The sequence below is a fragment of the Rhinolophus hipposideros genome, assembly GCF_964194185.1.
Source record: "Rhinolophus hipposideros genome assembly, chromosome: 23".
NCBI lineage: Eukaryota > Metazoa > Chordata > Mammalia > Chiroptera > Rhinolophidae > Rhinolophus > Rhinolophus hipposideros.
This window is the reverse complement of record NC_138069.1, coordinates 42642787-42748107: the sequence shown is the minus strand read 5'-3', so window position 1 is coordinate 42748107 and position 105321 is coordinate 42642787. Positions and strand designations below refer to the sequence as shown.

Genomic DNA, 105321 nt, shown 5'->3' with positions numbered 1-105321 from the left:
GGTTTTACCCAGTCTGATCACGCCTGCTCAGCTCCTTCTCCTGACTTTTGAGGTGTTTCGGTTTTCTGTCCAATTTCAGAGATGATCCCACTACATGGGCAGAGGTTCAAGGAGAAGGGAGTGGAGAGAAGTAGGTGAATGGAATAGGGAGCGGGAGGGGACAGAATGTTAATCAGTGACATTCTGCCACCTAGAGAGCTTGTGCCTTTTTAGCTCCTGCTGGAGCTGAGAGGAAGGGACCCTGTGGGGTCAGCTGAGACTCCAGGCAGGGCCGGGAGCAGAGGGCGGGGCCTTGAGGGACTGCACTGGGCTCACAAACAGTTCTGGATGGGCTTTTGGTTGCCGGCCGGGCAGCATGCCGGCCCCATGCCAGCACTTGGCCTAGGCCTGGTAGCCAGAGGCTGAGGATGGCCAGCCTCCCCACGAGGTGCACATTGCAGCCGGAAAGGTCACCCTCAGAGCTGACCAAGCAATGGTATTCCCCAAACTCTCCATGGAAGCAGGAGTGCCAGGCCAGAAGTGGCTGGTGAACGGTGGTCCTCAGTCTGGCAGCTGGAGACCTGCCACAAGCCTGAATTGTAGAGGGTGGGCCAACCCAAGCAAGGTTGGGGAAAGCGAAAATAAGTCAATTCTGGCATGATCCTGGTGTCACTGCAGCCTCAGGGGCCCGAGAACCTTTTTTTTTGTCCCCTGGGATCTTGAGTCCACCTAAAGAGGTGAACCAGGCCGAAGGGGCACTGGCTTTGGGCAGGGCCCATGCGCCCTGCTATTACCGCTCCCTCCATCTGTGCCCTGCCTAACCCGTCCTCACACTTACCAGCACCCAGTGCAGAAACCACACTATCTGCATGGGAAGGAAGTCACAAAAATAACTATTTTTTAGTAGTTGAGCATTTTCCACCAAGACAGTTTAGTATAACGTTGGAAATGAGAAGCGTTGTGCCGAGAGCTCACCCCTCCTAGGACTGCCAATATCACGCATGCAGGGGGCACAGCTCCTGCCACTGCCACGGGCTCTGCAGCTCCCTCCACACCAAAGCTCTCCCAGCTAACGGCTGGTAGTTGGTAGTGTTTGGCCTCAGTTAAAGGCAGACAGTCTGTAGCACAGCTCCGCTGAGACTCAGACCACCCCATTTCCCCTTCTGGCGGCCCGCTCGGGCACCCATGGTCCTGCCTGCGGATTCCCTCCCGGAGTCTGGCTTATTCGTGTTTGGGATTTGCTGTTTATTTGTGTTTTCTTTTTCCTCTGTGTAAGAACCAAGCCAAATGAAAAAGGTGAGAACAGATTTCTGAGTCGCTAAAATGAGGCTTCAGGATTCTCAGCTGGGAAGAAATGGGTTTGCTGGAGCTTTCCCGTGGCCAGAGGGTAGAGGCCTCCCTGCCCACAAACCACCTGTGTATCGGCCACTCGGCTCCTGGTCCCTTTTCTCTACCTCCCTGGTCCTGGAGAAAGATTGGTTTGAGATCACAGGTATCGTTCAGCTGATGCTCTTATTTCCTATAAAAAAAAAAGGTCTGCGCAGGGCCTGTTGTGAGATCTGCGTGGACAGAAACCCCTTATTAGTAATGCAGACTCCAAACAGAGGCGAAAACTTTTCTTTGGCTTTGGGGTCAGTTTCGTACTTTCTAGAGAAAAAGAGCAATCCTAACTTAAAAAGTGTAAACAAAGTTGAATGTGAGAATGTGTCGGAGACAAAGAAAGGATTTTTCCCAGAGCTATTAGTGTAGAAATAAGTACAGTGGATGCAGGAGAGTGACCTGTTTTTCTCCAGAAGCCTCAAATTCTGCTTACCCTGGAGCGACGTCAGCAATGGACTGTGAGGGTCTCGGGGTCCACACCGCTGCCCGGCCTGAGAGAATGCAGCACCCGGGAAGGGCTCCTGGGCACCCTGCACACTTGCTGCCTCCGTTTCCATGCTGGGTAGACTGCACTACTTGTTCTAGAATCATTTGCCAAAAACGACGGTGAGGCTCTGTCTGTAAAGAGAGCCCTGTCCACTCCAGGCTGCACATCAGCCACAGGTCAGGGTCGGGGCGTTCGTCTGGGCCGCCGAGCGGCTGGCGTGCTCCCGTTGGCCCACAGCCTCTCTGCCTCCTTCACGATACCTCTGCCCGGAAGCAATGTTATTTAATAGAATAACTTAAATTATTCACATGTGCTGCTATGAAGATGGGGATTGACCTTCAGACGGGCCGACATGATGGCGGCTCTGAGGCAAGGGCAGGATTTACCCACAACGATGGTCTCTTGCTCAGTTTCTGTCCGTTTTCAGATCATGTTCCTATGTTTTCCAAAATCCTTTCATTTTATCAATTTATTTTTTGAGGTCTTGTTTTCCACGTTAGGGTTTTAAAAGCGCTCAGGACGCGGCTTTCCACCCGCATGCTCACAGCCCCAAGGTTAGTGCTGCACTTCTGCTACTTGCCTCTTCACACCAAAAGCTGCTACCTTCGGTATCCAAGAGAGGGCCTGGAATCGGTGCTTGTGGCACGTCTTGGTGGCACCACAGCCCCTGTGTGGTGGCAAGCCGCACTGTCCCCCCTGGCCTATGGGTTGGGGTCTGCCTGGTTGTGCGGGCATTCGGTTTGCATGAGGGTCCGGAGCACCACCATCCTGCTTGGAACTGCTGTTTCCTCTGTCATCCCTGTCACCCGACCCCGGGAGTTACAGCTGCTGCATAGTGTGGGATTTAGGGGTACAACCCCGAGCATTTCCTCCAAACTAAGAAATAAGCCCATTTCACTGACTATGGTTAGGGAAAATAGTTTTATGTTAAAAAGAGAGGAAGGTCACTTGCTGAGCTGTCCTTACCCTGCAGGCTTTGCAGGCCTGTTTGGGGGTCTTTCCGGGCCAGTCCTAGCCCCCGTCTGCCAGGTTCGGGCCCCAGCTCAGCTCTGCTGCTGGAGGCCATTCCTCCTCCATCTGCCTGCAGAACCACGTCGGGAAGAAGGTCAGCATGGAGGGGTCAAGAGCCAGGCTGCCCCCTCACTGGCCAAGCCAGCTGAGTGCAGTCCCCAGACATAACCCAAGGTGATGCCTGCTGTGGGGTTGTGCTGGCTTCCTCCAGGGGTGGTAAGAAGGTTGGGGGGCACAAGGTAACTCAATAGGTAAGAGGGCAGCAAGAGTCGTTAAGTCTGACGAACCTCACCGTGCCTCCGTCCTATCAGTGAACGTCTGTAGCAGCTGCTTGCGGGAGGCCAAGCTCCGGGGTGGAGAACGTCCCCAGGATGTCCAGCCCCAGCAGGTCCGTGACAGGAGGCCCTCCTGCAGGGGGATGTTATCAGGAAGGGCTAAGCATTCACCGGGGGCAAGCGTCTGCATAGCACTTTTACACAGGACTGAAATGAAGGTCTGAATTCATGAGCTGTGGGCGAGGGGGGGGGGGGCTCATCCGAGTGGCTGGTTTGGGCTGTTCATGGTTTTAGAAGAGAGTTAAGGGAGCGGTCGCTTTAGTCCTGGGTATTTTTCTCCCTAGGGAGAAACCCCTCTCAAAGGATTTCATTCATTCTTGGCCACCTGCTTGTCATCCTGGTAGCAACTGGGAAAATGAGAAGAAAACTTCTGGGGCCACTGGGAGGGAGCAAACATGTTTCTTTGGTTGACCAGGTGAATGCTGGCTGCCCTGGACCCTTACAGCCAGACCCCCTTAACTGGTGTCTTCAGGTCCCATTCTCCCAGTTTTAGTCACCCAGTTGCCTCCAAGGGTGACCGAAGAGTTACTCTCACCTCTCTGCCCCAAGAGAATTGGAAGAATTCTGGCTCATCATTCTTTTTGCGGGAATCTTTTTCTGGAATAGTTTGCTGATTTGGCGCATCCAAATGTTCATTGGTTTACTCTGTGTCAGGAACAATAAAGTGTTGGGGAGCCTAGGCTCGAGAGGGGCGTGGCCACTTAGCCCTTCAGCAGGCCCCAGTCGGTGTTTTAAGCGGTTCCCAGAGTCATGGCCTGTCCCCTGAACATGTGGCTGAGCTGGAATGAGGTCTGTGGCTCTGCAGTGGATTTTGTCCCCTAACATGGCCTAAAGGATGTTAAACTGAGCCTGTGGCCTCTTACGTTCTACATTTAGGGGTTAACTGGTCCAGATATTTTTTTTTTAATCAGTAAAAATGGGATTGAAAATCAAACATTTTAAGCTTTGCCCTTCTCTTCTTCCTGGTACACCTTAATTTACATGCTCAGGTTCTGTCAGGATGGAAGGTGGGGATGGGGGGAGGGGTGGACAGATCCTCTTCCAGATTCTCACTCAGATCAGCAGAGTTCAGACCTAGCGGCTCAGTGCACGGAGGATTGAACCCAATACTGAGAGGTTTTTTTTCTTATCTGACCCATGATTCTCCTGTAAAGATAATTGGGGGTGGGTGGGTGCTGTTGGGGGTGTGTGTATGTATGTGTGTGTGAGCGAGTGTGGAATTTTTTTTTTACAGTGGCTGTCTAAAGTGTTTTTTACAATATGTTCCATAATCAGTGCTTTAAAAAGCAGTGGTATCCTACAAAGTGGAAATTTAGGTTCTAGAGCCTTGGATGTGAAGTGGAGGTCATATTGCATTGTTTCACCACCTGTAAGTAAAATGTAGTGTGGGGAACCCAGGAAGGCTTGCAGACACCCCGGCCTGGTGGCAGGAAGACGAGACCCACAGCAGCGGGGCCGACCTGCGTTTCCATTTCAAATGGGATACAGTATTTTTTTAATAAGGAGCCATACTTTTTTTTAAAAGTTTGAGATCTGAATGTGATTTCTAATTGTATCAGACGTTAATGTTTTAAAGCTATAACAAAGTTTAAAATTTCTACTTTTTGTTTTTTCATTTATTTTAACTGTCCTTTTATCTATTAAATTGTTGTATGTGGATGGGGAAGTTTTGTTTCTCCTCTTAGCATTTGTTTCTATAACCAGAAATAAAATTATATATTAAAGAAATGACACCAGGACTCTTTCTGGTCCTTGTAGATGAGTGGCTGCTGCGGGACAGACAGACGCATGGGCAGATGGGGTGGTTAGTGGACAGACATGCTTTCTCCCCTCTGTCCCACAGCGGCTCACTTCTAGGAAGAAGCAAACTGACAAAGGGTACCATCTGTGCAGGTACTTGTGATTTCCCTGAATATCAGTGTCTGCAGCTCCAGAGACATTGAGGGACCAGGGGAGCCTCCTCCACTCTCAGACACCCACAGCTTGGCTGCGGAGGGCACCCACAGGTGCAGAAGCAGACCCTGGGCATAGTGGGTCCTTCCTGCTAGCACTTAACTGCACAAACTGCCCCTTTGTACATGTTGTCTCTGGCCTCACTTGTTCCAGGTACTGAGGTGGTTGGGCATGGACTCTGCATTCACATAGACTTGGGTTCAAGTCCAGCTGGGGGACTTTAACCTGCGAGAAGCTCCATTTCTTCACATGCAGAATGTGCACCCCCACCTCACAGAATGTTCTGTGGATTCAGAGACGTAGTGATGTCAGCTGCAGTGAAATCAGCCTCTTCTTAGAGCCTGCAGATTCACAATTAAATCATTGTAAGAAGATGCTTGAGTGTTTTTCCTGCAGACTACCTCTGACTTGGGATTTAATAAAAATGAGTGTCGCAAATACACCATTTGCCAAGGTTCTCAGCAGGGCTTGAAACTTAACCTCTGTGTCTCTGTCTGAGACAGCACCTTCTTAGGTTTCTTCCCACGTCTCTGGCCGGTCCTCAACTGGCACTGGACGGCGTAGCTGCAGACATTGACCTGCAATCCACCTGCGGGATCAGATCCCCCCTCCATGTACAGGGGTGTGCCCTGGGGCACCCTAACCAGTTTTTCAGCTTCAGACATTCATCCTTCAAATAGTGGTACTAAAACTCCTCAGAGTCTTCCTTCAGGTTAGATGAGACCACTGATGTACAGAGCTCAGCATGCAGCAGGCTTTCTATAAAGACTGCCTGGAACTGGGCTTCCTTTGCTCGTTTCCTTCCAGTGGCTGCTTGGGCCTGGGGGTGCCCACTCAGTCACTATGCTCCCTGGGTAGCACTCCCCCCCCCACTGGCTCCCACCTCATCCTCAGCACCAGTCGCCTCAGCATCTCCACATGGACACCATAAGGGCATCTCAAAACCACCAAGTTCAGAATTCCCGCACTTGAAAGCCTAGTCTGTGCGCCTCTGTCCCTCCATTGAGGTGTCTTGTCACTGCTTATCCCTCCCAGGGCTCCCTGACCCATCCTATGCAAAGGACATCCAACTTTCCCACTGCACAATTATCTGTCTGCTTCATCTTCCCATTCCTAGCATTCCTCACTACCAGGCGTATGTATATGTTTGTATTCTTGATGATTGTCTTTGTTGGCTGTCAATTCCATGAGGGCAGGGAGTTGGCCTCTCCCGTTCACTATTCCCCAGAACCAAAAACGCTGCCTGACACAGCCTGGGGACTCAATCATTGTTCGTTGCATGAATGAGTCCACAAACGGCCTCTTCCCCTCCTGCCCCAATGCCAAGTGAGGGGCAACACCTGGTAAACCAGAACCCTGCCGTGGCCTTTGATTTTTCCCTGTCCCTGCTCCCGCCCCCAAATCCATCAGTCACCAAGTCCCACAAACCCTACCCCTGAGTGGTTACTGAGTTACCCACTTCTCCATCCTCGTGGCCGTTACGTAGCTCCGACAACTTCCGTCCCCAGGACCACTGACTGCACAAGCCAGGTCCTTCGCTGCCCTCCGCCCGCCCCTCTTCACGTCCATTCTGTCCCCTGCTGCCAGACCTCAGGTTCCAGCCGCAGGACGCCGTCTGCACCTCCCACCTCCAGCCGGTCCTTCCGCCCCCTCGCCTTGGTGACCCGCTCGGGGCTCATCCTTCCCCCCCATAGGACCTGCCGAGGTCCTATGCCGAGGTCGTCACTGCCGGGGCTGTGACCCACGCACAGTCTGCAGGGCGGAAATACTGGCCAAAGCAGCCTTCAGAATTACCAGAAATTGACTTTCTGTCTGAGCCTGTTGTCTCATCTGTAAAATAGAGATGCCGATAGCCTGTGGTTATGGCGGGGATTGAGGACGGTTTTTAACGTCTGCACGTACAGCCTGTGACGGGCGCTAAACAAATGGAAGCTTTAAACAAAAAACTGCAAAGAGCCGCAGCTTTTCTTCCAACTGCTGGACACGCATCCGACGGCGCGTGGTTATGAAACCCCTGAACTAGGGCACCCGCGCCCCGCGCCCCGCGCCCCGCGCCCCGCGCCCCGCGCCCCGCGCCCCGCGCCCCGCGCCCCGCGCCCCGCGCCCCGCGTCCCGGCTCCGGGGCCGCCCAGGCCCCGCGGAGGAGGCTCCGCCCCCAGAAGCTCCGCCAAAGCTCATTGGCCGGCGGCCTGTCCGCCCTCCCCACGTGACGCGGCACGTGACGCGACCCGGAAGCCGCGGTGCCGCGAAGCTGGGCTTCCCGGAGGAGCGAGCGGCTGGAGCGCCGGCGGCGGCGGGATGTTCTCGGCGGGGGCGGCGCGTCTGCTCCACCAGGCCAGGTGCCCGCGCCTTAGCTCCGGGGGGCCTGGTGCAGGGTCTGAGGGCGGGGCTGCGCGCGGCGGCTGGGGGGCCGGGCCCGCGTGGGGGGCGGGGGGCGGGGCGGCCACGCCGCTGGTCCGCGGGGAGGCGGCGCCCGAGCCGCGTTCTGGGGGCTGCGTGGCAATGAGTGGGGCGGGCCCCGCTGACCGGCTGGCACAGGCTGGGCGCTGAGCTCCCCGGCCAGACGCTGTCGTTGCCGCGGGGTGGAGGGCGCAGAGCCACGGCCCGCTCGGGAGTGGGTGCCGGGCGCGGACCCGGGCAGCCGGGAGGCCGTGGTAGGAAGGTGGCACCTCCTACGTGAGTGGTTGGGTGGAGAAATCACCCACCGTCTTCCGGCCTCAGACGGGCCCAGGACTCGCACTAACCAGGCGGTAGCCCCTTCCTCACCCGCTAACCAGTCGTGGGAGGAAGCAGACTGTAGCCCCATCAGACAGTCTGAGACTGCATGCTACGGGTTTAAAAGAAGAAAATGCAGTGGGAACCACCAGCTCATGGTAAACTTAAAAAACCGAAAACCTGGCATCTGAGCTGGGCCACTTGGGAAAGATTAGGAGGGTTGGGGCTGCTGTGCTTATGGTGAAGCACGACCTTGAACGCAGGTTAGGCTCTGAAGCCTGTGAACAGGACAAAAATAGACGGTCAGGATAACCCTTGAGAATCTGCAAGGAAGTGCTTCGTGGGTTTGCTGCACCATCTCCCAGTAAGTCCAGAAGAGCCTGTATTTCCTTCAATACCGGACAGATATGCCAATATTCTCATTCAAGTTCTAATGTTCTAATTCAAGTTCACTTGAATTTCGGGGCTGTACTAAATGATAATAGGTATCTTTAAATAGTAGCATTTCACTCAACATGTTCACCGCAAAGGTCTTGCTGAGAGACATGTCAGAAGTGAGACCCACTCAAAACGTCATTGGTTTACCTCTCCAACTCGCCTTATACTTAAGGTCATTAATCTGTAGAACGAACAGCAGAAGGAATAGCCCTCACTATTTAAATTCTTATTTCTCCATCTCTCTGTCTTGGGTGGGTGGGAGGATTGAGGGCAGTGTATGCTGAAATATCCATAAGTAAAATGTATGAGTTATGCAATTCCTCTCGGCTAGGATTTGAGGAAAGTTAATAACTATCAGTGAGGTCGTACTAACGTTCACTATGTTTTACTTTAATAAACACTGTGATTTTTGGTGGCACTTTATATTGCTAAGATTGGGGAGTCAGGATTTGGAGTGAATTTTACATTTCAAATTTTTCAGAAATGGAAAGCAAGAGTGAAAAAAGTTATCAAAGACATCTCTTGTAAGCTGGAGAAGAGGTGAATAAAGTGGAATTCGGACTTCCCCCAGTTAGAAACAGACCTGGGCCAGGCCTCTGGGGGCAGGGGGTGGGAGGGAGGTGAGGAGTTGAGGAGTGGTAGAGAACCCGTTGACATGTGTCTGCCAGCCTTCGTGTAAGAACAGGGAACACGAGAAGCCACCCCAGGACCCCACCTTCAGATGTTCATCGAGCCTTCTTCTCAGCCAGAGGCTGGGGACACCCTGTCTCTCTCAGTTCAAAATTCCAGATTCCTGAGCTCAAATATCTGATTGGTCCAGAATGGACTTCTTGGACTTCAGCCATGGCTCGGGGGGTAAGCACACAGGGAGGGCACAGCTGATTAGGGGGCCCTTCTCTGAGAGCCCCCCAGAAGTCCCGAATACAGTGACTCATTGACGTGTTACCTTTTCTTGTTTTTTGGACTGGAATAGAAACCTACAAACAGGTTTTCATTTTGAGGCTGTTCAATGTCTTGTTGTCAATGCTCAACAAGTACATTTTTAATTAATATGCAAACTAGGTATTAGAATAAGGAACTATAATAGGCTTACCTTACAATGTGTCATAATATTTGCCCTTTAATATGTTAGATTTAAATCTTGTTCCCAGAAGTTAAAGTTTCACTGAAGAAATCTTTTACAAGCAACTTATTTCACATTAAATATCCCTTACTTTTGACTCCTAAACTCAGTTGGTGTTAGTTCTCCTTGAATAACAAAACCTGAATGTGTGGAGTCTCTATGAATAAGGTTTGTTGCGCTGTAAACTGTAAGGTTGATGGTCTCCCCGACAGCCCTGTCCGGGGGATAGCCTGTGGATTGCTGAGTCCCAAGGAGAAGAACCAGGTCCAGCTGATTTGTCACGAGAGGCACATCGTGGGTGGTGTCATCACCTTCCCTTGACACCCTGCTCAGTCGGGGTTTTCCCTGCACCTGCACGAGTCATCCTGTTGCAGCTCCCAGCTCTGGGCAGCATTTCTGGGTCCCTCGACAAGGTCTCTCCATGCCAGGATGCTGACAACGTCTTCTTTGTTTAGGGAGATCCAGGACGAGGAGCTGAAGAAGTTCTGCTCCCGGGTCAGTAAGCTGTTGCAGAAGGAGGACTTGGGGCCCGATGCCGCTGACGCCCTCCAGCGGCTTTTCCTCATCGTGTCGGCCACAAAATATAACAGGAAGTGAGTGAAGTCAGCTTTGGCTATGGCAGGCCGGGGCCGGGCCGCCACAGGTGGAAAACTTTTGGCGTTTGACCTGTGTCCACTTAAACGAGTGCTAAAGGTCCTCAAATATAAACGTTCTGTCCACCTGCCCAAGGGACCCGGGCCACCTCTCTGGGGTGGGAGGCGAGTGACTGAGCTCTGGGAGCCAGGCACTCTTGTGGCGGCCTGACATGCCACCCACCCGCTGTGGTCTTGCCGTCTCAGGCTGGAGAAGACGTGTGTGGACCTGCTACAGACAACCCTGTGTCTGCCCACATGCCCTGAGCAGCTTCAGCTTCTCTGTGCTGCCATCCTGAGAGAGATGTCGCCCTGTGATAGCCTGAGCCTCTGCTGTGACCACATCCAGAACACGCGGCAGCTGAGCCTGGTGGCCTCTGTGCTCTTGGCCCAGGTAACACGACTGTCACCACTCAGGTTGGCCACCCTGCCCTTAGTGCCCCTGGGGCCCCGAGAGAAGCAGAGGCGGCGTGCAGTCCCTGAGGGCAGGCTCAGCTTGGGTTCCCTCCATGCACCAGTTTCTATGGCTGCCTCAGCTGTGCCAGCAATTGGACGCATCTGGACCGAGCAGAAACACCTGCCCCCTGCCTCTCCCCATCTTCCCTTCTTCCCCCTGTTCCTAAGGAAGTAGCCAGGACTCTGTGCAGGCTAATTAGGCTGCAGGGCTTGGGCTGCTCTGGCGACATTCCTAGGTGCCCATAAGCGGTGGCACGATGGCATCAATGGTGCTAAAAGAGTGGCAGCCTTCAGAATTTGACAGTCCCCTTTCCCGATGTCTTCAGACCAAACGACTCGTCGTCAGGCGCTTGGGCAAGTCAGCCTTCATGTTCCACTTGTGACTTGGGTTTGATTTGCAGGGTGACAAAAAGCAGGAGGTCAGAAATGTGGGCCTGCGTGTCTTCCAAGTCCTCGAGAGCCGGCAGCCCGCGGGGCCCAGTCTGCGGCCCCTGCTCCCAGTCCTGTCCAAGGTCACCAGCCTCGCCCCGGGCACCCTCCACCAAGGTACCCACCCTGGGAAGAAGGTGGGACAGGACGTCGCTGCGTCTGGGTGGGTGTCGGGTGGCCTGAGGGCCTGGGGCTGTCGGGAGCTGCGTATTTTCCAGAAGGACCCACCAGTGCCCTGTGCAGCCTGAGGGTGAGGTTTAACTCATTTCCCACAGCGTTGTCCCCACCCCCTCTGCAGACCAGACCAACGTGCTCACTAAGAGACTGGTGGACTGGCTCCGCTACGCCAGTGTCCAGCAGGGCCTTGTACATTCTTCCGGAGGCTTCTTCTCCACGCCCAGGGCCCGGCAGGTGAGGCTGGACAGACTCGCAGAACCTCCCTGTGCCTGGGCCACCTCGACCAGCCTTGCCTGCAGGGTCCCTTTGTGTCTTCCTGTCCTCCCGCCTGCCCTGCTTCCATAATGATCCCTCTTTCCTGTCTCCACTCGGTGGTGGTGGGGGAAGCTTTGGGTCACGAACACTCAGCCCGTGACGCTCTATGCCCCAGAACCTGCTGGGGTTACTTACCTGGTGAAGGGCCGATTCTTACCGCCAGTGCCCGTGTTTATGCATCTGACGAAGGGTGGGGCCCCCTGGTTCTAGAAGAGTGTGGATGAGCCCGTTGGCCTTTCCCAGTGCCAGCCCCACACCTGCCACAGCTCAGGGGACCCTCCAGAGCTGCCTGTCCTTCCTTGCCTCCCACAGCCAGGTCCTGTCACCGAGGTGGACGGGGCTGTGGCCACAGACTTCTTCACGGTGCTGTCCACGGGCCAGCACTTCACGGAGGACCAGTGGCTGAACGTGCAGGCCTTCTCCATGCTTCGGGCGTGGCTGCTGCACAGCAGCCCCGAGGGCACAGGCACCGCGGACACAGGTGGGACATGGGGGGACGTGGTGTGTCCCGGGAGAGTTGGCCGCCTTGGCTGAGCCTCGGCGACACCAGCAGGCCCTTCCCAGACACGTCAGAGACATCCGAGTGCTCACTGGGGCACACGCCTGCAGGATTGTTCAGGCATCTTCAGGCACGCCGAGGAGCACTTCAGTCTGGACTTGCCGGGGAGAAACCAAGTACACTGAGGGTGGCCAGTGAGGGGGAAGGTGGCTGGGGCGAGACTGGGCCTTGGGCCTCTGCCGTGGCGGCTCCCTTCACGCCCTCTGGACAGACAGCGTCCACATATGGCGTGGACTCGTCCCATTGCGCCCATCCGTCCTCTCTTCCAGATGACAGATCAGAGCTGGAGGGCTCCACCCTGTCTGTGCTGTCTGCCGCCACCTCCACCAGCCGCCTGCTGCCCCCCCAGGAGCGGCTGAGGGACAAGGCCTTCGAGTACTGCCAGCGCCTCATCGAGCAGAGTAACCGGCGTGAGTGCCCTGGGCGCTGGCCCCCTCCCGCAGTGTCATGCCTCGGGCTGCTCCTTTTTCCCAGGGGGCTTTTGGTTTTCAGGCATAACCCCCAGGGAGCTCAGCACTGACAGAACCTACCCCAGGCTCTTCAGGGCTGCGAGCGCCAGCCTCAGCCCCCACCTCCCATCTGCTCTGGGGGGCAGCTCTCCGCCAAGCTCTGCCCTGTCCCTCTGCCCACTCCTTGAGCTTCCAGAACGCAGTGCGCCTTCTCGTTTGACTGTCCCGATGCTGGCACAGACCAGCTGACTGCCTTCCTTCCCCAGGAGCCCTGAGGCAGGGGGACGCAGAGCTGCAGAGAGCTGTGAGTGCCTGGCGGGGCCGGCGGGGCAAGTGGGGGCTCACGTTCTCCATCTGAGCGAGGCTTTGGGTCTCCACAGTGCCTGGTGGAGGCCGTGCTGGTGCTGGACGTGCTCTGCACTCAGGACCCCTCCTTCCTGTACCGCACCCTCTCCTGCCTGAAGGCCCTGCATGCACGGCTGTGCGGGGACCCCACCAGCGTGCGAGCGCTGCTGCCCCTCGCCCAGTTCTTCCTGAACCACGGTGAGCTCCATCTCACACATGGGCTCCAGGGCTGCGGGTGCTCAGTGGGGCCCCGAGGGAGAGCAGTCCCTTCCTGGTCAAGGGCTTTGCTCTTCCTGCTGCCCTTCTTGGCTTGTATGATGTCATTGCGCCAACGGCCTATGAGCACTAGATGGCGGTAGTTTGTAATAGATTTATGTAGCAAATTAAAATGTTCTCAACTTGCTGTCGCTCTTAGGCCCCTTTGCCGTGAGAGTTTATGACAGCTTCATGGAAGGTGCCCTGAAATCAGCAGCTTCCAAAGAATGTTCCACCTCAGTTACTCAGTGGGCTTGGTCTGTGGCCAGAGCCACTTGGGAAGAGCTGAATACAGCTCAGCCAGTTGTCCTTGTGCAGAATGGATAGCCCAGAGCCTTTGGTGTCCTAGGGACCCGTGTGGCCATGGAGACTTGGTCTGAGACTCTGAGGGGCCCTAGCCAGCAGTAGAGGTGTTCCCATGCTGAGGTGCAGACGCTCCTGCCGGGCCGCCAGCCCTCATGGACCTCGTACCTTTCAGGGGAGGCACTTGCAGTGGACTCGGAAGCCGTGTGCCAGCACCTGTTCACCAAGACCCCTTCTGAGCTCTTCCACAGCCCGACTCTGGCCTTCGAGTTCATCCAGTTCTGCAGAGACAACCTCCCCCTGTTTGGCAGAAACCTCAGCATTCTCAAATCGAGCTTCCCCAACCTCTTTAAGGCACGCTCGCTGGTGCCTGGGCCAGAGTGGGGGGCTGGGTGCCCGAGCAGGGCTGCAGAGTCCCCAGGCTCTCCCTTCTGCCGTGGGGCCCCTGGGTGCGTCCTGGCCGTGACCACAGGGCTCGGGGCAGGTGGCCTGGGGTGCAGGGCAGAGGGCGAGGTGGGGTGTCCTGGGGTTTCCACATGCCACAGATAAAAAGCTTCATTGTCAGGCAAAGCCTTGTTGTGAGCCTCTTGGGAAGGCCTGACTGTGGTTTTGTGGTTTTCACATAATTTGTACAGATTTTTGCCTCCATCCTGGCAGCCTTGCCTGGTGTGTTCAGTCCTTTGGTGCCATTGGCTTTGGATGTGTCTTCTGTAACTGGCAGTCACTGCATGGCTTTTGCAAAGTCAGCTGGAGACTTAGGCCCTTAATTAGAGAAAAAGACGGGACAAGCGGCAAGTGGTTTAATTGTTGGTACAAAAGTGAATGCAGAAGCAAAAAGAATAGCGAGAGAAAAGTTGGAGGGAGTGTTTTCAGAGCTCTGGGTCACAGTGAAGTATGGAAAGGTGAGGAGACCACTGCAGACAGCCCTGCCCGATGGCAGCACGTCGGTGGCAGCAGTGACGAGGTCATGACCTGCGTTGTGGTGCCCTGTGGGCTCCCAGCCGTGGCCCCACTACTGGGCTGCGAGACCCACGCACAGTCTCCTGCCTCCCATCTGAGCTGCCCTGCTTGTCCCTGCAGTTCCTGGCCTGGAACAGCCCGCCCCTGACCTCGGAGTTTGTGGCCCTCCTCCCGTCACTGGTCGATGCCGGCACGGCCGTGGAGCTGCTCCACGCACTGCTGGACCTGCCGTGTCTGACCGCGGCCTTGGACCTGCAGCTCAGGTAAGCCTGAGGGGCGCCACCTGGTCACACATGCCCGGCCGTCTCCTTGCAATCCCCACCGTGCCCCTCCACTCCCCCGTCCCTCCAGCATGGGACCCTCCTCTGGGGTCCATTCTCCCCTGACTGCCCTGTGCTCTGCACAGTGAGCTGCCTGTGACGCACAGCTCCCTTCTGCGCTCCGGCCACCCGCTCACTGACGGCGGCCTCGGGGCCCTGGAGCCCTCCGCCCACCTTCCACTCAGCCCTGGAGCCGCCCTGCCCCCCTGCAGATGCCTGGCCACCAGGCCCCTTCTGTTCACCCTGAGGCTCACCACGGCCAGGACACTGGGATGTCTCCCTGGCCAGTGGGTGCCTGTGAGGGCTGGGGCTGAGTCGGGTCTCGATTGGCCTGTGCCCAGAGCCCTTGTCTGAGCCCGGCCTTGGGCGGGTGACCACTCAAAGGTCATTGCCAGCTGCATCCGAGAGACCGCTCTGGGACACCTCCCTCCGGAACCCCAGCTGCCTGGAGGCCTTCCGGGACCCGCAGTTCCAGGGTCTCTTCCAGTACCTGCTGCGTGCCAAAGCCAGCGGAACCACAGAGAGGTAGGGGTCCCTCAGGCGGGGGAGCCCCTGGTACAAAGCTATGTGTGGCGGCAGCCCATTCCCAGGGCAGCTGGGTCCTGGCGCCCACCCCCAGGCCTGGCACCTTCTGACCTGAAGAGGTAGCTGCCGTCACCCCCACCACAGCAGGCACCAGCCACGGCACCCAGTTTGGCTCTTTCGGGTCTGCGAGTCAGTCCTCGTAACCCTGGGAGGTAGGCACTGTGGTGGCTCCATTCTACAGATGGAGAAACTGAGGCTTAGCACCCCCTAGGAGCAGGAGGCCCAGGCCTAGAACGAGACCTCCTCACCCCAGACACCTCGACTCAGCCCCACACCAGCCCTCCCTGGATCCCGTGGGAGCAGGGCCATCCTGAGGAGTGAGTGGCTGACAGGAGTGGGACTTGGGAGCACGAGATGTGCGTGGTGACAGGGTGACAGTGACCTCCTTTGATGAGGGCAGTTCAGGTGGTTTTAGAACTTGGTTAAGGCCACGGCACTCGGACCCTCCTCTCTTCTCACAGGCGTTGGTCTGTGGGGTTATAGGGCTTCATGTGTTCATAGCGTGTCTTCGGGCACCAGGGAGGGTGGGGGTGCAGGCAGCACTCAGTGGGCCACGCCGTGTGTCCCCCAGGTTGGCGCCACTCCACCAGCTGCTGCAGCCCATGGCCAGCTGCGCCCGGGTGGTCCAGTGCGCCGAGGCTGTGCCCACCCTGCTCCGGGTGTTCTTCTCAGCAGTGAGCCAGGTGAGCCTCCTGCCCGGGTCCCCACTGTCATGGGCCTCACACACCCAGGGCACAGACTGGCCTGGACAATGGCCTGCCCTTGCTCTTTGCAGAGCTTCAGCTGAGGATCAGTGAGTCACAGAGGAAAGGCCAGCACTTCTAGCCCCAGCCAGGGTGCTGTCCCTCCCGCCCAGCCCGTCTTCCCCAGGACAGAGGACACTCGAGTGGCCCCCAGGCCACAGAAACAGCTTGGGAGGTGGGACTGAGTCTGTCTCTTGCGCTTGACCCCCAGTTTACCGACAAGGCGCTGACCAACCAGCTGGCACTGCTGCTCCTCGAGAGAAGTGACTCGCTTTACCAGGTCCCAGGGTACGAAGCCAGCGTGCACAGGTGGGTCCTTCCTGTCGGTCACCTGTGAGGCTTCACCCCTCCTGGTTTCACTGACCCCTTACACTTAGCTTGTCACAGCTGCCATCCCCCACTTACCCCCCTGGCTGCTGCAGCACTGCCACTGCCGTCATCATCCTCAGGCCCACTCCAGGTGCAGCACAGACCCCTCCATCCCAAATCCAGAATGTTCCCACGTCCTCCCCTTCCGCGTGCCTGTTATCTTTAGGGCTGGCCCTAGTCCCTCTTGCACAGGGCCTTCCAGACCATCTGTCCTTGTCCCCTGTCTGAAGGCCTGATACTTGCAGGCTTGGCTGCACTCCACTCCCAAGCCCAGGCCTGAGGACAGCCGGTCCCAGCGTCCTCCCCAGAGGGGCGATAGGCCCACCTGGTGCTCAGCGCTCTCCTGTCCGCCTCCTGGCCCTGGTTCGGGATGGGGACTCTGGGTCTGGGGTCGCCGGGGGCGTGCTGCAGCCTGCGAGCGTCCTTTCCGAGCAGGGTGCTGAGCTCCGAGTTCCTGGCCCTGTGCACGCGGCACCCCTCCCTGGTGGTCGAGCTGGCAAAAGAGCTCCTGGAATTCCTGGGTGGCACCAGTGGCTTACGAAGCGGTGCAAGCATGCTCAGCTCCGTGGTAAGCCAGGCCGTGCCCGTGCCCCTCCTGACGTGGGGAGCCTGGGCGTGGGCTGAGGTGCTGTCCCCGCCCAGGTGTGGGCCGTCGGCGAGTACGTGTCGGTGTGCTGGGACCGGCGGTGCACCGCGGAGCAGGTCAACAAGTTCTTCGAAGCCCTGGAAGCCCTGCTGTTCGAGCTCACGCAGGCGCGCCCCTCTGCCACGCTGCCCAAGTGCCCTCCTCAGGTCGTCACCACACTGATGACCACACTGACCAAGCTGGCCTCCCGCAGCCAAGACCTGATCCCCAGGTACTGGGTGGGAGAGGGAAGAGGGGTCCTGTGCGGCAGGAAGGAAAGGGGCCTTGGAGGCCGGACACAGCGACAGCAGCACGAGGGTTTGGGTCGGATGCAGGCGGTGTGCAATACGTCAGCACTGACACCTCACTTCTCCGAGCTAAAGCCACACTAGCTGCATGACTCTGTGGCTGGGTCGCCTCCCCTAGGCCCCTGGCCACGTGAGGCCTGTGTCTGCAGCTGACTGGCCGGGTCCCCTTGTCCCCAGGGTCTCTCTGTTCCTGTCAAAGATGAGGACCCTGGCCCTGAGCCCAGCCACGGGCTCCGTGCACTGTGAGGAGGGCATGGGAGCCGTGTGCAGCCGGGCCACCGAGCTGCTGCACCTGCTGAAGATGCCCAGCGTGGCCCAGTTCGTGTTCACACCCAGCGTGGACGTGTCCGAGCCCCGCTATCACCGCGACACCAACACGGCCCTGCCCCTGGCCCTGCGCACGGTCAGTCGGCTGGTGGAGAAGGAGGCGGGCCTCCTGCCAGGGTGAAGGGACAGTGACCAGGTGGACGCCAGCCGGGGCGCAGAGTAAGAGCCTGGTATTAGGGCCAAGCCCAGGCTTTAGAGATAGGAACGGACATCAGGAGGGGCCTGGCTCCCGGGCGGGGCCGTCCCAGTGGGTCTCGGTCCCTCAGGGCTGGCCAGGGCCACCCTGCAAGACTTGTCTCTGAACCCCCTCCCCCGTGACCATCCTGAGGTGCACAGTGAAGCAGCTCTGACTTGTGGCTCTAGCTGCTTGGTCAGTGTCCTGCTGTTCCTTTTTGGGGGGTACTTTGGGGGCAAGAAGAGATTCAGCAAAAATAAACTTCCTTTGAAAATTTCTGCGTGAACAAGGCAGGGTTGTTCCCTTTCCCCGCACGCAGGGAAGAGGGTCAGGTACAGGGAACCCTGCTTCTGAGCCCAAGGGCACTCTCCGGTGCTGCTGGGCTGGGAGGGCTGGCCCGGGGGAAGGAAGGGCCCCACGCGGCCGGCGGGGCCAGGCACCTGGGGCTGTTCCTTCCCACTCGTCCCAATGTGTAAGGGCCAGGTGCTCCTCAGCTCCCGTGTCCCAGGTGGTCCAGGATAACACCAGATACACGCAGTCAGGAAGGAAGAGGAGTGACGCTCCGAGAGGTGGAAGCTGCCCCTGGAGAAATGCGTTTGGTCAGTGTGCGTTTCCAGTGCACCTTCTGATGGCCCCGAATCACTCCCAGGTGCCGAGGCCGGGCTCCCGGGCCTCTGCCTGGTGGGCTGGAGGTGCTGCTGTCACCCTTACAGGCCTGCAGCCTCTTCCATTACAGGGAGAGCAGTGCCCTCCAAGGCGGGCTCTCCCAGCAGCGGGGCGCCCAGTGACCCCGACCCCTGCTGCCGGGAGCCCTGTCCCAAGCAGGGAGACACGCTGAGTGTGGTGGGGCAAGAAACGTCCCCCAGCCCCAGCAGCCCGGCCTAGGGACCAACCCCCGGGCCACCAGGGGTGCTGCCGCTCCGCGAGCCTGGAGGCCGCCCCCCCATTCCCCCCCCCCCCCGTGCGGTTCCGGCCACGCCCATCGATCCCGCCTTTGGGGAGCGGGCGGTGGGCCGCCCTCAGGCTGCCAGGTGGGTGGTGCAGCCGCGAGGCCGGGCCAGCTGCGCCTGCGCTTCTCTCCTGCGCTCGCCAGGGGGCGGCGTAGAGCGCACGAGGCCCACGGCCCGGGACCTACCGAGGACGCCTTCTTGCGGCCCCCGCCATCGGACCCCTTTCCAGTGAGGGCTGTGTCTGCAGCTGACTGGCCGGGTCCCCTTGTCCCCAGGGTCTCTCTGTTCCTGTTAAACATGAGGACCCTGGTCCAGAGCCTGGCTGTGGGTTCCCTGCACTGTAGGACACAGCTACCAAGCTGCTGAAGATGTCCAGCCGTGTGGAGGTGTCCCAGCCCCCTCTACGCCACGACGCCAACACAGCCCTGCTCCTGGCACTGCATGGTCAGTCGGCTGGTGGAGCAGGAGGTGGGCCTCCTTCCAGGGTGAAGGGACAGTGACCAGGTGGCCTCCAGCCGGGGTGCAGATTAAGAGCCTGGTATTAGGGCCAAGCCCAGGCTTTAGTGATCAGAACGGAAATCAGGTGGAGCCTGGGTCCCTGGGGTACAGGCCGGGTACCAGGGTGGGACAACTCACTGTGTCACCTTCTGGGGGTCCTAGACCCTTTCTTGGGGGTTATGCTGAGCCAGGAGCAACCTACTCTGATTGGCGGCTCTAGCCTTTCCCTGGGGTGGGGGCTGCCCCACGTGCCCGTCACTCCTTTTCTGAGCAGGGTGGAGGGCAGTCCAAGAGTTAGTTAAAACCATTCTGCCATCACCACTCACCCCCCCCATCCTCTCAGGGTCTCTCACGCTGGTGGGGAGGGGGGCATTGGGTCCTGTGGAGCTCCCAGCAGCCCCCCGGGTCCCGGGGGAGCCCAGACCGGCGCCTAAGCTGACTCCACACACCTCCACTCTCCAAGAATATGAAAGATAGTTTATTGAATCTATACTTCTCCATTCAAATCTTTAAACATAAAAGCTCTGTAACAAACATCACAGCTTAGTGTTATCTGTCATAAATAAAATATACACTAAGTACATTATCCACAGGGGGAGGTGTGGCCCGTGTCCTGGGAGCAGTGTGGCCAACCTCAGGGCCACACACATCCTCCCAGCCTCCTAGGGAGGGGGCGAGCGGAAGCGGATTTTCTTGGCTGTTTCCACATCAGACTTGGCAACCAGGAATCGCATCTTCTTTCCCCCGTGTCGGATTAGGTCCACGGCTCTGAAACCCAGGCAGGGGGTGAGGACGGCATGACCAGCTTGCACAGTGACAGTGACCACACACTGCCACCCATCCATGGGGTGGGCGGGGCCTCCAGGAGGTGCCCGGGAGGGGGGGCCAAGCCTTCACCCCCAGGGCTCCCCCAGTGGACGGGGCTGTGTGATGGCCTGGCTATGTGGCAGCACCTGGGCTCGCGCGACCCACCCCACCCTGGAGGTGCTCAACCCCTGGTGGGGCTGGTGGTCATCAGAGGTCAAACGAGGGAGGGAGGGGTGGAGGTGGCCACAGACAGCGGGGCGCAGGGGCTGAGCCTCCACTTCCTCACCTCTGAAGTGGGGTGATGACAGGACCTGGTCAAAGGATCGGAGTGAACGAGGCTTGTCTTGCAGGTAGGCCTGGCGCACACAGGCCGCGGTGTGTGTGTGTTTGGGGATGAGGGGGAAGGGGTACCTCAGGTAGCTGACGCCCAGCAGACTGCTGCCGTTCACCTCCAGGATTTGGTCTCCCAGCGACAGCCGGCCGTCAGCCGCCGCAGGGCTGCCGGGGAGCAGGGTCTGGATGTAGAGGCCAGGGGTGCCCAGGGGTGTGTGCTGGGGGGAGGGAGGACGCAGAGGCCTCAGGGCTCTGTGGGCTGCAACACTCAGGTGGCCCTAGCAAAGGCCACCTCAGCACCACCCTCAGCCAAGAGGCCCGGCCTGGCCCAGGTCGTCATTGTGTCTGCAAGGACAGCAGCAGATACCAACACTGTCCCCACAGGCCCAGGACAGACGCCCCAAGTGTGAAGACAGAAATGACAGCATGTCGGCGAGGTGGCTCCTGTACGAGGCCCTTTCATTTCTCTCAAATTCCAGACATGCCCCCACCAAGCCCCTTGGCCCAAGCCCTTGCTGGGCCACCCAACCTCTTCCCCCAGTGACCACACACTGTACTGTGGGCCCATCTTTGGTAAACAGGACACTGGCACCGAACAGAAGTTGCCCAGGGGCCACTCACCATCCCATCGATCAGGCCCATCCCCAGCCCAGAGGGGCCTCGTTCCAGTTCCACCAGAAAGACATAGCAGAAGTCGTCAGTGCTGGAGCTTTGGCTGGAGGGGGCCGGAGGGGGCTGGTCCTCCGGGGCCACACAGTCTCCTGGGAGGGCAAGAAAAGGTGCAGGTACCTGTCTCCAGAGTCCAGGACCCAGGGATGTTGGCTCGGCTGCTTCTCCAGAGGACAAGTGCTCCCGGAGCTCCAGCAAGATGCCGTTTGGAAAGACCATGAACAGTAAGTCCCCAACCTCCGCAAGGAAGACAGATCTGGGCCCACCTATGTGCGACACCCCCGTGTGCCCGGAAGGGGCCCCTGGGGCCTCCCCGTGGCTGCCCCAGGACACTGGCCAGCTGTTCCAGGGCGCTGAGAAGGGGGCTCTGCTCAGGCTCATGCCCAAGTCCCCTCTCCCTCAGCCCTCCCTCTCCACTCCATAGGACCCCCCGAACTCCCTTTCCTCTCCCACTGCCCCTCTAAGTGGTGACTACCTCTGTCCCTCCCAAGTATCTGACCCTGCTAATGGACAGCTCCCTGCTCCTGGGGCCCAGCCCAGCACGAGGTCCCCAGGGAGCCCACCCCTCTCCAGAGCTAGGGTTCTTCTCATCTTTGCAGCCTCCCCTCCCAACCCTGAGGGTCCCGTGCTTTCTCCACGAGGTCAGTTGTGGTGCCCACCTGTTCTCCCCACACACAGGTGACTGACCTCAGGAACAGTGGGGGCCCAGGGGACCCCTGCCCTCAGGGCACACTCCATACTCCACAGGAGACTGAGGACTCAGGTCGGCACTGCTGAGCTCCCCGCCTGGGCCCGGGCTGGGGCTGCTCTGCCCTCCCCTGCCCTTCCAGCCCGTCCAGTCACGTGCATTCAGGTGCACACACCCCCACACACGCCTGGCCTCCCTGCTCCTCCCCGCTCCTCCCCATCCTCCGATCCCTGCTGCTGAGCACACATAACCTGAGCCACCCCTTCCTATGTGACTCTCTTAGACCCCGGAAGGCTGCACCTGGCCCAGCTGCCCTGTGCCTTGGCCCTCCCCGTCTGCCTCTGGAGCCTGCAGGCGTTCATGGGCAGGTCCTGAAAGCCCAGGACCCTGTAGGTGGAATGACCCAAAGGGACCTGCCCAGGTACCAGCAGGGCCTGGGGGCTGGGGTGCAGGCATGAACAGGCCTCACCTTCTGGAGTTGCCCCCCGGGGGCCACTTGGTCCATTCCTCTTCCCTTCCAGGAATGCTTTCCCACAGGGCCCACCAGGGTCGGGCCAGTCAGGAACAGTGGGCTCGAGGGGGGTGCTGGGAGGCGTGAGCAGGCAGGAGGAGTCTGTGTGCAGAGAGCCGGCCTGGGGGCCCCCGCGGCCCCCACGGCCCAGCTGCCTTCCTGAAGGGCCCAGTGCCCGGGGAGCCCCCGCGGAAGGAAGAGCGTGTGCTGGGCCAGCTTCACGAATTCCCCTGCTGGGGTCCCTGGGAGCCAGGGGACAGCTCTGGCCCTCGGGGTGTCCCTCAGGGGTGGGGTGGTTTGGGCCCTGGAGGAGAGAGAAGGAGCTCAGGCACCAAGCTCCTGCCGCGGTGGGAGAACCCAGGGGTGCCCAGCTCTCACCCCCGCTCTTCCCCAGGGCCAGCAGCCAGGCGCTGTATCCACCCCGCCGTCAAAGCCAGAGCCACGGACCAGTGACTCGCAGGTACCTCGAGACCCTCGGGCTGGGGGGGGCCGCCACTGGGGCCGGGCTTGCTCCGCAGGCCCCACAGGAAGTGGCGCACGTAGAGAAGGTGCTGGTAGATGCCGTCATCGAGCCCGTCTGCCTCCAAGTCTACTTGGAAGCCCTCACTTGGCAAAACGATGGGTGGGGGGTTCTCGTAGGACTCCAGGACGTCCTCTGCGGGCGGGGCGAGGGCTGCGTGACCTCCTGGCCAGGAGGAGGCTGCCCTCCCCTCCCGACACTGGGGGACCCAGGGACAAGCAGACTGGCCTGCCAGGGACAATGGAGGGGGTGGAGCCGGGCCAGGTTGACCATCCCAAACTGCACTCTCATCTCTTTTAGATGCCTGTGACCACCCAGGACGAACAAGAAGGCAGGAGCTGTCCCCACCCCCAGCGCCTGCCTGCGCCCACTGCCTGCCCACACCGGGAGCCGAGCCGGGTCAGCCCAAGTCTGCAGCCCTGAGCTGATGCCCCTCCCATGGTACTCGGGACCCTGACGGCCCGTTTGCCTGTTGGTCTAGAACATGACAGCACCTCGCAGCCGCAGGGGGGCTGCACTCCGCACAGAGCCCGCCCCCCGAGACCTCAGCAGTGAACAAGGAAGTGGGAGGGGCACATGCTGTCCATTTGCAGCCTGGGGTCCTGCGCAGCGCTGGTCTCTGGCCAGGCCTAGCCCCTAGGTGACAAGGGCGTGGGCGGATGGTGTTGAAAGCCCTACTGTATCTGTGTGAGGACACAGATACCATCGTTTCATTTCTGATGTTGTTTGTTATACGTACTGCTAATGAAGAGATGGGAGTCTGATCTATAAAAGGTACGTACATGTGTGCGTACATATCCGTATGTATGATGTGAGTGTGCATGCGTGTACACACATGGCACGGGTGCGCCCGATGGGCAGCACAGTGGCGCCCAGCATGGAGTCCCTGCTCTCTGCCTGGTGGGCTATGCACCTGCCAAGACCCCATCCTCAGGCTCCACGAGGGCCAGGGCGGATCTGACTTGCGCCCAAAGCTTAGAACTTGGCCATGGACCGTGGGCTCCGTGACTCCCAACTGTGGAGGTCCCCAGGGGTGCACAGCGCAGGGTACCGAGGAGGAAGACGGCCAGGGTGGGGGTGCCAGATGCTGTGCAGGCTTCTCCAGGGAAGGCCCTCCCAGGAGCTCCCCTGCCCCAGCATGGCCCACAGGGCCCCTCAGGCCCAAGGACGGTGCTTACCTGACTCGAAGGCGTCGGGGCAGTCCTGGGCGACCGGCTCCCAGGCACTCATGGGGCCCATAGCCGAGGCCAGCTGGTACTGAGTCAGCAGCCGGTGCAGCTGCGCGGGGCTCAGGGCGGGGAAGGCGGCCCGCAGGTTCGCCCAGCTCATCTGGGTGACAAGAACAAGCTCAAGGTCAAGGCCGCAGGATTGCACAGCCCATCCCCAGGGAGGGTCTGCCTTCTGAGTGCTCTGGGGGCAGAGGCAGACGGCCAGGGCTCCTGGCCACATGTGCCAAGCCAGCACGCAGACCCCTGCTGTCCATGCGGGATGGCGAGGTCAGCTGGGGCCGGGGTCACAGGCCAGTGCAGCATGGCCGCCCCACAGGGGCAGCTCACCCCAGGCTGCCTCTTGGGCATCCAGGCTGAAAGCCGAGTGGGTGGCCATTCCCAGAGAGGCCAGTGCCTGGTCCAATGAACATGCCCATCATCACAAGATCACTGGGAAATGGGAAAATGAAATAGGGTCCCTGTGTCATACGACATAAAAGAATTCAAGCAGGAGAAAGACAGGCATAAAAGCCCAAGCGACATCATTTAGGTGACACACGAGACCAGCTTTATGAGCTCAGGTAGGGCAAGCTCCCTTAAACAAGACAAACGGCACAGGCCCTGAGGACAGGGCTGGATTCGTCTCACGAAACAACCTTTGCACTCCCCATGCACCCTTCGTCCCCTTCATTGTGGAGCCCCTCTCCTTTCCTGATTCCTGGAACCCCTTTCCTCTGCTCGCCTGGCTGCCCTTCGTTTCTGAGACAGATCTTCTTGTAGCTCCCCAAAAAGGCTGTACTGGGGAAACATGGTTGGCCTGGCCCAGCGGCAAGTGTCTTTCCTGTACGTTCACACAACAGTTAAGAATTTGGCTGCTCCGTGGGTGGCTCCGCTGTCCTCTAGCTCCCGCGCTGCTCTCGAGACGTTGGAAAGCACTCTGGGGACCAGTCTTCGCGTGTGTCATTCCCACTCCCCTCGCTTTGTCTGTGCCCACTGCTCTGCGGGTCTGGGTGTGAAGCTGCTTCAGCACTGCGCTGGTTTATCTGCTGGCCACACTTTCAGTCTAGAAACTCGTCGCCGTGGGATCTGGGCGTTGTCTTGGTTTATCTTTACTCCCCTGCTGTTTTCGCTGCTCTTTCTGGACTCCCGTTTGGACATTGGTCCTTTAATTTTTCTTTTTCCTGTATTTCTTTCTCTCGTGATTTTACAACCAACATCGAGGCCTGGGCTGTGGTTATCAAGTGTATACACTGAAGGAGCAATGTCCTTAGGCTACGTGGGGAAGGGCAAGGGCAGACGCTGGGGCTCTCCTCTCGCTAACACCTATAGCCCTCCACCCACCCTTACCCCGAACACACACCAGCTCAAGATGGCCGTCGTTTGCCCAGCAGTGGTTCTTTCTGACTTTTGAGTTCCTAGAATCCATGCTTCCCTCTCACGGCTGTGGTTTTTCCAGGGCTGGTGCCAGGAGGGAACCAACAATGGCATTGAGAAGCCACCCAGTGGGGACTGAGCAACCTCCCATTTCCATCTCACCACCCCTCTGCCTTCTGGGTGATTTCCCTGACTTTTATCTTCTAACTCTGCTACTGAAATTTTCATCTCTGCCACAGTAATTTTAATTTCCAAGAATTCTTTTTGTTCTCTTATTTATAGAATCTTATTATTTTATGGATACTATATCTTATCTTTATGAGGTTATAAATGGCTTTTCAAAAAGTTTCTTCTGTCTCAACAGTCTGTTTCACAGGCTGGCAAACTAGGAACTGAGGCTTGTTTTGGTATGCCAGTCAAGCTAAGAATGGTTTTCACACTTTTAAAGGGCTTAAAAAAAGGAATAATAATTTTTGGACGTAGAGGTATGTAGTCCGTAAAGCCTAAAAGACGTACAACCAGGCCCTGTACAGAAAAGTTTGCCCACCCCTGGCCCTGTCTGTCTCCTCCACCCTCATTCCCCACCCGTCTCTCACGCTGGAAGCCGTTCACTTGTTTTAGAGTGAGTGGTACGTCTACCCGGCAATGCCTAGCCTGAGCGCGGACTTGGCCATCCAGACCCACTTAGATCACTCGGTATCAGCAACCGCCCAGGCCTGCAGAGCCAGCAAGCTCCTGCTGGGAGGACAGAAGCCTGAGCCACGCTGGGCGAGTGCTGGGCTCCAGCACTCAGTAGGCGCTTGCCGCTAGGAAGGCCTTTTTCAGGTCGAGATCCTGGTTTCTCCAGCCTGGAGTCCATTGGTTTCAAATGCTCTAGAAATAAACGCCAGTCTTCTGCCAGAGTAAGAAAAGCACCCGGTTGTGCAGGAAGGGGGCAGCTGAGAACCTGGTGCTGCTGCTGCTTCCTTTTCTGTGAATTCTGTACTGACGGGCAACGCACACAGATAAGGACGCCAAGCAGCAGCACACAGCTCAGTAATTGTTCAGGAAGCGACCGCAGAGCATGAGCAGCAACACTGCGTCTTCCTCCAGCTTCTTGCGGTCACCACTGGCCGCCGCGGCGGGGCGGGCACGGTCCTGACTGCCGCACCCCACGAGCTCGGCTGGCACTTGAACTCGGCTCAGGGAGAACCAAGCACGTGCTCCTCCGGGCGTGTTTCACATTTGCCAGGTTGCATGTAGCAGAGGGACTACACACATTACACTGCTTGCTGCTGTGTGGTATTTCATGGCGATGAGGGCACCACTCCCTTCGCTACGCTGCAGACGACGGCGGGCTGCGCGTTTGGGGCTGTTCTGCACAGTGGCCCGTGGCCCACCCTGTCTGTTGTTGTGAAGGTCAGACTGGAAAATTTCAATGCGGAAATTGCTAGGTCGGGCATGTGCCATGGTCAGCCCACAGCCACGGGGCAGCTTTCCAAGAGCTGTCCACCAGCACCGCTCCCCCGCCTCCAAGGTGAGGTGCTGGCGCTTCTCACTTTCACCATGCCCATGCGTTGGGAACTGAAAACACTGGGTTTCCCCTTTCCCTAACTTCCGGAAGAACTGCGTGATAATGTTTTATTCTTCCTTTGATGTTTGAAGTAATTCACCAGTGAAGCCATCTGGACCTTAAATCTTCTTTGTGGGAAAGTTTTTAAATAATAGGTTCAATTTAGGAGATATAGGACTATTCAGATTTTCTATTGCTTTTCATAACAATTTTAATAAATCTTTTGTTTCAACTAAATTGTCAAATTTATCAACATAAAGTTGGTTATAATAGCCTCTTACTATTCATCTTTTTAAAATCTCCCCAGTTTTACTGAGATATTATTACTATCAATTTTAATGTTATCTGACTGGTGTTACCTTATTCATTTTTTGATGTTCTCAATTTGCATTTCCCCACTTTCATTAAACTTTTCAAAGAATTAATTCCTCACCATATTGCTTTTGCTTTTATTAAACATTTATCAACTGTTCAAATAACTTTTCAAAGAACCAACTCTTGACTTTTTGCTTTTATTACATGCTTATCTACTGTTTCATTGATTTTGGCTCATCTCTATTATTTCCTTCCTTCCACTTTTTTGGGGTTTGATTTGCTGTTCTTTTCCTTGCTTCACAATCATTCTCAGCTTCCCTTGTTTTCTAACATGTACACTTAAAGCTATAACTTTGCCCCTTAGCACTGCTTTAACTGCGTCCATGGGTTTGCTTTGTGTATTTTCATTGTCACTGACCATCCTGACCCAGTGGGGGTCAAACTTCTATCAATTCCACTCTGCTTTTCAGAGCTTTTTGCTTAGTTTCAAAGCCCTTCCCATCCACACCCTGAAGCTTCAGAATTTTGTCAAATGTCATGAGGGGGAAAACAGCAAGTATGTCCGGCCCCTCAAGTATCTTATGTTTGTCTCCCTAGCCCGTGAGATGGCCGAGGCTGTTCGAGTCACTCTTCTCCTGCCTGGATGAAGCCTGGAGTCTTGGCTTCACACAGATCCTGCTCCCCGATGAGGCAAATGCCGCCAGAGGAAAAGCTGCAGTAGAACAGTTCTGGGGTTCCCCCTCTGTGGATCTGTTTTCCCTCGGTCCCCATTGCTTCAGGAGCTCTCTGGTGCCTTTAAACAGATGACTGTGTGTGTTGTTCTCAGCACAAGGTAGGCTTACCCCAAGCTACTGCATCCACTGGGCAGCCCATGCTGTTCTTCCTCCATCTTTACTCAGCTTCCAGGGGCACTGGTGCCAGCAGTTTCTGGGCCTGTTGATGGCTTCAAGGTGAACTGGATCGCTTCTCAGGAGTCAGCTTTCTCAGATCTGCTATGGTAGTTGCTACTCACCTTCCGCTTTCCAGCTTCCAAAATGTTTTTATCTCCTCTACATTTTCTTTATCTTTATGGGCTTAGGCCATTGAAAAGCATCACTTGGCTTTTGTTCAGGATTTTTTGGGGGGAAAGAAACTAAATTCACATGTTCAGTCTGCAATCCATACCCAGATATCCCCATTTCCTGAATTTTCTCAGGTGAATCTATGCTTCACTTTTGTAATAAAAGAATTACATAACTTTTAGAAAAGATTCTTAAGACATACAGTTCCTGATGTGGGAGGTTCTCGGTATCTGGTGAATGATCAGTGGCTCCCAGAACTGGCGTGGAGTCTTGGCTCGATGATGTGCTGACTGTGACCTCAGCTTGGCCCTCGTGGAGCGGAGGTCACAGCCAGGCCTCCTGCAGAGGTGTGCGACGAGGCAGGCACGAATGGCATAAATGAGGGGCACATGCAAAGCCCTCCACACTTCACAGATGCTCTCAACAGGCAGCAGCTAGTAACAATGGTGACGGAGGCACACGAGATTTTCTGGGTTTTTATCCTTGGGTAGACGTGGATTGCTCCTGTTTTAATATCGAATTGAAAGGTCCACTGTCCCCGCACGAGCATCATGCTACCCTGGCTATGCTGGAGTCAGCTCAGGGCTTTTCCTGGAGATGACAAAGTAGCCACATTACCCATTTGGTTCAAACAGTTCCCTCCCCAGACTGCCCTGTCGACTCGCCATCATTGCTGGGGCACCTTCGGGGTTCATGCCAGGCAGGAAGGGAGCACCACTGGTCTGCTTTCACTGATTACCTGTGACGACCGTCGGGCAGCTGGGGAAGGAAGGGGGAGGTGGTGTATTAGTCTCTGGTTGCTGATGTAACAGATGACCACAAACACAGCAGAGCAACACAGATGTCCACTCGTACAGTCCTGGGGTCAGACGTCGAGCAGTCGCACTGGGCTAAGACCCAGGTGTCAGGAGGGCTGTTTCCTTCTGGAGGCTCCAGGCCAGGGTCCATCTCCTTGCTCATCTGAGTTGTCAGAATTCGGTTCCTTGCAGGTGTAGGGCCGAGGTCCCCGTTTCCGTGCTGGCCTTGGGTGAGGGCTGTCCTGGGCTCCTGGAGGCCTCTGCACTGCTTGGCCCATGGCCCCTCGCTCCATCTTCAGAGCCAGCAATGTCGGGTCGAGTCCCTCTTTTCCATTCTGTCCTGTCTCTGACGCTCTCTTCCACCTCTCTTCCACTTTGAAGGACTCATGTGATTAGATTGGGCCCACAGGATAACCCAGGGCAATCTCCCCATCTTAGAGTCCTTAACCTTAATCACCTCTGCAGAGCCCCCTCTGCCATATGGGGTCACACAGTTGCCAGCCAGGGACCAGACACAGACATCTTTGGGGCCATTATCCTGCCTACAGGTGGGAACAGTTGTGGAACTGAAGCAACTCTGCCAGGTCCGTGGCCTTCGGCTTGGTCTGTTGTCGGTGACCCAAGAGTGACAACACATGTTCCCCACCCCACCCCCACTGCTCTCTGCACCCCCTACCTGGATGAGCTGGGCACGGGGAGTGGCCAGCAGGTTGAGTGTGCAGGAAAGCTTCCGGAAGAAGCGCTCTCCGGCCTCCCCAAAGCCGGCGCTCCGCGTCCACTCCAGGAGCTGCTGCAGGCGGGCACAGGCCTGGACGCCTCTGGGCCAGTGGAAGCAACTCAGAGAGGGGCCTGGGGAGGGAGGGAGGAAAGGTGAGGCCCCGGGCCCTCCCTCCCCAGGGGGAGTCAGGCCCCAGCGGGCCCCCTGTGCCTGTCCTTGCCCCACTCCAGGCTTCAGAGGACAGAGGTAAGACCTTATACCGGTTTCCAAGGCAACTAACGTGCTTGTGGGCCCCTCTCTGGGAGGGGCTAGGATGAGCAGGGATGGGCTGTGACAGCCATTGAATCCCAAGTACAAAGGGACGTGGTCCAAGCCTACAGTGAGACCCCTTGCTCCCAACCCCAATCCTGCCTTTTCGACCCCACACCAGCCTGGGACATCCACACTGGTGACACGCATGTACTGGGGACTCGTCCCTGTGCTCATGTCCCTGTGTCCCAGCAGTGCCCCTGAGCCCTGGGCAGGGCGACAGAGGGATGTCTGCAGTGAGGAGTTTGGGTAGCAGGGAAGCAGGACCAAAGGTCACATCACTTCCCTGAACCTGTTCCCTCTGTCACAGGGGCTGTGGCGCTGTGTGGGAAAAAAGGGAACCAGGAAAGGCCTGAGGGGCCCTGTGCAGGCCACAGTCCCCCTTTTCCCGGGGCCTCTCTGCAGACACTGACAAGCTCCTGCTCCTATGGGGACACGCTCTGTAACATCTCCTACTCTCCTGGGCTTCTACCTGCTGCCCCCCACGGCACCAGCCTGGACCCCCATGGATCAAGACGCCCCGACCATGGCACAGCGTCCTCAGGAGCCGTCTCCAGGGCTCAGCCCGGCCCCTCACCCTTGTCCAGGAGCTGATTGAAGAGGAGAGTGCTGGAGAAGAAGAAGAGGTAGGCCAGCACCTGGGCAGCAATCTCAGGGTGCACCTGGGACTGCCGCAGCAGGTCTAGGGCAGCCTGGTACACAGACACCACGCGGCGCAGCTCCTCGGGCAGCTGGGGGGCCGAGCACCAGCTGTCCCGGCACTCCGTCTGGAAAGGGGGGCACTCCAGCAGGGCCGGCAGGCAGACGTATAGGGCCTGGGGGCAAGAGGAGGACACCACAGCCGTTGGCAGGGGCCCCTGGCCTAACGAGCTACTGCCTCGGCAGACGGCCCTTGTGACGCACAGCCCAGGGGGTTTCAGCTGTGCAGTGCAACAGTCTCCCACAGGGCCCGCCAGGAGTGCGGGAGTCAGTACAAGCTCCTGCTAACGGTGCAGACGGCACTGGGAGACACCCAGAGGCTCCAGCAAAGGGGCTGCAGCCACCCTGAGGGTCTTGAGGGGCTAAAGACTCAGCCCTCTCGTTTTATCAAAAGTTTCACTGGATGGAAGAGTGGCAGGTAGGGGCATCTGAAGGGGGTTCCCACAATTGGGGGGCTCTCTTTAGAATGTAGGGTGACTGTCCCATTTGGCCCCTGAATAGATTGGACAAGCAGGCACTCCCCTAGTGATGGCTGAACTGGTGGACGTGTGCTCTGGGCCACTGGACAGCATCCCGCAGACCCTCAACCTGCTCAGCCAAGGACACGGCAGAACCCTGTTGTCCAGAGGGAACCAGGCCTCAGACAGGCCAAAGCCAAGGTCAGGAGGCTGCAGAGACGCCAGACGTGCCTGGCTCGCATCCAGGACTGACCTCTGCTCAGCTTGGAGACTCCTGACACCAGGGAAATGGGCAGACAGGTCTGGGGCCACGAGCTGCTGACCACCCCTCAGACTGCTGGGACAGCGTGTCCGGGAGGGAGCCAGGGCTCCTGCAGCCTGGCACCACCGCACACCCATTCCACCTTTCAAATGGTTTCCCCAGAGCGGCCGCCCCTCTGCCTCCCACACTGCACTGCTGGCCTCCAGAGTGGGGCCTGGGTGGTTCATGGGACATGAGTGACACTGGGCAAGGAGGGAGAGGAACTAGAAACTGGCACTCAGGTTGGGAGTGGCTGCCAGTTAGAGCTCAAAATGTTTGGGCTCTAAGCATTTTCCCATAACAGGTGGGAAAAGCAGGTTCCTGAAATACCCGCTCGGAGAGCCGGAGGACGCAGCGCTCCCCCTCCAGGCGCGGCGGGCTCACCTTGGAGACGTAGTACACGCACTGCTGGAACACGTACAGGATGACCTCCTCCAGGACTGCCATGGCCTCCTCACTGGCCGAGAGCGCACAGGAGAACAGTGACTCCTTCGAGCCTGCAGTGACACAGCGGTGCAGGGGCGACTGAGTAGGGACGGCTGGGCCTCACTGCACGTGCAGGAACCTTCCAGAATGGCAGCGACTTCAGACGTCTGCCCTCCTCCTGAGTGCCCTCGCCCAATGTTCCCATCTCAGGTTTGGAAAATGTGATAAGCCAAAGGCAGCCAGGCCAACCTTAGCCCTGCCTGCCACCCTCCCCACAGCGCCAAGGGGTCCCCAGATGCGGGGGGGGCCGCAGGGAAGTCACTGTGGTGTCTGTATCCTCAGGGAGGGACAGCGAGGCACTTGGAACCACCCCTGGGTGCGCCCAGGCGGGGGCAGTAGCGGGGGGCTGGTCAGGGGACCTGCCCAGCAGGGGCAGAGAGCATGTCAGCAGATGCCAGGGGATTCCTTCCCTCTGGGGAGGGGTTCCTGGAAAGGCAAGAGGCCAAACTGGCAACAGGGTCCCCAAAACCAGAGGCCCTAACAGGAACCTTCCAGAATGTGGGGAGGCATGTGGTGTCACAGCACCTGTGTCCTACCAGCATTTGGGGCGAATAGACACTGGACCCCCCATCTGTCCTGCACTCTCTGCAATCCTCACTTCTTTACGAGGAGCTGTAGGCCAGCGGCTGTGGTGCTGTGTCCGGTGCCAAAGGGACAGAGCCACAGCCCAGTCAGCCCAGCGGCTCTCCTCACTGCCCGGTCACCCACGCGGCCCTCTGATTACCCGATTACCACACAGCGGGGCCCCACTGCCGGAAGTCTCTGCCAGAGCTGGAGGCTGGCACCAGTCTACTGGAGCCAAGAATCACCCCCAGCACTAAGCTGGCCTCCCAGGAGCACAAAGATGGGGCCGTCCTGCTGCTGGACACGGCGGGAAGCAGTGTGCCGGCCATCAGAGGCCCCACCCCTGCCACATCTGGGCGCTGCTGTCACTGATGTTTTGCTGCTCATCGTGCTTCTTCTTCAAGTACCCGGGCTCTCCTGCCCCTCGGCCCACAGAGCCCCCAAGGGCTCACCTCCCAGGAACCAGAGGTCTGCCACACAGCCACCCAGGGCCCCTCCAGGGCGTGGCTGCGGGGTCTCCTGGCAGAGTCTGGATGCTCCCTGAAGCCTCACTGGGGCCCTACGTCTAGGGGAGCAAGAGGCTCTTAATAGGCTGCCAGCTGCAACACTGCTTTCTTCCAGAAGGCTCCAGGCCTACAGCAGCACACAAGGCTTCCTGGAGTCCCAGGACAGAGGCCGTCCTCTGAGCACCGGAGAATCCTCCCCACCCCCCGTCTATAGGCCCTGAGGCAGAGCCACAGACTTACAGGACCATTTTAAATGAATAAAATAACCCCACCCACCTCGAGGGGCTACTCTTTCACCTGCCCGTGCAGATGAGGCAGCCTGGATAAGAGCTTCGGACAACAAAGACTGTTTGGGGAATGAAAAGGCAATTTTTCCAGCTTTCAGGACATGACATCTCTGTTGTTAGAATTCTTCCCACAGATCCTTCCTGCCAAAGGTCAGGAGGCCAAGGCACCGGCTGTAACCTCTGCTGATGTTATTTTTCCTCTGAGCTCTCCAGCGCCTGCACTGCCCAGGACACTATCTCTGGTTCTCCTGTGGCTTCCCCGGCAGAGGTGGGGCTTTGGGCCGCCCACATGCTCACACACGCTACACAACATCCAGGCCCCAACCAAAACTGCCTTCCTCCTAAGACTGGAGGCAGCAGCGAAGGCAGAGGGACTCCGGTCACCCCCAAGCAGCTTTTCCCGTGAAAACCAGCCAGATGCAGGTCCCTCCCAGCCCGGGCGGGGCCAGCCCAGAGGGGCCCCCAGAACTGCAGCCTCTCAATAAGGTGACAAGAAAGCATCAGTGGGACTTGTCACTGAACGCTGTGCCTAAAGGTCAAGGGGGCGGGTGGCTGTCCCAGCTGACTCTTTCTGCCAGCCAGAATAAATGGAGCTCCCTGTGAACACACCCCAGCTCCTGGCATCGCACAGAAGTACAACATGCCGGAGGCCCAGATGCTCGCTGGCCAACACCGAGCCCAGAAGAGTCTCCCCACTCAGATCCCACTGTGGTCCTGGGCTGCCGGACGCCTCCGAGGAGACTAGCGGGGTTTGGGGGGAGAGGTGACCACAAGCCTTGCAGGCAAGACAGCGCCAGGTCTGTGGACAGAGAGGGCAGCGGCCCGTCCTGGGAGGTCTAACAGTGTCCACCCAAGGGCACTGAGGCACGGAGGCAGCAGGCCAGCAGCCCCGGAATGCCCTCTGGGATGCACATGGATCCAGCACTTCCTTCCACATACCCATGGAAGCCCAGACGCTGAGGCCCTGGGAGCCCGGCCCCTCCACGCGCTGGGCCTGGCCAGGCTTCCCGGCCAGCGGCTCTCAGGCCAGCCTATGTCCACAGCCCAACTCCTGGCAGCCGCCTCCACACAGGCCTCACGAAGCACAGAGTGGGACAGTTGGCACCTCACCGGGTGAGGTCCAGGGCCTCAGGCTATTTATTCAGGCTCTTTCCCATGGAGCCCACGGCCCCTCCCGGGAGACATGGCTGAGCACATGGAGAAGTACAGCGTCCGGCAGACCCTGCCAGACCACGTCCTGCCTGCCAGGCCCCCTCCCAGCTCCCAGCATACCTCCCACTACTGCAGCCTGGGTCCCAGAGGCTGCCAGCCAGGCCTGCTCCGGACCCCTGCAGCTTCTGGTACAGTCCGGGAACAGGCCAAAGTCCCACAGACCGGACCTGAGCGGCTTTGTTTTCGACACAGCTCTGCAGGCAAAACTAAGCTCATCCACATGAAGCTGTCTCCTCAGCCCCTGGGTGCCCAGCTGTCACATCCTGTCCTAGCAAAGCACGGTCCTGCTGCTCCTTCTCTGCTCCATCCCAGGACCCATCATGCCTCTCCAGGCCCCACATAGTCCTCGTCAGACATACACCAGCTGGAATCCCACGCCGGCCTCAGGGCGCAGCCAAATGCCACCTCCATGAAGCCCTCCCAGACTGCCCCGTCAGAGTCACTCTCTCAGTGTTTTCTGCACTTTATACAAATGCTAAGATGCACATTGTCCCACATTTCAGTCTCTGAAATTGACATGCATTATACAATTCTACAACTGTCATTGGCAACATGCCTCACTTCTGAAATAGTGGAGCATCTTGTAAGGGACGATGGCTTGGGGCCCGTGTACTGCAGTCCTTCCACCTGTGCATGCTGAGTGCCCTGTGTCCCCCCGGGCCTTCCCCAGGCAGAACACAGTGGGACAACACATGAAATGACGAGGACAGTGTGCCAACGTGCTGTGGACGAGAGGTGCCAGGTTAGGCCAACCATTAGCGTCCCTTCCATCTCAAGGGGTCTGTCTCTGTTCTAGTGGCCAGCCCTACCTGGAGACGGCACAGTGACAGCATGCTGACCATGCTCCCCTGGCCTGGGAGCGCCAGCACGATCCCTACCTGTGACATCCAGCTCCTCTTCCAAGCTCTGCATGTACAGTGGGCACTTCTGCTGGATAAAGTACAGGAGCTCGATGGAGTTGGACATCCAGAAAAGAAGGTGCTGCAGGTCGGGAAGCAGGCCGGCCAGGGTACCGCTGGCTGAGGAGACGGGCTCCTGGCTACCAAGACAGAAAGACGGAGAATGACACTTGGACCATCACTGCACATACAGACGTTCGTTTCAATGGGACACTAACAAAAACTCTGATCTGTCAATCTCCCAAGGTCAGGCTGGAAAATGAGCTATAGATACATAACCTGTTTGCCACTCGACAGCCAGACGCACATCTACAAACCTCAGTAGGAAGCCAGTGGCCACAGCCGTTGGGAAAGGACTCTGGTAAATAAACCATTTTCCCATCTTCTCCTTTGGAATTAGACGATTAGGTAGCTGTGAATGTCAGCGTGTGTGTATGTGTGTCTGTGTGCCCAGGGCGGGGGCAGATGGTCTTTAATCCTGCCTGTTGTACCCAGAGCAGCTCAGGGACTCGCGGGTATCAGCGTGACCCAGCGGTCCTGGAGAATCAAGCCCACGGGACAGCCCCTGGGGCCGTATCTGTGACAGGGCCCCTGGGGAAGTGTCCGGGGAGAGCTGAGGCTGTCTTCCTCCTGTCTGTCCCTGCTGAGCAGCCAACGTGGGCTGAAGGGTGACCTCAGGCTCCCTTCCCCACGTTCCTGTTGTGCTGGCAGTTTTGCTCTCTCTGCTGCCACTTCACTTTCGTCCGCAGTGTGACCTTCTGTCCTCCTGGAGAGTGAAGGCACTGGATTCAGACCCGTGTCCCGTGTTTATGGTTAAGCAGGTCTGCCCGCTGATCTTGCACATCTCCGAGTCCTGCTCCTTTTCGTCCCTTCTGGTTCGAATGACACACGTATGTGTACACGGCTTCAAGAGTTCACATCATTAACAAAGGGTTAATCTGGCTCTTCAGCGTCCAATTCCATTTTGTTTGCAACATTTATCGCCCTTCTCAATTTCACCCGGAACTCAAAGGCACAGATAGGCCTCTCCTGAAAACTAAACCACCAGGATTGCCAGCTGGAGTTTCGGGGTCAATCCCAGCGGGGTCAACACAAGTGCAGCCCCGGCCACACACTGTGGGGCACAAACCAGGTGCAGGTGAGCACGGAGTGGGGACACGATTTCATGGGTCTGACACCAAAGGCGCAGGCCGCAAAAGCAAAACCAGACTGGGGGACTGTGCAAACTGAAAGCTTCTGCTCAGCAAAGGGAACAGCAGAGTGGAAAGGCACTTACGGAGTGGCAAAAGGATGTGCAAACCACATAGCAGATAAGGGGTTCATTTCCAAAACATAAAAGAACTCGTACAACTCAAAAGCAAAAAAAACACACGAATAACCCAATTAAAAAATGGGCAGAGAAAAAAAACTGGGCAGAGGACCTTAATAGACGTCTCCAAAGAGGACACACAGATGGCTACAGGCATGTGAAAAGGTGCTCAGCACCACCAAGCACCAGGGAAACGCAAATCAAAGCCACGATGAGATGTCACCTCTCACCTGTCAGAGGAAGATTATCAAGACAAGGGCACCCAGAGTTGGTGAGGATGTGGAGAAAAGGAGCCCTCATGCCCTGCTGGTGGGAATGGGGAATGGCGCAGCCGCTGTGGAAGCAGTATGGAGGGGCCTCAAAACTTAAAAATGAAACTACCACGTGATCCAGCTATCCCATTTGTGGGTATTTCTCCAAAAGAATTGAAATCAGGAGCTCCAACAGATATAAGCACCCCATGTTCACTGCAGCATTATTCACAACAGCCAAGAGGAGGAATCAAACTAAACGTTCATCCCCAAGTGACTGGATGAAGAAAATCTGGTCTAGGGTACAATGGAATATTATTCAGTCTTAAAACAACAAGGAAAGCCTGCAATCCTCGGCATCATGGACACACCCTGAAGACATGATGCTAGGAACCGAAATGAGCCCCTCCAGGAGGACATTACTGCATGGTCTATCTTCCAGCCCCCGTGCGGTGCACGTGTGGCGATGGCGCTTTCTGTGGAGGCTGACGTGGGAGAGTGGAGACATGCTGCCCTCTGTACGTTTTCCTAGAGAAGTCAGCTCACTCCGGCAGAGTGGGAGGCAGGAGAAGGCTTCCGAGGGTCTTGCCCTCTCACTCTGTGGACAGCATTCTAGAAAGCTTCCACAGAGCTTCCCAGGGTGGTGATTAAAGAAATAAAAACAGCCATTCTGAGCCGTAAGGACAGTTTGACGGAAGCACAAAGCTGACCCCAGAGGCGTTGGGGAGCCCCCTTGGGTCCCGCTGCCACCGGAAGTGGAAGTTTCCGGGGACCTAGCTGCCCAGGGGGCGGGTACAATGACAGAAATACTTACAGGTGCGTCTGCTTCTCTGCCAGTTCTTTGGTTTTCTCCTACAATTATCAAGGAAAACAAACAAGCATGAGGAAAACAGGATACCAGGCATGTGTTCAATGACAACACCACCAAACACATGTGACACCACCTAGGTAAGCACGTGCCATCGCGGATCCGGACATGCGTACTCTGCTGATGAGCTACTCCAAGCTCTGTGGGAAAGGGTATTTTTCCATTTCATCTGGTAGCTTCCCAGTCCGTTATTGAATATGAACTGCCTACTTCCTACATCGCAAACATTTCACAACCATCTAGCTTCCATAACAACTGGCCATTTCAGAAGGAGTAAAGACAGGCCACACGTCCCACAAACACCACAACGAAGTTCTAACACTCTTCTTGTTAAGCGTAATCCGTACACTTTTAAATGTCAGCCACAGTGATGATAGATAGATGAATGTGCTGAAGTATTTACAATGTATTTAAACTTCCCCACGGGGACTTGGGTTTAGCCAACATTTTGGGGGGAGGGTACTACCGGCATGAAGTGTCGGGGGGACAAGGGCGCAGGGATGCCGCTCGACACCCTGCAGTGCCCAGGTCAGCCCCACGGCTCAGAATTCCGCCAAACATGCTTGGTGCCACGGTCTAGGCACCTAGTCCCGGAGGGAAGGTTTTCCATGTACCTAAGTTGACCGATCCTGTGTCCCCACCACCAAGTTGACAAGGGCTCTGCAGGGGGTGTTGGCAGGGGCTCAACCCGCTTGGGGGGGCGGGACACAGGACGTGCAGGCGGGGGGGGGGGGGGGGGGGGGGGGGGCTACAGGCACCGAATTCCCAGGCCTGTGGCAGGGCTGGGCCGAGGGGAGGACACAGGACCAGAGCTCATGCGACACGGCCGTCCCCATGAGGGTGAAGTGCCACAGCCGATGCGCCAGGCTGCGCAGTGTGGACGGGCAGAGAAGGCTGGCCTTCCGCCTGAGGAGGTACCCAGGACTTCCACCCTGTGGCCACAGCCCCCCAAGCCCCACCACGGCCCCAGGGCCCAGACAGCCAAGCTCCTGGCCGGCAGAGTGAGACTGACCCAGACTGTGTCGCGGATTGTCCTGGCCATCTTGAGCAGGAGCTGCCCGAACGAGCCCGGCTCCAGGCGGGTGGCCGAGTGCTGGACACAGAGGCAGAGGAGGAAGGCGGGGGTCAGCTTGTGGTCGTCGCCGCCCGGCTCGATCAGCGTCATGATGCGCTGCAGCAGTGTGTCCTCTAGGGCAGGCTCGAACTCCAGGTCGAGTGGGCGCAGCCGGGGGAGGGCGGTGGGCGTGGAGGCGGAGGTGGCCCGGGCCGCCGGGAGCAGGGCCCCGCACAACCTGCAGCTGTGTGGCACAGCCCGCAGGCGGGCCAGGGCCTGGGCAGGCAGGGGCTGGGCCTGTGCCGGGTCCTTGAACAGCAGCAAGTAGTAGAGGCCCAGGGACAGCAGGTCCCCATGACGCAGCACCACGGTCCGGCCCCCCACCTCTGAGAAGTTGACCGCGACGGGCGCCCCAGGGATTGGCTCCAAGATCAGCCGCCCGCCCGCCCGCTCTGGGCCCGGGGGCTGGCACTGGCGGAGGGTGCAGTGCAGGGGCAGGATGTCGGGAGCCGACAGGCTGATGCTGGGCTTGCTGGAGGGCGTCCTCTGGCCCACCGTGTGCCGCTCCCTGTTGAGCACGTATACCAGGCTGTCCTGAAATGCAAACGCCAGACCTCAGGGGCCAGCGCAGTGTCCCTGTCCATGGTCCCTAAGAGTGTGGGCGGGAATGCTGTACTGGGCAACAGAAGTGGTAGGAAATGCTGGCTCTGGGGGCTGAGGGGGGGGGCAGGTGGCCTTTCTCTGTGTCCCCCAGAGAATGCAGCCCTGCAGCACATGGAGGCCATGTGAGCCGTTCACCGGGCATCTGCCATCACCTGGAGGACACTGCACACCTGTGCCCTGGTCACCTGCCTGTGTCCTTCCCCCAAGCCAGAGCAGGAAGTGGCCTGAGACGCAGTCTGAAAGCTGGTAGAGAGTCCCGTGCTGGGCACCTGGTACCACACTGGGGTCAGTAAGTGAGGAGCTGGGTGACCCTCCTCGCAGGGCCCTCTCCCCTGCTGCTCCTACTGTAGCCTGGGCAGAGAATGCCCTGGACGCCGAGGACAGGGGTCTCACCCACCCCCAGCGTCGAGGATGGGTCCAATGTGGTGGTCCCTACCCACCCCCATTCCTACAGCCCTGTCACCGTCAGAGCGACTGCAGTCGCAGGAGCTGACGGCTGACAGCTAAGGGCAGGGCCTGCCTGCTCCCGCCCCCGGGCAGCCCGCGGGGCTGGTGCTCACGTGCTGCTGGCTGTAGCCCTGTAGGAGCAGCAGGTGCGGGCACTCGTACAGGGGGTAGCGCATGGCGTTCTGGCCCGGCTCCTCAGGGCCCTGGGTGGCAGCAGGGCTCAGGCTGGTCTCGCTGACTGTGCGGCGCAGCCGGGCTGGAGGGGGGCTCCAGGAGCCCCCCGAGGCCAGGGCTGGGGTCCCCTTGGCGCGGTTCCGCTGCAGCCTCCGGGCTTGGGCGTTTATCCCTGAAACAAGCCACAGGGTGACCAGTCAGCGCCCCGTGGAGGCCCCTCCAGGCCCTTCTCACGAACCACTGCTCCCGACACGGGTCCCTGCGCTGCAGGACCATCTGGAGGAGGCTGCAGGACTCCGCCCACTGACCACATCCTGGCCAGGCCAGGCGCCTCCGGGCCTCCCCGAAGAGCCGGGCAGCCCAGCTGTCCATGTCCCGAGGCACAAGCAGAAGCCCTGGCACAGCCAGCCCCACAGCCCTGCCCTTGGAGACCAAACCCACCGCAGCACCTCACCACGCCAGAGCTCTGCCATCCCTGTCCCGTCCTGCCAGCCCACCTGTGTGTGCATGTGTGCTGTGACTGAAGAGATGGGAACCGCTCATCTTCCCCCCAAATTTACAAGCAGGAAACATCACCCAACCCTCTGGCCCAGCTGGTCTCCTAGGACAGCATGGCTGCTCCTTCCCCAGTCTGCTCCCACACCCCAGGTCAGAGCGCGTACATGTACATGTACACACACACACACACGCACACACACACACACACGCACACACACACACCTACATGTGCACGCAGTCTTATACATCCAGAAAGCGCTCTTTTAAACTAATGCTGTCGATAAGCTGAGAAGCCACATGGAACCCGACACACCAGTCTCCCATCACCACGGCCCCTGCCAATCCCAGCACTTTCTTCCTGAGCCCCCTCCATCAGCCCCCATCTGCAGCGACCCTTCCAAGAACCACTCCAAACCAAACCAGACAAAGCCAGAGGAAGTGTGGCAGGTGGGGGAGCGAGCTGGGGCCAAGGGCGCTTTCTTACCGGGAGCTGAAGCCAAGCGTACTGACCAACCTGCCCTTCCAGAAGGAAGCCTGCTCCTCTGCAGCCCGCAGGGGGCCGGGGCTGCAGAAGGGGAAGGGAGAGCAGGGGAAGGGAGGGGAGCGGAGGGGAGGGGGGAGGCGAGGCTGCAGAGCCAAGCCCAGCTGCAGTGTGAGGCTGTCAGTGCTCCCTACAGCAGCAGAGCCAGGCCAGCGACTGGCAGGAAGGGCGCAGGCCTGGGCAGGAGGCCACAGGGAAGGGGGTGGGCAGGAGGGGCAGGTTGAGCAGGCAGGAGGAGGGGACAGGAGGAGTAGATGGGGGCAGAGGTAGCAGGTGGGGGCAGCCCTATCCCACTTCCACTCTCCTATGAATGCCACACCCCAGGGCTTGTGACATCATTGCACAAACGTGGGACCCCACCTGAAAGAAGAAAATTTTAAAAACCAGTCCAAAATGACGTTCGAGCGCCCAAGCTTTTCCTCCCTCTAGGACGGGGCTGCAGGAGAGGATGTGCCTCAGAACCAACTTCCAGAGGTCCTGGGGCTCCCAGGCAGCCACAGAGCCCGAGATGGACCCTGTGCCAGTGTGGAAGGGCCAGGGCTGGGGAGCTCTGGCTCCCTGGGCTGCCAGGGGTGAAGCAGCAGCAGCTCCTGACCACGGCCCTAGACCCAAGGTCAGCACGGCCAGTGTGCAGAGCAATCCACATAGTAGAGCAGACACGACCCCATGTACATGTGCTGGGCAGCACGGCCAGGTGGACCCTCACACATGCATGGACATTTGGGCAAGGCGGCCTCCGAACCAGCCACAGGACCCTCCTCGTGGGGCTGGGCCCTGATGGACACAGTAATTATATTAGAAACTTCTCTGCAAAAGAATGTAAAGGCGAACAGCAGAATGCGAAGAGATGTTTGCAGGACCATCAGAATTCATATGGAAAAGGCAGACAACCCAGTTTCTACTTTTCCTGTGCTTGATGCATTTTGAAATGAAGAAGAGGAAAGCAATGAGAGACAGGCACAGAAGAAGAGACATAAAGCTGTTTAACCTCACAAACACTGAAGGAAACACAAACTAAACGAGATATGTTTCTCCCGTCAAATGATCAGATGTTTGTGTTTGTTTTTTTAAAGAGAGCGCAGCTCACAGTGGCCCATGTGGGATCGAACCGGCAACCTTGGTGTTATTAGTACCAGGCTCTAACCAACTGAGCTAACCAGCCACCCCAAATTATCAGATTTTTAATGACAGAATCACATGATAGCAAGGATAAGGAGAGGCAAACGTTCTCAGAAACTGCTGGTGGGAATATAAACTGGCCCTGATCCCCCCAAATTTTAAAAATAGCTATCCAGATATTGCCAATCACATCAAATTAGATATAAATATATCTATGTCTAAAACTGTGTCCATCCTTCCACAAAGGAATTCCACTTTTAAGTAGCGATCCTGAAGAAATAATCAGAAAGGAATCAAACATTTCAGTACAAGAATGTTTATATAAACATTACTTGCAAACAGAAAAAGGGGAAACCGTCTAAAAATCCAACAAGGACACGGTTAGGCACGGAGTCACCCACTGGCATTACGAACAACCTTCCTCACAACATGAAGAGATAAGCATATAAGTTAAAAAAAAACAGAGAATATATAACTATGTACATAGATAGGTTGATTTAAATTACTTAAGAAAATAAACGCAACACTAAGAAAAAAATGGGAAAAAAAGGCACTAGGCAGTGCCTTTGCAGATGATTTTTATTCTCTTCTTTATACTTTCCCTTATTTTCCAACTTTTCAACAATGGATATGTCATATTATTTAACATGGGAAGAAATTACATTTTAAAGTACCGAGGAGCCAAAAAAAATGTGAGGGGGAATAAAAGGTCCAAATTGCCAGATACACAACAAGTAAGTGAAGGGGATGTGCGCATGGGGAACATAGTCAATAATATTGTGACAGTGGTACGGTGTCAGATGGCTGCTGGACTTATGGTGAGCACTTCTTTAGGGATGTAAAGGCTGAATAACTGTGGTGTACTTTTGAAGCTAATATAATATTGTATGTTAGCTATATTTTGAATTTTTTAAATTTAAAGAAAAAAATACTAACAAGCATTTTCCCATGGTAAAACTTGGGACTTCTCATATTAATTAGAGTCTTGATCAGGGAATAGCATCCCCTCTCTAGAAGGAACTACGGTAATAACCTAATTAAGATAATGGGTAACTGAGTAGATAAAATGCTTAAGCCATTTGTTAGCCACAGATGGAAATGGAGCCTTCCCGAGCTGTGCCAAAGAGAGAGCAGTGTGGCATAACCAGGAATTCTCTGTAGCTGAAACCGAAGGCCATATCTCGTCCCTGAGATGACTCTAAACCCTTTCTCACAGAGGATCATGGAAATACAGCAACAGCTAACAGGCCTGGTGGTGCTCCTCCAAACACTGAGCACCAATTGCCACGAGGACCGTTTTCACCGTTTTCATCGCTGCCGCCACCAGCTGTGCGTTCCCTGGACCCAGTGGGAGAACCAGCTCCTCTGTCCCAGAGCCTGCGGATGCCCACCCCCGCCCTGTGCTGTGTCTGCATCCAGATGACATCCTGACGACGTTCACACCACAGTTCACATCCCACTGTTCTGAGATGAGCGCCCAATGCTCATCTCAGGTCAGAAGGGAGAGTTGAGGAAATTGCCTTGGAAGTAGAGCAGAAAGACAAAAAAGAGAAACTAGGAGAGAAAAAAAATCAGAAACCATGTGGTCAGTCCAAAAGAGCCAGAAGAAATCATCAAAGGAATAATAATAATTTTTCAGAACTGAAAAACAAGAGTTTCAGAATAAAATGGTCCATTAAAAGTCTAACACACCATAGAGGTTAAAAATGCATAAAAGGTGAAAATATGCAAATGGATATATTTTAATGGCCTCAATAAAATAGAATTGTGGAAGACATAAATACATTAATGTATACAAGCATAATTTTTTTAATAAAAAAGTAAAAGCCTAACACTAGGGTGAAAACACACCAAGACACATATTGTGAATTTTCAGAATGAGGCGGGGAGGAAAAAGAGTAAAGAAACCAGGTGTGTTTCCAGAGGGAGAAGAAAGAGATTAAGTACAAACAGGATAGATAGAATGTGTTGTAAGTTCTCACAGGGGTGCTGGAAGTTAGAAGAAATGGATCCATGCCTTCAAAATTCAAGGAAAGAAAATTCTTTTCATTCGAATACCCAGCTAAATGACTAATGCAGCGCTCAAGTAGAATCCATATATTTTTAGACACACGGTACTTTAAGCAATTTTAGCTCTCAGGTACACTTTCTCAGGAAGTACCATACTCCACCAAAATGAGGGCGTAACCTGGAAGAAGAAAGAGGGAACAAGAGCAAGAAACGGGGGACTGCTCTGGGCGATTCAAAGGGGATGACAGCTAAGAGCAGCTTTGAGAGCAGCCAGCTGACGGAAGCAGGCAGAAGGCTCCAAAACACTGACGTTGCTAAAAGACACCATATATCTCTTGAAAAGAGGTAAGATAATTGGCAGAGAGTTGGGGAATACTGAATTAGTGAAAAGTACCAAGAAAAAGAGTGAGCAAATAATCCTGAAAATAATTAATTTCAAAGAAACTAAAAGTTGGACAAGAAGTGTAATCTTTTTATATACTAGTCTTGAGTTGTGAAAAGCTATCCCTGGTCATAAAAATGTAACCTAACCAAAACTATGACTCTACTGGGAGGACAGGGCGATGGGGGCTGGGCGTTTTAAAAGAGGGAAGGATGGTGAGAAGAGTTACTACGTCCTCAACTTCATGGAAGGACATCACTAGATAATGCCCGAAATTTAAAAAATCAAGTAGTAGCAGGATAAATGTTATTTTAAGATGTGGAATGAAATGCCAAAAAAGAAACAGTTCACAGTTGAAAGTGATTTCCTCTGGGGAGTACAAAATCGGGAAGAGGGAAGGCAGACGCAGGGAACCAGGGTTTGTGCTTTGTTTTTGCTTTTAATTAGCATTAAGAAGTTATGGCTTTACCTGTGCACATATATAACTTTGGTGAAAATTAGTAAGTTTGTAAATGTACATACTTTTCAATCTACTGAATGAATGAATGAAAGCACACATTTGTGGTGTATATTTCATCAATCTTAGACACACTACTTTTCACATTTTAACATATTTGAAACTGGAAAGCATCTTATATTCATGTAGAATGTCAGCCAGGCAGCAGCTGAGATGTGAGAGCTTGGCTGTTATTGGGGTGGCAGGGAGAGTGGGGGGAAGATTCTGCAATATTTCAGTCATTGAAGGACCATTTGAAGAATGAATGTGAGTTCTGGTTTTTGTGTGCAAACTTGCAGAATTTCATGCTAGCAGCTTGGAAGAAAACCCCAGAGACGACAGTGGGACGCTCTTTTTAGAAATGCTGCATCACAGGTGTTCTTGAGGGCACAGAAAACTATGGTGTGAGTTGTCCAAACTGACGGCTCCAAGATGAGAAGAATTAGACTCTGACTTTTTTCACTCATATTTATCTTTTTACGTGCACAACTCTAATACAGGGGAATGAGGGACGCCTATTGGAGGCTGGGGGAGGAGGGTGCTGCTTGTGGGGCCGACCGCTCACTGGAGGCGCCCTGAAGCCCCTTTAGGATGAACCTGGAATCAGCTGGGGAGAGCTCTGAGCAGCTGCCTGGTTTCTTGCTGCCTGCAGTGGGATGCAGTACCATGTTTCCCCGAAAATAAGACCTAGTTGGACAATCAGCTGTAATGCGTCTTTTTTTTTTTAACTTTTTTTTTAAACTTTTTTTTTTTTTTTTTTTTGAGCCCACTGGCCCACGTGGGAATCGAACCGGCAGCCTTCGGAGTTAGGAGCACGGAGCTCTACCCGCCTGCGCCACCGGGCCGGCCCTGTAATGCGTCTTTTGGAGCAAAAATTAATATAAGGGTCATATTAATTTTTGCTCCAAAAAACGCATTAGAGCTGACTGTGTAAAATAAGACAGGGTCTTATATTAATTTTTGCTCCAAAAGACGCATTAGAGCTGACTGTGTAAAATAAGACTGGGTCTTATATTAATTTTTGCTCCAAAAGACGCATTAGAGCTGATTGTCCGGCGAGGTCTTATTTTCGGGGAAACGTGGTAGGAGAGGGGTCAACAGAGGGAAGGGCTGTTATCCAGAAAGGAACCCGGGCCGGATGACTGACAATTCTCAGCCTCTCTGGGTGACATAAGATGCCAAGTCAGACATGGCTGCGGAAAGTGAGGCACGCAGAAATGGCTGAGTGTGCCCTGTTCAACCCTTTCCTGAAGCCCTGGAAGGTCAAAGGTCAAGTGCTCAACCACAAAGACCCTTTCAAGAGATTAAGGGTGTTCTTGTAGGTTTTCTTAATCAAACCAGAGGCCATGGAGAAGTTTGAGGGCACCGCCCTCCCACCATCCCAGCAGATGCTAGGACAGAGCAGGTTATGGAGGACACCTCTGCGGAGGTGGCTTTGTCTCACGGAGAGGGTGCCCCTGAAATCCACGGACAGCCAATGGTTCTTGAGAGAATCATATCAGCAGTAACAGTGTCAGCTCAGACTGAAGGGACAGAGTACAAGGTGAAAGAGTATCCTGACAAGAGGCGGCTGACAGAAGTTCAACTGCAGACACCTGCGGCCTGCAGGAAAGGAAGGGAGGCTCAGAGCCCCCGGGCGCCCGCCGGGAGTGTGTTCCCAGGGCCTGAAACTTAACCAGAGTCCCAGCTGGGTCAGTCTGGCTGGAGTTGAAAGCAGCCTTGGACCAGCGACTCCTTCTCACATCCGTTGCCCCTTTTGACCAGAACGTCTGTGACTGTCATCTATGCTGCCCACCACTGCATGCTGGGAGCTGGGCAGACACCCTGTCCCTGGGTCCGCGGCCCACAGCTGGAGGAGAGGACTGTGGCCCTCCACTGTGGAGCTGTACAGACCCAGGGGCCCCTCCACACCTGACCTACATTATTTGGAGGACGAGATTTGGGACTTGAACTGACCCTCCAATGTGATGAGACTCGGGAACCTGCAGATGGGGGAGCGCATTTTGCATGTGAATGCAGACGTGACCCACGGGCCCAGAGAGCGGGCTGTGCGGCCGGGATTCTAAGATGCCCCGGTGACCTGGCCCTCGTACAGTCCCCTCCCGGAGTGCACATGGGCCCTGTGAATGGGTGTGAGAGCCCTCGCCGTGATTGTGTTCTGTTATATGGCAAAAGAGACTCTTGCAGATGTAATTAATTTTACTCATCAGTGTACTTTGGGCTCGCCATTATCCAGGTGGGCCTAATCTACACAGACGAACAAACAGGAAGTCCGATTCCAAGCACCAGCGCGGTGAGGCAGCGCTGCCGGCCTGTAGGTGCAGGGGCCACGAGAAGGAAGGGGAGCAGTAGCCCCAAGACGGCAGCCAGCAGGGGACGGGAACCTAAGTCCTATGACCGCAAGGCACTGAAGTCTGCCAACAGCAAGGGTGAGCGTGGACCTGGATCCTTCCCCAGGGCCTCCTGACTAGAACTCGGCCTGGCTGGCAGCTTGTTTTCAACCCTGTGAGACCCTGAGGTCCCAGCCACAACATGCCGGACTTCTGCGCGCAGAACTGTGAGTTAATGGATGTGCTTTTAAGCGGCTAAATTTGTGCTAATTTGTTGCGCAGCAACAGAGAACTAATGCAGGCACGGAGGAGGGGGAGTCAGCACTGACGTGGGGAGGGCGGGGGGATTCCGTGATAAATTAGCTCGGATCACGTGAACTCACTTACGTACATTAAGTGTCAGCAGGGAGAGAGCTGTCCCGTCCCTGGGATGTGGTGGTCTAGCCAGGACTAATCAGTTGACTTTGGACAAGGACAACCCTCACTGAAAACAACTAAAACCGGTTGGGGGGAGAACGAAATTGTTAGGCCACAGTCAAGACAAATACCCCGGAGGGAGGAGTATGTTGAGCACTTCCGGCCTGAAAACGTTGGCTGGTTCTGGGGAAAACTAGTGGTGTTGACAGAAGTCAAAGCCCTGGGCTTCCCCACACTGGAGAGGCTAGAGGAGACCCTCCCCACACAGAGAGGAAAGCGCAGGAGAGAAAGTGAAGCAGACATAGCCCACCCCCACCCCAGGGGCTGTGGGAAGAGCTGCCTTGGCACCAACCACAGTGGGGGGAGGGGAGAGTGCATGCATCCATCGCATGGAGAACAGCAGGCACGTTATTACAGTCAGGATGTCGGCTTAGCTCTGGAAGAGAGACAGGGGTGACGGCAGAGGGGCGTGTGCCGGCTGGTTGTGCGTCCTCTGGGCCCAGTGGCAGTCCTCTGGGGTTTGCTCTGTGACGGTTTGTTCAACGTTCATATATGTGGTATACCCTATTCTACAAATGGGGAAACGGTTTGCTGTGGTCTAATGCGAAATGGGGTTTCAGTGACCTCTTTTCTCTCTATTTTTATGTGTGGTTCAAGTTCCTTAAGATGAACATATACTGTTATATAACCAGGAGAGAGAGAGACAGTGCTATTCTGGTGTGGGCGGCAGAGCTGTCCCCAGCTTGCCACAGTGAGTTCTTTCCAGTGACGGTGTTCCCAGCCCTGCCTTGATCCCACTCCATGAGTTCCAGGCTCCCCCTCCAACTCTCCTCGGCAGCTACACTTCCTGAAAAATTGTCCACATACTTCTGACCCTCTCGGCTCCTGCTCACCCTTCGGTATAGCTATGAGACATTCCAGGCACATACAAGGGTACAAATCAGACAAAATACTGAGCGTGAATGTACCCACTCCCCAGCAGGGAAAGTAAGAAAATTTTACAGATATGGATGAGCACTGTCTCCTACCCAGAAAAAAACAGTGAGGCTGATTTGGGGTCCTAAGTCCCATGCATCTGTTTATATTTTTATCATATGGTAAGGATGGCTAGTATACCCACACATTAAGTATCTCTGAAAAATGTCTTTTCATTTTGCAATTGTTTTAAAATTTTAATGACATGGTTCCACGTGACATGTATCCTTATCCGGCTTGCTTTTTTCACTCAGCATCACCTTAGTGGGATCCATCCATTTGCTATGTGTTTCTCTGGCTCCTCCCTTTTCACTGCTGTATGGTATTGCATCGTAATATATTAAAATGTACCCATTTTTCCTGCTGATCGATGAGGAAGTCAGTCTCCAGGTTGGCCCCTAATGACCCCATGTCCTGGTGGTCAAGCCCCTGTGTAGTCTCCCCCACACGCCCCCCAGTGAATGGAGCCAGTTTAACCACGAGAACATCAGGGAAGGGTGATGCGTGACATCCATGGTTAGTCAGGACAGACGCTGTGCCTGGCGCCTTGCTGTCCCAGGGTGCAGCCGGCAGCCGCGTCGTGGGCACGCTCAGCCAGCCCTCAGGAGGGCAGCTGCGGCCTCCTGCCAGCACCCAGCTTGGTCCTGCCGGCCAACACCGCAGGTGATAAAGCACCTAACATCCCAGGGACTCCTCCAGCCTGGTCGTGGTGTGGCCTACATACATTTCTGGTTTGGTTTTCATACCTGCATTCGTAAGGGAATTTGGCTGATGATTCTTTATTATACTTCCCCCTCTGGTGTTGGTATGAAGGTTATATTTGTTTCCTAATATGTGTCTTCTTTTTTTGTTCTCTGGAACAGTCTGATGTGTAATACTAGAAAGAATTGGCCCATACAACCTTCTTAGTCTATGTTTTTGTGGTTTTACTTTGGTTTTGGTGGGTACATTTCCAACCTACTCATGCACTTTCTTTCAAGGTTATAAGTCTATTCAGGTTTTCAATTCTTGAGTGAGTTTTGGGAGGTTATCTTTTCCTAGGAGATTGTCCATTTCGTTGAGAAAAGCGAACTGGCATCTTACAGGTACTGAACCATAGAGCTGGGAGGACTAGGGGTGGAGCTGGGCCCCTTGTTGACTCTCTGGTCTTGACTTCCCGTTGAGCTCTGTGGTAACTTCCAGGGAAGGGAAGCCAATCGGGGGGAAGCCGAGTCGGGCTTTTAGCCTTTTCCCCGCGTGGCTGGCCAGTGGGCAGCGCTGCTTGGCGGTTCTGTTTCTTTTTGTTTTCCCAAATAAACTGTTTTCTTTTGGTGGATTATCTGGAGAAGTATGTGGCCGGTCGATATCTAAGTTTTCAAATTTACCGGCATCAAGCTACCTATAAGTTCCTTTAAAAACATCTCTACTGATTTTGCAGCTATATCGCCTTCTGAATTCCTAATTGTTGGTGTGTACCACCTTGATTTTCCCTCCCAGCTTTGACTATTGGTCTCTTCAGAGAGCCTCCTCTTCACTTTATTGACCCTCTCCACCGCACATTTACTTTCCAGGTCTTTACTGCCTGAGCTATATTATTTCCTTCCGTCTGTCGTTGGATTTATCGTATTCTTTTCTGGCCTAACTGTGTAGACAGGGAGCTCACTGATTTCCAGTCTTTATTAGTTTCTGGTACACACGTTTCAAGTCACGACCCCTCCTACCTCCACATTAGCTGCACCCGTCTCCCCACCACACACACACACACGTTGCATTTCCATGACTGTTCCGTTCTGATTCGCATCATTAAAGTCTCTTTTTGGACCCCTGACTTATTTGGAAATGTCTGAACATGTAAATACGAATGCTGTGCTAAGACACTGCTGTCGGTGCCTTTCAATACCCATTCTCTCCTTCTTCCTAATGGCATGATGCTGAGGAATGACGTAATGTGTCCAGCTGATTAAAAACTGCATTTGCCAGTCTCATAGCCACATGACTAAGTTCCGGTCAGTGAAAGATGAGGGAATGTCACTGCTGGGACTTCTGAGAAAGCTCCAGGGAAGGAGGACATAGTTTGCAGGGACACCTTCCCCCTCCCTCCTCCTCCCCCTTCCTCCCTTCTTCCTGCCTTAAATGGAGATGTGATGGCAGTGGCCCCACAATCCTCCTGCACCTTGAGGTGACCTTGAAAATGGAAGGCATGAACTAGAATGATGGGGCTGCAGGTGGAAGCAGCCTGGGTCCCTGGGGAGCAGGAAGGCCACACCCTATCAGCCTGTCCTTCCTACCTCTGTAATGTGAAAGAAAATTAGCCTGTATTGTATCCTGGCCAAATGTGATTCCTAACTGATAAAGGGGTTTTTAAGATATCACTTTGGTGTTGAGTTTTTTAATTATAAAATATTTCACACATATGAACCATTTGGAACTCAGACTAAGGATAATGCAAACACCGTTTCGTCTACCACCCAACCTGAAAAAAGTGGGATATTTCCAGTCTCGCTGCGTTCTCACAGCCACCCTCCCACCCCGCTACCCCCCACCCACCCCACCAAAGGGAACTGCTATTCTGGATTCTGTTTCACATCCCCTTGTTTTTCATTTTTAGTTATACCACTCATTTTTGTAACCCTAAATTATACTGTCCTACTTTGCTTGTTCTTAAACCCTACATAAATTATATCACACTGTGTGATTTTCTGCCATTTTCTTGTTCCCTCAACATTACAAGATGGATCTACATTGATGCATGTAGCTATGGTCCATTTAATCTCACAGCTTCGTATTATTTACAGCATGAACACACCACGATCTATCCGTTCCCCCATTTATGGGCATGTGGCTCACTTCGGGCTTTACGCTATTACAGAACACTGCTACAAACACCGATGTACTTGTCTCCTGGTGACCCAAGGAACAAAGTCTCTTCCCTACTTTCCTGACACAATGACATATGTAGAGAATTATGATAATGACATGGCACTGGACATAAACTAGGTGTGTGGCGTTCTGCACACGGCTATATAGGTGACCCACAGACTCTGGCCACCTGGAGGGATAAAGAGACCAATTAGATCAAGCACATCACTGCCCCACAGCATGGTTGCAGAGACCTGCAAGTAGAATAAATGAACACACGGTGTGGGCATGTCAACATTGCTAGAAAAGACCGAACTGTCTCCCAAAGGGACCAAAACAGTGTGCACTCTAAACGGCTCTGTATTAGTGCTCCCATCCCCCGACCTGATTATTGTTATACTTTATTTTTGAAAAAAATACCTCTGCGGCCTTAATTCCTAGTCTCCTTACTACTGACGAGGTTGAGCTGCTTTTCCTGTTCGTTGCCCATTCCTAGTTCCTCTGCTGTGAAATGCCCTTCTTTTTCCCATTTTGTACTGGTGTTTGAGCTTTCTACACAGACTGTTTTCTGGCATCCTTAATATAGTCTGGAGAGGAATCATGTCAGTTTTACGTGTTATGCAATATTCTCCCCACTTATGACCTGTTTTTCATTTTTACCTTTCACGATGCATTATTTGATACAAGTAAGCGCTTTTGTCCATCAATCTCTCTTTATGATTTGGGCTTTTTTGTATCTTCTTTAGGAAATTCTTCCCTATGCTATTTGTTACTGATTTCTAACTTACTGCTCCGTAGGCGGAGAACATGCTCTATGAACCTGATACTTAGACATGTTGCCTTACTTTCTGACCTACCATGGGGTTAATTTTCGTACATGCCCAATGCTTATTTGAGAAAATACACATTTTCTAATTGCTGGGTGAAGGGTTCTACAATAAATGTCTAACATGTCAGGGCTGACAAACACCGGCTGGGAGGGATGGGTGACAAATCCAACCCTGGCCATCTGTTTCCGTATTGTCTAGGGCTGCTTTCACTCCACAAGGGCACTTAAGTAGTAAAGACAGAGACACTATAGCCTCACAAAGCAGAAAGTATTCACTATCTGGCCCTTTATAGAAACAGTCTGCCAACCCCTATTGTGCTCCAAACTGTTTCCCTTCTATTTTTTGTCTTTTTGGTATCATGAATGAAAAAGCTGTTTTAAAATTTTCTATGACAATGACTATTTGGGCAATTTCTTTTAATCTTTGTTTTGTTATTTTATGTTGAGACTAGGTGCAAACCAGTTAAAATGGTTTCATTTTCCTGGTGCATTATTTCTTCTATCAGTATTGCAGTGGTCCCTTTCATTCCTAGAAATTATTTTTGCTTTGAAATCTGTTTGGATGATATTGTTTCATAACAGCTTCTTTTCATTAGTGTATCTTTTTTCCGTTCTTTTATGTCTTACATTTTGAGTGTGTCTCTCATAAATAAAATAGCATACAGCTGGACTTAGTTTTTCTATGGAATCTGACAATCTCTGTCTTTTAGTTAGGAAGTTTGGTCCATTTATTACATATAGTGACAGATATATTTGGTTTCATTTCCACCATCTTAGATTGTGTTCTCTTTTACGTGGTATTTTCTTTGTTTTACCCTTCTTTCTTTCCTGCCTTCTTTTGGATTAAGATTTTTTAACTCCATTGTTTTACCTTTATTGATTTGAAGTTTTAACCTTTCACACTTTCTCCTAACATAACATGAATTCTAAATTTAACAAAGTCAAAAAGTTCATCAGTGTCTTTACCCTCCTCCAGAACAATGGAAGAACATCTGAACTGTTAATGTCAGATTTAAATCCCTTTGCTTACTTCTTTACTGTTTGTTTTTATTGTGTTTTTAATGGAGAAATACATATGTTTTAAAAATAGCGCTTGAAAAATACACAGAGTACAGATACTACAAAGCAAAGCAAGCTCCATTCAGGAGACACTACATACATCATGTGAAAAAAAATTCTGATATTCAGGTAATAAAATCTAGAATTAAAAAGTTCCAAGTTTCCAGCTTAATAAAACAAGTACAGTAACACAAAACATTTAATAAACTAATTTTCCCCAATAACAGGACTAAATTTATGCCTGGCAATTTCAACCTGACACCACAGCTACTGGAAATTCACAGGTACTGTGTACACATCCCCTGATTTATGACTGTGGTGGAAGGGTAAGGTGACTGCACAGGGAAAAGATGTGGGAAACGGGAACTTGTGTACTAGACATCAGAAAATAATGGTGGAAAAGTCAATTACTACATAACCCCAAAGGAAAATGGTTATATTCCAACTTTGGGGAAATTAATCTGGAAGGATAGAGAAGGGATTTAAGAAATTATAGTTTAGCATGAAAAATGCACATGTGGTAGAAAGGAACACAGTTGGGGGAGGAGAGGAATTAGAACCCCACTAACTGGAAAACCTGTTAGGTTTGCTGTATCCAGATTTAAAAAGACTTTTTTCATTCATTTACATCATGGTTAAGAAAATATTAGCATTCATATTTTAAGAAACACAAGTATACCTTGTGCTTACAAGCAAAGAGAAGAGGTGGGGAGACAAAAAGCTTTTTTGTTGTAGGACAAATGATTAAGAACATGAGAATATGGAGCTTTGTTAGCTCCAAGACGATGTTTGCTGATTGATCGTGATCGTATGCACTATAAAACAATTCTACCAATAAAACTATATGTCATTTCGTGATCATGTCCCATCAAAACCAAAGGATTACTAATTATTGTTTCAATAAGTTGACATTTCATTTTGAAGAGTTATGGCTACCTCACGGGAACTGACTAGGTGTACTTTTATGCTTTTTCTGAAGTAGAGTGCACTACTGCACAATGGTATCCAATTTGAAGGTTAATAATGAAGAAAACGCTTCAGGAAAAAAAACAAAATTCATCAACTTGAAAACTCCAAAATGAATTCTACTTTTCTAATAATAATAATAATAATAATAATAATACACATAAAGTGCAGCATCAATATAAGGAGATCCGATACCAATTTGTATTGCCAATTTTCCCCAGTAATGCATCAAACATAAATCCATTGCAGATGTGAGCCATGGGTACTAATATAACGGGAGGGTTTTTTCTCCGTTTTCTCTGTAAGTCATCCTTTGAAATACTTAATATAGTTGTTGTGGACATTAATAATCTGTTATGAATAACAGTACTTCTAGCTTCTTGTACTAACCTGGACTTCTGTTCAAGATTAGCCCAGTAAAAGAAGTTACCAAATAAGCCTAAGTATTTTGAGTTGTATCTAGTTTGGTACCCTTTATTCTCCTCCTTTAGCATCTGAAGACAACAGATTGAGTTGGCAGATATTATTTATGGACCCTTAAGTTTGTTTTTATCAAGTCAATCTGTTTTATTGAATTCTTGATAACAGGAATAGGATTTCCAGGGAGAGCAGGGATATTGGAAAGGTCTGCACTGGATTTTTCCCGTGAGGCCAACAGAGAAGCTGCCGTCTGACTAGTTCCTGAGACAACCTGTCTCTTTTGAGGTTGTCTGTTCCTCTTCTGTTTGGCTTCCTTGGTCCTTTCTTCTGTATGAGGTGACAATTGTCCTCTAGACTCCTACTATAGGATTAGCTATGTTTGTTGCTGTGCTCCCTGAAGGCCTGGGTGGATGATTTACCAGAAGTGTTGAAGAAACGACTCTGGTGATGGTGGGCTTTGGTGGCAGAGACATGGCTGGCTGTGAGACAGTCTGAGGGATGCTTTCCCTTGATGCACCCCCTGAGCTTTCACCGGGATTCACTTGTTGTGAGGCAACTTCAGTAATCTGCACGTTGGTCACAGATGCTGACATTACAGCTGGGGCAGGACTGTTTCTGCCCTGAGAGCTGCCAGTCACTGGGCCAGTCTTCACAGCCTCAGCAGGTGAAGGCACAGACATGCCATTTTCAATGTCTGCAGACAAGTCGAGGCTGCCATCATTCAAAGTTGTCCAACTGACATCCTCCGTTGAATGTGTTTTCTTCGTCTGAAGCACATGATTAGGTAGTAGCTGATGAAGTTCCTTTCTTCTTAAATGCATTGCAGCAATTTTCATGTCCATCTCAAACATCTTACTATTTATTGCTTGCCTGTAAACTGTATCTTTGAAAGACTGGATATCATAGGTGAGATCAATACTGAGAACTTCAGAATCTTCTGGCTTTTTTAACACTAACCCAATGACCCACATTGTACGAAATTTTTCCTTGTCAGGATTCTCTCTGGGTGCTGGAAATGACTGAGGATTCACATGTGCCAGTGTAATAAACTCATTCTTCTCCAAGCTTCCGACCAGGATTCGGATTTTTGATTCCACCAAGCCTACCCATTCTAGATGTTGTTTTTCTGTTGGTGCACTTGCTAGAAGTACAATATAATGCTTGTATTTTTGAAAGAAGCTTGGAGCTTCAAAAAGTTTGGACCACTCTGCCCTACTCAGCAAAATCTCATGTGTGATAGCAAGCCCTTGTTTAAACTCCTCGATCATGACCATCCTCGTTGAGACAGACACGTTGTATGTGGAGTTCTGCTGTGGGTATGCTGGTGTAATTATAGGCATAAGATGGTATCTATCACTGGGATTTACTCTCGGGTCCCATACAGGCAAATTAAGATTTCGTTCTTCAGGCTCTTTCAGTAGTACTGGATTTGGCCATTCCCATTCAGAAAATACCAAGAAAAACTTACGTACAAGAGTTGACGCCACTGCATTTGGATAAAGCTGGCAAGTTCTTGCTACTAGCATAGCCCAGGAAACACCTCCTAGGAAACCTAATATATTGGAATAGATGTTGTGGCATTTAGCCCACAACCTGATAGCTCTGAGAGTTAACCGGAAGTTGTCGATGTTTGGTACTAGATGTAAGATTTCATCGGTTACCCGGCAACCGTTAAGGCTTCTTATGCATCTAATATCTAAATTTTTAAGCAGACTGTCATCTCTTAGGTCCAAATCTTCTGGAATAGTCTGCAGTGCTAATCTTGCAAACAAAATATCAATCTCTATACCACCAAAACACAGTCTGATCACTGGTACAAATGCCTCCTCCACAGCCCTTAAATCTTTTACTTCCTCATGTAGTTTCAGTTTTTCATAGAAGGAGGTGAAAAAGTCGCTGCGGTCCACGTGTCGTGGTGCGACGCACAGCGCATCTATGTCCGTGCCCTTCGTGTGCACGCCTAACCTGTAAGAGCCGAATGTAAAGATTTTGCCTCCAACATTTTCAATGACAGCTGGTGGGAGACTCTTGCTTTCACTGATTTCTCGGATCCATTCCTTTACCAGATTATTTAATTTTTCCAAAATTAAAATCCTGCGCTGCAGTTCTTCTTCCTCTTCCAAAACCCCAAAGGGCTTCAGGGTTTCAATTAATTTCTGAGTAAGTATGCAGTCTGTCTCCTTGGGGGCTGCTAAACTGATGGGGGAGGAGATGCCACAGTGCTTGGGTGGCGACGGCGTCTGTTGTGTTCCAGGGGTTGTCACCGGAAATGGCATCATCTCTAGCGCTGGCCCCGCCAAGCCACGTACCCCGCCACCGCGACCTCCGTGACCACCGCCCAGGTCATGATCCGCTGAGGTGGGAGGGGCGGGGCTCCTACCAGCCCAGGTCGGACCCTTTCCCGCTTCTCTCCCGCCGCTTCAAGCGCCTCTCCACTGTCCCCTGGGCCCCAACATGGCGCCCGGGCCCTCGCCCCGCCGTTCTAGAACAGCCACGCACCCCGCACACGTCAGGGCGCATGCGCGCTGCGCAGAGCCTCACGGGGATTGTAGTTTCCAGGGGTCCGCTGCGGCCTTCAGGCTGGTGGGTGTGGGCGTTGGTTTGGGGCCTTGTTTTTACTGTTTTATGTGTTTACCCTGACTTACCATCTATTTCCTTGCTCGCCATTTCTTCTTACATCTCAAATCTACTTCCTCTCCAGGGGCATCTTCAGGTGACCTTCCACCTAAGACCCATTCTTTAGAAATCCCTTTACAGTAAGGGTCTGTGTTGGGAAGCAGCTCCCAGTGGGTCCTTTGTGGCCCAGTGCCTGGATGATGCTTTCGTCAGGACTGCAACTCCAGGCTGACGGTTCTGTTTTCTTAATGCTTTAAAGGGCCTATTTGCTGTGTGCTGGTTTCTACGGTTCCCGTTAAGGAGTCTGCAGTCAGGCTAACCTGCTACTTGCCTGTCTTTCCTTTTTGGCAGCTGTAAAAATCTGACACTGTCTGTCCTAGTGTCCTGTATCAACATTAAAAATAAAATAGCCAGTTATTTTACCAGCAACGATGAGTTCATTCAGGAATGGCAGAGGAATTACAATTCCGGACATGCAAGCTACGGCAAAACACAGGTAAATCTGGAGAACAAAGGGGAACTTTAGGAGAGAAAAAGGAGAGAGTTGGGAGGGACTGTTATAAGCAAAATGTCCACTGGAGGAAACCAGGACGGAGTTCAGGGGCTGGAAGTGTAGTGGCTTCCCATTGGCTGAGTCATGGCGGTTTCTCATCGGCTGGGTCTGTTGCTAGCCAAGGAGAAAACTCTTCCTTCCTCCGGCTGGAGTAGTAAAGGAAGCTTCTTGCTGTCCAGATGTGTAAGGGAAGCTTCTTCCTGTTGTAGGCTGTAAAATATGGTGAGTGGTAGTGCGGTAGAGCCCACTTCAGGGCTTCCCAACTCCATTTTAAATGAGCTTTCCTTTATTTTCCCACCTGCAATACCACCACTAGGTAGCAAGGGGTAAATTCCTTTTTATTTATCTTACACGGGATACACTGTGATTCCTAGATTTCATGCTTTTCATTTCATGACTTCCAGAAGAGTCTCAGGCATATTCTTGCAATATGTTTTCCCCACCATTGTCTTGATTCTCTTCATGTAGACATGTGATAGCCCTTCTCATTCTGTTCTCCATGTCTCAAACCATGTTTCTTTCTGGGTGATGACAGATCCACCTCTCAGTTCTCTAATTCTCTCTTCAGTGGTATTCAGTCTACTGTTTAAGCCATCACTAAAGTATCCATTTAAATGCTTATATTTTTATTACTATATTAGAAGCATTATCTTGTCATTTTCCAACTCTTCCCTGCCTTTTTGGATGACACTCTGTTCTTACCTGTTTGCTTTCTGCCTTTTATATTGCTTTAAACATTTTAAACACATTTACTCAACATTCTATAACCAATGGCCTTCATTCGTAATGTTCCTGAGGATCCGATTCTGCAGCTTGTTTTCTACTGGCTCATTTAGGGTGGCATCACTTCGCATGTCTCGTAATTTCGGATTGTGAGTTCGTCTGTGGTAAGGCTTGGGATGCTTGTGGGAAGGACGTGTCCTCCAAAGAGGCTTTGTTTTGTTTCTCTCACTTGTCCTTGTACACTGTCAAATTATGTGCACTACAATTCTCATCCAGGGGTTACCCAGACCACATAAGTAGTGCAGTTTTCAACCCCAAACACATATGTGAGGATGAGCAGTTTTCAATTCTAAGGAAGAGTCTTTAGTTTTCCCCAGCAGAGCCCAGGTAAAGAAAGATAAGTCTTTGTCAGCTCCTTTTACCAGGTGGCAGAGTCCATCTTTTCATTCAATGCATCACACTTCAACAGTTCCAACTATATTTGGGGGAAGCAGGTCTCAGTTCCAACTTCCTACCTCTACAGGTCCAAGGCTCTATGTCTCTTTCTTAAGCAGAAACTTAAGTTTCTTGGTTACAAAGACCAGAAAGTGCCTCAGTTATGCTCTCTCCCTGTGTTTTCTCTGTTAAGCACTGATCATCTTCCTTCAGAGGCTCCTTATATACCATGACCGGAAGTCTCCCAGGAGAGGGGAGGCCGCAGGTGGGCACCACCAGCTCAAGAGAATAGGCTGTTCAATAGCCTTCAGTTTCACAAAGAGACACAGTTTCACACGATGTCTCTATGTGAAACTGGAGGCTGCTTTCTTTTTTTCAATCTAAGCAGTGAGTCAAAGGATGAAACTGGCTGTGAGCAACTAATCATTCAACTTTGTCCTCTTTGAATTAAAAGTCCTCAAAAATGTAGTTTTAGTTCAATTTTCTAGTTTTAGACTGATGAAAAATAGTTGGGGTTGTTTTACTTTCTACCAAACTACATAAAATAAACATCCCACATGATTCTATCATTGAGAATATGCTCAAAGGAAGTCTCACTCAAGACTCAAGAGGCAGTTACAACCCAGATAAAAACAACCCAAATGTCCTCCTCCATCCTGATAAGAGTTATTAAAAATCAGATTCATAGCGGAAGAAAACAATGTGAAAAGAAAATGACCGCAGCGAGGTGAAAGGACCTGTGAGGCCAGGACTTGAGGAACACAATTGGCAGGTGGAGCCCGATCACCCCTGTCACCAGGAGTTCAGGCCCCGTCTGCCTGTCCATGGGTGACAAGGTGGGATGACGGCACACAGCCTGGGGTGCTCAGAGATAACGCACCTGCCATTGCTGGCCACTCCAGCTGGGCTTGGAGGAGAGGAGGAGCTGGCACGTCACGCTGGCAGGTACCAAAGCCGTGCATTCCTAATCGCGGAAGCCACAACTTGCACGAGTAGACAGCATGCCGTCGGCATACCACCCTCCTACTTCCCTGTCTCCATCCCCTCTGCAAAGAAAACGGATCACAGCTCTGGAGTCCTGCGTGACAGGAAAGCCGGGACAGACAGAGGAGCTTACTCCTCTAACCTGCATCAGGCCCTCACCAGGCATTTAGCAAGCACCTACTATATGCCAGATACGCACAGACACTTGAAGGGCCGTGAGCCACAGCCCATGGCTGAAGCAGAGATGTCTCTGCCTGGCCTGCAGAGAGAACCAGAAGTTGCAGTGGCTTTAAAAATGGCTTTAGAAATGCTCTAAGCTGCCCTTTTTCTGAAGAGGGGACCCAAAGCAAAGCAGGCCCTGCTTCCAGGAGCAGACCATGCCTTGCGTCTGAGGGCCATGAAGGCCACATAGAAAGGCGTCCACAGGCCCAAAAGGAAGCTCCATTCGTCACTCTCCTCAAGACATTGGCTTTTCGTGGCACCTCAAGTCCCTCAGAATGCCCCAGGAGAGGCACTGTCACCTAAGAGTCATAAGGGCACACAGCCACTGGCCCCAACAGTGAGGTGCTGGGTGTGACTGATAAACTGAGCTCAACCAAACTGAGTCCAGGCTGCTAGGTCCGTTCCATGGTTCCCAATCCAGAGCCAGTTTGCCCCCAAGGCACTGGCACTGCCCGCAGACATTTCTGGTTAGCACAGCTGGTAGGGGTGCTACTGACATCCAGTGGGTGGAGGTCCAGGGCGCTGCTAAACACCCTATACCACTATCGGCCCAAAATGTCCATGGAACTGAGGTTGAGAAATCAGCTAAATCCACTTTTCCATCCTGGAAACACAAACAAACCCTTCTCTCGCCTTTCCCAAGCCGTTGACAAAAACCACATGGCCCAGCAGAAGCCCTCCCCAAAGGGAGCATAAGTCATTATTGTCTTTATCTCAGTGACAGGACCCAGAGCCCTCTCCACGTGGCACTGGTCCTAAATACCAGCCTGCTGGCAAAATGCAGCGAGAGCCGCTTTGCAGCCCCACCTACACCAGCCGCCTCGCTCCCAGAACTGATACACAATATTTTGATACTCTGGAAATCGGGGAAGCTGGCAGCTGTGAAAGGCAGTATTTATGGAAAACAAAACGCCAGAGTGCCCGAGCGCATTACTATGGGTGCATGACACTGGCCCAGTGGTGAAGAAGGAGGGGTGGATTCTTATTTCAGTACCCTCAGGGAAGCGTCTGGCACACCTACTGTCCCTACTTGAGTCCCTGGGGAATCCCAGTGACTGTGCAGGAGACCCTCCTGGGGTGAGCTCCCAGCACGGGTGCCCACGCCCAGCAGATGTGCGCTGTGGCTCTGGGTAAGGCCTCACTCTGAAACCAGCACAGCCAGGAAGCCCAACTCACTAGCAAGCAGGGGAGTCTTTTACTGTGGGGTGAATAACTGGGATCGCGGACATCACTGGGACGGTGATCAGGAACCTGACGCCCGGGAAGGCCAGCATTAGTTCCATACACACACACTTGTGCACGCGCACGCACACACATACAGGCAGTCCCTTCCCTTTCCCACCAATTTTTCCAGAAGATGTATACTGTGTGCTCACTGAGGCAGGAGGACGACCCCACCTGTTGTTTGGGGAAAGAATGAAGGGCCTTGGAGCAGGTTACGTACTCAGCGCTCTCAACACTGAAGGCCCCACCTCCGCAGCCACTGGTTCCACCACAGCAAAAGCCACCGCACAGCCTCACAGTGACACACAGGCCGGTGCTGAGCACGCCTTTCTAGAGGACAGGCAGGCACTGTGGCACCATCAGCATCCTGGGAGCTCATCACAGGAAGGAGGTCAGGAGCCTCCTTCCCCTCCCTGGGGATATGTGAGGCAGTGGGCGTGAGCGGAGGACAGACAGGTGACCCCAGGATCCTCTCGTCAAACTCAATGTGCAGTTACCAACCATCAACCGACACCCCTTCCTTCCTCACTTCTGAGTCCCAGAGCCTTTGAGTCTCTCCATGGTTCCCACTGTTGGTGAGGATGGCAGGGGAGACTCTGGGCCACTTCACCTGCCACCAAGCAGGTCTCAGGAAGCATGGACAGGTCACGGCCCAGCTCCCTCAGGCTGCACAGTTAGGAGAGGTGGTGAGACGGTCTCAGAAGTGGGGTAAAGGGCTGTGAGGGAGGCCACCTCCAGGTCCACAGACAGGCAGCGGTCTGCACAGGGGAGCAGCTCATTGTGTGCGAGTGTGGGAGTGTGCACACACTTCTGTGTCCACATACCCCTGCGTCATCAGAATGACCACGCCAAGACGCTAACTCAAAGGTTCTGGTCTCTGGTCAGCCTCGGAGCAGGCCTCTCTGAGCCATGTGCGTCTGTCCCTGGGCCGTCCTCAGCTGGCCCCTTCATGTTGCTAACAACAACAGCAAGTGTGCCTGCCTGGGACGCCGTCTTGATCGCCGCGTCTTCAGTGTCGCCAGCGAGGCAGACAACAAGGCCGGGGGCACAGAGTGCTCAGACCTCACCCAAAGTGGGAGGCCTGCAAGGAAGGCTGCCTCCCTGGGGTCTCAGAAGCCTGCTCCGGGCATGTAACACAACCCACTTCCCGCCAGGGAAGTGTGTCAGTGAGACCAGCTGGTTCAATAGGCTCTTTATTGGAAAGATTTCGCAAAAACCACCACCAAGTTGAATAGGCTGTGCGCAACGCGCCTTCTCTTAACTACTGTAAAAGCAACGGGTCTAAAAGGGGTTGGTAAACAGAAGACAGTCTCACTTCCACAGGTGGCATCTGGCCCCCACGGTCCCCCTCTAGGCATCACCTGTGAGACACAGAGCAGGCTTTCCAGGGCTCAGGGACCTTCAGGACAGGCAGGGCTGGCCACCAGCCCACGTGCTTTTTGCTCCCATTCAGCAGAGGAAACATTGAACAGAACAAAGGCCTTGAGCTTCACCCACACCCGGGCCCCTTACAGGCGGGCCTGGCCTCAGAGACATCTTCTAGAACGAGGAGGGGAAGGGCCCAGAGTCCTCTGGGGCATGGCCAGGAGGGTCAGAAGGAGACACCAAAGCCCTGAAGCGGGGCCAGAGAGTGGGGGGCTCAGGGGCGCTGGTCCGAGGAGACTCAATAACGGCAACAACTTCACTACACATTGGCCTGCTTTTTGTTAGCCCAGGTTCCAACCCTAACAGCATCAGTGATAAAATCCAGCTCCATGTCAAAGGACTCTGCACTGCGTCCTGGGCACACCCCTGACTGCTCACGTACGGGAAGTATTCATTGTAATAATAACATCACACAGCTGGGATTTCCTGAGCACCGTGCCAGCTCTGTGCTGAGTGCTGTGTACATATCGTTCATGAACCCCCATGCCTGGGAGAGTCGTGCCCCCATTCTCCAGATGTGCAAACTGAAGGCCAAAGAGCTGAAGCTATTTGCCTAAAGTAACAGCGGGTTGCTGCCACCCAGTGCCAACCCTCACACCACTGTCACTGTGAGACACGGCGGTCCCGCTCAGGCCCAAGAGACCCCAGCGCCTGGGAGATCCACCCCTCCCCCCAAGCCACCGACTTCCCACACCAAAGGTGCCAGGTGGGCTCCCCGGGCATGCACACAACTCATCCGCAAGGGCTCCAAGCCCCTCCCACCCTGGAGCATCACGGAATCGAGTGACAGGTCTCCTGAGGCCATTAAACGTCCTTCCACCCTGGGCCACGTAAGATAATTCACTTTTTCATGTAAAGCCACGGTTTTCTATAGGAAACTATGACAAAGTCAAATATGATCTGAGATACATTTAAGTCTTTTGACATTTAGAAAAAACTTATGTTTTGCTTCACTTGCCTATTAAGATAATCACTTCTTCCCACCAAATGAATCATAGGCAACCACAGAGCAGTGTCCCCCCGGCCACGGAGCCCCCAGCCCTTGGGCAGGGACTCGGAGCTGCCCGCTGCTCCTGGCACTCCTCAGGTGGACAACAACCTTCTCGGCGGGGCCGTCGCCAGCACGGCCTCCCACTGCCCAGAGCCCCCAGCCTGTGCATACCCAAATGCACCCGCACCCCTGCAGACCCAGCTGCCTTCACCCCGCCAGTGCATCGTGCCTCGGGCACGCGGGGCTCCCATAATGCGCCTGCACCTGCACTGGACACACTGCTCTCTGCAGCTAATGACACGAGGGCCAGAGACGTGGACAACGGTCCTCACACAAAAGGGAGACCCTGCCATCCCAACACTGCGCAACTGCCCAAGAGCCACAGAGAAGCCGGCAGGCATCCTGCAGTGCACACCAACTACACGGCCGCAGTGAAAGGGGTGGATTTAAGGGAAGTCCTCAGACGTGTGACAGGGGCTATGCCTGTCCTCCTCAGAGCAAACACATCTTCCCCTTTGTCCCCCGGGAAGAGCCCGCCTCTTGCCTTTCCGTCGTCTCCCGTCTCCCGCTTGCCAGCCCCCTGCTTTTCCTCATCCTGCCCGCCCTCCCCACCTCCCTTACCCCCCACCCCCGTCCTCACCTGCCGTCATAGTGTCCACGTCCTTGGCTGCCAGCTCTTCCACGTCCGACCTCTTTCTCAGCTCAAACCTCCGGGACAAGCCTTCTCGGGGTTTCCATAATTCCTGGATCAAGAGGGGTTTCTCATTGTCCCCAAACACCCGAAAGCATTCGGCCTGCCACTGCTGCCCGTGGCCACTGGCCTGGCCCACCACATCGCACAGCACGTACTGGCTGGCGCACTCGGGGCTCAGGGCATAGCGCTCCAGGGCCTCTTTCACCAGCTCGTGGGCGCTGGACGTGCCGGTAGCCAGGACACTCTTGTAGTGGGTGCCTGTGCAGACGCTGTCCCCAAACACCTTCAGGACCCCAGGTGCTGAGAGCTGGGTGGAGAGCTCCGCGGGGTCGTCGCTGGCACCCAGGTTGGCGAAGGTGGTGTCCAGGTCACGGTACTTGTGGCTCAGCGTCCGGGACAGCACGCTGGACAACAGCTGGCTCTGCCGCTTCAGCTTGCTCTTGGTGGGTGGAGACATGACGAAGTGGGTCCCATAAAACATGGTGGGCCAGTCTTCATGGGCGAGGACTGTGGGCTCAGCCAGCGGTGAGGAAAAGGCCGTCTCCTGGGAGGAAATGGAAGGTGGATCAGCATCGGCCACCAGGAGCAGCAAGAGCCAATGAGGCTCACATGACTGTTAACAGACTTCATAGACCATCTAGGGCCAGCGCCCCGACAGAGGCAGCAGGCATGCCACCCTCTGCTAAGTCCCCACAGAGCACCTGAGTGAGGATAGGGCTGAAGCCGGTGGGGACCACAGAGGACAAAGCAGGTGTGAATGGGCTAAAGTGCCCTTCAAGGAAAGCCACCACGAGGAAGCAGGATAAGGTCACCAAAAGGTAAGACACACTCCTGCAGGGTTCCGACGTGTGGGAAGCACTGGGCACACGCAGGCCGCAGTGGGCAGCCAAGAGACAAACAGTGGCGGCCCATGGGCAGGAGCTGCACTTGCAGGGCGGGGCTGGTAGGCTCCTTGACCACATCGCACCCAAAGAAAAGTAATAAACAACGGAGAGTACAACGTGCCAATCTCCCTGACCACAATCGCTTCTGCACCACAGCCTGTGACACGGGAAATTCATCGCAAACAAGTGGAACGAGGAAAGCAGGCCAAGTTGCAGCCCCATGAACAGTGAAAAGCGGCCAGACATTCCAAACACAAACCCCCAGCACTCTGCTCCTAGGTCACTGCTCCTGGCTTGGAGGAGCCGTGTCCCTCGGACGGCAGCACTACAGTGTCCACACGACCACAGTGGACACAACAGGGCTCTTCCAGAACCAGGGAGGCATGCCTGGAATGTATGCATTCCGCCCACCACGTCCTGCCTGGTATTCGGGCCCTGTCCAGGCCACTGATGCCGTCTTGATGGGGAAATTAGGGAACACGTCCCAGACGCTTTAGGGTGTCATACAATCGTCATTCTAGTGCTCTTGGTGCTCCGAGCGCCCAGATTCTAAAGAGACAGTTTGTCAGGCACCCCCAGATTCTGTGGGAGCCAGAGGGCATGGCCAGGGGAAGGTGTCTCTGCTTCTTAAACACGGAAACTCTACACCAAGTTGACTGAGGGCTAAAAACTGCACACATTGCCTATGACACCCCACTTCTATGCTTGTGGCCTCACCAGAGACAAAAGCAGACAGACCAAAGAAGAAAAGCCCATTTTCTAGAAGCCTCTGGAAACAGTGCCCACGTCCCAGTGAGGACCTGGCAGCACTGGACACCTGCCACTGTGACAAATGTCAGCACTAAACTCAGCTGACGTCAACACTTTCAGTCGCGACTCCCTTGTGGCTCCGCGGACACCGAAAAAGGCTTTCTGGGGAGTGAAGGTGACTGCTGAAGGCAGGAGAAGGCAACTAGGGAGCCCCCAGAGAATGGGACCCACACGGAACCCAAGGCACCCAAACAGTGAACCCATCCAGGCCGCCCGCACTGATACTGACCTGCGTTTCCTTCTAGAAATCTACCCAGGCCCAGTCGTATCCTTTCAAGTCTCTCACTCCCTCCAGGGCTGTCATGACCGAAGCTAGAAAAGCAGACCCACCCTTCAATTCCTCTAGAACCAGCCCCCATCTGTCAGAGGACCTTAAACTCTTCCAAACACTTCCGATAGCTTCACACACCCGACTGGGTTCTGACCACTGACCTTTGCCTTTTTGGGGGTGGGGACATCCCCCCTGTTCCGACTGCTCATGCCTTACCACTGCAACGCCTTTATTGTGAGCCGGCTTTCTGGAGACCTGACGTGTCCTAAGCAGAATGAGGCTCTCTTTGGCCTCCAGTGAGGGAAACTGTAAAGGAGTTAATATGTCAAAGGCTTCATTTCTCCACCACTGAGGCATGTGTGACAAGTTTCCATGTCAAATCCTAGGGAGGCCAGAGCTGGCTATGGCTTCCCCTGGTGGGCCTTGGACAGAAAGGCCTCGATTTAATTTACAGCAAAGCATTTCAGAGAGTATGCCCATGACAAGTGCATGGCTTCGCACACCACACCAGCCGCTTCAAACCACTGCCAGTTCCAACCCGAGCCTTCTAAAAGGCACACAGCCTTCCTCTGAAACTGCCAACATGTGCGTCTCAGGACACCCCTCGCTCATGAATGCCCACCCCCCATAAATGCTCCTCTTACCTTGCCTCCTTCAAGCAGAGCCCCAGGGTCTCGACCCAAACCCAAAGTGGCAGGCAGCTGTGGCTCAGAAGCCTGTGCCTTTCAAGATGATGTCTGAATGCAAATTTAAATACGACATGGAAAACTGCGGAATCCGTATCTAAGCAGAAAAACCCCATGTCACAGAAAAGCCATGAAGTAAACACAGGGGCCTAAAATGCTCCAGATACATTGGGAAGTGAATTGCTGTTTTGCGCCCAGGGTGAGTCCAGGTCTGTAAGGTCTGACGCTTATACAACTCAGCTCTAATAAAAAAAAAATTACAAATGCACAACTGCTAGTCCCCTCCCAGGGCCTGGGCAGAGAGTTGCCCTCCATCCTCGCCAGCAGTTGGATTGAGCCAAAGTTACCAACATCACAACAGGAGGGCAGAAAACAAGGGGGAGGACGTGATTTGTGCCTTCTTAAGTCCCAAGAGGTCCCACTCAACACTGATCCTGCTCTGTTTCGTCAGGAAGCTTTTTTTCTCCTTATGGTCATTCTCTCTGTGACCATTTTGAGAGGGTAACCACTGACAGTCACTTGTTCACTCGTCACCTTCCTTCACAAGGCAGAGTACAGCCTGTTTGTCAAAATGGGACAGACTCGTTTTTAGAATGGGCAAGTGTGCAGGACTATCCTCCAGAGCGGGGCATGCCCTAGGTAACCAGACCTGGTTTGGAGGAGGCCGGACCCGCCTTTCCCTTTTCTGCTCAGTTCTCTCCTCTTTCACACAAATATTTGGGGGAACATGGTCCCAAGGGTGTAGGACTCTGGCTGTTGCTTCTCTAAGAGAATGTTTTTCTCTTGTTCTCAGGGAAGAGTCCAAGTTCTGATGAAAACAAGCTCAAGTCACACCAGTGAGTGAGGTCAGTGTGAGGCTGACAAAATGGGCGGAGGACATGGCCATTCCAGCACTGCAATGTGGAATCCATTAGAGTTTCCACCAGGGCAGGAAAGGAAGAGGGCAGACTCGCAGGCTCTGCTTTATTCCATCCTATCTTGATAGCTCTCCAGCCAGAGCGATGCTTTTAAATACAAAATAATTTAATCAGACTTAATTCTGACATGCCAGCTTCTTGATAGGGGACTGACTTTCTCTGCCAATGGGATTAAGGACTGGCTCCTCTCTGGAATGCACAAGAGGTGGCCCGTGCTAACAGGAGACACCTGTAATCACGGGCGACTTGGAAAATTCTTTTCGCCAATTCAGATTAACCAAACACTTGGCAGGGTCTGGGGCCTGTGCCAGCGGGTCTGCAGCCCCAAAGGGCCCCACCAACCGGCTCCCTGATGGGAAATAAGCCAGTTTCTTGCTCCGAGTCCCCGGGAGGTCCAGGTCAGCATCTGTTTTCTTAGATGCAGTATTTGTCGAGGGGCTGGAAGTGGGGGAGACAATGCTTGTCAGCTGGCATGAGTGGGGTCCTTCCCCTGCTGCGTGAACAGGAAAACCCGGACGGGCTGTGGGCGGGGTGGGGGGATGTCACGCCGACACTGGAAGGAGGGTGTGGACCCCTGCGCACCGCTTCCCCGCGGCGCCCCCGCGGCCAGACACCCTCCAAGGGGAGCACCGGGGAGACTGAGGCCCGGGGATCCTCTGCACCGGAGGGCCAAGGTCCAAGGGTCGCCGGGGACGGTGGCCGCACTCGACACCCTGCGACGCGAAGGCTGGGCTGCCCTGGCCCGCGTGGCTAGCCTTCGGGTCCCGCCCCCAGGCCCACGTCGGGGGCCCCTAAAGCTGGCCGGTTCCCATGGCAACCAGAATAACCTGGCCTGGGCAGCCCGGGTGATGCCCCGCGAGGGCCCCGCGGCCCGAGCGCGCGTCCTGCGGCCTCCACGCCCCGGAGCCCGGCCACCGCCGAGCAGCCCCCGCCTCCGCCGCCCCTCCTCGCGCACCCTGAACTCACCTCCAGCCCAGCCCGCCGCCGTCGTCGCTCCCACCGCCGCCGCCGCCGCCGCAGCGTTCGCGCGCCTCCCACACCCGCCGTTAGCCTGAGCCCGAGCTCTGCGGCGCCTCCTGCCGGCAGCCTAACGGTGGGGCGGGGCTTCGGCGGGCTCAGCCTCTTGGAGGGCGGGCGGCGAAAAGAGGAGGGCAGGCGCTGGCTCTTCCTGCGGGCCACCCAATGGACAGGGCCCAGACTCGAGTGGGCGGGGCCCCAAGGGAAAGGGCGGAGCCGGTGATGGGTTGGGCTGAGTGCCGGCGACCCCTGCTGGCCAATTAATAGATGTGGGTGTGGCCTTGAAGTCAGGGGTGGGGTTTCCAGGGCTGGGGCGGGGCTGGTTGCAGAGAGGCGGAGCTATGCAGCACTCCCCCAGCGTAGCTCAAGGGGCGAGGCCTCGGCAGGAGGGGCGGGTCCAGTGCGAAACTAGGGTACCAAGTGCTGCTGGCCTCAGGCTCTGGGGGACAAGTGGGCTGTGTTTCGTCTCCACCTAGTAGTTCTACAGTGGACAGGGCCAAGGAAAGAAGGGAGCAGGCTCAAGCAAGCGCTTACTGGAAGTGGGATGCCAGATATATGAACATCTGAGACACGGAAAGGGGATGAGCATGGCAGGTTTCAATTCCCCTACAATCTGTCGCCCACCCAGGAGCCAGAGTTTTAAGTGACATACCAGATCATGGCACTCTTCTTATTAAAACGATGCAAAACCGGGCCAGGTCAGCTCTGGAGCTCGGGCCTAACCGCCTTCCTTGGATAACATGTTTTAAAAGAAGTTTAGAGCTCAGTTTGGCACCAGTCCCCCGCCTGGGGTTTCACCTTGGAGAAAGGCTTCTCACAGACAGATAGGACCCTTTGTATCACACAGCTCACATCTAGACCTGGGGGCGTCACGTGGCCTCGGATATAAAGATGCAGAATTCTGACCCTGGGAGTGAACCTGTTGGTTGACAGCTATTGCAGTCTGAACCCCATATTTGCTAATGGAAGAGGGAACAGACATTTACTGATCAATTACTACATAATGGGAAGAGGGAACAGACATTTACTGATCAATTACTACATAATGGGAAGAGGGAACAGACATTTACTGATCACGCCAGATCCTGTGCTACACGCCAGATCCTGTGCTAGGAGCTCGACCTCAGTCGTCTCATTTACAGTTCACATCAACTCTTGCGAGGTAGATGTTACTCCCACTTTTCCAATGAGGAAATATAGAGGCTCAGAGAGGTCAGAAAGCTAGAGCTAGAGGCCGGGATTGGGTGATTAAATAATTCTTTTTATAGGACACCCCACATACACATAGGAACCTTTACAGGGCTCCCGATAACTATATACAACCTCCCCTCACCTTGACCCTGAAGAGCCAAATATCAGGGCCAGAAGGAGAGCCTGGGTTTAGGCCTATGTGTTTTTTGTAAGGTATTTCCCACTCCTTCCCACACCCCTCTTTAGCAGGGGTTGGCAAACCACAGCCTTTCGGTCAAATCTGATCTGCTGTTTTTATCAAGTTTTATTGGAGCATAGCTACATCTATTTGTTTACACATTGTCTATAACTTTTTTCATACAACAGAGACCTGACAGCCCAAAAAACTTAAAATATTTACTATTAGGCCCTTTACAGACAAACTTTGCTGCCCCCCCTCTTCAGGATCTGGGAATGCCAACTATTTTGTACTCCACACTGTTTCACACCTCTACGTCTTTGCCCAGCCTTTGCCTTGCCTTGAAACTCCTTTCTCAACTGTATTCGTCTGTTCAGGCTGCCGTAACAAAATTCCACAGACTGGGTGGCTTAAACAACAGAAATTTATTGTTTCCCAGTCTTGGAAGCTAGAAGTTCAAGATCAAGGTGCCAGCAGGTTTGGTTTCTTCTTAGGCCTTTCTCCTTGTCTTGTAGATGTCCATCTTCTCCCTGTGTCCTTGCATGGCCGTCCCTCTGTGCATATCTGTGCCATACCCTCCTCTTCTTATAAGGACACAAGTTATATTGGATTAGGGCTACCCCAGTGACCTCAGTTTAACTTAATTCTCTCTTTAAAGGCCCCATCTCCAAAAAAAAGTCACATTCCAAGGTACTGGGGGTTAGGACTTCGACATATGAATTTTAGGTAGACACAGTGCAGCCCATCACACCAACTTCATCATCTGGCCAATTTCTACTCATCCTGTAAGACTCAGATTAAGTGTTACTTATGTGGTAGGCAACCTCGAAGGTGGTCCCCATGATACACACCTTCTGGTTTTCATGCACTTGTGGGGTCCCCTCCCATGTTAAATAGGGCTGATCTATGCAACCAATAAGATGTTGCCAAAATGACAGTGTGACATCTAGAGCTAAATTATAAAAGACACGGCTTCGCCCTGGCTCTCTGTTGGACGGCTAGCTCTGGGAGAAGCTACTCGTCCCCAGAGAGAAAGCAAAGCCTCCTGCCATCAGCCAGCACCAACTGGCCATCCATGCAAGCCAGCCATGTTCATTATTCATTTAGGCCACTACGTTTGGGGGTGGTTTGTTATGCAACAATAGGTAGCTAATACACCTTATCCAGGAAGTTCTCCCTGACTCCAGACTTGGCTCCACACCTCTCCCGTGGGCTGCCACAGCCTTTTTTTATCTTTTTATTGAACCAAGTCTACATTACAGCAAACTATGTTCCTTCAATACGAATCAGATGTGGTCACCCCTCACCTATAATCCTCTAACAACCCCCTTTTGCACTCAGAAGAAAGTAGAGCTTGCAAAACCCTACCCCAACTGACCCCTGCTGACGGCTCCAACTGCTCTCTGCCTCTACCACAAATCTCCAGCCCCTGGACTTCTGTTTTCAAACTTGCTAAGCTCATCCCCTCCTCTGAAACCTTTCCCCTTACCGTCTCCTCTTCCTAAAACGCTCTTTCCTGTCGTGTTTGTATGTGGTGTCCTCCTCTCATTAAAACTCAGCCCACTACTGTCTCCTGACCGTTAGCTGGACGGTCACCCCAGCAGTCATTCTCCGTCTCATTTAATGATAGGCACTTATCACCGTTTGTGTTTTTAACAAGGGTTCGTGTTCCATAAAGGCAGGGGCCTCATCTGCTTTCTTTACTGTTGTGCACGGTGCCAAGCAGGTGCTCAGTAAATATTTGTTCAATGAGTAAACAAAGGAAGGAATAGATTTCCACCCATCTCACCTCTCACCCTCTCCCTCAACTGGAAGCTTCTCAAAGGCAAGAACTGAATTGTATGCATCTTGGTATCCAACACCTGGCCCATGGGCAGAAGCAAAACAAGTTTTTGTCCTTCTGGGTTGAGTATCTTTGGAAATACGCGGGGCAAAGGTGGAGTGCTGAGCTACCCTCTGTGGCCACCAGAGGGAGGCAGAGTCCTGAGACCCAATAACGGAAAGGCCCAAATGAGCCCACAGGAAAAGCATCTCCATAAGGGCAAAGTGCAGATTCCCAAGGGATGGCTGGTCCAAGGGCAGAGAGATGGGGCTTTGGGGGACCAAAAGAGAGGAAGGGCGGGTGGTGGCAGGCACAGGGACAGCTTTAGATCCCTCTTTCCTTTAGAGATTGTTACACCTGCATCATTAGAAGGGGCTGGCAAAACAAGTGCTTTAATCCTTAGATTCCATTCTGGATGAACTCAGCGCAACCTATAAATAGCAGAGCTTTGGGTTTGGTTGTTCCGTGTGGACTTATCAGCCAAAAACAGCAATTGTTATTTTTCTTCCTGCACCGTATGCTGAGCAACTTTCAGTCAACAATGTAGTACTTCCTGGTGCTGGTAATGTGTGGGGACCAAAGTGAGACCAGCAGGACGACAGTGATGATATTTGACATCATTCAGTCTGAAGTTTCTGTTCTGCTGTAGATATCTAGTAGGAAATGGGCTGTAGGGATCTGGAGTTCAGGTGAGACATCTAACTGGAAAATACTAATTCAAAGTCATTACTAGTATGCAGACAGGAAATGAAGCTGGGGGAGTCGACGTGTTCAATTAAAATGAAGAAACAAAGGTTTCAATACCATTAAAATAGATCACGTGAAATTACTGTACTCTTGAGTATTTGGTCTGTTCTAAAGAAATTTGAGCCATATTTACTTAACTGTCAAATTTGTAGGCTGCGTGGGACTTAAGAAATTACCTAACCCGCTGGTCATTAAACTATTTGTGTGCTGAAGCCTCTGGAAATTGTAGTGCTCTTGGGAGTGGGAACATGTTGAAAAGTTGTATTTCAACCCTTGTAGGAGTGAGGCCTAAATATGACCGTGCGATATGGTCACAACATAAAGTCCCAAACAGGAGCACGTGGCCTCAGGAAAACACGCGGTTGAAGAACCATATGTGCTTGGTTGGGTCTGACATTGCCGTTACTATTAATTTTTTATTTATTTACTTGATTTGTTGCCTGTGAGCATTTGTTAGTACCATTTGGTTTATGATGTATATATGAGAAAAATAATAAAGATTGAGAAAATACTATGTATTAACTTTTTTTAAAAAACTGAGAATTGGGAACGAGTGGCCATTTTTCAAATTTGGGGTGAAAGAGCTTTGTTCAGCTGGAGATCTTCTTTCTAGTTTGAAAGGAATGTGTGAGAGCCCCTAGTTTAACCGGGTGTCTTGCCCATGATCACAGAATGTCATTAATGACAGATTACCTCTTTTGTAAAACCACATTCAGAAAGATGTGCAAGCAGCATAGATAAGGAATATTAACAGTGATTATTTCTGAGTGATGGAGTTCTTGGCAGATCACAATTCCCACAAATAGCCACATCAATACATATTCCATCCCACACACTCTCCCTTCCGTCAGGTGGGGAGGACGTCCGCACTCCCTCTCCTTGACCTTGGGAGGACCTGTTAAGCTGTGTTGAACATCACAATGTGGCAGAAGTGACGATGCATGACTTCTATGTCTCCTGCCTGGTTCTCTGTTTCTCTTGGGACCCAGCCACCATGTTGTAAGGAAGCCAAGGCCACATGGGGAAGTCTCTTGTGGGTGTGTATTAAGCCCGTCTTTTCTTCTGATGTCTTGTCATCTGGGACCTTACCAAGTATGGGGAGACTGCCCCTCCCAGGGTCAGCCAATTCTTACAAAGAGTAAACAATTCACCTGTGAGCTCACCCGTCGTATGCAAACCAACCAATCTGGAGACCATACCTCCCCACCTCTGTGGGCTCTTATACTCCAGGCCACTATCACCCTGCCCTCGTCACCCAGGGCAGGGGGCCAGATAACTAGGAACAGCCCCTGTGCCCCAGAGTCCACTGAACTTATTCAAACAGCCGGTCCGAACCCTGCTCACCTGCCTCAACCACTCCCAGCACAGAAACCACAGTAAAGGCTCGTGTCCCTGTTCTCCTCCCTCTGCCTCCTAAGGACCCAGGAGCTTCCCCGTCTGGCCCCGTGTGACACCTGCGCCCCCTCCTCTTGGGACCTATGAGTAACAAACTGTCTTTTCAATGGCAATCATCTCCTCATCTGCTGGCCTCACCAAACCTGAACAACAATAAAATCGACAATTTAAAACAGGGTGTTTGGCCAACCCCCGCCAGGGGGTGGGAGGGCCCTAGCCAGCTGCCAGCATCAGCCACCAGACATGTGAGTGGACGTGGCTTCATATCCGCCCGCTGAGGCCCAGGCTCTGAATGCCTGACCAACAGAAGCTGCGAGAAACAATGGTTACTGCTGTTTTACATCGCTGTATTTTAGGACAATTTGTTATACAGCAAGAGACAGGTTTTAATTTACTTCATGCTTTTCTAAATATCCCAAGTTTTCTACAATGAACAGAGATTGCTTTTATAAAAAGAATTGCCAAGTGTTATTTTTAAAAAGACAACTGGGCAAGAGTGAGGCATCTTGAATTTTTATTTATTTAAGTTCTTCCTACTCCACTGGAGACAATAACATTTACTGGCACGACTATTCTTAATACAAATGTTTATCAAATACTGTGTTAATACAAAATAGCAATTTCACAAACACAGAAAGGGTCCAATACCAGCAGGACATTTTTTTAAAACGCATGCCACAAATGCCATTCTCAAGCATTGTAGACATGACAGGTCTATAAAAGTGAGTACGAAAGACAATCAGAACCCATTTCCCCCCAAAAAAAGGCCTTCACAAGCAGCCTGCGCTTGGGAGTGGGCAGATTCCCGGTGAAACCTGGCAGTGGGAACAAGACTGGAGGCCATTGGCGCGGCACAGTCAGATCCTGAAGTCTGACAAGGCTTGCTGAGGCACAGCAGCCCTCCCAAAACTGTGTCCGCTCCTTTCTTGAATTGACCCATTCTCTCCCTCCTGCCTTCCCAGCCCACCCGAATGGTAGCCAGTATGCCCATCCAGCCCCAAGGCCCCCCGGAACATGGGGCCATCACCAGCACAAGAGACGTAAAAATCTGGTCTTGTATTCCTCTCAGTGGGGTCAGGGTTCTAAGTAAACAGATCCTCAGAAGCTCTGAACTTCTTTCTCCTGAACTGTCCCCATATGGCTTTAGGACACCCAGGCTCATGAGGGGTGGCACCATGCTGACCTCCGCCAATCAATAGGCACTAAGCACCTAGTACCAATGACCATGGCTTCCTAGAAAAATACAAGAGCAGTTTCCAGAACTGAGGGTTCAGACCCACCTACGGGTCACAAAATCAATTTAGGGGTTGCAACCAGCAACTTGAAAACATGACCGAGGTCAGGATAGGATAAGGTAGGATAGGATGGATAGGGTCAGGCCGAAATCTCACAGTGCGGTACACCGTAGGTCCTATCTTAGTGATGGATGTATAGACTGGAATCACAGTGTAAAGTGTATTTCCTATGATGGCTATTAATCAAAAAGGTTTGGAAAACACTGACAAATACATCCACCATGGCCAGTCTCACACCACCGGTGGTTTAACAGCTTGCCCAGTTCTGGAATATTCATGATCGGTCTCCAGGATGTCAGAAGCATGCACAGCCCACAGAAACCCTCAACGACATCTCATCTCCCACCTGCAGTGGACAGCCTCAGACAGGTGAGGTCCTGTCATCGCAGGAGACCCTCATAGCCATGCCTCCAGCAGCGTTTCTCCCACAACTGCACCTGGCTTGTCTACCTGTCAACCAACCAAACCACCTGGAGAAAAGGCACATGGCCCCTCTTCCCTACAGCTCATGCCTCAAGCTGGGGTTGCCTTCCTGAATCTTCCAGATAAACCAGCTCTTTGGCAGTGCCCAGGCATTAGGTTCCTGGATGCCCAGACTCCCCCAGGGATGGGGTCAGTCCAATGACGGCAGGCAGAATGGCAGCCATGACTGGGCGGCACAGACAGCATGAGGCAGGTTTCACCTAACTTCTTAATGTGGCCTAAAGAAAGTGCATGAGATTTGGGGGGAAAAGTTTATGTTGCAAGATCCTCACCACAGGTATGTATCGCCTGTGAATTAAAAGAATGGTTAAATAAACTGTGGTATATCCATTTAAGGTAGACTTATAAAATCATGTTTACAAGGGGTTCGAAATAATGAGGGAGAATACTTGAAAAGTAAAAACAGTAGAATGCGAAAGTGTATATGGCAAGAGAAGAAAACAGCAAGGTAAAAAACTATGCACTGAGCAGAGGAAACACAGAAAGAAAGCCACTAAAATAGTAAGAGTGGTTCTTTGAGGCAGAGAAATAATGTTTCGTATTTTCTACCTTCCTAGTATTTTCTGAAACTTTTATAATAAGCAAATATTAATGAAAAATGCCTTTCTATTTAAGACCACAACCACCCACCCCCGTCCCAGTGGATGAGTTCTCCCTCCACCCACAGATGAGCCTTGCTGAGTCTCAGGGTCCCTCCTCAGAGGTCTTTTATGTAGTTTTCCAGAGGCTACATGACAGAGATGTCACAAATGGGCCGGCCGCCTCTGTGCCAATCAAGCTTGGACCTATGGAAACTGGAACTAATCAATGGAGTGAGAGTGTATCAAGCCACGAGCACAGAGACCAGCCCGGGAGGAGCTCCACACGGGGGCCTCTGCCTCCCCAGCTTCCTGCTCCTTTCCCTCCCACCTGCTACACACCTGTGAGTATCCCTGCATCAGTGTGCTCACCTGCAGGTGGCTGCTGGCATTGTCACGGGCTCTTTCAGGACCCCAGGATGCTGTCTCCGGGGCCTGCATTGCAGTATCTGGCTGCACAGTATGTTGTGGCAAATTTGATAAGTGCCCGTTTCACTAAGTCACTACGTAGACCCACCTCCCAGCCCTTTCTCCTCTACCTGCCCTCTTAGCACCTGTGGTGCAGGAAGCCAGTGTGGGGACACCCCCCACTTCCCAACAGAGGTCTGAGCCCTGAAATATCCTGGAATGTATCAGAACTAAGCATAAGGCATCCTGTCTTTGCCCACCGACTCTGGTTGGGAGTCACAGACTGAGGCTCATCTAACTTGAGAGAGATCCTTGATCCAGACACTCTGTGATTCCAGTTCGGACCCTGGAGCTGGGCCTGGATTCTTCCCCTGTAAATGTCTGTGTGCCAGGTACAGGGAGGCTGGCCCAGCCCTGGATGGGGCTGAAGACAGGCCCCAAAAGCCTTGCCCCTGGCCTACTAGGAGCTCCGGAGGTCAGGATGTCGTGGACACTGTGCCCAGTCCCTATCCAATGAGCGAGGCCTTCCCTCTGGGGAGCATGTGAGGAGCCTCTCAGGGCCAGTGACTGGCACCAAGTGAGAGCGGAATGTTGGCATCATAAACCCTATGCCTGGAGCAGGCACGCAGGCTCCCAGGATCTGCTTGCCCTGCAATGAACGGCTCTCAGAATGTCTCTGGAGTTTTTGGCATGAGAGGAAATGGCCAAGTAACAGCTTCCCCACCCCCCACTGCTCCCTCCTCTCTGCCCATTCCAGGAGCTTCCCCAAAAGGGACAAGAGAGAGACAGTGGAGATAAATATGGTCCCTCACATAGAGACATTTAACCCGACTGCTCACATTCCCACCCCAGGGCACACCACAGGTGAAGCGAAGAGGTGCCCTCAGGGGGGCTGAGCCGATTGGTGGTGGCTGCCCAGAGCACCGGCGTCAGAATTCTGATACCACCCATGCTGCAGTTGATTGGTGATGGCTGCCATGGTCACGAATATCCACCATCCCTGATCTACGATCCAGGTGACTTTCCCTGAACAGGGGTCCATTCTCCAGCCAGGACTTTGGTTGCAGAGAAGGAGGCCCTGGACACATGGTAGAAACAACTCACTAGACTCCTTGCTGGGTTTCTCAGGACCTTAAGAAGCATGTATTGGCCCATCATTCCCCACTTTGCCAGGACAATGTCCGCTCCCTTTTCTGAAGATGTTAATGTCGGTTGTATTAGGAAACACTTGTCTAGAATAGAAATACATTACAGGGTTAATTTCTCCTCTGTAACAATGACCAAATGCTTTCTTTCTCACCTGGGATCCAAGGGATGGTCTGGCTGTCACCAGAAGTAACCTCAGACCCATCAAAAGCTCTACCGGTGGAAGGGCAGACAGGCCTGGGCACTGTGCTCTGGGCTAAAGTTCGCAGAACACTTCCCATGATGCTCTGCTCCAACAGCCCAAATGTCCGTGCAGTCTGGTCCACCTCATTTGGACACCTTGGCCTGCAGGGTGCTGGGAAGATAGAGGTACCTCCAGATGGCATAGTAGTGGGTACCAGCACCAAATGCCACAAACAGATGCCAGATGGCGTGGGCAAAGGGGATCTTCCCGTCACTCTTGAAGAACACCGTCCCCAAACAGTAGAAGGCCCCGCCGGCCACCAGCTCCCAGATGCCCTCGGTGTTGGGCTGTCAGCAAGGACAAGGGTGGGGCACAGGTCAGAGGAGTGGCCAGTAAAGTCACGAGCGTCCGGCCAGTCCCCCACCACCCCAAACGAAAAGACCCGTGGATGGTGAGCCAGCCCAAACTCCCAGGTGGGGCGTCTCACCACCCTGATGCTGCCAATTCTCCCCAAATTAATTCTCACACGTAATGCATTTCTATCAAAATCTCAAAGAATGTTTTATAGCTTTTTATCTTTTCTAAAAAGCAATCCATCTGGTTCTACACCCAAAAGAAGTGAAAGCAGGAACTCAGACAAGTACTGCTCAAAGTGGAGGCAACCCAAGCATCCATCGGTGTACGAATGAATGGATAAACAAAATGTTATTCCTGTTATTTCATACAATGGAATATTATTCAGCCTTAAAAAGGAAGGAAACTCTGACCCGTGCTATTGCATGGATAGACTGTGAGAACATTATGCTCAGTGAAATAAGCCAGTCACAACAGGACAAATGCTGTGTGATTCCACTTCTATGAAGTCCCTAGAAGAGTCAAATTCATAGAGACAGAAAGCAGAATAGAAATTAACAGGGGCTGGGAAGAAGGATGATGAGTTAGTGTTTAATGAGGACTGAGTTTCAATTTGGGAAGATGAGAAAGTTCTGGAGACGGAATGGTGGTGATGATTGCACAATGTGCATATACTTAATGTCACTGATTGGACCCTTAAAAATGCTTAAAATCATAAATTTATACACATGTTGTCACAAGTTTTGAAAAGTCATACATGCCCATGACAAAAAAATCTTAGACAAAAAGCACCAAAACTAGTAAGAAAAAAGCAGTGGTCCTGGCCCTCAGAGATGAGGGCCACTGAGCTGTCGTTTATTAAAGGGATTCAAGTGGACTGAGGAGTAAGAAAAACCCGCTGTGCTGTCCCCCCATCTCGGGGGCCCACTTCCTACAGGTAACCGCCCTTAACAGTGTTTTACAGTAGCCTTCCAGAAGTTGCCTCTATATGCATCTAACATGCATATGTGCATTGGAACTGACACTGGAGACCAGTGGGCTCACACCATGCCACAGCCGGCAACTTCATCTTCCACTAGCTGGTCTGATGGAGCTCAGTGTACAGTCCCACCAGGAGATCCACCTCGGTCTTTTGAACAACTACAAAGTATTTCATTGTCTTCATCGGTCCTCAGGAGTATAATGTGTGGATATTAATTACATGATAATAAAATGAAGAATACCTAGTACTCCTTAGCACTTCCTATGTGCCAGGCAGTGTATTAGGGCCTTACAGGAATCATCTGATGCCATTTTCATGACAACCTTATGAGGCAGGTATTACTCTAAGTGACAGTCATGGAAACACGCCTACCCATCATGCAAAGTGAGACAAGCATGTTGCAGAATGGGACATGTAGTGTGATCTTGCTGTTCTTTTATACATTTTCAGACGGGACTTATTTTTTGTACTGAGTAGTACTTAAATATACATTTATAATATTTAAGTACACATATGTACTATTAATATATAATATTTAAATATAATATGTAATTTGTTGGATATTATATAATTTAATAGATTTAACTTAAATATACACATTTAATTAAAAATAAACTTTGGAAAAAAGGTAACCTGTAAAATTGAAGACAGATCATGGAGAAAATGTTGAGCAGGAAAGACTAATGGGACAAGACTTCACTGCCAAGTGTTAAAATTCAATTAATACAACAATAAGTAAAACAGTTTGGTACTAGTAGTATAAAAACAGACCAATCGATGAAACAGAATTGAAATCTCGGAAACAGACCCACATCTTATATATATAAATGAATTTAACATGATAAAAGGAGCATTTTAAATGGTAGGAAAATGAAATAACTGGCTAATCATTTGGGGAGGAATCACTACATACAAGAGAAACTGCAGTGGGAATAAAGAGTTAAAAATGAGAAGTTAAACCACAAAATAAACAGGAGAAAATAGAGGTAAATACATAAACTTGGGAAAGGGAAGAACTTCCTAACCATAACTCTTAAGATAAAAGCCATAAAATTTAAAAAAGAAAACACCTGTTAGATCTGAATACATAAAATTGTAACACCTTCCAATAATAATAATTTAAAAATTATACTGTTCTCTGGCCTAGGGAGACACTGAGTTACTGTGTCCATTTGACAGATGAGGCAACTGAGGCTCAGAGAAGAGAGGCCCTCAGGGTTAACCTGCCTATTCTACTGCCTTTTTAGGCAAGCCATGCTGACACACTGGGCCTCAGTTCCCCCTTCTCTGAGGAGACGGTTCAACTTGACAATCTCGAGGGTCAGTCTGGGTCCTCTCCAGCCAGAAATGAGGCCCCACACCGGGTGGGTGGGACTTACCATTGAAAAGATGACCAGGGCGGGGAAAAAGCCCATGACGACGTAGCACAGGAGCTCCACAAGCTTGTACCTGGCAGGAAGACAAGCCACCTTGGCCTCAGGACAGCCCCTCGTTCTGGGCAGAAGACACCCTGACGGGAAGAGTGAGAGCACCCCTGGGCTCACAGGTCACCCTACTACACCCAACGGGTACTGGCAAAGTTGGGTGACGGTGGGCAGGTCTCCTTCCCTCTCTGAGACACGGTTTCCACATCCGTGAAATGATATTCGAGGATTGCAAATGCTGGGCACAGCATGTGTATGGGCACTCCCCACGCTCAAGCCCAGGGCAGACATGACTATTCGGTCCCAACACTTTTGCCCACAGGACCCAAGCAGCCATTCTCCATGGATCTGAGCGGATGCATGAACTGACATCTATTGCTCAGTCTGTCGTTCCCTTTTGCTTCTATAGCCCTGTTTCTTTCCCCACTTAACTATTCCCATCCCCTCACTCAGCAGGCCAGTGGGCTCAGAGCCTTCCCCCTTATCTGCTAACAAAGCGTACAGAAGGCAGGTAACACATGACACAGTTCAGTGGGTCTAAGAACCCACAGGTCTTTTTTAAAATCTCTTTAGACTGACCCTATGGGCTGTGGACCTGCTGGCCATCCAAGGGCCTCGATACTGAGACGCCAGGCAGAGCTGTGCCTTCACACTTCAGGGACATCCTTCGGCCTCGTCTCACCAGGGGCACGGAGGACACCCTGCTGGGAGACTGAGAGGCACGCCGCCCACCTGAGCCCCCCAGCCCTGGCTCACCGCTCATGGAAGAAGAAGACATAGACGGTGCCGACGGAGGCCATAATCCAGATCAGCCAACGCATGTGGGAGGCCCAGGGGCCTAGTTCCCGAAGGTTCAGCCTGGGGGAGAGAGCCGAGGGCACAGCCTGAGGGGCCCCGGGGACAGAGCCCTCCATGGCTGCTCCGTCACAGGAAACGACCCCCGAGAAGCCCTGTCCCCTGCGGCTGCACAGGTGGGACATGGGCTCTCATGGGAAGACACATGGAGAGACAAAAAGAGAAACTGACACAATAAGCAATTACTAGAGGAGAATTAGCAACACCGATAAAGCCCCAGCATGAAGGGGAGGGGCATCTGAAACTAGTAGGAGTCCAACGAGGAAAGCCTGTGAGGAGGGCGGTCTGGCAGTTTATCAGCTTTGAAGGGCTCACATCTGGTGACCCAGCCGTTCCAGTCCCAGGGCCCAGCCAGAGCAATACCTTCTGTGCATACACAGTCGTTTTCTACTGTCCCAGAGCCTTTCAACCTTTAAACCACACAACGCCCTTTCTCTAAGTCAAGATTTTATGCAGGAAGCTTACATGTAAGTCAAAAATATAAACACAAACCAACAAATGGGGCTTTTCTGATTGAGGCAGGGATGGGGGACTGCAGTCATCCACACACCCACCCCCTCCACAGTCCCCAGGACCCTCCAGGCTCTTCAGAAAACAGCTGGAAAACCAGAGCAGTACAAAGAAAAATCAATCTGTACCACTTGTCCTCTGTCCCCTTTTCACCATGCACCCAGGCATCCAATCAGGAAGCTGATCACCACCAAGCTCCTCTGTCTGTCTGTCATCCCCCCACATACAATCAGCCAGCCTTGAGTTCTGCTAATGCTTCCTCCTAAGGAGCTCACACACAAGGCCACATCTCCCCGTCTCAGCTTCATACCTCTCTTCATGGCCCTAACCACAGCTGCGTGTCAGCATTGGGACAGTCAATAGCTGTGGTCCCTGTGACACCTTCAGGTCCTTTAAAGAGAGCCTCTGCCTGTGTTTACAGCCGTATCGTCAGACACCAGCAAGGGACGGTACAGAGCCTCTGCTCCGTCACAGCCAGGTAGAAAGAATAGAAACCCAGGCTTCAAATCAGGAAAGGTGAAGACAGATAGTCAGAGGATTATTCTAGAAATCTGTCCAGATAGCTATTGCCACTGAGTCCAAAGCTTAGCTTGAGTCTTCTCATCAACATTCAGGAAGAAACCTGAGATTACTGGTCTGCTGACCACGGCACATGCTGCCTACAGAGCTTGGGGCCAACAAGAGAGGCTGGTGGAGTGGGCCCCTCCCGTGGCCACCCACCTACCACTCAAGCTGCACCCCTAACCCAGGACCTACACTTATTCTAGAAGTCTCTGTATGCCTGTCTACCTGACATCTGACACCATGAAGCACGCGGGTTTTCGGGAGAGCAGCAAGTCCCATCTTTGCTCAAAGCCCAGGCTGGGCTCGGTCTGAGGACGCCCAGGCAAACAGCGCAGGGAGACTTCCCAGTGGTCACTGATTTCTGGGGGAAAGCCAGCATCTCCCGGGGACCCTGCCATTCCCCTTCTTCAGTCAGTCACAGTCCACTCCGTTTCCTGTAAAATATCTTTTCCATCCAAACTCTCCTCTTGACCTCCATGGCTACTAGTGGGTCCAGGCCACCCTTTCTCCCCTGGGTTCTTGTATCAGCCTGCTCCACACCTCCCTGCTCCCAGGCAGCCACCCTTCAGTCCACAAAGAAACAATGTGAATATCCTGCTCCAAACCCCATCCAACAACCTCCCACCTGTACAAGAATGTCCAGCGGACCATAGATCCATAATCACCCCACAACTGGAAACCATGCCAACATCTGTCACAGGAGCATGGACGCCTGAGGTACCTTCCCCCAGGACACCGTCCAGCAAGGAGAACGGACGGACAACTCCTGCAACACGACTCCGTGATCCTCACCAGACATAACATTTCATGAAAGAAGCAAGACCCAAAAGAACAATGCCATTACTACGAGGATCAATGTCAGGCAAAACTGTAATGTGAAGACAGACATCAGGACTGTGGTTACCACTGGGGGGGTGGTGACTGGAGAGGGGGGTGTGGGACATGAGGAGGCTATTCTGTTCCTCCACCTGGTGCTAGCTGCAGGGTGTGAAAAATCGCTGAGAAAAGTCACACTTATGACTGCGCACATTCTCCAGGAATGGTACACCTCCATAAAATGTGTTTAAAAAGCAATCGCCTTCGTGTATACGAATGAAACCCATTTATCAGCTGATATAATAAAAGGAAGGCCCCATTTAGAATAGCCAAAATGCAAAATTCCCTAGGCAAAAAAACAAACCTTCTGTGGATCCCCTCTCTCAGAGGCCAACGTGCAGATTCTCAGAGCAGCACCTCTCCTCCAGGAAGCCCTCCTGAAGCCCCACACCAGGGCAGGGCCTCCTCTCATCTCCGGTGACTGAGTGCACACAGGCCCGTCTCGCCGAGCCATCACTGTTCTGTCATAGATCCTCATCCACCGACAGCACTCAGCATGCTGACCACCAGCACCGCTCGGCCACGCAGTGAGTAAACAGTCAACAAATGTGAGTGGAAAGGTCCTTCTCACCGTGCAGGGTTGTGCAGGCTCCCCAGACTTTCAGCGTGTGACCTGAAGCTTAGTGTTTCTTTATTTCAGAACTTTCAAAAACCCTGGGTGACTTTCTGGGGGAGGTTAAACTGATACAATCTGTGGACAGTGACTTGGCAACAATTGGCCAAATTACTAAAGCCCATTCCCTGCCACCCAGAAGCCTAATTAATCTTGGAATTGATCCCACAAAGGTCATGGTCGACCTTCTGAAGCTGCTGTTTCCATCAAAAAAGGCTGCCTCTTAGAAATTTCATCAATAGAGCCATACACACGGGCCAAATGATAAATAAATGGATATTCATTGCGGTGCTATTTATGATAGCAAAGGAATGGAGTGTCCCAGTGTCATAAATACCCATAAATGCAGGGTGGCCCGGGATATTATGCTGCTGTAAAAAAGAATGGGGAAATCTTCAATGGACTAACACGGAAAGATGTCCCCGCTACACTAAGAGAACAAAAGCAAATTGCAGAACCCTTGGTATACAGTATCCTTCCTGTTGTATTAAATGTAGAAAGAAAGCACATGAACAAGTAGATATTCATATACGTATATGTTTACACACACACATTTGCTCTTTCGTGCATAAAATAACTCTGGAAGGACAAAAGCAACTGGTACTAAGTGCTAGTTGCTTCTAGGAAGGAGAAGAGTGGAAGAAGTCTTCCTGTGCCAAGTCAGCATATTACCCAGCCCATTACAAAAAGAAGGGAAGCCAGCCCCTGCCTGGGGACCACTCGGGTACTCACCAGGGCGCGTACGAGGCCGCTATGAAGAAGTAGATGACCATGCGGTCGAACATGTGCAGGCAGTGCTCCACCATCCTGGGGCAGAGAAGGCACGTTACGGCCTTGCTGGCCCTGGGACACGGCTTTCCCACAGCTGGGGAGGGCCTGGGACTGGGCTGACCCGCCTCTATCCAGCCATGACCCCTCGGGCTTCAGTCTCCCCATCTGTAAGTGACCAGAGCAGTGGTTTTCAAACCAAGCCCCCTATCACTCTACAGGTTGAATGGAGATGCCTTGGGGGTCCCACTGAGGACCATCCTCTCCTTTCTTCTGCATTTCTACTTTATACACTGGGCTTTGCAGAAGATTTCAAATGATGAAATGACCTGTGGCTACCAAAAAAGATACAAAAACTATTAAACTATGTGCCCCCTGAAGACCCGCTGAGTTCCGGCATTGTGATTCAGGTCCAGGCTCTGGAACCAGAGGCCTGGGTTCGAGTCCCAGCCCCAACACTTAGGGACGATGACCCTGAACAAGTTCCTTCCCCTCTCTAGGCCTCAGTCCCCTCATCTGTAAAATGGGGAGGATATCAGCAAGTATCACAGGATCGCTGTGCAGACTGGGTTAGTACTCAGCCCAGTGCAGGACAGAAAGTGCTCCACAAACGTTAGCTGTTGGCCAAGTATTCCGCAGCAAACTCCGCCTCCTGCCTCGTCACTCGGCCCTGGCCCCCCCGCCCGGCATGCCTCCCCCTCCCATGAGCTGGGCAACAGGTACCTAAGGTGGCTCTTCTTCCAGGAGATTGTGTGAAACACGGTGGACACCACGAAGAGCCCAGAGAGGCCGAGGCCGTAGATCCAGGCAGAAATGGTCTCCCAGTCATCGTCCGATAGGAAGTAGAGGTTGGAGCTGCCGAGGATGCTGGGAATGATCCAGAGCTGGAAGCAGGGAGGGGACAGGTGCTGCGGGGCCAGCCTCTGGCGTGGGGTCCAGGGCAGCACAGAGCCCCTGGGCTTCCCCGGCACATCGCCCTCCCTTTTCTCCAGCCTCCGCGATCCAACAGAACTTCCCCCCATGGTGGGAATGTCCTACAGTGTGCTGTCCAATTTGGGAGCCGCTAGGCACATGTGGCTATTGAGTACTTGACGTTTTCATTAATTCTCATTTTAACTGATTTCAATTTCAGTGTCAACAGCCACACGAGGCCAGGGGCTACCATATTGGAGGATGCCATCCTAGAGAACACAGGGGTAAAACAGGAAGCCAAGACCCCCTGCCTTCAAGGAGCAGCTCTGGCCACTCCCCCCACCCTTCGTGTCCACCGATACCCCTAGCCTGGACGTCCCCAGGCACACTGTGCTGCGTCGTGTCTCTGATTTGTTGCACGTGTGGTTCCCTCTGAAGACATCGTCCCTCCCACCCCTTGGTTTATCCATTGTTTCCCCTGAGAATCCGAGAACTCCCCACAGCAGGGAGGCGTGCTCAGCACCACAGTCGTGTGCCCCAGTGCCCTCCCTCCGGCTCCCACTCGTTCTTCCGAGGGCCACGAAAGACTTGAAGAACAGGCCGGTGGGGACATCGTGGTGGGACGAATGTCTCCAAGGGCGAAGAGGCTGTGTCCCCCAGCCCCAACCTGGACTGTCCCCCTCTCAGCTCTCAGCTCCCAGGAGTCAACTCACAGCGTGGGTGGCACAGTTGGCAGCATGTTCGTACTCTGTGGGCTGGTACCTCTTGTGAGCGGGCACTCGGTGGTTCATGAACCTGAAACAAGGCACAATTCCTGGAAAACTGGAATTTCAGAAACAAGGCACAATTCCTGGAAACGCAGTCACAGAATTCCCTGAAGTCCTGAAGTCCTCCTCTCCCTCTCTCTGATACATTTTTTTGGACTATCCAATATTTTGTGCCTAATCCCCAGTGTGGTTACAGAACTTCGCTAAATATTGGGATGTGGCATTCTCTTCATTTCCTTTTTCTTACTTTTCTTGACACCTCACTGACATACAGTACAGCGCCCCAAGGGCGCAGCTTGATGAATTTTTATACATGTACACGACCATGTGACCAGCACCCAGAAGCAGCCAGAGTTCATTTCCCAGCACCCAGAAAGTGCCCTTACACCCCTTGCCAGTGGGTACCTTCCCCCGGGGAAACCACCCTCTGACACTGTCATCGTAGAAGTTCTTGAAGTTCATGTCAATGGGATCCCACAGCACACACCCTTCCATGTCTGGCTTCTTCGGCTCGGTGTGACTGTTGTGAGATTCCTTCATGTTGGAGGCAGCGATTGGCTGTTTTCATCAGAGTACAGTATTCCACCAGGCGAGCACATCACAATCCATCCATCCAATCTACGGGAGGAGGCTGTTCCAGCTCAGGGCTGCCATGAAAAGCTCTGCTTAGGCACCCCACACTCGTTTATGCTCAGCGTGGAGGCACACCTGGGATTGCCAGTGACTTTATCTTAACGGTAAACATTCGTCATGCTTTGCTGTCTTTGGGGCATCTCCCAAGCCCCATCCCCTCTGTTCTCTCATTCTCTCGTTTAATCCTGTGGACTGGAGCTCCACAGGCACATGGAGCTATCCCCACGCTGGTTTTATGGGTGGGGGAGCTACAGTGCAGAGGTGAGGACCCCACACCCCCCAGGTGGTTCCAGACTCGGCCACAGCTGGTGGGAAGGACTCTGCAGGGGAATTTAAATCAGGCTGGGAGGGTAAGCCCGGCTGGGCAGAGCGCGGGTGAGCTCAGCACACACCTGGCTCTCGGACCTGCAGGCAGGATCACACTGGCTCAGAATGAGGTACATGGACAGTTCACCTAGGACTTTGCCAAGAATCATCCACCAGATGCGGTTAAACTCCACTAAAACACCAAAAACTTTCCCCTCCAAGATCCCAATTATTACCATGAAGACCCACAAAAATGAGTGAGTGCATGGTCCTGAGCAAAGGGCTCGATGCCATACAGTGCACAGAGCACTCATTAAGCGCCTTCTGTATGCAGGCCCCATGTTACTACAGTGCGAGAGCATTTATTGAGTACCTTCTGTATGCTGGTGTCATGCCAGTACAGGTGACCGAAAATTTGTTGAGCATTTTCAGTATCCTTTCAGGGAACGTGTATGAGCACCTACCACGTGCTGGGTCGTGGCAGTGCTCTTGCAGTTCAGAAATCAGGGCTCCATCTCCCACAGGGTCTGAGCATCCATACAGGGGCAGATTATCCCAGAGAAGATGGAGGACCCACCTCTGGAGGTGGGAACCTCACAGAAGCACGGCCTCCCTGCAGCCCCAAACAACCAGCCCATCCTCCCTCCTTCTTCACCGGTGGTCCAGGAGGAAGTTGTTGGTGGCTTAGTAAAGAATATGTAATGACAACAAAAATAGTGTTACGAGTTGGGCTTGTCCTCCAAAAATTCTTATGTCAGAGTCCGAACCCCCAGAACCAGAAAATGGGACCTTATGTGGAACCAGAGTTGTTGCAGGCGTAATTCATGAAGATGAGGTCATCCTGGAGAGGGTGGGCCCTAATCCAATATGACTGGGGCCCTTATAGAAAAAGGAAGACACAGAGAAGAAGGCTGTGTGATGACAAAGCAGATCTTGGACTGGTGTGGCCACAAGCCAAGGAACGCCAGGGCTGCTGGCGGCCACCAGAAGCTGGGACAGGCCTGGAGCTCCCTGTCCCTGAGCCTCCAGCAGGAGCCGCCCTGCCCACACCTTGATCTTGGCCTCTGGCCTCCAGAGCTGGGAGAGATTCAACTTCTGTTATGTTAGGCCACTGAGTACGTGTGGTCATTTGTTACCACAGCCCTAGAGACACTAACACAGGTACACACAGTGTTCATTGTGATAGATTCTGCCCCAAAGCCCTGGAGGGGGGCTCTGCCAATCTATGTTCCCTCCAGCTGGGTTGGGATGCAATTAACGCCTCCCTCCAAGGTGGGAACCCAGTCTCTGACCAGGAATCCTCCACGGTTACCAGACTCAGTCTGACTGCCCTCCCTCCTTCTGCTCCTTTAACAAACACCATAAGCCACCCTCAGTGCCAGACACGTGGGTCTGAGGGTGATGTCACGGTTGCCATGGCAACTCAGGATGGGCAATTATTCATTTATTTCTGGGCTCTACAAAACTTTCCTTGTCTCTTACCCATGCGGTGGCAGCTACTGAACGTCCGGGAAAGACAAAGGCCAGCGAGAGAAAGCAAGACTGGGAGACAGGGCCCTGGGGCCAGAGGCAAACGCCCAAGAAATCAAGTTCCCACAGCCCACAGGAACCAAGAACTTCTCATTAACTCCTGGTGGCCTAATTTCTTTCTTCACAAACCTCTATGCAGGCATTTTAAGAGGACAGTGAATTCATTATGTTTTCATTTTCCTTTTAATTTACATATAGTAAAATTCCTTTTTTGCTACAGTTTTATGAATGTTGCAAATGTAGAGAGTTGTGTAACCATCACCACAGCCTTTCACTGCCACGCTGTTCTCCTTCCCTATGGTTCTGCCTTTTCCAGAATGTCACATAGTAAATGGAGTCACACAGTACTCCTAAGCCTTTTTTTAAAGCCTGAAGAGAATTTATTGTATAAAGTCCAAGTGCATTCTTAGGTGAAAAGAAACTGCTTTCAATGCCACACAGGGATTTTCTTCTTTTCTATTCAAAACGTATCGAAGACAAACTTGTTTTATACAAGAAGAAAATAGACCTTCCTAAATGTGACATTACCAATCTTGGCAATTATTCTCAAGCCTTCCATCCTCTTTCTTTCTATCTTTTTTTCTTTCTTTCTATTTTTTTTCCTGTGCAGCCCTCTGGCTTCTTTCACTCAGCACACTGCATGTGAGATTCATCTGCTGTATCAATGGTCCCTTCCTTTTTATTGTCAGAATATCCCATTGTGTGGACATAGAACGACCTGTTTCTCCATTCCCCAGCAGAGGGACAATGGAGTCATTTTTAACAGCTGAACTGCATGGATAAAATTTAAAATGTTCTAAAACACAGCTGTCAGTCAGACAGGCAGCCTTCAAGACTGTGGGAAATTTCTCCTAAAAGTGTTGCCATTTCTAGCAGGCTGTTGCTGGTTAACAGCGGGCCGACAGGCCTCTCTGCCTCCTCTCTGGAGAACAGAATCCCAATTCTATGGCCAGCCTCTGCTTATTAGATGACCACGTGGCCACAGCATTTGACGGGGGCAGGAGGGCAACTCTGTGCAGAGGGCTCCCAAACTTAGCCAGGATCCGGAGCCAGATGGTGGCATGGAGACAAGGACAGAAGGGTGAACCCCCAAAGCAGGGGCTTTGGAGCAAGGCACAGCTGGGTGGAAAAATCCCTACATGGTCAGTTACTTGCTGTGTGACCTACAAGAAATTACTTAACATCTCTGAGCTGCAGCTTCCTTCTGTGTAAGCCCACCGTGGAGTGCGGGACACACAGCAGCACTCAAAGGATGGGCATTCTTTTCACCGATCCCCGGAGAGCTCCCCCAAAGAACCCAGGTACCGTGCTCTTACCGGTGCTTAACCCATCCAGGTACTTCACATAGAGCACCCCATTTTAAGCCCAAACGTCCTTGCAAAGTAGATATTACTATTCCAATGTGAAGATGAGGCTACAGGAGGTGAAGCCTGTGGTTCTCAATCTCAGTCGCACATTAAGAATCACATTAAGAATCTCACAACGACGCTGCAACGTGAGCAGGGCCGAGACGATGAATGTCATTGTATACAGGGGTGCAGAGAAGTGAAGCCACAAACCAGGAAGGGCTGCAGCGAAGATTGGAACCCAGACCGTCTGACTCCTGCTTTAGCCTTCCCGCGGTCCCCACGGCCCCTTCAGCCCTGTCCGTGGTTCTGACGGGAAAGGTCCTGCCATCAGTCTTTTACACCATTGTATAACGAATGTATGGGGCGTCCTCTCCAGGACGGAGAACTGGTTGTGGATCTGGCAGCAAAGGAAGAGACAGAGCTCTATCCCAGCTCCTGAAATCACCACCTCATTGGCCAACGGTCAGCATAGACCTGGCCACAAGTTGCCCATAATCCCAGTTCCCCTGAACCCTCACTCTGTCAGTCCCTCCCACCTTGGAAAGTCCACACCAAGACTCCCACGTCTCGCAGGCCAAGGCAAAGCCCTCAGAGACCCAGAGCACAAGTGCCTGTGCCGAGGCCAAGAACAAAAATACCAGGCAGCTTCTGCACGGGCTACACAATCCTGTGTTCCAGGGCATCTGCCTCTTTGGCTTGCAGTCCCTGATTCAGACCCTGCAACTTGTCCTCACCCCAGGAAAACTCTCCCCACGGCCCACAGACATCATGCCTTTGGGCCTTCCACACATCTCTTCTCATGCTTAAAAGTCCCTTTTCCCTCTTCTCCAGCTGAAGAACTCCTATTCAGCCTTCAGAGCCCAGGTCGAAAGGTCCCTCCTCTGAAAGGCTTCCTTGCTCCCTCCCCTCACACCCCCATGCAGACTGAATCATAAAGTGCCTTCTCTCACCTCTAGGCCACTGCACAGCTGTGGCCTGGCTGGAATCTCATTCCTCTTTTCTCCCCCTGGAGTGCTCCTCGGCAGAGAGCGTCCCCTCTCTTGGACTCCCACCACAGCCTATGTAACCCCTGTCACACAACATACAATATGTCCTTGGGTGTTCTGGGTCCACCTCCACACCTAGACTGCAAACCAGGCGACTGGCCCTCATTCGTCTTCATCTCCATGATACAAATGCAGAGCCAGGTGCAATAACCGAACAATCCATCATCTTGGAGCATTTATTAAGTTGTTCAGACTCCACATAACAAGTTAGGAACAGTCCAGCCTTTTAAACACTTCCAAATTCCTGGAGTCAACAGACTCCTGAGAAATGGGTTATCCAGCCAGGAGAGTGGCTATCCTGGGAGCAGAGGCAGAGACTGGAGGAAACATGAAAGGGTTTCTAGGAACTGGCAACACCGAGTGTCTTGATCAGGGTTCTGGTTCCAGAGGTATGTTGAGTTTGAGAGCTACAACGGAAAGGCACACTCTCCTGGATGTTACACAGGAGCAAAAGGTTAAAGATGGAGCAGGCCAGGCTCCTACCAGGCGAGGTCTGGGGGGGGCGGTGTGAAGGTGGGTTTTCTAAAGCACTGCCCTGGGGTCCCTACAGACAGCCGCTGCAGCACTTCTGCCCCAGGCAGGGCCCAGGCTTGCTGACCCCACCTGTCTATGCCTGTCCTCACCACCTGGGCCTCCCTCTGGGCCTGGGCTCAGTGCACCCCAGCTGCTCTCCCCTCCCACTCCCTCTGCTTCAGCCTGGAGCGGCCAGGCCCAGCCTCAGAGCTTCTGCAATTTCTCCCTCTCCTTCTGGCTTGGGCCTGGCCAGGATCTGGAGCCCCCAGAGAGAAGCAGGCTGCCTATCCTAGATGAGCCCAGGCCCAGGAAGGCTGCTGCAGCCGCTGGTGCCTGGCAGTGGCAGCAGCCCCGTATCCCCAGGACAGAGGACTAAAGAGAGTTGTGCAGAGACAAAGGGGGTCTACTGTCTGTGTCACAGAGGCGAGGACAGCCCGGACGGAGCTGGCCCCAGCGCTCAGAGCCTCCCCCATCTCCAGCTTGGCCCCAGGGTACTCTTTGTGTCCATTCATGAATTCACGGCTCCTGGAAGGCAGACAGCATCTTGGCTCAGTCTTTGGGAAACAGAGTAGGAGGAAAAACAGTCCTTGGGCTGGTGCCACCTTGGAATGGCTGTGTGATCAAAATCCCAGGGGAGACAGAGCCAGGAACAGGAAGGGGAAACTGAGCAAGGGGTGGGAAGAGCGGAGGCTGGACGGGTGCCAGGTCTCAAGAACGCAGACATGGTCTGCAGGAGAGAACACAGCCCCCAGCCGTGTTGCACGTGGTGCTCCATGTGAAAGGCGCCCCCTGGAGGTGTGCGCCTGGTAGTACTAATTCAGCCCTGCACCCTCCCTGGGGCTCCCTGGGGCACCTCTTCTCACTGTGATAATGAGGGTCCACATCTCTAAAGCAGGGGCCACCCCCATCCTCCCAGCCTCACCGGAAGCTAACAATTAAGAAGGTTCACAGGAACCCAGACCTTCTGAACCAGAAACCCTGGGGTGGGGCCCCACCTCCACAATCTTTGTACCCAGAGATTACAAAGGGACCAGAGCCAGCATCCTCCTTACCCCCAGTCTGAGATCCAGCCTAACCAACTCTTTCCTAGGCATCACTGCACTTCCCCCTCCAAGCCCTCACCCACACTCTTCCCTCTTCCAGGCATGCCCTTCCTTCTCCCACACTCACCAGCCTCCCTGAAGAACTCCTGTTCATCCTGAAGGACCCATCCAAATGCCTAACCTCTCCATGGTTTCTCCTGCCATTGGTGGGTACCAGTGGTTTCTGTCTGCCCAGCATCTATCCCCCACTCAATCTTATAACAGCACCCACTTTCACTTTTGGCCACCCCTTTCCTCCTCTCACTCCATTAGGTACAGGCGAAACTGCACCCCACCCCCAGCCCAAGCTGCCTGATTCCCAAAACCCAAGCTCCAAAGGAGGGGCTGTGATGGACCTGGCAGTCTTTCCTGTGACACTGCTGACAGGTACAGGGATGGGCATGTAATTCCAGGACTGTGGAGATCCTGCATGGGAATCCCCATCCACAAGGGCTGTGCACAGTCCAGATGGAGACAGACAACCCTGGTCCTCTTTGAGACCCTGGACCCAGCTGTACCTGAACCCACAGGCTGTTCATGTCTGAATACCAGCAATATTGCTTTTTCCTTTCCTTGTCCTCCTCCTGCTTCTTTTCCTTCTTCTCCTCCTCCTCCTCTCTCTCCTCCTCTCACCCCTTCTTTTTTGCCTCTCCCTCTCCCTGTCCTTCTCCTTTCCTTCTCCCTGTCTTTCTTTTTGCTTTAAGCTAGGTCAAGTTGAGGCTTGTGACTGAGAGTCCCCAATTCACCCTCACTCAACCCCTCCTCACCCAGGCACACAAGCAGAAACCATACCCACGTTTGCAGCATATTTATCGATATCTCAGTTATGCATTGGTTCGCATGGCTCAGCTATTAACAAACTGAGTTCTCCCCTAAACTTGGAGCTTCTGGAGGGGAATGAGCAGGCTCGGCCTATGATTCATTTTAGCACTGCAGCCCCTGGCTCTCAGCAAAGGTTCTGAATGAATCAATGCACCAACTAACCAACTGTGGTTGCCCACCCAGTAGACAAGTCTGGCGTGCCTACCACATGCCGATCTTTCTGGCCCCTCGGGGGACACAGAGGCTTTGAACAGCGTGCAGCCCACCACTGCTCCAAGCGGCTTTTGGTCTGGCTGGGGAGTGGTGAGCAAAGATACAGGAACTGCCGTGCTCTCCCCTGCTCAACTACGGGGACTTGGGACAAACCTGGAAGGGTGGACTGTGTCTGGATGAATCTCAAGGTGCGTTTCTGCTCTGCTGCTGAAGTGAGGCTTCTGGATACATCTCACGTCCTGTTGCTCCTGCATATCTGTCAGCTCAGGTTGGCAGTCAAGGAAGAGAGCGACAAGTTGAGACCTGCCTGGTGCTGAAAGGACAGCTCCCCAGGGCGTCCCGGGTGCCCAGCGACAAGTGTCCCATCCTGCACTGGATCAGCCCAGCACTTAATTGGCACCCACTGGATGCCAGTGTGAATGCATTTCCTCACGTCCTCCTCCAAACAATCCTAGAAGGAAAGCATCATTTCCCCCGTGTGGCCTAACCCTACACCTCACGCCCTCACCTGGCCATATCAGCAGCTGAAGTCCTATCATATAATTATCCATTTGTTGACTGTTTCTCACACTAGAATGCAAGCTCCCTGAGGGCAGGAAATTTGTCTTGGTCAGCCCTGTACTCCCAGCACCTAGGACACGTCACAGGCACTGAGCCATTATTGACTGAATTAATGAACGAATGGAATTGTGGATTTAAATCTGGTGCAGCCAAGGGTCCATGGTGAGGGGAAGGATGTTTGCTTGGTTATTTTCATGATGATCAGACAGCACGCTTGCTCTCTACTCTCTCTCCTCTCCACTTCTCTCCTCTCCCTCTCCTGCCTGAGTCCCAACTAACGACTTCAACCAAGCAGTAATTATTAAAATCAGAGCCACAGAATCCTCCAAGCCCCTCTTGACTTCCAGTGCTCCTGCCAATTGACTGGTGAGATCTGCCCACATGACAGAGCAGCAGGAGGTTTCCTGATAAGCAGGACCTGAGGGCACAAGTACTTAGCCCCAAGATAAGTCCTTCTCTTGCTATAATCCTAAGGACAGTGGGTCTGCAATGACTGCTTCTTTCAGAGTTCTTCACTGTCCATTCTGTGACCACCAGGCCCCCTGTGGGCCAAAGGGACACATCCCACACTCTGGTAATTGCATGCACCTGGCCCATCCCTCATGCAGCAATGAAGGGAAGGACCCAGTGCCCAGGGAAGCTAGGTAACTAGCTCAAGGTGCCCCCACAGGGGCCGGGATAGACAGTGCACTGTTGGAGCACTCACCGTGCCAGGATCTGGGCCAAGCACTTTGATCCTCTACCCAATTCTTTTTCTGTCCATTTTATTCTGTCCATTTTACAGAGTAGGAAACTGAGGCTCAGAGATTCCATCAACCCAGGGAGATTAGTACTACTATTATTTCCCATTTTCCAGGAGAAGAAACCAAGGCACAGAGAGGCCATGTAACATGCCCGAGAACAGACAGCCAACGCATGGGGGCTGAGGCCAACCCAGGTGGTCTGACAGCAGAAGCCACACTCGATGCAACTCTACTTCCCAGTCCTATAGTATCTGTTATGTGCAATCCACTTCCAGGTAATGCAAAGAAGACACACCTGTTCTCCCCACTGTCCACAGGTTTGTGGAGGGACAAGCCACTGAGGCCATTAAAATACAGTAGAGCAGGATGAAGATGGCAAGCCACAGAGATGAAGAAACTGAGGTTGTGAGAAAGCAGAAACTATGAGGCAGCTGCAGGAAGGAGGCAGAGAAAAGCAACAGAGACAAAGGAGAAGTTAGATGGCAAAAGCGAGAATGGGATAAACACCCAGTCACTGCGGCATGCCAATGGCAATCCCATACGGGCAGAGCCTCCAGCTCCAGGCCCCACGGAGCCCTAAACGCACTAAATTCTAAATTCTGTAAGGGGGGCAGGTGCTCTGCCATTTAAGGAGTGACTTCCCTTAGCCAGGGTGAGGCCTGTCCACACTCATTCGTCCTGTGAGCTAAGCCATCACACTCTCTGCAGTGCAGCTGAGGGACGCTGCAAGGTCAACAACTTCATGCTGCTCCGGAACTTGCATTTGTGCAGGGCTAGAGACCAACCTTGCGTAAGACATGATTCCTATTCTTTCCGTTGGCATCTAGGTGGACTTTCAGCGCTAGAAGTCAGCGCTTTCGTTTTCATACAATAAGATTCAATCACATTTGCAAAAAAAAAAAAAATCAAATAAAAATAAAACAATTTGGTTTTACTTAAATACTTCTCGACTTTAAATTTTATACTTACTCATCTTAATTCATATTTTGCCTTTTAAATTTAATAGAACATTTTTGGCATTTTAAAATACAAATAATTTTATTTTTTCCAATTATTTACATTTGCTTTAATTTACATTTGTGAGGGGGGTTTAATTACATTGTTCATTTTTCATCCTTTAGACTACAGCTCTTTAAGAGAATTTTCTGCAATTATGGAAATGTTATATATCTATGTTGTCCAACACGGTCACCACCAGCCATATGTGGCTATTGAGCACTGGAAATGTGGCTAGTGTGACCGGGGGACAGGCTTTGTCATTTTACTTTATTTTAATGAATTTAAATGTAAATAGCCACAGGTGGCTCGTGCTGCAGTCCTGGACAATACAGCTTTAGATTATTAGTGTTAACAGAACCCAAATTTAGGTGAAAAATCTCGAGTATGAGTAACATAATTAATGATGTCACTGCAATGAAGTCAAAACAATACACTGAATGATACACATGATAATTAACAAATTATGTCCGTATTTTGTCACTCATCCAAGCATTGCTATCACAGCAACAAGTGCCATGACACGTGTAAAAAAATAACTAAACTCAGCCGTCTTTGACACTGGCCGGTCTTGAATGCTATGATGCCGCCATTTTACCGTGTTCAGTTATGTCACTGTAGGAGTATATTTGTCGGGAAGGAGGACAGAGCCCATTTCGTTGAAAGCTTATTAGCCTGACTTTTAACTCTAAATATTCAGACATATGGTATGTGGGCTTCGGCTGGGCCACTTGCTCTGGCCCCACAAATGTTTGCGGTGGGCCTCCCAGTGGGTGGATGAAGGTCACTGAGGCGCAGATGACACGTTCTCAGAGCCCTGCCAGTCCCTGCAAGGCGTGGGCAGCAGGGACGGCTCAGAATTCTAATCACCACGACCGGTGGGGAGCAGACAATGGCATGAGATCTGGTTTGGGAGACACTTACGTTGCACCTGGAGGTGACTGTGATGTGATGATTATCATTCCCATGGTTGGGTGGGAGGCAGAAAAGCAGAGACCAGACAACCCCAGGTGTGATTCCCAGCATTTGCTCTACGGCCTTGAGCAAACCCAGTAGGGATAACTGTCCCTACTCACTGGCCTGCCAAGGATTAGATGAGATGATGGATGGAAAGTCCTTCGCACAAAGCCTGATGCGTGGTTTGGGGTCATCTCCCCCAACTCCATGAAGCCCTGTGCCGGCGTGGCCCCCAGGAGGCCAGCGAGGCAGAAGCACCCATGAACCCCACGTCCCCACCATCCCTTCTTCATCCATGCAGACCTACTGAAGTCAGAGAAAGCCTTGGCAAGATGGAAGGGTTTCTCCGACAGCCCCATGCATCTTAAGAAACTAACTTTTTACAAATTGCTCGATCCTCTCTGAAAAGAGACAGACTATAAATCACAATAACTGTGACATAAACAGCCCCCACTTTGCAGCGCCAACTGTATACCTGTGTTAGATCCCTCACACACAATATCTTAACCATTTTAAGAACAAAAAATGTTTACGGAACGTGTAACCTGCAGAATTTCAGAGTCCTGGCTAGAGTAGGGCTGGTTCTGGGTGGCGTTGCAGAAACAGCGGGTAGTAGGACGGGACATAAATTGAAAGAAGGACTACCAGGGCCATCTGTGCATTACTATCTCCAGATTAGCCTCGTTTATAGGGAGGAAAACGGCTTGGTGACTACATCACTCGCCCAAGAGAACACAACAAAGAGGAGGGCAGAATCAAAGCACAAGCTCCAAGCTACTGACACTCCCCGAGGGTGCCTGCCGCCCATATGGAATGAGCTGGGACCCAACCTTTGTGTGGCCTGAAGAGCAACTCTAAGCCCCATGGCAAGACAGCACTATGGGGGCCATTCCCAGTGGAAGCCCTTTGACCTGGTCTTTGTAAACTGGGCAGTCAGTGAGAGGTACACGGAACTTTGACCCATGGGGCTTGGCCAATGCCCAGAACCAACAAAGGATCAGGTATGTGTCCACACAGAGAATTCCCTGAAGGCTGGTGTCTTGATGTCCCTGCAGTGTTAGTTACAGAAGTGGAATCCAGAAGAGGAAATAGCCTAAGTAAGTGTCCAAAAGTGGGAAATAGTAAAATAAAGCAGGGTACAATGATGAGATGGAATATTAGGTGCACATTAAACTGGCGTTGCAAATAATTATGAAAGACTAACGAAACAGGACTACAGCAGGTCAGGTTTTTAAACATTAGGATAAAGAGCTACCTACAGAGTATAGGAAAAAGATTGGAAGCAAACAGACCAGCACATTTAACAGTGGTGATTTCAAGAGAGTGGTGACTGTTTCTCGCATTTTTATACCTACTTCCCATGATTTAAAAAATGTTCTCCAAGGCGCATGGGCTGCATTTACAACCATAATGTTTTATGATCCTTGTCTAAAGTAACATCGTATTAAGCAAGAGAGGGGACCAATGTCTTTAGAAATTAATCACTTGTCCAAAGTCACACAGTCAGTAATCATTCAACAGATTTGGACTGGCACCTACTCGGATGCCAATAGCTAGTGGACACAGATGGCTGGACTACAATTCCCAACCTCCCTTTCAGGGAGGGGTGGCCATGCGAGTAGGTCTCCCCCAGGGAAGGTGAGACTGTGCTATCTTCTAGGGCACATAGAATTCAGCTTGTTTTTCCTCCCAAGTCAAGAATTAGAACATTGACAGGTCCCAGAAGCACCCTATGTATCCATCCCAATCTTAACTCTTCCCTCCCTCCCTCAGAGGTAACCTGATTTTGCAATAACCATTGTCGGGCTTTTTACGTACCTTCCTCTGCATTCCTAAACAATACAGTTGGTTTGTCCGTTTTTGAGTGTTACATTATTGGAGTCATACTTTCTTTTATGTTTTGCTATCACTCAACACATCTATGAGATGTATCCACGTGGTTGTCTGCAACTGGAGTCCATTTTCATTGTGGGATACTACTCTGTCGTGTGAATACACACCATTCTAGCCATAACGGACATCTGGGGTGTCTCTAGCTCTTGCCTGCCTTGAGCAAAGCTCAAGAAGATCCTTGTCTGTTTCCCCTTGCACACTGTGCAGTTTCTCTAGGGTAGCCGCCCAGAAGAGAATGGCGATATCTTAGGATGTGCACAAGTCCAAGTTTACATAATTTCTGTTTTCCAAAGTACTTATAATAATATTGTTATTCTTCTCATATAGTGAATATGAGAATGGTATCTCACTGTGCCCTTATTTTGCATTTCCTTCATACCAATGAAAGCATGTTTACTGCTCATTTGTGTTCCTTCTTCTGCAAAATGACTGTCTTTTTGCATTTTCTATTGGGTTGTCTTTTTCTTTATATATTCTGAATATTAATTACTCATTGGCTAAATGTGTTGCAAATACATCCTTTAAGTCTGTGACTTTTCTTCTACTTTCTTCATGGCATTTTTTGATGGATGGAAATTCTTAATTTTTAATGTAGTCTAGTTTATCCACCGTTTCTTTTATGGTTTATATTTTGTGTGCCTTCAGTAATCTTTACCTACCGTAAAGTCGAAAATATATTCTTTTATATGTTCTAAAAGTTTTCAAGTATTTTTTAATTTTACTTTTAAATCTTTAATGCATCTAGCTAAAATACAGAACTGGGTTAAACTATTAAATTCACTAAATCACAAAGCCTTTATTAAGGACCTAATTTGTGATCTGCATGGTTTTATGGGCCCCACAATAAGAAGGGGGATGGGAGTAGTTCTCATCAATGCATTCCATTTTCTCACTGGTCTCACCACTCACAAAAGGAGCTTGAAGGAAGTAGCTCATGGTACAGCCCCCAGCCCAGCTGGAGAGAGCTCTATTCCAGTTACAGAGGGGGCAGCATCAGTGTCCAAATCTAGAGGTCATTTAGATCAATCCTCCTGTCTTTACAGATCAACTAGCTGAGGTCCAGAGACGTTGAGACACCTACCCAAAATCACACAGCTGGTGTGGGCAGGCAAAGGCTCCTGGTAGAGGCTCCTTAGCTCCTCCCCTGCCTCTCTTATCTGTAGCAATAAGCCCTGGGCTTCTCTCTTCCCTTTGGGTGAACACTCCAAAAACTCACATTTCAAAACAGCACATAGGACCCTTGAGAATTTGGAAAGCCCAAGTGACCACACCTTAGAAGACCCCACGGATTTGTGCAGCCAGCCCCCACCCCCTTCAGACCAACAGAAAATCCGCAAAAAGTCATCCTCACATCCTTCCCCCAGTGTCCCCTTTCCTATGGGACTCCACAACTTTATAAAAAAGACACTCAGAATGCCCCAACCCCCACTGCCGGAATGGAGAGGGGTCTGAGAGGGAAGGGCCAGTCCCGCCTACCGCCTCAGTGCCCTCATGCCAGGCCACACTCAGTCTGGGCCTCTGGGGTCAGCTGTGTCCAGTGTGACCAGGACTTGTAGAAACTTCAGGGCACCAGGGACCCTCAACAATGAGCCACATGGATGTGGATATCAAAGGGGACACCAACGGCTCAAACACACCACCTGCCACTGCCCAGGGTGGAGAGAGAGCCTTGAGGGGGAGGGTAGGAGGTGAGGGGGCAGGGCAGGCCTGGTGCCCCCTCCCTGCCAGGCAGGAGGAGAGGCCCAGGCTGCACTCCAGGACAGCCTGTCCTCCCTGAGGCCCCTGAGAGCTGAGGGGCAACATCAGGAAAGGGTTTTCATGCCAGCTTTCAAGCAAGCCCACCCCTCAAATTCTTAGAGGAACTTAATAATTGTACCCCCTTACTCCTGTCTCCCTTTAATTAGGAAACGAAGGGACAGGAGTTTGGCTTCCTGCTCAGCAACTGCATGGGAGTATCTGTCATCACCATTTTAGGAGAAGAAAGTGAGACTCAGGGGATCGCAGACCTCACCCTGTGAAAAGGCCAACATGTACAGGCAGTTCTTCCTGGATCCTAAGCCTCAGTTTCCCCACCTGAAAAGAGCACCTACCCATTCCTCCACTTGCTAAGAAGGAGATCAGGAATGGTAACGGGTGTAAGAGTGGTGGGGGGACAGGGGCAGTGCGCGCTGGGTGGGGGGGGCAGTGGGGACGGGCCAACGCCTATTATCATTAACAAAGCTCCAGATCAGACATGGAGCCACTGCTCTGCTCCAGGCGCCGTGCAAAGTGCTTTCCAGGGATCATCGTCGCGGGGACCTCAAGGGTGGGAATTCTCATCCCCGACTCGCAGACCTGGAAATTGAGGTTCAGACAGATGAAGCGACTCAGGGCACCCCGCTAAGAGAGGGGCGCCCGGAACCCACTCTCTCCGGGTCCAGGGCGCAAGCCCAGAGCGGAGACGCTGACAAAGACCGTGGTGTCTGGTGTCTGGTTTCTGCCGGCGGGTTGGGGTCCCTTTATCCCCTGGAATGCTCCAGGAGGCGGGGGCAGAAACAGGGCCGCGCGCCCCACGCCCCCCCACGCCCCCCCACCCCCCACGCCCCCCGCGCTCCGCTCACCTCGCGTACTTGGTCTTCTGGAAATCGAGCAGCCGCGGGGCGAACATTGCGGCGGTTCCATCGGCGTCCAGCGGGCGTTCAGACAACGGGAACTTGGCCGCCCGGGGGCTTCGGGGAGGCGAGCACCCGGCTCCAACGCAGCAGGTAGGCGGGGGCCGCGGGGCCCGAACCGGAGCCGGAGCCCGGGCGCCCGGAGCCGCCGACGTAAATCCCGAGCAGATGGTGGCGGGGCGGGGCTGGGGGCTCCGGGCCAATCGCCTTGGTCCCCGAGGCGCCAGCGCCCTCCCTGTGCGGGGCGGACCCCTCCAGCTCTCGCCCCGGTCGTGGGGGGGGGGTCTCCTGAGTCCACCCTCTTCTTTCTCTCCCGTGTCTCCTCCGCCCGTAGGTTTTAGAGCGAGAAGGCGCTGGCCCTGAGCTGGAAGAGAGCGGGCACTGCCTGCGTTCCCGCCCTCGGCCCCGGCGTGGCTGGCCCCCGAGTGGACTTGTAGCTCGGCTTCCCCACCTCCAGCGCCGCCTGCCTGGTCCCTTTGAGGCGCGACGGCCCCAAAAGATCCGCCCGGACTGGCCGCAGTCTCTGGGAAACGCCCCCTCTCCCTCCCAGAGACCATCAGGACCCCCAGACAGAGGCACACGCATTTGGTCGCATGATTCCAGGGTACCCAGGACCTGCCCACGCCCTCTGTGTCCTCTACAAAATCCAGCTTTCTCCTTTAGGAGACCTTGGCCGGGATTCTGGGCTGTGGGAGGCCACCTACGGGAAGGGATGACACCGTTGGGGGCTGCTGGAGGCAGAAGGGCCTTCAACGTGGAAGGAAGGGTAGGCCCCTCCTTTCCAGGGTTCCCAAGCCCCAGCTCCCTACCACTTTTTATAACAACGCTTTATTTGAGATCCTACTGCACATTCAGAAAATCATCCCACTCACACCCTCTGCCCTAAATGCTGGAACAAGATGGAGAAAGACAAAGAGACTCCATTTAACTCATCTGTGCACTCCAAATGCTGGGCAACTGTGGACACACACACCTGTTATTGGTGAGGACCAGAGGGGTTGCAGATAGATGCAATCAGAGACCACTGCAGGTCTGGGGGTGTGGTGGGGGCAGGAGGGATGGAGGTGGGTACCAGAGAAAGGATCCGGGGATGTTTACAGGTAAAATCCACCAGACCCTGTTGATGGATTAGAAATGGAGGATGAAGAGCACAGAAGACTCTAGGTGACCCCTGGCCCTGCCAGGTGGGTACTGGTGCCACTTGGGGGAGTGGGATGAGACCAGAGGAGGAGCAGATGGGAGGCGAGGGAAGATGTGAGTTGGGTTTTGGCCAGGTGAACTTGAGGTTGAGGTTGGCATAAGTGAAAGGCCAAGGGATAGAGTGTCGTGGGCCAGAGAGTTGGCAGGACGAGAAGCCCGTCGGTGAGCAGGGGCTGAAGGGCTGAGCTGAAAGGATCGCTCAGAGCCAGGGGTTTCAAATTGCCCATCTGGACCTAGTAGAGCTGCAACTTGCAATTCAACAGCCACCAGCTTCATGCAACTTCTACGTTAAGTAAAACGGAATTAAGTTTGCAGTGCAGTTTCTCGGTCCCATGAGCCCCATTTCCAGTGCTCAGTGCCCACACACAGCCAGTGGCTATCGCATGGGACCGTTTCCAACATCGCAGGAGGTTCTGTGGGACGGCCCTGCACTAGCAGATCATGCATTCACATTCAGGAACTTTTGTTTCAGTTGTTTATATACCTTTTGTGCTTGGTTAGGATGGAAAATGTATTTCTTACTGGGAGTCATGTCCCCTAGTACGGAGGAGGGAAAGTGAGGGGCAGGACCTGCCCTGGAGCCCAGCTCCCAGGGCTCTGAGCCCATGGCCCACACACAACTCCCATTCTAATGGTTTCTCAGACCTCCAGGGGTCAAAGTGAAACTGAAGCAGGTAAGGCCTGAGGCCTGTGTTTCATGGCTTCTTCCCTGACCTTGACCTCTGTAGCCATTGCTCTGACCTCCCACCCCCACCTCAGGCTCAGTGTCAGCCGCTGCAGCAGGACATACCTGTGCCCAGGTGCCAGCCATGCCTTCTCCTCAGCCCTCAACCTCAATTTCCGAAAAGGTCCCTGCTGGCTTTGCAAAGGTGAAAGCCCCCAGAGGCCTGACGTACAGTGGCCCCCTCTTCCCAGGGTGTCCATGGGTAACCACAGCTTCCCAGAGGCTGAGGGAGGCACAGGTTTGGGACTGGGCCTCCCCAGGCTCCTGGCCCTGTTGTGATTGGGCTCCAAGCAGGCCCTGGCAGTGGGCTCAGCAGGGCTCCAGAGGAGACCCTGAAAGGAAACACAAGCCTAGAAATCGGTTTTCTTTTTCTCCGAGAGCAAAAGAAGTTGAATAAGAAATAACTTACTATTTTTACTGCCGGGATCCAGTTGTTATGGCAACCGAGGGCCTGACTCCTGAGGCTGGAGTCAGGGT

At 52.9% G+C, this 105321-nt stretch overlaps 4 protein-coding genes across 18 annotated transcripts; 1 reads left to right on the top strand and 3 right to left on the bottom strand.

The window, feature by feature from the left end:
• The first annotated feature begins 7384 nt into the window (after window positions 1-7384).
• On the top strand, window positions 7385-28417 carry AP5Z1 (adaptor related protein complex 5 subunit zeta 1). 11 transcript variants are annotated; one of them, XR_013992339.1, is made up of 26 exons: window positions 7387-7484; window positions 9877-10014; window positions 10261-10447; window positions 10911-11055; window positions 11237-11349; window positions 11743-11911; window positions 12259-12399; window positions 12705-12742; window positions 12819-12981; window positions 13517-13695; window positions 14422-14564; window positions 15006-15146; window positions 15778-15889; window positions 16161-16258; window positions 16754-16886; window positions 16961-17175; window positions 17429-17654; window positions 18248-18352; window positions 18979-19171; window positions 20726-20787; window positions 20923-21234; window positions 21689-21773; window positions 21982-22119; window positions 22604-22669; window positions 23030-23503; window positions 27776-28417. XR_013992339.1 is itself a non-coding variant. In XM_081034860.1 (20 exons), exons 6-20 carry the CDS (start codon window positions 10358-10360, stop codon window positions 17697-17699), a joined length of 2151 nt encoding a protein of 716 aa, XP_080890986.1. In that variant the 5' UTR covers window positions 7385-7484; window positions 8124-8224; window positions 8780-8838; window positions 8967-9153; window positions 9877-10014; window positions 10261-10357; the 3' UTR covers window positions 17700-18376. The 11 variants fall into 11 exon arrangements, 7 of the variants coding, with proteins under 7 accessions (XP_080890986.1, XP_080890981.1, XP_080890983.1 ...); XR_013992340.1 differs by lacking the exon at window positions 27776-28417 and having other exon boundaries at window positions 18248-18358; window positions 23030-23531; XM_081034860.1 differs by lacking the exons at window positions 18979-19171; window positions 20726-20787; window positions 20923-21234; ... (3 more) ...; window positions 23030-23503; window positions 27776-28417 and adding exons at window positions 8124-8224; window positions 8780-8838; window positions 8967-9153 and having other exon boundaries at window positions 7385-7484; window positions 17429-18376.
• Window positions 19657-69632, bottom strand: RADIL (Rap associating with DIL domain). Of its 3 annotated transcripts, XM_081034852.1 has the most exons (15): window positions 69523-69632; window positions 64935-65532; window positions 40181-40413; window positions 38916-39551; window positions 37850-37887; window positions 35455-35615; window positions 31906-32018; window positions 30641-30878; window positions 29713-29885; window positions 23908-24058; window positions 22674-22864; window positions 22168-22513; window positions 20963-21102; window positions 20420-20559; window positions 19657-19969 (listed from the first exon to the last, which is right to left on the bottom strand). In XM_081034852.1, the coding sequence occupies exons 2-15, from the start codon at window positions 65467-65469 to the stop codon at window positions 19864-19866; spliced, it is 3201 nt and encodes a 1066-aa protein (XP_080890978.1). In that variant the 5' UTR covers window positions 65470-65532; window positions 69523-69632; the 3' UTR covers window positions 19657-19863. The 3 variants fall into 3 exon arrangements, with proteins under 3 accessions (XP_080890978.1, XP_080890977.1, XP_080890979.1); XM_081034851.1 differs by having other exon boundaries at window positions 19951-20559; XM_081034853.1 differs by lacking the exons at window positions 64935-65532; window positions 69523-69632 and adding an exon at window positions 41224-41417 and having other exon boundaries at window positions 19951-20559.
• On the bottom strand, window positions 55472-57400 carry PAPOLB (poly(A) polymerase beta; the record flags this gene model as incomplete). Its single annotated transcript, XM_081035557.1, has 1 exon — window positions 55472-57400. One exon carries the CDS (start codon window positions 57398-57400, stop codon window positions 55472-55474), a length of 1929 nt encoding a protein of 642 aa, XP_080891683.1.
• A 5764-nt stretch (window positions 69633-75396) lies between the features above and the next one.
• MMD2 (monocyte to macrophage differentiation associated 2) lies at window positions 75397-103232 on the bottom strand. Of its 3 annotated transcripts, none has more exons than XM_081034863.1 (7): window positions 102870-103232; window positions 87572-87653; window positions 86670-86830; window positions 85911-85985; window positions 82517-82618; window positions 81716-81785; window positions 75397-79347 (listed from the first exon to the last, which is right to left on the bottom strand). In XM_081034863.1, exons 1-7 carry the CDS (start codon window positions 102914-102916, stop codon window positions 79144-79146), a joined length of 741 nt encoding a protein of 246 aa, XP_080890989.1. In that variant the 5' UTR covers window positions 102917-103232; the 3' UTR covers window positions 75397-79143. The 3 variants fall into 3 exon arrangements, with proteins under 3 accessions (XP_080890989.1, XP_080890987.1, XP_080890988.1); XM_081034861.1 differs by lacking the exon at window positions 102870-103232 and adding an exon at window positions 95273-97145; XM_081034862.1 differs by lacking the exon at window positions 102870-103232 and adding an exon at window positions 88113-89516.
• Between the last annotated feature and the right edge of the window lie 2089 nt (window positions 103233-105321).

Coding starts and splice junctions, on each gene's coding strand:
- MMD2 (XM_081034861.1), bottom strand. CDS start 95,373: ATGCAGGAGCAACAGGACGTGAGATGTATCCAGAAGCCTCACTTCAGC. Junction 86,831..87,571: donor CCAACTGTGCCACCCACGCT/GTGAGTTGACTC, acceptor CCCTGCTTCCAG/CTCTGGATCATTCCCAGCAT. Junction 82,619..85,910: donor GCGGCCTCGTACGCGCCCTG/GTGAGTACCCGA, acceptor TCTCTCCCCCAG/GCTGAACCTTCGGGAACTAG.
- RADIL (XM_081034851.1), bottom strand. CDS start 65,469: ATGTTTTATGGGACCCACTTCGTCATGTCTCCACCCACCAAGAGCAAG. Junction 40,414..64,934: donor CGTGGACACTATGACGGCAG/GTGAGGACGGGG, acceptor GGCTTGTTTCAG/GGATAAACGCCCAAGCCCGG. Junction 37,888..38,915: donor CAATCCGCGACACAGTCTGG/GTCAGTCTCACT, acceptor TGATAATTGTAG/GAGAAAACCAAAGAACTGGC.
- AP5Z1 (XM_081034856.1), top strand. CDS start 7,444: ATGTTCTCGGCGGGGGCGGCGCGTCTGCTCCACCAGGCCAG. Junction 14,565..15,005: donor GCCTTGGACCTGCAGCTCAG/GTAAGCCTGAGG, acceptor GACCACTCAAAG/GTCATTGCCAGCTGCATCCG. Junction 17,655..18,247: donor TGCCCCTGGCCCTGCGCACG/GTCAGTCGGCTG, acceptor GGTGCTCCTCAG/CTCCCGTGTCCCAGGTGGTC.